A 144,179-nucleotide genomic window follows, 5' to 3' on the forward strand; every position below is an offset into this window, starting at 1 on the left:
AAGAGTAAACAAGAAGGAATAATAACGACTAATAATGGCTACTTTATAACGACACAAAGACAGCTGAAAGCAGCAGAGGTAAAAATGTTGAGCTTCTCTTTGGGAACCACCAGGATGGATCAGGACATCAGAGACATGTTTTGGCCACCTGGACGTGTAGACAGGAGGGAGAATAACATAATAGGAGAGGGGAGATTCCTGGATGTAAAGAAAGAGGAGGAGAAGTTAGCAGATTTGCAGGGTCTGTTGGAGGCAGATGATTGGCTCAAGGGAGCAGAAGAATAAATATCATGTTGACGATAAAAATATAAAGACACACATCCATCTTTCAGGATTCAGACTGGTTGGAAGTCGCCTCTCGGGGCCACGTCTTTAAAAGCTGTCAACCTCGTGCATTATTCAGCCAAATGTGCACGACGGACGACGTCGCATTCGCCCCCGGCGCCGGGAGTTCCCTGCTTGGCCGCCGCCGCCGGCGCACGCAAACGCAAGCCCCTGTGATTTAGGGGATTTGTAATGCGACGTAATTTGGCTGAGCATCAGCCTTAATATTTGACTTGCTTAATCAAACTGCGAGAAGAAGGCTAAATGTGCACCGCTAATTGGATTGTGTCATTTAATTTAATAATGAACACGGGGGAAATAAATAAACAGACGAGCTATCCCAGTCATTGAGGTGATTCATTTCGAATCATATTGCCAGTGTCAGTGCACGGGGTGTTGGCGGCGTTAAAAGCCCTTGGAAAAAAAAAAAAAAAAATCCAAACAATGCAAAACATCTGGAACAGCACAGCGGGAATATTCTCAGCCCCACTTCTTGCCTCGGCAGAGTCAAACTCAGTCGACCAGCAACAGAAAACCAGAGCAAAGGGTCGAGGTTAAGATTAAAGGACAGATCCTGTATTGTTCAACACATCTAAAGCAGTCGACATATTCGACATACAACACACCGATGATATCCACATCACGATATTCACTGAGGAAAATCACAATGAAAATATGTTTTTCCAGTCGGTTGCGTCTTCAGGCGGCCACACCCACAGCCAGGTGCTGTGGTTCCTCAGACCACCTTTTGTTTTTCAGCAGGTGGTTAAAACCCAGCATTTTATTGCGGGGTGGTTGTAAACACAGGGCTAATCAAGCTGTTGGCAATGGACTTTTCTGGATAGCTAATGAAGCAAAGCTACAGCGCTGGAGTCAGACAAAAAACAGAGGTAACAGAAAAAACTGCTTCCCTTCGACAGCTTTCAAAAACCTCAGTTGTCCGTCCGTCTCCAACCACTCCAGCCACGTGAAAACCCCATCAGATTTTCTCTCAGCGTGAAGCCGACAGCGAGGCGGCGACAATCTGGAGATCATCTTCCCTCAGGGGGCGCCCCTCCCTCACCCCTCAACCCCCTTCTCCCCACCCGGGCATATGGCTGTTGTGATGCACGGACTTGTTATTGTGTTCCGAAGTAGTCCCTGCGGACTGTTTGGGAGTTAATGACAACAGTCGGATGGGGGATGGGGGAGGGGCGGGCGACAGTCGTATTCCGCGGTTTTATTTGCGTCCTTTTCGATACGTCAAAGGTCGTCCTTCCCGCCAAAAAAAGGGTGGGTGGCGGGGGTTGAGAGCGAGCGCTTACCTTCCCAAGGCTAATAAGACACTGATCACATTTAGTGCACGGGGATGTGTGGGGCCAACGGGCGTGTAAAAACCAGTGTTCTCATTAGAGCAGGGAACATTGATTAAGATTAAAATTAAAATGCGCGACGGCGCGGCCAAACCCAAGGACCGGGCGCAAGAACATCAGCAATGTTTCATGCGCTGCTGCCTGCGTGCACGCGAGCACCCTCCCCCCCTACCACCACCACCCCGCCATGAAACTTTCAGCTTTGCCTTGCTGAATTCATCATTTTTGACTTGCATTACAGCGCTAAAAATGCCCCCCCAAAAAAAAGAACAGCGTGAAAAACACCAAATTTCCATGTCTGTTCCCCCATCCAAAACAAAGTGCACCAACACGTCGGTGGGGGTTGACGGCTCCCCGACCCTGCTGCAGGGGCTCAGTGAGGACTGTGGGTAGAGAGGTGAGCGGCTTGTCGACAGTCCCCCGGCCGGGCTGATTAGGATCTGCCAGCGTCAAGCAGCTCCCGGCAGATATCAGCACCTAATCTCAGGTTTAGCACAGCCTCTTAATCACAGCCAGCGCAGAAATCCATTAGTCTCTGTCACTTCCTCCCCAACTCAGGAAGCCAGATCCCAATCTGCCATTTGAATGTTATGCCCTCTCTCCCTTTTCATTTTGCCCGCAGACTCTCTCTCTTTTTTTCCCCCTGCTGTTTTGTATGTGGGATCTGACTGCTTGCATCGTCATCGTCATCGTCATCATCGTCGTCGTCGCTGCTCTTCGTGCCCTCTCGTGAACGCATTTCCTCATCGTGCCGTCACTGAGGAGACGCAGCGCGTTCAAGGCAATCTTGCAGCTGCAGGATTGACACGCCCACAGCAAGAAAGAAAAGACGAGGCCCCCGCCCCCCCGCCCCCCCCGATGCAACGACTGCGTATTCATCCCGGAAGTCACGTGGCTTTGCACATTTTCTCCTGTTAAAGGACCATTCCTCATTTTTATGGGCTGACATGATGGCACAGAAAGTTGCTGTTGATTCGCCCAAAAAAATAACATTTAAATATTGATTTTAGCAAAAACATTAAATAAAATAATAAATAAAAACACATGCGGACACAACCAATATTTTTTTGGTTTATGCCTCCGCGCAGGCTATTTTTGATTATAGAAAAATCAATAGAGCTTGAGTTATCAAATCCAACGTGAGGGAGAGAGTGAGAGAGAGAGAGAGAGAGAGAGTGCCAAAGGGGAGAGCGAGTGGCAGCGAAATCGATCCTGAGATATTGCCTTATTTAACAGGTGCCATAAATAGCAGCATTATGATGTTAACTATTGCCCAAGTTACACGGAGGACAAGGAGAGGTCAGGCTGCATGTAGTGGCTCACCGGAGAGGCTTCTCAGTGCGGAGCTCACTGCTAAACTTCACTCAGGGTGAAAGAGAGAGAGAGAGAAGAAAAGTTGTGCTTTCGCAGCTCTGGTCGTCCTAGTCACTCTGCACACAGCTTGTCTTGTCCCATTTTATCAGGAACACTTTGTTTACATTATGATCGGTTCATTTCATAAATTCATATTCACATAAAGTCCACTTCACCAATGTTTTCAATAATAATCTGTCTGCGTCTGGCGTTATCTTGTTTTAGCCGTGCTAATTAAAGTAAAGTCTGGTTCTCGGCGTTTGGCAAGTGAATCCCTACGTGCACAAATTTCAAATATATCTTATATATATCGTCCTGATCCCCTCAGTGACGAGGAACCTCTCCCCCATGACTGTTTTCACTCTCTAGCTGAAAAACACCTAGCGGAAAAACAAGAAGCCCCTTATGATGTCACAAAGGGTACTTCTACCTCTGGCAGGTTGGAGGCCAACACCATGTATTATCACAAAAATGACACCATATAATATCAACTAAACTGTGACTGAAAATGGAATTTTACTATCTATTCTACTATATGCAAAGCTACAATGTTGCAATTAGATTTTATTCGATATTATGTATGCATGTATGTATTATTATGTATCTTTACCCAAATTTGACAATGGAATAATCCTGAAAAATCAACCTGACCACTAATTCTATTTTTGATAATGATAGAATTAGCAGCCAGAGATCATGTGACATAAAATCAGCCAAAGTTTTGCTTGACAGAAGGGCACGCGGCCTTTATTTTAGCACTAGTGATTAATTTGCCGATGCTTTAACTTGGAGATGAGACACTCGTAGCTGCTCCCCTTTTTCCCATAATTAGCTTTCATATCTAATCTTGGACTGCGGGCCGCGCCGCAGCTATGCGGTCCTGAGCCCGAACGGCAAACCCCAGCGTGCTCGGCTGCGAGCGAGCCTCAGATATAACCTCCTCTTAATCTGTCCACCACCTCCCCGTCTCAGCGTGTGAGCCGCCTTGGCAGAACTACAGAGAGAAAAGGGAGGCTTAGCGCAAATGTTATTGATGTTGCCCAATGTCACGGCGAGACCTGTACCCAACGTTCAAGGATAAATCCGAATCCCAGAGTCTGATCTTGAAAGGAGCGGGATTAAAAACGCACACTCGACGCTCGCGTTGCGAAACGTGATACGGAGTGAATTTCTGTGATTTGTGAGCGGCATGCTAATTCGATGTGTGGATTGAACGTTTTTTTTTTTTTTTTTTTTCAGACTGTTGGTGACAATGCAAGGCGTCACAAAGGTGCAAAAACTTCAAAACTTCCCCACAAAAATGCAACTAAGGACGCACGAAAACTTGCCGCCAAAAGGTGCGGAAGCATCATCCACGGTGACTTTGGGTGAGGGGAATGTAGCTGTTGCCAGGCAGACTCACCGGGACACATTGGATTGAGGTCACACAGGCCTCGGCAAACGACACTGACTCATTTGGATTGGTATCATTACCAATTAGGGCTTTTCAGGTTAATGCAAACGTGCAACTCACAGTCACCGGCTTCATTAACCCGACGTGGCTCATCCGCTCGATGACTGTCAGCGGTCGGCGGCCGTGTAATACGAACGTACCGGGGTCCCACCGTGTCCCGCCACTTGCACTGGCAAGTGTGGTTGGTAATCGCATTTGAAGCAAAAAGAAAGTACTACCTGATTGAGCACTGCACACGTGTGGACTGAATGGGAATGAGGAGACGGAGAGTTTTTGCCCAGTCCGTTCAGGCCACGACACCGACAGGAGTCTCCACCAGGTCGCCGGTGTCACGCTGCAAATGTCAGACAAACAGATGAGCTTGTGTTGTCTCCCATTGTGAGATGGAGAAGAGTTCAACCATGCAATGATATGTGAGTGTGTGTGTGAGTGTGTGTGTATATATCCCAGCAGCTTGACTCTTAGCTCAGAGAAGGAAATTAAAGATTTGAAATTTCCCTCCGATATCCAGAGCGCAAGGTCACTTTGTCTCTTTTGTGCAGCTTGTGTCAAGATACGGGAGAACAGACGTCTTTGCAATCATCTTTCCTCTGTCTCTCTGTCTCTCTCTGTCTCTCTGCTGCCTCTTCCCGTCCTTTGCATAATACGTTATCACAAGCGTGAAGTGACCCTTATTTAACCTCATTACGTCTGCCCTCGACCGTAGCTTAATATCGAGAGAAAATGAGTGAAATTGAAAAAAATGAAATGGCTGAATCACTGAACGACGTGCGTCAGGGGGCAGCGCAACCTCCTTTATTTATACAACATGAGGGAAGGTACAGAGCGTCCAGTGACGAGGAGCCCGGAGGACCTTGCCAGTCTACATCTCATGCAATGGGCCTGTTGGTTGGACTTTGATGTGAGAAAGAGCTGAGACATGAATTTGTCCTGGTGTAAAAAAAAAAAAAAAGAAGGTCGAAACGACCTTTAGCTGCCTGAGATGGACCTTATTCTTAATACGGCGCTGATGATTTTTATTTCACTGGCAGAGAGCACTCTGCTATCCATTCAAGTCCGATATTATGTCAAATTTACTTCAATCTTCTGTTCTGTGTTGCTGTGATGTGCTGAAAAATGAGAACGCGTCCACCCTTTGTTTGTTTGTTCGCTCCATATTTGTAAATAAATAAATAAATAAATAAATAAACCATTTGTGATATCACAAAGGGCACAGGCACCTTTTAGTTCCGTGATCTGAGGACACCTTGTTTTACCAGCCTCTAATCACGAGGAAGGTCTGGCAAAGCATCAGGCTGAGCAGGAAACTGAAACCCAGCTTCTTTTTTTTAATAGAAGGTTGCAAACAGAGGGCTAAACTATGCCGTTTTCCCAGAGACCTGCAGAGATTTGTTATGATTTTTTGTCATTGTTAAGACAAGATTGACCTTTATTTGGGTCAATAAACTAAAAAAAAAAAAACAACAACATATAATAACTATTATTATAACGTCCAATGTTGTTAATTGGATTTAGGAGAGTTAAGGGACATTTTCCGTTCAATTCTTTTTTTTTGACACAGTCTTACAAATGGGAGCATTTCCAACCTCTGCCTTTCCAAATGACACACAGCATCTAATAACATCTAATCATACCTGATAATATCTAATATCTGTGACGCTCAATATCTATTTAGATTGCTGTTGGAATTCTCAATTCCAATTTCAGTTCAACGCGTTGAGTAACGGCGTCACTCCAGCTGTTGCCGGGGCCGGCGTGCATGTTAATCAGGCTCGTTGTGCATTAACATACGAATGAGTGATTTGCTCTCAACTTCATATTTACCCCCGATTCTTCCGTCTCTTTAGTAAATCTACAGCGGTTCAACCAGTTAATGCTTCGCAGTCAAGTGACGCCGCCGCGTGCTGCATAGAATTCCTCACATTATTCCGACCGCCGCCGCCGCCGCCGCCACCGCCGCCACGCGCACCGGCTATGGCAGCCACTGGTGGCGAGAGCTTAACAGATGAGGTCTCTTTCTCTGAGCAGCTGTTGCAGGTTATTGATGACCTCATTAGAATGCTGCCTGCAGCACAACGGCTGACATTGAAGGACTTCCCATATGCAGTGGCACAAACTGCCGGCGAAGCACCGCGCCACACTCTTCCGGTGCCAAACAGCATTTCCTAACGGTCTTTTTCGTCTGGGAAGCTGAAAGAAAAAAAAAAAAGAAAAAGATTAAGGCAGGAGATCGTCGCGGGGGTCCAAAGTCTGCTCTCCTTAACTAGAGGCGCTTTTTTTTTAGCGAGTCCGACTGGCGAGCTTGGATGTGTTTCAGGAGGCAGATGTGTGGGTCCCCTTCCAGATGAATCTGGTCCCGTTTCAAAACGAGAAATCGAGGGATGGAAGTCGAGTTTTTTCATCCCCCAGTCAAGCCCCAAGTTTCAACGTTTCAACCGTTCGGTCGCGCATCGTTATTCTGCCACTAGTTGGGGCTGCAGGTGCTGCTGCCCACCGCCCCTTTTAATCCTTTATATTTGAGACGCTTTGTTGCATTAATAAAGGCTCATTGAGCAATAAAAGCTCCGTCATTAAATATGACTTTACGTTGGGGTCCCGCTCGTAAACGCGGGCAAGAGGGAGTCACAAAAATAAAACACAATGGGGCGACATAAATCCTGATTTGCAATGGCTGCGCGTAAACAGCGGCGTGGCTCCATGCTCACGCCTAAAACAAGTAAGGCACATCGGAAGTTGTCCAGCGCACGTTTTAATCACCGTTTTTTTTTTACGCCAGCGGCTGTTAGCTGCTGCCTGTTGAAAGTGTCACGCAGACTTGAATTGACTGTGAGCTCATCAGAAATACCATTCAAATACCACAATGAGGTATGAAAGGAGGCAAAGTTACCATAATTGATCCTAGTTGAAGTCCCGTAAAAAAAATTTAATACGCACTTTGAAGAATATCGCGTTTAAATTTATCCAAGAAAATTGAGAAAAACAGCAGCGACGATGTTGTCGTATACATACGATGCATTCAAACAATTGCAAGTCGGTGGGAACAACAGTTACCACCAGCCGCCAGTGTACCCCTCATGCTTTGCGCGCCGCACAGTGACACACAGACCGGCTCGAAGGGCGGAAGCAAAGGCAGTCGCAGTGTCGTGCTCCGTCAACAACGGACACGATTAAACACCAATCGCACCCAATGCTGAGAAAACCAGCAGCTTTGCAGAGCTTCGTGTTGGCATGACGCCACCTCAAATCTGCTGTTTACATCAGGATGCCACTTTATTTGCCGCGTCACGCAATTCTCTCAAAAGCTTGCAGCTTGTGCCCTGATCCTGTGATCTCCAGCTCCAACTCCCGGGTAAGTGATGAACGCCTACAGCAGTTCCCCACACACACACATACCGCAGCGTTCACCATAGGTCATTTGTTGAGTCTTTATTACCTCATTCAGTGGGTTTGTCCCCGAGGTATCATCGTGCTGCGGGGGTTTTGATATTGTGGAATCGGAATTCTCACCACGGAAATTCTGAATTTCTCCTCTTTAGCTCGCGGCCGCTCATTCAAGCACACAGCAGCAACACAAGCAGCAAAACGCTGGTCCAACCTCGTTGTGCGGTTTTGCATTATGTGTTGGTTTTCGCAGCGTTATCTCGTCGCTGCCGAGCAGCACCTCAGTCCCGAGCAGCTGTTCTTTCACTCAACCACCACATATTGGGTTACACAAAGCGCCCAGCCATCACTCGCAATCCCGCTCGGCGTGCCAGGAGCGCATGCCAAGTCCCTCCAACTGTCACTTCCTTATTTACTATTAATGAGCGCTTTACGCTACACGAATCCCTGCCACTACCAATCCCGGCTCCCGCACACATTCAAGCCAGAGTTGTTTTTTGTCTTCTCTGCGACACCTAGGTTTTTTGTTTTTTTGTTGTTGTTTATTTTGCATCCAATGTTTTATTGGAAGTATGCAGACGGAGGAAGGTGACATGGCAGCTTTTGGATTCTGTCGGGAGGCTGCTCAAATTGGCCTTCACAGTCCATAAACTTTCTCCTCGGCAGCCAGACACCTTCCCCGCAGACGGGCCTTATAATGTCTTTCTGGAGGCGGAGACATGGGAGGGGAAAGGAAGTGAGTGACTCCCATCGCTGCGAATTTTTCATGATCCCACCTTGCAAGGCAGGCTGCAAAATGCATACATTTGCAGTTGCTGGTAAACTGCTAGTTGCTGTTTGCCATGAGCTGCTTTCCATTACATTTTTTTCGCAAAATAAAAGCGATATTTCTCAAATTTCAACAAAGTACAATTGTGATTTGCAGGTGTTTCCATTGAACGGTGTGAAGCACATAAGGCACAATTATTGTAAAATCTCGTCCCGCCAGATTTACGAGAATTACGTTGTAATTACGTTATGATTACTTATATATATAAGTAATAAAATATTCCGTCTCCTTCTCAGTCCAAACAAAACAAACCATTTTCACTTGAAGTGAACTGATCACGTGATCCCCGTCCATCATGTCCGGTGACGCGTAAATACGAATTGCGATATCCCTCTATATCGATAAGTCTGAAAAACCACCTCATGAGAGCAGAAAAACCTTTTAGCGATATTTGAGCGGTTTTACCAGGTTTTTATTGCGATATTTAGGTTTTGTGCAATTCTAGGGGCAAAGGAAACGCAGCTAGAGAGACTTACTGGTGTTGTCTACTGTGCAAAGTACAAACCTGGGTGACTGACTAAAATCAAATGGGTGGTTGCACCGCCATGCTTCAAAAACTAAAACAATCTCACACTTGATCTCCAAACTCAGACCCATCATGCGAATGTTGTTGATTTTCTGGACAAATTGATTTCAAGAATGCTTTCACAGCATCAGGCGGACGATCTGAAACAAGGACGTGTCTTAGGCCTGATCCCATTGGAACCTTGCAGTGGTTCAGCTGCGGTGAGAACACGACTGCAGGAACTGCCAGAAGAATAGGAAGTGGGCTAAACATGGCTGATATGTTCCGCCAGGGAACAAACACCCATAGATTGCTGATCGGTGTGGGCGAGACACTCACCGGCCATTTCATTTGGTAAAATGTTCAATTGCTTAGTGTGATTAAAGCCTTGTGGGGGTGTTTGAACAAGTCATCTGTTTTGGGTTAAAGCAAAATGGATTTCATAGCTAACCTCATGGGCTGGAAAGGCAGCTATTTGTATGATGCACTTTATTTCAGGTTCAAAAGATCTTTAAAAAAAAATATTTTTGAAAATAAAATATTTTGAAATTAAAAGAAAGGTTTGTGAGTGTGTGTGTGTGTGAGTGTTGTTTTTTTTTATTTTTTAGACTTGCCTCCAGAGGTCTTTTGATCATTTTCTGAGCTGATGAAGGCCAACATGAAACAGCCGTGGCTGGAGGAAACTCCATTCCGTATCTCAAGCAGGATGGATTTTTGCTTTTTTCATAAGGAAAAAACAAATGCGTCACGCGGCAAATCTAAATTGTAAGCAACAAAAAAAAAAAAAAAAACACACACACACACAGTGCTTCAAAGTCACCCACAAACACGTTTGGCTGACTGCAGATTTGCAACAAGAGCAAACTGTTTGCCGAACAACAGGAAATTAAAGCAACAGCACACTGAGATTTTTTTTCTTTTTTCTTTTTTAATCCTGCAAATGTAGACGGGATTCCCACAGGGTTAGAAAAGTGGCTGCTGCTGCTGCTGCTGCTGCTGCTGCGGCTGCTGGGACGGGAACTCCGAAGCCCCCTGCAGTCGCCGAGCTGTGGCGCGATGAAATTGGATGAAATTTGTTATTAGGATAAGCCGCGGCCAAATGTAATTTACATTGGCGGCGTTGATGCGACGACATCAGCGACAACAACGGCGAGTCGCCGTCCCCATTTCATCCGAAGCGCAGCCAGCGTGGCTTTAAGAAGAGGCTCGACGCCGTCAAAGGAATCCCAGCCTTTGATGATCGGATAACATCTCACATTTTCTGAAGCAACTTCAATGAAACATTCATGCCGCTAACGTTTTTATCCAGCTCATCTCAAAGGTGCTCGGCTGGTTCTGTGATCCATTGTTTGGACTGAGAAATGGCAGCTTTTGGCAGACGACAGGAGCAAAATAAGTAAAAAGAAAAAAAAAAAAAAAAAACAAAACAAAACAATTTCTGCCTCAATTTGGATGGAAATAAGTTCAAAATGTATGTTTCTTGAGGTAATACAAAGAGAGAGAAGTAGCTTACTGGCACTAAGACACCATAATATGGCCCCTATATAGCAAGATTACATATGAAACAGAATATTGTCCACATAACATGGAAATAAAGTATATCAAATTCATATATGTAATTTAAAAAGGTTCCATACTAATTCATTTTATCCCAGATGCCAACAGAGCAGCTTGACATGAATAGAAAATATAAAGATGGGCATATTTAGCCCACTGTTTTCAGCCTTCTGCAAAGACTGGGCTTTGGGATGTTATGTTGGACAGTCAACACGTTTGGAAGGGGGCAAAGAAGAGGCGCAGGGACGTCATTGAAATATCTCGCCCTTTGTGACATCACAAGAGGCCAGCTTTTCAGAACTGCACATTCTAGAGGAGAGGAGGGCAAACCTTTTGACTGGTGGGCAACGATGGGTTCTGAAATTTGACTGAGGTGCTGGAGCAGGATGAGATAGGTGTGTTTTGGTGACCCACCTCATAGAAATATAAATATATCATGGGATAGGTCGAAAACGTGCTTTAATGTCAATTGAAAATGAACAAAAGGGTTACAACAACAACAACGGTATTTAGCTTTTAATCGAAATGACTCTTAAAACACAGAAAAAATGATGATATTACTATCATTTCATTCAAGTTTAGTGGCCAGGACTAAAAAGCTTAAGGGTCCGCATATGGCCCCCAGGCCGTAGTTTGCCCATGCCGGTTCTAGAGCATACTTCCTGAATGGTGGAGCTTCAAAATAACATAACAGATTATTGACAATTATTAGCTGACTGATAATTATGGCCTTTAATGCAAACACACACTCCGACACATACTCTCAAGGACGGGTTATGTTTTCTTGTTCCTCGTTCTCTTGTGTTGTAAACAGGAATACTGAAAATGAAAACAGCGGACCAAGTTCTCCCTGGAAAGCCGCTGAGTGGAGGTCTGCCCCCGGAGGGCGCCGCATGGAACAGCGGCCTTCAGATTGATGCGGCGGCTGCGGCGCTTTATCTGCCCTGTAAACTCTCGTCATTGTTCAGATTCATCTCCTTGTTTGCTTGTTCATTTAGCCGCAGCTACGCCGTGCATTTATTTATCCGTTCATGTTTTGAAGAATTTTTGGACTCACTGGAGTGCCACCTCCGGGGGGATGAACAACCTCTCACGCAGCTCGAGGACGAAGAGAAAATTAATCAGACGGTTTTGGGGCATTGTTGGAAATACTGCGCCAGTAAGTGGTGCATGCCTGCAGGAGCGGATTGTTAGCAAGGACGCGGGCTCGTTACACAGAGGCTCCTGTTGTTGTTTTCTATTCCATCATTTATCTATTTATTTTTTTTAAATCGCTCAGTAAATGAAGATCATTCAGGATTAAGGAAATCTTTTGCTGATGCACGCAAGATGATTATCAAGCATTAAGCAAAACACAAAAGTGAAAGACGACAGACATAATGACGCTTTCAAATGATTTCAATTTCGTTTTTTTTTTTTTTTTTAACAGAGTAATCCTCCAACTGCACACACAAGACAATTCATCGGAAAAAAAAAAAAAAAACCCAGAACAAAACAAAAAACGAGTAAACAACATTTTTCATGAAAGATGCCAGAGCTGTAGTTTGTGCCAGAAGAAAAAGGACAGATAATGAACTTTTGCCTGAGGAGACGAGAAAGGTGCTGCAGAAAGACTACGTTGTTATTTTTATTTTTTTTGTCATGACGTAAAGACGCTCGAAGGCTCCTTGTCAATAAACCTTCCCAGCTCGACCTCTTAAAGGCTGAGTGAGGGAGCGGAGTGGAAGCGGGGGGAAAAAAAAAAAAACAACCTTTTCTCCTCATTATGTTTTAATACTTTATTGATTTCCGCGCGCAAAACATCTCTGGATGGAGAGAGAAGTCCTTTGCATCATAATTATGAATAAAGAATTTCAATAATCAATCCCCGACCATGACTGCTGTTGAGTTTCTCGCTGCTCACGTCACATTTTCTTCTCTCATCGACGTGTTGTAGGCTACGCACAATTTCTCCGCCCACCCCCAGAGGCGTCTGGGACTCATCGCTCTCATCAACGCAATGCAAAACAGAAACTGTGCGGAGTAAAAACAACCTGAACTTATCAGGTGCATCATGCCAATTTTGAACAGTTGCACACTGCAGTCTCCACAGGCCTTATTGTGTGCTGCACACTGTCTGGAAGGTCAAGTGATTGAAAAAAAAAACGAGCGGGTTGACCGCTGGGGACGCTAACAGTCATATCAGCATCTTAAAAAAGCAACACAATTTCACATTATATGTTGGAGATTGTTATCTCGGGAGACTTTTGTTCAATATTTTAAGACCATTTTGTGGGTCAGAGACAAAGCGGAGGCCGAGCGGGTGCGAGATGACACCGACGTCGTCAGTCGCTTGCCATAACCGATCCGGTGTAGCGGAGTAAACAGCGGCTTTCTCTCATTTTTTCGCCGCTCGCCGCCATATGGCGCCTCTGTGTACGACGGCGCCACACGCGGCGCCCGCCGGCCTCATTAGAGACGGCGGGGCGTGCGCACGCTAGAAGGATTGTCACCGTCGTTATTAGAGGATTGTGTTGCGCTCGTACATTTTCTTTAATTACTGTTCTATAAAAAAAAAAAAAAAAAAGGGCAGTCTTTTCAAACGACTGGTCTAGTTAATGAGCTTCAGCTTTTAATTACGCGACCGATGACCTCACACTAAAGTACGCATAAGCAGCATTAAAAGGTTTTCCTCTCATTTTCACGTCTTCGTATGCCAGCTTGTATTTTCTCCTGACCTTCTGTCATGTCCCCTTCAGGTCAGGCCTAGAAGTGCAACGCGTGTGCATGTTTGTATCTCGCGATCCTGCATATTTACCCGAAATAACAGTACCATTGCCAGTAGTTTTAGCAGTTCCTTGGTGTCGTGCACATGCCACGACAGACGCTGCAGTCACTGCGGCCTAACGCACCTCGGCCACAGCGTTGGAAGAGCAATCAATACGCGGCGTGAATCATATTAGGAAAACAATCATTGAAATGTTGGACGACATGCCGCATCTTTACGTGCTACTCAGTCGTGCATGAAAAAGCAATCTGAACGGAAGCGTTCTGCCTGTAATACTGCAAAAGCCAAGAAGATTATTAAAAAAAAAAAGAAAATGTTATTTCTGAATGCCAACACATGTCAGAGAATGTGCATAATGCATGCGGGAACTATAGTCTGACACTTTCAAATGTTTTCCAATTCAATTCAGTGCAACTTTATTTGTCCTGAAGGAAATTCCGTTGACAGAAAGGAACGGTGCACGTGCCAACAGGAGCCAACACAACACAGACTGTCACTTTTTGAGACTGTCAGAGACAACTCACAGCCGTCCTCCAAAGCCTCCCAAATACAAGTGCTCGGCGCTTAAAAGGAAAGTGAAGAGGAAGGTACCAAATTGTAGATGTCATCTGTAAGAAACCGTGTATGAAGGGTTCACTGCATTGCATCACTGCACGAAAAAGGCAAACATGAACATCAACATGAGCATGTGCCGTCAAATGGAGGATATTCACATTTTTAATAGATGGACAGGTCAGTGGTGAACACAGCACAATAAAGCAAGGTGTGTGTGTGTGTGTGTGTGTGTGTGTGTGTGTGTGTGTGTGTGTGTGTGTGTGTGTGTGTGTGTGTGCGTGCGAACATCCTGGATGTTCCTCTCAATCACAAATTCCCCTGATTGATCGACTCCTCGTTTTATTTGGCCGCATCTCCATGTTTCTCCGCGTTGGGAAAACTCATATTTTTCTGCAACGGTTCCAGAGCCCATAACAAGGTCGGGTGCACATCGGTCCTCCCCATCGCCGCAGCCACGGCTGGGGCCGATCTCTCAGCCAGTGGGGTTCGCTCAGACGAGCACAGCTTGGCTCAGACATTCATTCACACCCAAATGGCTCCATGATATCCAGGCGTCGGAGGATCGGGAGGCTCGATGCCCCGGAGCGCCGACGTGCCAGTCAAGGTCATTAAAGAGCGCAGCGGGTCTGGACGCGAGGCATCAGGGCAGCCCCGAGCAGCGGAGCGAGGCCGGCTCTGTAACGGCAGCGACCCCCCGAGGTCGGCTTTAAGTCGAGCCTTCCTGCGGTACACATGTCAAAGGAGTGCGAGATTTACAAAGCTAGGCTAGTGCTACTAACATTGAGGAAATGCAAAGCGTGCGCCAGCCTATGTTAAACATTGTCTCAGCTAACCGGGCACAGCAACTGGATCGCGCAGAGTTTTTTTTTTTTTCACCGTCTTCCCAAATTCTAATCTCAGGATTTCATGTTCAGTGAGCTTCCTGCGAGTGAAGGCAAAGCTAGCTGGGAAGCTACAGCTACAGGCTGCACAGTACAAAGCAGCAGAAGAAGACGAGGAGTCTAGAGGTGCCAACCGTCCTTTAAATTACAGAACTGTACCGTATTTGACCATGAAACGGTGCGTCCCCTTTAGGATCGATACAGCATGGTGCCTGTCTTGAACGTAAACTTATTTTCAACACATTCGTTCCCATAGAGTTTGCGTTAAAAACCGTAATCTACAGTACGTAGCTGCAGGCAATATCATTGCACAACTCATTCACAACAACTGCGTACTGGCTCCGTAGCTTGCGTAGAGCAGGCTATGAATCAGGATCGCTTGTTCTTTTCAGCTTGACTGTATGTATTTAATTCCTTTGTGAAAGCCATCCATCCTGCACTTTATTCACTGTTGTGCACGTTGGCAAGACCAGCGAAGCCTCTGCTAAAGACGGCAACAGTTGACGATGGTTTTCACACTTTTGTACAATAAAAGGCTCCAATGAGAGCATTTCTTTTTTTAAGCTTCACTTCCGACTCCCTTTGTTAAGAGGTCATCGCTCAGTGCACATGGTTTAATTTTAATACGAAGGTGTCACTTGAACATTTTGCTGTCACTACCTTGAAATGCTTCCGTCTCGCGGCTCCACAGGTGGTTTCCTGTCTCACAATCCTGCCTCCACGTTGTACTTTGCACCAGTCTTCCATCCGAAGGTGCAGCTATCTTAAAAATCAGCAGCACAAAGTGGCCTGCAATGTGATAATTCACTTTTACGTCTCCCTCTGCACCCGTCTCGCCTTTTCCTCTCCCACTATATTCTTCTAAGCCCCCCCACTTTGTTTCTTTTTTTTATTTTTTTACCATCTCCAACTCCTCCCGCCTCACCTTCCCTTTGCTTCTCATTAGCACTTATACCTCATTCTGCACTTTGTCATCCCCTCATTCTTCAGCCCCTCACGCTCCGTATACTGTATCTTTCACATCTTGCTGCTGGATATAAAATCCTTTCCTCTTTCTCCTTGGCTCTTTTTTTCCCCTCCCCATTGTCACCATCTTTTTTTTCTTCCCTCCATTTCACTTCACCACTCCCGCTATCGCTCCCTTCCCGTCACCTCTCTTGTCCTTTCACATCTTTCTCTTCCTCCGCCTGGTTTCCTGCCCCCCACCCCCCAACTCCTCTCTCCCTTCCGCATGACTTCTGATGCACAGCTGCTGGCCGCACTCTGTCCGAAGGGATTAATTGATGCTGAGAGATAATAAATCTTCCCATTAGGCACCAGGCCGCTGCCCACTGCTCGTTACGTGCCTGCTGCTACCTCCACGCTGAGGCCCAGGGTTCCCCCTGCTTTTTTCCCCTTCTCAACACACAGCAAGGTCACACTCTAGGCAGCCCTGGCGTCGCCGCGTGTGTTCCTTCGTGCAGCAACGCCGTTTGAAACGCGTTTTCTTTTTTCCTCCTTTATTTTTTATTTGAAATTTCTCCTGCCGTGGACCTTGCGGCATGCCTGCACAGATTCACCATGCAGCTGGTGGCAAGCAAGGAAATATCACAAAGGTGCACTGAGACGTTTGTGCTGCCTCGGAAAGAAAAAGGATCTGCTGGGACTCTATCACTTGTTAAAGGGGCGCAAGGCCACATTTGTGAGTCGGTTCCCAGAATTACAGCTTGTTAACCAGGCAGCTTAAGGCTTTACTTTAACATAAAAAGATACACCACATTCTAAGAGAAAAAAATATATATATATTTGAAAATAAATGAATCTAAAATGCACACTAACACCGGCCACTTTATTAGGTCCTCCTGGCCATTGTGGGTGTATATATATATATGTACACATACACGTACAACATAAACAACAATTCAGATGCCTGTTTGAGGAGACTGAGTCTGATTGGCCGGTTCCACATGACAGAAAGGCAACGGTAGCTCCAATATTTGCTCATTACAACCGAGGTATGCCGACCATCTGTGAAGGCACACGTGCAACCTCAGAGCAGATGGGCCGCATCGGTGCAAGATCACGCTGGGTGCCACCACTGTTCACTGAGAACAGCAAACTGTGACAATTTTCTAGAATTGGAAGGCAAGAGAAAACCCGTCTGGTCAGACGACGGTGGAGTCGGAGTTTGGTGTGAGCGACAGAATAACGCATCGTCAAGGTGCGAAGAATCCACCGACACATCGTTTCAATAAGCTTGCGATGAGTTTTAATTTGTCATCATTGTTTTGTTTTGTTTTTCCCTCCCTGATACAAGGAGCCGTCTATTTCCTTCGGGCTCGTACCAACGAAGGCATAGACAAAGGCGGTGACAGCCCGAGGCATCAGCAGCATCTGGGAGCTTGTTGGAGCCGACGACTTCAAGTGTTTGGCCAATAATTAATTAGTCTCCCTGCTTAAGGGCGGAGACGGCAACTTTAAATAATGCACTGTATCTGTACTGAATCATTAAGTGATATTCACATTATTAAATTATAGTTATACTTATATATTATAGTTATACTTATAGTTTACTTGTAGTCTTTTTTTCACTCTGATAAATAGAGCATACATAATATATATATATATATATTTTTTATCCGCAACAACATGTGAAAACATACAAAGAGGCTTCAAGGGTCATATGCATACTTTGCATTTTTTTATTTAAAACTTCATGTAACCCATACAGCAAACTGTACAATTGAATTATTCACATTATGTGTCAAAAAGAAAATAATTTGATAGCTTTTTTTTTTTTAATAATAATATTTTGAATGAATTTCCCCCATCTTATTATTCTGATGTCAGTTATTCTAATGTTCTCTTAACACATACAGTTACTAGGAAAACAGAAATCATCTTTTTTTTTTTTTTTAATATATATATAGATTTTATTTTCTTACAAAACCTTACAAAAAACTATATTCATAGAAATCCTGCATGTCCACAAAGTAAAACCCTGGTTGGCACCAACATGTGTCTGTTTGAAAAGGTTCCAAATCAGAAGAAGAAGAAGAAGGAGGAGAAGTAGAAGAAGAAATAGAAGAGGGAGAGGGAGAAGAAGAAGGAGAAGAAGAAGCAGCTGTGCAACTCAGGAGGATGGTACGCACCAAAAGGCGCACCACTGTTACTGCAGTAAAATGAAAGGTCATACCACACGCTGCTAATGGAACACAGGTTATGTAGCTTACACTTTTGAAGTACTTTTCTTTCACATTTCATATAATTTTGTGGAAAAAAATGACATTATTATTCACATTGATCCATATAAAAAAAAAAAAGAAGTATATATTCAGTAACCAAGCTGAATGAATCAGCCCAGTGGCTTTTCCCTGTAGAAATCCCAACTGTTTATTTTACTTATCATTATTATTATCATTATTATTATTATTATTATTTATCATTATTATTTTCTGATTACGACAAACTCCAGTTATTTTCATGTGTCACTGTGGCTGAATTGCTGACTCGCCTGGATGGAAAGCTACAGTACACGTGAGGGTGACAGTCATAAAAGGAAACCACGCATACTTTGAATCAGCTCCTACTCAGGATTTCAACAGAAGAATAGGTCCAGTTACAGTAAAACAAACAAGCAAACAAACAAACAAACAAACAGTGGCCCTCTACTAATTCATTCTCTTCAGTTCTTGGAGGGGCCGTGAACTTTTCCAACTCCTGTTCACCTCTTACAAATATAATGGGCATCATGAATGAGGAATAAGATACGTCGTTTACCATCAGGATGATGGTAATTTAATATAGCATATGCAAAGTTATTTTTTCCATTAGATAAATAAACAATGTTTTGGGAGCTCGGGGTCAAAGGTGGGGAAAAAGGCTTAAAGTGACTCTTCTAATGAAATAAATAGCATCTAACAACTCATTAGACTGAGAACAGAATTCATTTAGAACCATATAAATTTAGCAAAATACACTTTTTTCTCATGTGGATCTTATCTACATACTCTACGTCGCAGAAGGGGGTCAATAAACAGTGATACAGAATCTCTAACAAACCCACGCTAAGATTTTACAGATTGGACTTTTCCTTGGTAGTTTGGATATTTTTTATTATCATCATTATTATTATTATGTATTTTTCCGCCGCTGCGGTAGCGACGGGACAAAACCTCACAGAGGTCTCGCTGCTAGTTCAGCTGGCAGGCGACAACATTGCACGCGTGGCTCCACGAAACTTCCCGTAGCGCGACACTCGCTGGAGACGAACACTTGGGCAACTGGCAACAAAGTCGTTGTAAACACACGAAAATCACCGCCGCTCGATTTGCCCCCACAGACCGTTGGCTTTTCGTGATCAACGGCCACCGGACAAGCAAAGCCTCTTGAAATTCTTTGAGCAAAATGTCGGCGTGGTTTCAATGACACGTAACGATAAGAAAAATCTTGCGGTAAAATATCAACAAAAGGTGTTGGGGCGTTCAGCTCGGGGGTTTAGCCGTACATGGACCAGCACATTGCTGAGAGAATGAAGTCATACACACACGAAATGCACTTTAGTTTGGGGGTCTTGCATCTGTGATTAGCTATGAAAAAATTCAGAGTTGTAGTTTGCAAACCATTTCAATCACATCTGCACAAAGCAGGGATCTTAAAGGCCCAGTGTGTACAAGTCAGTGCCATCTAGTGGTAAGAAAGCACGCTGCAGACACTGTTAATGCTAATCCTGTTTTGTGACTTGCGCTTACATCTTTCTGACACCAGCAGTGAAACTCACAAATCCCCCAGCAGATCTGCCTTCTGGGCTACTGGAGAATCAAGGCAGCAAAATCTAACCTGCTCGTAGTGGGAATTCAAATGCGTTTCCAAAAATGTGTTTCTATTCCATTTCAGATCTCTTTCACATTGATCCTCTTAAAAAAAGAGGTAAAACAATTGTTTAGTAACTGTGTGAGCAGCTTTTAGAATTTAACCTTATATTCAAATACCGTTCTCTTGCAGGAAAGCCAAGACGCACAGTGCCAAGTGATTGTGCCAAGTCCGGTCAACTTTGGATTACACTGCATGGTTGGAGAGACAGTTAACGAGATCTCTTTATGGGCCCATTTAAACCACTCGAATCGACTTTGCATTGACCACAGAGTGAGTGCTTTCTAAAAAAAACAAAAAAAAAAACGCTGAGCGAGGAGGAAGTGGCCCATGCTGTGCACTTCCCACTAAATGGCCGGTTCTTTGGCAATTTATCTGATTAGAATTCAATCATGTACGCAGCGATGTTGACACAGATGTACGCTTGCTCGGGAAATAAAAATTCCATTAGAATTAGATAGGGAAGAAAAAAAAAAAAAAAATAAATCCAAAAAACAGGATTTAAAAGTCCATGTTGGAGTGACAAATATATCTTGACGTTATAGCTTCGCCGTGTGCATCAGCGATGGATGGCCACTGTTGGGAGAGTGTAGTTAACGACACACGACAGGCCCAACAAATGCGGATTGATGGCGGGAGAGCGCGAGGACGCCGCCACCGCCGCCGCCAGCAGCCTCCTCCGCAAAACAACTCCGCAGCCATTTCAAGAACCGCCGCGGGCTTCCGCAGCCGAGGAGTTTGGCGTAAATGAACACGACTAAGAACTTAATACCCTCATCTTTTCTTATTTAGGTGCTGATACGGTGTGAATGTTCGGCAAAAAGAATCTGATCTCCGGTTAAACCCGCTCTCTCGCATTTATTGCCGCTTGGATAAAAACCTTCTTAATTCTCGCCAGCGCCCGCACTTCTCGCACCACGACGTCGGGGGTCTCTCGGTGGGTGGGATTCTTTCTCTTTTTCTTTCCAGCAGCGTCTATTTTGTGCACGTAAACATCAGACTTTGAAGCTGATTAGTCGAGTGTACCGTTTCTCCCAGGAATCTCCCAGAACCAAAAACATTCCCCGCGATTTTTTACTTATTTATCTTTTGGTGGTGGGGGGCGGGGGGGTCGGAGGGTGGGGTGGGTTGGTGGTTGCAAATGCCGTCATACCTGCGTGGCTGACGCTGCCATTTTGAGTTGCCCGTGTTTGGTTAGTGTCCCAATGTCACTGTGGTTGATGGTGAACCGCGGGAGTCCGTCAATGCCGTTGTCCCGCGTCTCCGGCACGGCCCCCGACACGTTGCTCAGGAGGCCCTTGGCCGGCGGCGAGCACATCGTCAGGGGAAGACGGGCGTCATCCCAGTGCTGCAGCTCATGTTGTCCTTTCCCGGGAGTCGTCGGTCGTTGTAGGCGTGCATGTTGATCACCGCATCCGTCTTCACCATGACCGCCGGCTTCGGCTTGTGCTTCACCCGCCTCTCGCAGGTGAACGACAGTCTGATCTCGTCCACCATGGCACTGCACAAAGACCTCTGGGCGAAAAGGGGCGGGCGAGGGGATGGGTGTGGGGGTGGGCGGGGCGGAGGGGTTGGGGAGAGGAGGAGAGGGGGCGGGGGCGGGGAGTAAATGCCTTAGCTTTTAAATGGTTCTGATGGCGAAGAGTGTCGACAGTGTCAAGAGCACATTTTTTTTTTTCCCGACGGCTGTCAGTGAAATTCGAGCCGCCGCCGCCACCGCCGCCGCCGCCGCCGCCGCCGCCGTGGTCAGCAACGCATGGCTGATGAGGGTGCACGAGCGAGCGTGCGCGGACGACGACTTACTTAGCGTGTATTTAAAACAGCCATGCAACTCCAACAACGCCGATGACTAATAACGGATTAATTCCTTCTGCTCCAATTGGCATTCGTGCCGGTTCGAGTAAGAAAGCGCTGCGGCCAAGTCGACCCAGGGATTAGCAAAAGGCATGCAAACCATTTAATAAGATTTTTATTTATTTATTTATTTTTTTAATGATGGAGGCAGGGCTCTGTGCTCCAACAAAATAGCCACAGTTAGTATCTTCTTGACTCGAAGCAGAGGTTGGACAACACTACTTAATATTTAATGCTTCAGCATCGGAAGAAGTTTTTTTTTAATTTTGTTCCCATGAGCCCTGCACTCAACCTCACTGAAGCCATCCAACAAATCAAATCTTGTCGTCTTTTGGTTTATTTTGGTTTTAAGTGTTTCTGGTGCACAGAACAGCCTGAACTTCAGTCTTGTTAGCAATGGCGCTAGCAAACAATCTTTCAGAACAATCCAATCAATTTACCATTTTATTTTTTTCACCCGTGTAATTTGAATACTGTGGCATGGTTATCAAACTCCTGTAAAATTTTTGCTTTTAACCTTTTAAATGTCCGACGGTGGAATGAAAACTGCAAGGTTGACTTGATGTGATTTTGTGTCACCAAGTGGTAAAAATGCAACCGACTTGGTCGCCATTTTATTTATTGTTTTAATTTGTGAAGCACTTTGGGTTGCATTTTCTGTGCAAGAAAAGTGCTACATAAATAAAGTTTGAGGTTTGACTGCACATCTCTCTCTCAGTCTCAGTCTTGACTGACTCTCGGACGAGTAAATATTGCGTGCGGTCTTCACTGAGGGGCCCTCTTTGGAGCTGTCGCACAGACACCCTTCAATCCTGCCCCTTTGAAAATGAAAATATCAAAAGATTCACAGGGACATCTACCTGCTCGCGTTCCGCCGTCTTCCTCAGCTTGTAGATGAATTCAGCAATGGCCACAAAGACAGACAGCACCAGGCCGGATGCCAGCACAATGAATATACCACCCAGCTTCTGGATCCCCATGGGGCCCGTCTCGCGACGCTCCTCATCCAGGCAGCTGCTCCCACTCCACCACTTCTCCTTCAGCATGTGTAGGCGCCCGTCCTCCAAGATGCTGAGGATGGCTATGCTGATTTTGTCCCTGTATGGGGACCCTGGAAGCAACATAAGGCCCCATTTTTACTGTGGCAGAAACGCCAGCTGGATCCAGTGATAATAAGGTTCATAAACGCGTTGCGGCATACTGTCTGGCTGGAAGCAATAAGAAAAAAAAAAAAAATATATATATATATCACATAAAATGTGTCTCATTCTGCAGCTTTCGCTGAAAAGCCACATCCGTTAAGAGGATAGCCGGGGTATTTTTAACAACAGCTTGTGCTTTTTAACTTTTAATTTCTCTGCAGTTCTTGGAGAGGGGTCTTACCGAGGGGGGTCCCGATGCCGTAGCCTTTGCTGTCGATGAGGCCCCCCACCTGCGTCAGGTTGCAGTTCCTCCTGGTGATGTAGTCGATGGTGGTGGACTCGGTGATGAGGGCGTAGTCGGACTTCATCACCCGCTGGATGCCGTCGTCGATGGACTTGACCAGGGACGAGCTGGGCTTGCTGCTCATGAAAGCCCACATCTTCTCAAAAGTGGACACCTTGGATCTCTGCGGGAGGAGCCGGCGGCATTGGTTAAAAGAATAAAAAAATAATAAATAAACCAACGGTGGCTTGAAGGGTTTATTCAAAGACGTCGCTGTGTTCAGAAGCGACAGGGGGGGAAAAAAAAAATACCCAACAGTTTCAATGTGCCGGCGGTTGAAGAGTCACTTTCAGACACTGGGTGCGAGCGAGAGCCGGGAAAAGCAGCGGCTTTGTCCCTCTGTGGCTCTTTTGTGATAAATAAAAGAGTGAATCCGATGTACAATAGGAGGAGAAACAGCAGCCCGGCAGGTTTTACACAAATTATCCCGGCCGTCGCAATTATCGTGTGATAAAAGAACACTAAATTGGAGCTTAGTGCGCGTTCATTCCTCACAAGTGCTACCGAGGCGGCAATAACGGAAACACCTCTCCATTAATCTTGCATCAGGCCGTGTGATATTTCACGCAGTGTTTTATGAGGTCACGTTTGGTGCCGTGCCTAATCCCGGGTAATTACTGTCTGGCGACTGTAAGCCGTTTCAAATTGCCAAAGATGCTGTTATGAGGCAGCCCGCCATTACAGTAGACGCCCGGGATTGGACTCTGGAAGTCTGATATTAAGGCGTTGGAACCATCAATTAGGTCGCGTGGATGCGCGGCGTGAAGGTGACCTCGCCGGTCCTGTGTGTGTTCGCTGGTGGTGAAGCCGAGGTCGCCCAGCAAAAAAACACCCACTTAGGCAGTTCGGCTACTTATCTCAGACAAAGTGTGCTCGCCTATAGATTCTATGTCTCTCTCTCTCTCTCTCTCTCTCTGCTCTGAATGCATAATGGCTTTTAATCACATCCAGCAATGATCCTTCACCCCTGAGCAGCAGCCTGAGCAGCAGCTAACTGTGTGACTATGGGCGCCGAAAAAAAGAAAGGAAAAAAAAAAAAAGAAGCTCATGTTGAGGCCTTTCAGAGGACTTATCAATCTATCTATCTATCTATCTGTCTAACTAGCTAGCTAGCTAGTTAACTCTCTAGTTAGCCTTCTAGCTATCCCACAACAAGCTTTCACCACCTTCCAAACACATGGAAGTTCCAGCAAAGCGGCAGACTGAAAACACAGGGCTAAATACACTGTTTTTGGGGGTGTACAGAGGTAACAGGGGGCATCTGAGTGTCACAAGTTTTCTCGCGATCAGGACATTCAATTTAGGAGATGCTGCTTCACATTTTCGGCTGTAGCTTCAGCCTTGAGGTTTCCTGAACTTACAGCTGAAATCTTCAGCAGGTATTACACCATCTTCTGAGTTGATGGACTGATCGCAAGACACTTTGACTATAATTTCAAAAAAGAAGACATAATGAACATGACTGATCTACTCTGCGGTCACAAATCCGGTTCATGACGCGATAATAAGAACTTGGAAAAGAACAGAGAAAAGTGAGGGCCAAGCGGCATTCTAAGACACTGAAACTCACCTGGCGGATCAATAAAAACCTGCTCAATAAAAAAAATGAAAAAAACACTTCTGAAGGCAGATACTGTGGAGGGAAAGCGTTCCGACTCACACGTCGAGCAACATGTACAAGAACGCATCCATCCGAGTCACGGACACCTGCGAAGCCTTTATCCCCGCGCCAGACTATTCAAAACATCCATTTTGCCGCTCTGCCTCACTAAGTCGGCATCATTAGGGCCTTTTCTGCTGGAGGGAGCAGAGGCCACTTGAACCACGCAACTCCGATGGGGTAATTAAACACCTGTGTGTGTGTGTGTGTGCGCACACGTGCATGCATGCGTGCCGCCATTACCGGCGCCACAATCGCATCCGTCATCGCGGGTGGCGCGCAGCCATGATCTAAAATAACTCTCATTTTCTAACAGGGCTCTTCAGACGAACTGGGGGGCGGGGCTCTGATGAAAAGGAGTTAATGCCTCAAGTCACATCCAAACTCATTACAAGACGTATATAACCCGACTCTGCAGCGATTGAGATTTTTTTTTTTTTTTCACGCACCGGAGCAGGGGAGGATGGCATAAAGCGTCAATATTTCTTTTGTGCGTAAACCCCGAGCCTTACAGCACAATTAATACTGGCAGATTTAATATGCTCTCTGCAGCACGTCGGCAATAAGATACAGCATTTATGAGCGCGACTACAAAAAGACGCGGGGAATATAACAACTAGGACAGAGACTCACTCTGGAGGATTTTTTTTTTTTTATGCTCTGTGTTTTATGCGTTTCTGTGTGTTTTCTTGCTGCTCAATGCCATAAACTTGTGGGTGACGCCGAGTTAGAAATGTCCAGTGTTTCCATTTCCCGACTCTGCAAAAAAAAGTGTGTTACGTTATGTGTTATTCAGCACCGCAGCAGCAGCGGCGGCATCTAAAGAGAATACCTCCAACCCAATAAAAAAATAAAAAAATAATAAAATAATAAAATAAAGTTGGAAGGCCCTGCAGGCAAAAGGCTGAAACTTTGGAATAAAAAATTATTATGGGAGAACACATCAAACAGCGTCGAGAAGTGGAGAAGCTGAAGAATTTGCTTTTGCTGTGGGAGTAAAGATCTGACAGTAAAACACACGCACACGCACGCACACGCACGCACACGCACGCACACACACACTACAACATGCTTGGTATATGTTTTAAAACTTAAATTTCAACATCTTGCCTCATGTCTGAATACATCAATTTTGCATGACAGCTGCTGCAGCGATGCTATAGAATGTTCAAAACGACCTGTTTCCATGGCAGCGTCTTACACACAGTATGTTTTTTTGGCCAAAGACCATCGCGGCACAATCTTTGGCCGTTGCTCAAAAACGGTATGCTGTCACAGTCTGGTGACCAAAGACGATGACCAAGATTCTGAAATTCTGCGATAGCTCGGTCAACCTTCTCACAATGTAACAGCTTTGCATTGTGACCAACCGATAGAAATACAGCAGGTGACGCAAGTGATGCAATAATCGCTACAACAGTTGCTTATTGCAATAGTCATCTCAAGCACGCATTTTTATTTACAAGTAGTGACTGTTCGTGTCATAAATATCACTAACAGTCACACCGTCATTCAACGCTAGTCGTGCGATTGCTAATTGCGAGAGGAAGCTAAAAAAAAAATCTGTACTTCCAACTCTGCAAAATACGGCATGCCAAGTTAGTCCCTTTTGCTACGACTTAGTCCAAATTTTCCTCCCCTTCTTTTTTTTTTTCAGCACACATGAATGCAACTATGAAAATGTTGCGTATGTCATAGCTATCGATTAAGGAAAACGGTCATCGTGCTCTGCCGGAGCCTTTGTGGCCAATCGCAGCTGGAGAATGCGTGTCAGCCGTTTGTTGGCAGTACCTTGAAAAAGGTCATGGTGGCGCCGTCTTTGACCACGCCGTAGTCGATCTTGGTCTGCTTCGCAATGTCATCGGCCGAGTCGACGGGCGAGTCCATCCTCTCCACGATGAGGAAGGCGGCGAGGTTGGCCGTGTAGGACGAGATGATGATGAGCGTGAAGAACCACCAGATGCCGCCGATGATCCTGGTCGACAGGGCCTTGGGCATCAGCTCCGAGCCTGCGCGTGAGTGAAAGTCACCCGGTGAGATTCAAACTTTCAGATGCGTTTCGAAATATTCCACCCGTGCACCCGTCTCAATATCCGCTCAGTGTAGATATTCTTTTCTTTTTCTCCTCGGCAGAACTTGCAAAGCAGTCGCGCTGGTCCCATTGCGGTCTCTTGCTGAAAGACTTTTACAACTTTTGCATGAAAATGTTCTCCAAGCCGTTCAAGCCGACTGACGGGTGGGAGAATGTAGTCCTGAAAGAGCTCAGCGATGAATATTGGATTAAGGAAACCCCAAAAAACGTTGTACTTTGCTTGAGGACACAATTTAATCTTTTTTCCCCCCATTTTTTTTCTGTACCACAAGGCATAGCTGAGCCAATTTGGAAGTATGATATGCTGCATCAACTTAGAAATACTCCCCTGTCCAGACAAATACTTTGATGTTAGCGCGCATGTAAATGCACTGTGCGATAGCTCTCAAGCGATACATTGGACAAAGTGTCTCCCAACACTGTGGCTGAGTCATTTCCATTTCTCCTTTTTTCCCCAATTAATTAATCTGCAGGTGCTTTGGGCAGCGCCACAGGTGTTGGCCAAGGCAAGACAAGCGAGGAAACAAATTTGGCCATTTTAGGCCAAATTATTGCCACTGGCAGTTTAGCACTGAGCTAGGAGTGCAGAACGGCATCCAGCAAATGGTTTAAACTGCAAGTTTCTTTAAGCCTTTTAGTCGTGCGTCGGGTGTGTGAGGCTGTTTTCACACCATGTCATTTTAATATGTCTCCTTGTTTAAGCAACTCTTTTGAAAACAACACGTACATATCAGCAAAATTAGAATTGTTTCTGCATTTACTGCAACGTATGGCACTAATAGGATGTGAGTCCGTTGCTGGTTTACACAACCGCCCAAAGAAAAAAGATAGAATTACACCTTATCAGTGAATATATGAACACAAATCTATTTACTTTGAAAATTATTGACTGTACCCTTAAAGCAACACCCACGGCTGTAAAAATAAACTAATAAGTAAAAAATCTCAAAAGCAGGTAGACTGTGAGCGATCTCGCCAAGGACACAGCTTGTTCTCCACTTCTACACTATCGCTCAAACAGCCCACGCCGAGGAGTCCGACTCAAACCCCACAATTAGGCGGCGGCTGCACTGTAATCACGTTCAGTGCCTCTCCAGCTCTCAGCAAACGGCAGGCGTTAAGTTAACAATTTACATTCACGGAGAGAGAATTAAAAGTCTTTGCAAGCGACTTTAGTCGATTACTGACACTTTTACCCGATTGGCCCGATGGCGACACAACCACCGCCGCCACGCCCCCCTCCCCACCCCACCACCCGACTGAGAAGCCAGCGGTGGCTCGACTGCCAGAGTCAAACTGCAGTGTCGCCGACTCAAAATGACAAACCTCGTTTACACAGAATGTATAAGAAGTTACGCCCCAGTAGTGGAGTTCATCACGACAGCCAATGACTGCCCCCCCCTCCTCAATTACGTCTGGTTGGGTATAAAAGGGTTTGGCATGCAGCTCCAACAGAGGAGAGAGTTGTGGGTATGAAACTTTGTTTTGGGTGAGAATGGCTTGAAAACGGTCAGAATGTGTGCTAGTGGATCCTAAAGCAGGTTCCATACCGATGTTACTTTGTTGGACACAAAAGGGTAAGTGCTGGCAGTGCTTGTATTTTCATCTGTGACATAAGAGCAGTGCAGCCGGGCTTTTTGTCATCGTTCAGAGTTGCTTTCAAATCATATTTTCGTTTTTGGCGGCAATATTTTTGCTTTGCTTTTTTCTTTGGGTCGACGGCACTCCTTTGGCCCTTTCTGTCCTGTTCACCTCACCTCACCTTTTTTTTTTTTTTTAAACCACAAGCTTCATTTGGGGTCATAACAAAAGCAAAAGTTGCAAATAACCCTGAGGAGACATCGGTCCGTGACTTCCTTCCCGGGCTTCCTCCTCCGCCGCCGCTGAGTCCCACCGTGTTCTCGGCGGCTCGCTGACTGGCGTTTAACTTACTTTATATCTCATCCCTGACAACCTCTAAAACACCCTTGTGCTTTGTGCGTGCAGCCCCTCTTGCTCTACCGGGAAGATTTATGGGGGCAATTGTGAGGAGTAACAAGCCCGCGGAGGGGTGGCAGCGCCGTCCGCTCTTTAACCTCTCGCCGCCAAATTTGATTGGATTCGTCCTTTGTGGTTTTGAGGAGCAGCGCTCGGGCCACGGACCCGGGCGAGACAGTGGCGGTGGCAGCGGCGGTGGCGGTGGCGACTTGAGAGGGGGAGGACTCCAGACGGGGCTCCCCGCCTGCGCTAAAGATGAAGCCGAGCGGCGGGTAACTCAATTGAACGGCACACTATAAAGTGCTGCTGTCAGCAGGGGGGCGCAACACTAATAAATACAAAGAGCGGATCAGTCATGTGGCGCGAGGAAAACAAAATGGTGTCAACGTGCCATACATTCTCTGGCGGAAGGACTCGCGGCTGGCAAACCAGGGGGTTATAAATTGTGCTTCCCAGGGAGGATGATGCTGATACTGTTTCCGCGAACAAACGTCCCATCCATCTCACTGACTGCCGCCACCGCGTTGCTTTACGTCTGGACCGGCGAGACGATCACTAAAAACAGGGATGACTTCTCTTAAAGGATTTACCTTTTTTTTTTTCTTCAAACAAACACAGAACTAATTTCACTTCTGGTTTACGTTACTTGTTATTTGAGGCAATGCGGCGGCCATATTTACACAATCATGGAACACCAAACTGGTCCTTTAACATCGTTTCATTGCATTTTCAATGAATTGATGATGACTTAAAATACAATTTACCGTCTCCTCGCTGGCATTATAGCTGATTTATCAACGTCTCATATTTCTCAGTGTCGCTTGGTGCGTTGTGCTACTAAATAATCCCCATTCTTTTGTCCACTTTTTTTCTTCCCTCCCCACTTGTAGCACCCTGTTCCAACATCTCATGGGAATGTAACGGCTGCATTTAGGATTCACTGTGGCGTCATTACGCTCAAAGTGCCTTTTTCAGCCCGATGCCTCCGTGACAGGTAATTATCCCTTAAAGAAAAAAAAAAAAAAAAAAAAAGACGTCGGTGAGTTAAAGCGACAGCGCCACCGCCTGTAAATCTTTGCCCTTTAAATCTTAAAATGTTGCGAACGGAATCACCTCAAATTTTTTTTTCAGCGAGCGCCAGAGTGACACTGGCGACCATTATTTATCGCCTGTAGAAGCGAATTAGCGAGAATTAACAGGGCGAAGGCGACGACTTTAAACAATTCATCTCACGCTCAGAACGGATTTTTCCTTTTTTTGTCGTTCAAAAAATTGTCGTTAAAAAATTGAGAGTGCCATTAATTCGCAGCTCAAGCGTAGCCATCAAAGACTTTTGCCTGTACGGAGGAAGCAATTTATGGGATGTGATCAGACATATGCTTGTTGTGAGAGAGTCGAGCGAGACCCGCAGGAACGCTTTTGAAGTGTACAAAGTGTTTGCTTTTGCATCTCCACACATTTGTGTTCTTTGTGTTGTTGGTGACACGTCCCTCCCACAGACAAGCTGCTCGGGTTGTGTTGTGTGTTTGTGTGTGTGAGCGTTTGCGTCTGCTTGTGTGTGTGTGCGCGCGCGCCTCTCCTCCAACACACACATTTGCATTTTATACATGTCGGAAAGATTTTCTTCCTTCCATCCGAGCTGCTGTCACCGTGTTTTGCAGACAAGCAAAAACAAGGAGGTGCTGTGTTGTGGGGGTTGGTGCAGGGGTTGGGGGGGAGGGGTGGGGGCTGTGTTGTCGGTTTGACACAGACAAAATATAACTCGCTGCAGATGCAACCACGCAGTCTGTTTCGCACTGAGGTACTGTAGCAACAAAGGGTGTGACGGAAAAGCCAGGAAATGTCTGTCTCCATCGCCCCTGAAATTCTCTTTATCGACGTTTTCTAGCAATAATCCGTCGCTCCAGCCTGTCAGTGAACCCTCAGAAAGCAAGACAGTGCACACTCAAAACCACAGCTCTAGAACACGTGCATGTGAAGAGAGATCAACAAATAATCGGCATGAAGCTAAAAAAACAAAAAAAAAACAAGCAAGGATTTTTAATTGGGTACGTCTCTCGATGATGATGTCACAGAGGGCACCGAGACCTCATTGACACCCCTTTCAGGTCAGTGACGACACCCCAGGTGTTGGACACCAACAACCCCGGGTTCAAGAGACTTTGTTTCCAGCAGGAAGCTGAAACCCAGCTGTTGTTTTTGTGCAGCAGGTTGTAAACAGAGGGTGAAATATGCTGCTTCCTGGATATCTATGGCACTTATTAACCAACTGAATGAGCAGGCTGCGCCAGCAGATGCCAGGCTACGAAATAAAGATCTGTGAATAGGCTTGGACCATTGAAACTTGGACAAATTGCCTGTAGAGGACCACCGGGAATGTCACCGGTTGTCCAAATTCAGAATTATGAAGAGAGCAACACAGGTGATCAGGACTCTTGCATCACTAGCGCAGGAGGCCCAGCTTGATAGGGCACAGTCATCTGGGTTGCAGCGTCTTCCAGGAAAAAATAAAAAATAAAAAATAAAATAAGTGAAGCCGTGCATCCAGTGATCTATGAATAAAACCTAATTAGCAGCAGCCGCTTCAGTCGCTACTGTGGATTTTGAGAAATGGCGGCGACATCGGCAGACACAGCAGCACGAGAGACGCATGCGGAATTTTAATGGGGGCGCAAAGCGGTTGGACGGTGGGGGAGGGAGGGAGATTCTTCCCTGTTTAGCTTAATAATACACGGAGCTAACCGGCTCATTTTGGTTTCTGATTCTCTCTCCTTCCACGCACCCGGCACCGCACCCGTAACCCTCGGCGCCGCGCCCGGCAAATTGGCAGAGTGCTGCGAAGCGTCGGCGCTTAATGAATTGCTGAATGTGTTTGCCGTCCTCACGGGCTGAAAAGATCCACCGCCGAGTCTCCCTGAGCCACCCTGATTTGTCTTGTTACACGGAGGTTAGGGCGTTTTATTAGCTGGGGTCTCTCACCGGCCTTTTTTTATTTCTTACCTGCCCCTTCTGGAAAAGACACCTGCAGAATGCGCATGCCTTCTACAGCGGGATGTTAAATAAGAGACTGGAAGATTTATTTTGTATTGTTTTTGCACCTGCAGAGAGAAATTGTCCTTTTTTATTTTCTGCTCCCAGACCTGGAAGGATTTTCTTGCAATCCAAAAGCTGGACAGTGAGGCAGTGAGACAGTGAGACAGTGGGGCAGTGGGGCAATGAGGCAGTGAGACAGTGGGGCAGTGGGGCAATGAGGCAGTGAGACAGTGGGGCAGTGGGGCAGTGAGACAGTGGGGCAGTGAGACAGTGAGACAGTGAGACAATGAGACAGTGGGGCATTGGGGCAATGAGGCAGTGGGGCAGTGAGACAGTGAGACAGTGGGGCAGTGAGGCAGTGGGGCAGTGAGGCAGTGAGACAGTGGGGCAGTGGGGCAGTGAGGCACTTAGACAGTGAGACAGGTATGGATTGTGGACGAGCCATCACCAGTCAGTCACTTCACTGACAGCTGGTATTTGTCAGACTTTTGTTCCTCGCCGCCTGCCGCCCCTTCTGTCCCGACGGCTCGGGGAGACTCTTGAGCGGGACCAGGTGCCGCCGTGTTACAAGTCGGGGAAGTGAAGGTGTCGATGTTTTCCATCCTGAGACGACAGCCACTGACAAGCCGGCCTGGCACGCAGCCCTCTGTCTTTAAACAGCGGGTGGGTGGAGACAGACAGTGCCGTCGGTGACAGGTGAGCGTCTGGCATGGGAGTTGCAGGGCGGAGACGGCGGAGCTCGTCAGGGACAAGAGACGTGGCGGCAGCATCGGGTCGGCGAGGAGAGAAATGGGTGGTGGTGGTGGGGGGCGGGGGGGGTATGTCTGTCGGAGCCTTCAGTCAGGTGACATACCTTGTTGCATCAGGGAGCCGACACCAAACCAGAAGCTGTTGAGGAGGGTGAAGTTGTTCTCCACCACGTCCGAGCCGGGGTTGCAGGGGTGGGCGTCGTACCACTCGTAGGGGCTGAACCTTGGAGGACAGAGAGTCATCCAGGATTAGCGGAGAGAAGAGAAGAAGAAGAGAAGCTCTGGGCTCTGTTTCTATAATAACGCAGAGGAATCGGTTTCCGGGATGTTGTTGTTACTTTTGTATCTTTCCCCCAGTTGTTGCTGCTGTGCAGAGACAGTAGAGACAACAAATCATTCTCATTTTTCACTCCAAGTAACAACTTATGTTTTATATTTTTAATTTATTCAATACATATAGTACTCAATCATAACAATCATTGGTAAACAGTAGTAATAGCATGAAAAAACAATGGGCAAATTGAGCATATGATATATATATTTTTTTTTTGTAGGCAATTTATTTATTCAGTGCTGCAGAAGTTTCTCCCTCTATCATCCCCCCCCCCCCATTTATTCAGCACAACATCGATGGAAACATGAAAACATGGGACCCAGATCTAAAATAACTGGACTTCTGCGTCATCACGTTTTCACGAGGCAGCAGCTGTTGGGAGCCACCGCCATCGACGGCCGTTTGTCTCTGTGAATAAACAAGCAGACCGGAGTAGATTTGCACAAGTTCATGGCAAAGCCGGTGCACAACGAGTCATGTCACATGACCTGGTTTTCCACCACCGTCTTCCAATTTATCAGCTCAGTAAAGCGTCTTGTGCTCTCTAGTGCGCCGCTGTTAAAACAGAATGGAGGAGGCATCAAACACCTCCCTCTCTCCCCTCCACACTGTCGGTTTTCATAAAAACTAGCAAAGACCTTTTTCTCAAAGGCACGTGAAACAAATAGAAGCATGCGATTTCTTTCTTTCTTCTTTCTTTCTTTTTTTTTTTTAGAGCACGTCTCTTGCCTTTTGGACCCTGAAAAGTGCTGAGTCTTCACTGCAGCAGTCGTCTTTAACTGCCGATTCAGAGATAAGACCTGCGAAATGTCACGACTCCTCTTTTAAAAAGGCTCTCATCCAGAAGAACGTCTCCTTTCTTTTTGGCCTTGCCACTGAGTAGACTGAGATCCTTATGTTCTGAGGAGACAGAACCTTGAATGGTGGCACATCTGTTACCCTGATGAAATGCACTATCGAGTGGCGCTGAAAGGGGGGGCGAAAAAAAAAAGCCTCTTTCTTTAAAAAAGCAGATCGGCAGGAGTGCGAGCTTAAATGGTGGCTCCTTCATATCGTATACCGAGTTCTGAAGGACGGCGGTCAAAATGTCTCTGTAAAAGACTTAATTGAGTGAAACAGATATTCTCTGTGAGATAGACGCGCTTCCATCTAATTACACGCCGCAGGAATATTTTTGATGTCAGCAAGTCTTTTTTAATCAGACGCTGCACACGAGCGGCCGAAGCTGTGCGAGCCACCGCTTCTCCTGCAGGCATGTGGGAGCAGGCGGGGGGGCGACATGCACTCGGAGCGCCTGCACCTTTTCTTTGAGATAAAGAGGCAAGAATAACAAAAGTGAAGATTTTATGTGGTTTTGCATGCATGTATTGTTTCTCAATTGAAATAAAAAAAAAATGATATAAAACTGCAAAAATGGTCGGACAATGCAAAGACATTTTCCAGTTTGGTTGGTTGGAATACAGTCACTCGATCCAATTTACTCTTTTCCCAAATAAACCTATTTTTTGTAATAATCCACAAAAGGTAAATTAAATCCTCCTTAGTTAGAGAGAAAAAGGGGGAACCTGCTTCTCCTCACTGACTCATGGTCCTTCTATTTTTGGTCCAAATTCCAAAGCGGCACTGCAGAAGAGCCTGATTCAATATGGCCTCTCCTCCACATTAATCATTGATCATCGCTCTAATGTTTAATAATGATGCTTGAGATATAACTCAGATGATGGTTTATTGATTTAGCGGCGCTGGCGAGTGCGTGCGTCGCCGCAGCTGTGAGCTGCGAAACACCGACAGCTGCTCCGACGGGGTTGGGGGAACTTCGAGACAATCCGTATGCAAATGGCTCTTTTTTTTATTTATGGATAATTGTGGGCGTGTAAATGAGGCCTGTGCGTGTGCGTCTGTTGAAGCAATGGCAGGGATCCATAAAGACGAGTTGAAAACACTTTCACTTTTTTCACTTTGCCTTTTGTTTGTTACGTCCCAAGAAATGTTTGATTTTTAATATCATTTTACAATGGCTTTATTTTTTACACTGTCGTCTTATTGCACATCTGTTCCGCTTTTTGTCACAATAACGTAAATGCATCTGCTCCTTTGTGATTACGCTCACATTTTGATGCAGCATCAACGCTTTGTGTTCAGCTTGCACTGATTCCAAAGAGAACGTTAACCGATGACACTCTTCCCTGCTATAAATACACCAAATTCAAGCCACATTATGTGTTCTCGCATGTTTTAAAACGCACTTCAGTGGGCCTACACATGCACGCACGTGATATATTTAGATCCAAACGGCGATTTCACGCAAAGGAACCATTTGAAGAGAGAACCGTGGTGGTTTTTTGAAGCTCTATTTGATTTGTGCATGGAAACACTACTGACCTAAATTCTTCCTTCTTGTATTTAGTATTGGCTGAGACTCAAATTAGTGACAAATTGTGAACTTTATGGATGTATAATACACCACAGTCAATGGCAGAACGACCCCATGTTACATTATTTCTTATAAATTTAAGTAATCTTCATACAATATGTTTACCTTGTATGTTCCCATTACTCTGGGAATGACAGGAAGTGATTTTGCTGCTTTTCGCGGACATCCTGCCTGATTCTGTTTGAAGGTACAGACAGCAGTGCTCATGTATAGGTACTAGCAAGGTTCTGCCTGATAATATAGCCGCTAGGTTTAGGAACTAATAATATGCATGTACGGTTCGTCTGCAAACCGACTCTGTGAAGTGTTTATTCCTCCAAAATGTTGCTGTTAACAACTTCACGCCGCCTCGGCCTTTGACTTGGCCTCCTTGTGCTGAAGTGGCCGGCGTCTGCTCGGAGTTTGCGCGAGGCCCTTCGGGGCACGGCACTTTCACGGCTATTTCAGGTCGACCTCCTCTAAAGCGTCGCGGCAATGCAAGGTGATTTTTACACTTTATGCAGAACCACTCCAGAGGCTGGTTAAGTCTCATCGCCGCCGCTGCCGACAGTGATGATGATGATGATGATGATGATGATGGAGGAGGTGCAGCTGTTTGCTCTCCAGCTCCAGAACTCTTCTCCAAGCTCGCTTCTCTCCCCGACTTCCTCAAGCACCAATTTGCATGAGAAGCCACAGGAAACGCCGACAATGGAGCGGGCGGGGCATTCATCACATTCACGACCCCCCGAGAAAGCGATATTTTTCAGGCAATCAAACAGATAATCTCCATCCATTAATACAGTTTTTTATGACTTCTAACCGCCTGCTATTTAATTTTCTCTGCAAATTCTGATGATCAACTATAAATAGAAACACATCAGGTGTATTTTTTTTTCCTGCCAGCTTCGGGCTGTCTGCACCACTAAATACGATAATTAGAAAAGTTATCTCTTATTATGCCTCAGCAGGTACTTTGTTCTTTTTGTTGCAAACCTGTGTTCTTTGTGGCACGCTGGCAAACAAAAAAAACAACAAAAAAAACAACAACACAAAGGAAAGGAGAAATTACATGCTGAATGGAGGCTCAGCAGTGGAACTGAAGGCTTTAATTTTTCTGCCCCGAACCCCCACTGCTGGGTTGTAAAGAGCCCATGCAAACCTAACTCGCCTGATCACTACCCAGCGACACGCGCAGCCGGGAAATCCCATTGGTTCAAACGTGGAGAAAATGGTTTAATCAGCGCGAGGAAGAAAATGTAAAGGAAAGAAAATGAATGGAACAGATGGCGTGAAACGTACCTGGCAATGACAAACAGGACGCAGCTCACGCCCAAGTAGGCCAAGAGGATGTAGACCCAGATGTCGGGAGTCATGGGATTGAGGAAGGAGAAGAAGCCGTTCTTGGTTGCGTTGGGTTTGCGGTACAGGATGCTGATGCCCATGCTCATGAAGGGCTTGGAGAAGTCGATCACCTTCTCGCGCATGTAGGTGATGGTGAGGGGAGCCACGGCCATGTCTGCTTTCTGCAATGGGGGGAAAAAATAAAAATCATAAAAAAAAAACATGACTAGGATTTTTTTTGTTTTGTTTTGTACAGCTGTTTTGCTACCAACGAAAAAAAAAAAAATAGTAAATGATTCACGTTCGTTTTCCAGGTGATTCTGACTGTTCAGCAAGTGAAACGTGAAGGTTTTTCAGAGGTAAAAGGTCTCACCTTCTGTTAACTAAATGACAAAGAATAGTAAATTAACATTAGCATCAGTCATAATTAAAGTGTAAGATGATTGACGGTGTGACTGATGGATTTTTTATTCCATCGGAAACAGTTTGTGTTTTCTGTTTGTGTTTTGAGGTATCTACAAGTCTTGCTCCACCCAAATGTGTTTGGCATTATAAAAGCATATCAACATCTGAACTAATCAATAACCTAGCCAAGTTCAGTCAACAATCAGCAACAGTTGGAAGGATAGTGTGGCTAGCGTTCCATTGGAACTCGAAAGTCACGATTTCCAAATTTACATACCGACAGCCAAATTTACAAATCCTCAACAAAAACACCCAAATGAAGTTTGAATTTAAAGTTGGAAGGTTGGCCTAACTTCCACAATTCAATATAGCCGCTCGGCTAACAAACAACCAATCATGCATCCATTTGACATTTGTTAAAACTTTGACTTAAAATTACAAAGACATCATCAGCCCGAGCGGCAAACTCCAACCGGACACATTTACAAAGTTTGTCCGCGAAGTTCAAATGCACCATCTGTGAAACTCGATGTGTCAGCGAACCCCGATAATGAGAACGTGATATTTCTCTTTTGCCGATGCCTTTTGGGCGTCGCTCACATAAATCACACGCAGCTCCATCTCAATCTCACGGGTCCATTTCCCAGTGTCACCAGAGTGACTTATGGCACCGTATTGCTCCTCGCAACCACTGCTGAGCATGACAAATAAGTGGCCGTCGCCCATTATGTCTGTTTGACTGCGTGTTCGGAAGGTTACTGTTCATACCGGCAGCCCCTCACTCCCTCCCCACACAACCGGAGGTTAATGGAAGCAGCTGCTTGGATCATCTTTTTCTCACAGAAGGTAACTTTCTTCTCTAGTTGTATACAGGCAGCAGCGGTGATTTTGACCAGGTTAAAAGAAAACCAATGTTTGTTTTAGAATGAGCCCTTCTAGAAGATTTAAGAGTTGGTTCAAGTCTAAAACAATAAAAAGAACTTGTCAATGTGCCAAATTCAAGGCTTGCAGGCCTGCGTGGTCATGTTCAAAAATATAATTCTATGCTGCATTGGAGATGCACACCTTGACCAAAACACTAACTAAATCTCCCACAATGCAAGTCCATTTTGTGCCCGGCGAGGCGGCCGATAGAAGATTTTCCCAACAAGTGGAGTTTGGTAAACAATGATCCCAAAAGGAAGAGAAAGGCTCATCTAGATGAAGATAAATTTGATAAAGGACTGGAATAAAAGTGATGCAAATGTTTGTCTTTGTTTTAACTTGAAAAAGGACATTTCATCAAGCACTAATGTGGCTTTCTTAACCTGATAAATGAAAAGGATTTATGTCACAATTATAACAGAACTATGTGCCTCCACATATTTTCTACATCGACGCAAATGCATATACATTATTCCTAAGTTGACTAAACAGCATTAAACACAGCTACTGCGCAGAGGCGTGACTGCATTAATTCAGCCGCACAACCTCGAGGGCAACTATAATGCTGATGTGGCCCTCAGTCAAAATGAGTTTGACACGCCCGCCGTTAACCGTCCTCACTGTAAATGCTACATTTTTTTACGCCCCTCGGAAAACCCGTCCCCACAAAGACGCCGAGAAAATAGTCGGCAAAGGTCAGAGAGGAAAACCCCAGTGCGGCTGTGCGCCCGTGTCCTCCTGCAGGTCGACACCGCGGAGGCTGAATACCCAGCAGCGTCCTGCCACCAGATGAAAGGATTGGATCCCGCTGAGCGTCCGCCAGGCCCGCTGCTTAAATTTGTGCGTCGCAGGCCGCCGTCCTCGGCTTTGAACCGGCCTGCCACTCAGCCACGAGATCAGCCGGCGGCTGCGGACGGCCAGACGTCCTCGCGGCGCTCTACTGTACACGCCTCCGTGTCCTTGTTCAGCTCGCCTGCTCGGCCACGACAAAGCGAGCCGGGGCAAGATAACCCGATAGCGCCCCGCGCTTCTTGCCACATGGCTCGGTGTTATCTGGGTTTGCAGATGGCGAGCTTAGCGGTGTTCTCCACCGCCGACGCCGCCGCCCGCTCACCTGACCGTGGCCTGCGGGGCTCGTAAAAGTTGCAAACTGACGTGAGCCAAGCGTGAAAAATTGACCGGGTGTAAACGTGCTTCCCGAGCGGCGTCCGACCTTACGAGGCACGAGCGCGCACGCGGCCGCCTGTGTGTTTCCTCAACGCACATCGAGACAGCGCAACGGAAACCTTACGCAGCTTTTAATAATTTAAAACGAGGAGGAAGAAAAATAAATAAATTACAACATTTTTCCCGTTGTAATATCGTGCCACTTCCTTCCTCCTTTTTATGAACATTTAGCGCAAACACAAAAGTGAAATTGTCCTCGGCGGAATATGTCGAAATTGCAAAAACGCACTCTGCTGAAGCATGCAATGGTAACGGCAGATAACACCAAGCAATTTATCCTGGAGGGATGCAGCGGGAATATTAAAAGGGGGCAAGGCCTGATTGGCCAATTCCCGTGCACAATGGGAAGCGCTCGCCTGTACAACTGCCAACATACGTGCACGTTCCTTGTTGCACGCTCGCCTGTACAACTGGCAACATACGTGCACGTTCCTTGTTGCGCGCTCCCCTAATACGGAGATGTGCGCGAGGCAGGGGGCGTGGCGCCGCAGCCAGAGCTGGGATTGACTCCGGAGGGGCCTTGGCAAGACAAGACAGGCATGTTTGCTGTTGAGGCACTTGAACTTTTTGCCCCTCGCAGCTATGGGTCAGTCCCGCCCACCTCTGGCTCATCCTGCCGACTCAGATATACATCAAAATCTCGCTTCCCACTTGCAGACCTGCGCTTCTCTAAATTCAGCAGGCAAGAGGGGGTGAAAGCCCCCAAAATATGGCTGAAACACAACATTTGGACCCAGCATTCATCTAAATGGAGCGGCAGCGACTCAACTCTTTATAGGCAGGAATAATGAGCGCCAGCTACAAACCTTCCAGGGCGTCTGCGCGCGGAAGGCAAACGATAATTGCCGTGACAGAAACAAATGATGTGCTAAGCACGCTATTAAGATTTCCATCACGCCGCGATTCAAGCGATAATTTATTGTGACTAAATCAAGTTTAACAAGGCCCGAGGCGTTGCTTAGCACCTTCCCCGGCAACGCGCTCTGGCGCGCCGGTGAGCCTCGGCCCGCAGTGTCAACTCGCATTGCGGCTTTCTGAAATTGGGCGATTCGCGTAAATAGGGGGGTAAATAGGAAGTGCAAAAGACTAAAAATGATGAAACAATGTTTACAATATTTCAAGGTTTTTGTCGACTTGGCAAGATCATGAATAAATGAACACATTCAAAATTGTTGACTTTATTTTTGTTGTTCGTTAAACTAGCCCATATTTTATTTTGTTGATTCTATTTTCAGTGCCTTTCTGTGCTGTTTATCGGCTAGAACCATATGATATATATATGTATATATATATATATATATATATATATACATATATATATTATATATATATTTTTTATTTATTTATTTATTTTTATTCATTGTTTATTTTTCACCAGTATTTGTCAGATTGCAGTGATTCTGAATGAGTTTGCGTTAAACTGGGAAGCTGTAGGATCTGGATCTGGACCTTTCACCTCAGAAAAAAGAAAAAAAAAAAGAAAAGATGAGACACTGCGAAATTCCCCCACACTGGCCTCATATCACTCCAGGGTCAAACATCGTCAGCTGCTCATCTTAACGTTTTACGTCTCAGCGCCGCGCGAGAAAATCAAGATGGGCTTATCTTTACCGGCCAGATCAGGCGCCGGGCCGAAAAATGGAGGCGACTTTAAAGTCAACAAAGAATCCGTCACGCGTCCTCGATGGAGCAGCGGCCGCCGCAGTGATGGGCGCAGATTCCAAGCTTCCTTCTGGAGGAATCACAGGATTTCAACAGGCTTGCTTAAACTATTGTCAACATGATTGAGTCAAGTCACAGTTTATTTTCGCGCCACTCATCAGATATAAACAGCCATGTCCCATTACACAGTCTCATTTTTTTGTGCCACCAAATCAATTCAAAGAGACACGGCACATGTTGCTTGTTGAGTCGTCCTGGTGGAATCCCGGGTCGATTTGTGACTGTGAAATTTATATTTATTCATTGTAAATTAGCTCAGTAGTTTGGCCAGGATACACTTGCAAAAGACTTAATGAATTGGTTTTGAATTTTATTCATCTTGATCTTAATTATTCCTAATGTGGCTTTACTGCTTGACTAAAGGTTTAAAGTAAGAGTTGCAGCCCTAATCAGATATGTGTATGCATAGTAGGTGGCTACAGAAGAAAAAAGAAGATGAAAACTCCTGATGTTGTTCAATTATACAACAAACCAAAGAAGCAAACAGACTTAAAGTAAGAGCATATCTGTTATTTTACATTATTTTTATTTTTGTTCAGTCATTTATTTAATATTAATAACTTGATTCCAAAAGTTACAAACCAATGTCAGATAAGACCAGTTTGACAAAGTTTCTGACAAACCGAGCCGAGTCATTATCTGACTCCCCGCAAATGAAGGATGCAGATCTATTGGTTTCCAGCGTTTTTCCTTCAGCTTCTCACATCTATTTTTCTTTTCTTTCTTTCTGTCCTCACTCTTTGTGAAGAACAATCACTCGATAAAAACTCTTGGCGGTTTTCCCGCTCGGATCGATTCCAAACAACACAACACTTTGCCATAAGTGGAGCCTGTAAGGCTGGTACTTTAGTGAAAAATCATTTCCGGCCCTTCAGACTTGGGATGAAGTGAAGTCGAGGATAAATGACGCACATCCCATTGTACCTACATTGAGATTCAGCGTCGTCACTGTACGTCAAATTCATCGCCACCAGTACAATTCTGTTTATTGCTCTTGCTGTTTGGCGGCGTACAAAGAGGATTTACGGTGTTTGACGGCGTTCTAAGAGTCGGTGCATCTCCGCCTGTTCCTGCCGTTCACCGCCTTTCCCGTAATCCATTTGTCCCCCCCATCAAGGTTACCGCTATTAACATGGATCCAGCAAAAAGCCTGGATGGAGAATAAAGTGCTGCGGTGGGAGCCCAACCTTTCTTCACCCAGCACCGAGCCACTGACTCCTGCCACGCCGCTCTCGGCACAAAATGCCACTTAAGCTATTACAAGTTTTCAGCTGAGTACAGCGCCGACCCGACTGGGGCTGAGGACAAAGCCTGAGCACTGACAGGGGGACACTTAGAAAATGCCAGGAGATAATTGCCACAATCACTTGGATGCGAGGCCGTTTCACGGCCGCCAGAGGCTTCCAGGCTGACATAGACGGCCGCAATTGGCCAGCAAGCCTCAGGGAGACGGTCAGGCGTTCCCCCTCCCACGTCCGTCCGCCTGTCCGTCTGCCATGTTTAATGCTAATCTACGGCTTTTCCAGAGAAAAATTAAAGGGTGTCATCGGCGCACCTAGCAACTTTCAAACTAACTTCGCAAAATTGTGTCATAAATGTGACTGACTGAAAACCTTTTCCTGACTTGTGCTCAATCATTACCGTGTCATGCCAAGTTTAATGTGGTGTTTTGTTATTATGGTGATGATAAAGATGTACGCAAGGAAAACAATCTTAAACTTCTAAAAGTTGCGGGTGGGTGTATCATTCACCGTCACAGATAATCCTGAGACGTTACGACTTGGGTTCAATCGAGTTTCATCTGATTTTATTTGACTGCTGCAACGCTAAAAAAACATGCAGAAAACAAAGTGATGGCAACCAAACCACCACTGATTTCATCAACAAACACAGCTATTGAAGGTCTTATTCATTACCCAAACAGTCAAACTTAAAGGTCATGGAAAGAAAAAAATAACCTTGAATAAATAACTTAACTCAAATAACTTGAAATAGATGACGCTCAACTCACGTGCTCGATGAGCTCCTTGATCATGCCGTTCCACTGGCCCTTCTCGTCCTGTGAGCCGTACTTGCTGTCGGGCACCAGCCGGATCTCGTAGGTGAAGCCCAGGACATTGGCCAGCTCCTTCAGCAGGTCGATGCAGAACCCTTCAAAGCGGTCGTTGCCAACGAGCGCCTTGTCAGACTTCTTAAGCATGACGTATGGCTCCTCCTGCGCACCAAACACCAAAAAGATCAAATGAGACGCAAGTGGTGAGGTCAGCGCCTTCCGCGGCTTTCAGCGCCCGCGTCTAATTGGAGCAAAGTGATCCGGACTGATGAGTCGCTGTTGCGTTTAAGTGGCATTGACAGCACGATGGAGCTAAGAGCGCAGAGGGCGGATACCAGGGGAAGGGAGGGAGGGAGGGAAAGTGCTGCTGTGTGAGTAAATGTCTTTAAACTTGAGGAAAACATTTAATTTTTTTTATATACTTTCAATCCATCCCAAAATGGAGTGTCTCCACCTGACGGTAGGTAGCAGCTTCTGAGGTGCACAGCCGGTGCTCCGCTCGCTCCTCTTCACGGTCATGAGGCCGACGTTCTTTATTGGCTCATAATACCCTGCCTGGCTGCTCGTAATCACGGCCGTGTAAAAAGCTTGATTAGGAACAGAATGCCGCAGTGAAATGGAACATGGCCCGTGACGGCGATGCCATCACCCAACCTCATGGAGACGGCGGCGGTGGCGGTGGCGGCGGCGACGACAGCCCCCCCCACACCCCCCCACTAGCCTCCAACCACCCAGCCTGACGCCTGCCTTGACAATGACGAACGTCGCGCCGCTCATAAATGTTGCTTCCCCTTTTTATTTAGTGGCCATTGCCATTTGCCTGCCGGATGGGCTTTCACATCCCACTGTGCATTGCAAAACATGTCGGTCCCTTTTTATGCACGGGGGCTGTAATGCAATTTATTGCCGACGATAGCCAGATGTATAATTTACAAACTCAGCTCAGAAGCACAGTAATTGATTCTTGGATGAAGGTGACCCTGTGTTTTTGTGCATGTGTGCCTGTATGTGTGTGTGTTATTCTTTTCCCGTGCCATCACCAAGAATACACAAAGAGTCAAAGCAAATTTAGACTTCTATAGTGACGCCTATTTCCCTGTGGACGTGGCAACAACAACAAAAGTGGTACGAGCAGCGGTAATATAATGTCGATAGTACAACAGACAGTACAATTATCTTCAAGTTCTGACAAATTTCCGTGGCACCTTTGACGCAGCAGCAGCCAATTGTGTCTTGGCCATCCAACCACCAAGCAACAAGCCAACCAATCGACAGAAACTGCGCAGCCCCGCCTACTTTCCCCTCAACGTCAAATCTGGTGTGAACGTCGAGTAAAACACCGTCGGCCTTCTAAATTATTCATAAGTGCTTAATGGAACAGAAGCTGTCGTGTGTGTGTGTGTGTATATATAGCAGCAAACTTTGCTCAACTCGTCCAATTAATGTGATCAGAAAGTTTGCCATTTGTAAGGAGAAAAGGAGTCATTACCATCTGTTTTGAGCCCGCTTCTCACAAATCCCCCAAGGTCTGCGCTCAAATCACAGCGTTAATACCGATTCTACCCTTGGAGTCGCAGCGTGGGCATGCAGAACGGTGGGGAGAAAAAAAAAGGAAGAGGGAGGCGGGCATCGGCGTTGCAGGCATCATGGGCAATGGAGTGCAAACAATTAATGTAAGTGGGAAAGCGCATTAAGTGTCTTAATCTCTTCGGCAAAGTTTATCGCCATAAAGCTGTCAGACGTCTCGTTGGCGTGTCGCTGGGATCGGGTCTGATGCAGCGTCATTAGTCAGGGAGGCGGGCGATGGATGGCAGAGTCGGAGCAGTTTGAGGAGAGGGCGAAAACTTCTCCATCTACGGATGGAGAAGTTTTCTGAGCACGTCGCACAAATATTTGAATGTGCTTGAAGGCAATATGACTCGTTAAGGAAAAAGTGAAACACCAGCTCAGTCCATCAGGTCAGAGCAAAACATGAACATCTGTTCTTTACAATGAAAATGTACCACAGCATTCTCACCAGTGTCGGCACCTCCCCCCACAAGTGATGTGCGATACTGCAAAACTTGGTAGCGATCCAATACCAAATAAATGCAAGGCCTGTTTCGTCACTACCAATACGATTCCAATACCTTTGAATTAAAATCAATGTATAATGAAATTGCTGTATCTAAATGAATTGTCACCAGCTGTATGGGTTTTTGTGTCCCCCCCCCCCCCTTGTGGATTATTAATGAGATCAATACCTTTCACATCTTTGAAGCAGAAGTCCTCATAAAGGGCTGGTTAATTGCCCTCCATTCTAGGGGTGGGTTAAAAATATTGATATTTGCGATATTTATCGATACACATGTTTAAAAACGATAATCGATACATAAATCCCAGTATTGATATTTTAAAATGCAATAGATTTTACCATCCGCTTCAGAGAGAACAAATATGGTGGAGAAGGATGTACGACTCTTTTCATGGCTTCAAGGAGATAGACAATTGCGAGGAACTGGATAAAAACAATGCTTTGTGTTAAATATATAAACTTCTACATTTGAAATTTAAAGCATTAGTTCTTTGAGAATCTTTCCATTACCGAAGCAAAATTGGTGTTAGAGCTAAAATATCAACATTGAATCGTAATGGAAGTATCGCGACCGAATCGACTTGGGACCTGCTGTATCGGAATCATATTGTACCGGGAGGTCAGTGGCGATACCCAGCTCTACTCCATTCAATTTTTATCTGCTTGGAGTTATCATTTTAAGAGATGTAAGAGATAAAACAAGAACAGCTATTTATTTCAATTAAATGGGCAACTCTGTACTAGTTATACAAACATAACATCCAGATACAACATCTAAAGTATTAATCTTATTCCACTAGTATTGATCAATACCAATACCAACACTTGCACTGATATTATCGATATTTGGATCAACACTCATCACTCCTCCCCCACATCTTATTACGACGAAACCCTGCCTACCTGCCTATGTTCTGTCAGAGCACGCTGGTTGGTTGTATCGTGATGCATTGTAATGTATTTGAAGATGGCTCTCAAAGTTTTCACACAAAAAAAATCTTGAGCTGCGCGCTAGACGCCCTGTCAGCTCGGCCAATAGTGAGGAGCCTCGCCGCAGTTGCTCACTGCTACACTGTTGCTCTGTTTCCGTGATCTACAACAGTGCTTTGCGCACACACGGTCACACACGGACCCACACAATCAACAGGCATTAATTATGTCCTTCCTTGACCTTGCTTGTCATAATTACACATTTGCCGGCTGATCAAAGTGTGATGATAGTGTTTATCTGTCCGGGGAGCACGTGCTGGCGGACAGCTACGCCGGCGCCACCCCGGTGACAGTGTTAAATACACAGCTATCGAAATGACTGCGTGCAGAAGCTGGTGGGGGGTTTCGCCAGGGGGAGGGTCACGCTCACTGCGCACTCATGCACTTCTGAGAATTTACAGATCCGCAGCGAGTTCCTTCCTGATTTTCAGTGTGTTGCTTTCTTTCACAATTTGCTAATCAGTGCAAATATGCATGGGAATGGCGGTTTTAAACACAGTTAGTGGCAACAATTTTCTCAACATCCCAAATTCATCAATCTCACCTCAATCGTCCATTCCAAGCCCTCAGCCTCATGGTTGACTCATATTTCCCTCCTGCTAAACAACAGGTTTTTTTTTGGATACTTTTTGTGCCAGATTGTTTCTTTACCATGTTTTATGAATGAATTTTAAGCAATAAATGTTCTTTAAAAAAAAGTGGAAAAACCCATCTAGACAGTGCAAACTGTAAAAACACCGTTTTTCCTTTGTGTTTTCCGTTGGTGAACATGTATAATTTAGAATTATAGAATTTTAGAATCTCAACTTCCTTCCTAAGGCAAAAATCCCACATGCCAAACAAGGTAAACTATCTGCACTTTATAAATATACCGCAAAAAAGCAAATCCAAACGCTTCCCTGCACGGATGTAAGAAGGCTGTTTTTGTAACGCTTGACTCAAGGAAACCTGAAAAGCGGAACAACCCCCCCCCCACCCCTTCTTGGCTGGGCTGCGTGGGAGACTTACCAGGATGGTGGAGATGACGAGGGAGCGGTTGGCCAGGGAGTCGGTGATGTTCATCCCCTTCCGCTTCGGCACTTCCGTGATGTTGAGCCCTCCTGACGCACTCCACTTCCCCACCTGCAGCGGGAAATGAAAAGTGCTGTAGCTCCGAGTGCTCGCGGGTCTGTGACCCCACGGCGAACAACCGAGCAGCCGTCTCCTGCGCGAGCGCTTCCCCCCCCCGGCCAGCATTAGCTGATTGGCTGAGTCACCGGTAACGCAGGAGGGTGGTTTGGGAAGGCGGAGGGGGCCGTGAGAGGAGCAACGCTTATATACATTTTGATGGAAGATTTCCATATTTTGCACGTCAACGTAATTGCTGTGAACACAGGAATCAACAAAGGGTTGATGTCTTGATCTTTAACTACGTGCTAAAATGTCAAAACAAAGGTTCTCCTGTGCTGGGCTTGAATTATTCATTTCTTTCACCTTTCGGCAAAAATAAATGAATTAACGACATGCGGAGCATCAAAACATGATGAGTTTGGAAAAGGTTGCGTCTTTCTTTATTATAAATGTATTATTACGCGGGTTCTTGGAGACACTTTTCGTTTGTTTAACATGTTTGGAGGACAACAAGGCGTCTGACTCTGGTTCTGTGGTGAGCAGCGGAGTGGTGGGGGCGCCGCGAGGGCCACGCGGGGCTGCGTGCGGCGGCGGCGGCATCGGCAGAGCGATTCCTGCTGCACAGTCTCACTGCGATAAGCCCAGAGATTTGAACAAATGAAGGCAGTTATACATGCGAGCGGGCCTCGGGGCGGAGAGCACTGAATATTGCAGGGACGCACTGTGGAACATATCATTAGCACAAATCGTCCTGTGGCTGTCGGTAACCATCTCTGTTTGCGAGTCGAGCCCTCCTGCCCGACACGGCTTTTAATATTCAGTTCGCCGCTCGCAGTGGATGCATTTAACCGCCGCTACCATCCTGGAAAAAAATAAATAAAAATAACGAATTTTGCTAATGTCCTCCCTGCATAAACGCCCCTCCCAGCCCCCCCCAAACCCCCCTGGAAAAAAAAAGCAGCATATGCTCTCATTTCAAAAGCACATTAGTCAGGCTTGTCGCACAGGCAAAGACGACTCCAGGAGAGAGCAGAGGTTTTAAAAAAAAAAAAGGGGAAGAAAATCTGCGGATGCTTCCGCTCTTTGTAGAAGTTCTGTTTAATTGTAGCCAATTACAATTAAACTCAATTCATTAAACGTGATTAGAGGGGGGGGGGGCAGCTTCTTAAAGTTATTTACCCGTGCAAACACACGTGGAGCACGACATGCATCCTCCTCTTCCCCGCCGCTACAGTCGGGATTGGAGAGGGAGACGGGGGGGAAGGGAGGGAGACGGGGGGGAAGGGAGGGAGAGCGAGAGAACGGCTCTCCGAGAACCTGCTCGTAATTGCGGTGCGAGCTCAAACTTGGGCTAATATTCAATTACAATGGATTAGTTGAGGGAAAAGTCCACATCTTAACCGGCTAAAGCCGATTCCACGGATATACACACAAGAGGCGAGAGGCGGTGGGAAGGGGGAAGTGGGGGGATCCAGCAATCCGGATCAGCGTTAACATGGCGGAGCGTCGGATTTGTCAAACACAATGAGGAGACACTAATATGGCATCAAATACTTTTCCCTTTTTTTTTTTTTCCATTTTACGCGAAGACTACTAGCGTTTGGGCTTAATTGATCGAGGGGAGGAGGGAGGGAAGAAGAAAAGAAAAAAGAAATTCGGTAAAAGGACGAGGACGAGCGGTTTGAACGCCGGAGTCGCGCGACGCTCGATTGTGGAACAGAAGGGTTACAAGCCGAAGAGCCGCCGCTATTATACAGTGCAGCACCGAGCCTTCAGGGAGTACTTGAGAAGTCATAATGGGACTTATCCATATTTGATGTGTTCATAATGTATGAAAGCCCTCTAGTAGAGAACCGCTTTAATAGTCCACAGGGTGCTTTACCTCCGGTGGCATAAAACAACTTCTGCATTACCAACCTTTGAGTTTGACAGCATTTTATTTTTGTTTGTTTTGTTGTTTTATTTCTTTAACTCTTTTTCTTTGGGCGAAACATGTTTATACAGCTCATTAGCGCCAAATAGCATTTTGGGCATCACCTCGAATTATCATTACGCCAGGCTGCAATTAACACTCTAATGTGTACAGACCTAATCCAATTTGCTTTATGATCCACTAACTTATGCTTACGTTGAAACAGCCAATTTGCTCTCCTTGTTAGGAGGTAAATGAGACTGTCAGATCCGCATCATCTACTAGCTTAAAAAAAAACAAAAAAAACTTAAACCTTGAACTTGTGTCGCAGATCAATATGCCGTCAAAATGCTTTTTTTGTTCTACTGCCGCGACTTCAGAAGCACAGATGTCTGTTTTACCTTGTCCAGCCCAAACTCCTTCAGGCTGACGATGTCCAGGTCAAAGTCTGTCCGCAGGCCCGTCGTCTTGTTGAACGACAGTCTCCCTGTCAGCCCGTCCCAGTGGGCCTGAAACACAGAGAGCGGCCAGGTAATGACTCTCCTCCGCCTGCTGCAGGATCAAATGCAATACAGACAATGATGCTTGACCTTCGACGCGGTTGTCTTGACATGACATCATATTGCACGCCTTGTAATATCAGGCCGTGCTACTGAAAAATGTTCTAATGTGAAATGAAATTTAAAAAAACAGAGAAAAAAGAACAACCAGAGCAGTGAAACCTCTGTTAAAAAAAAAAAAAAAAAAAGCTAGGAAAGGAAAGGAAACTATTTTGGTAGCAGCGCTAGTGTGGAGGAAAACACATCTGCTCTGTTCAGACTGCAGGCGAATCTGATTCAAAACAGATTCCTTCTCAAATCCAATCTTTAGGGCTGACTGTCCACACAGTGTTCAAATGGGATCTGGCTCTGTTCAGACTGGGCCACATTATTGACCCATCTGACAGGTTGCTGTCAACCCCCCCCCCCCCCGACGGTGGTTTCAATCCGTCTTGCAACAATCGTATTTCATGTGGTTTGTGACTGTTCAGACTACAAAAGAGCCATGCGGTTTCAATCTGGATGGGCTAAAAATCGGACTTTGGCTGGCAGTCTGAACAAGGCCCTTGTTGATGTCAGGGCTCAGAGGTCAGATTGGTTGGAAACTATAGGATGGCACATGGAACTCCAGTCAGCAATGAACAGCATCAGTGCAGTCAGAATTATTGTTTTTTTTTTTTGCTACATTTTATGAAAATGTCATGCCATTATACCATAAGGAATAGATTATGTATTTTAGTGAAGTTCTAATTTGTTTAGCATGACAGTTTAATGGACAATTCCATCGTCTTGCTGACGTGTGAGAACACAAACGAAAGGAAAGGAAGCCGCGTTTTGCGTACGACGACAATAGCTCCATCGACACACACGTCGAAATCCTGGTGGATAATCTGGGCACGCACACAAAACGCAACGCCTTTTCATTTATTTAACTCGTTATTGTTTCATTTTTGGACCAGTTTAGATGTTTTTTCTCTTTATACTTTTTTTTTTTCCTGCCCTGCCAAAACGGATCCGACTGTTCACCGGCGCCACCTCGCAGTCGGTCACGGCGCGCTGCCGCTTTAATAAATTTGCTGCGAGGGAGTGATCAGTCACCGTGCGTCGCTCTTTGAGGCCCTGACAGCCCCACAGGCTGCGGCTCTCCGCCGGCGCTCCCGCCGCTTGCCAGAACTCGTCGTGAGAAAGATCAAAGCTTCAAGGAGAAATTTGTGGCACTCTCTTCTTCCAAACCTCCCCCACCACCGCTGCCACCAGCTCAATCCATCTGGCCCGTCGCCGCCAAGGTGGGTGGCATGTTGGAGCGCCTCTAATTCAGAGAGTGACATAAATGCCTGAGCCGCGTCACAACCAAAGGGCCAATTTGACCTTCAAGAACACGGAAGACGCCCATCTTGACGAGAGTATATATCATGCCTGAGTGCTTTTACAGCGGACACACACACACACACACACACACACACACACACACACACACACACACACACACACACACACACACGCACGCACGCACGCACACGCATGCACGCGCACACACACGCCACAGAATGTTTTCGTAAGGGCGGTGCAATAATTTTTCGCGGGCTTTTACATAGTCCCGATCATGTCAGGCGGCTAACACACGAGCTAGCGGCTCGCCAGCCGTGCACACGACACTGTTGAAACTTACGGGTACCATTATTTGCAACCATACCATGACGTAAAACTGAATGATACATCTCCAGTCTTTTTGTTAGCTGAATGTTACAGAATTTACATTTCTTTGTATTTTTTATAATATTGCAGGATTATGCAAAAACCATGCCTGAGAACTAAAAGGTCCACTGTGTAAAATCTGACTTGATTTATGTTTTTTTTTTTATTGGTAAAATCTTAACATACTGCCCATAAATACATAAATAAAAGTGTATACTCGAAGTACAATAAAAGTAATTTGGTTTCCCTTAGAACGGTTCTCATATGTAAAACAATATACATACAGCAGGGGTCTTGGTTCTAGTCTGCGGCCATCTTGCACCGCACTTTCTTTTGAGGAAGCTTAGTGTTTAAAAAAAGCCAGTCTGACGGTGCCCTTAATACAAAACACGCAGTCAGGTACAGCCTCTACCTTAAATACCGGCTTCCATAAAATGTTTTACACACTGGACCTTTAACAAAAACATTGACATGGCAGAGGAGAATGTTTTTCTGATTTTAAAAATGTCCAAAAGGATTCTTGAATGCAGCTGCAAAACAGCAAGCAGTGCAAGTCCTCAATGAACCGTTTGAACAGCTGAGTCATGATTCCTCGTCTCTATGAACTTGTCCGCTGACTCATTCCAACTACCGCTAGCCAGCTAAGCGCAGCAAAGAGGTCGCACATGTCACATGTTGTGCGACTGCTGTTGCAGCTGCATGCGTATAAACATGACTAGTTGCTCCCTGCATAAGCAGCAACTGCAAGAGCTCTGGTTTCCTGTTTCAGCTCCACTTTCTGCTTCCCTGCTCGGCAGGTGCAGCACCAACATTGTCGTTGGTCAAGCGTGGAAAAAACAAACAAACAAAAAAAACCTAGAAAGAGCAAAAAAAGTGTGCAGGAGAAAGAAAATGTCTGGCTGGAGTCGGGCGGGCAGTGAACCCAAGTAATCGGTCTATTCTGCTGATGAGAAGTGAAGGTGGAAATTGGTTCGGCTCTGCCCTCTTTATATGGGCAGCTTCCCCTCCAGCAGCAGCAGCAGCAGCAGCGACTATCACCATGGACCTCTGAGGGACCATGCAAATTCACTGGCCAGTTCTAATGGAGGTGACATCCTGGTTACATGGCAAAGCCTGAGCGACGGTCCTGCACATGCCCGGGGTCATAACACCTCCATTAGACAGCAATACGAATGGAAATGGAAGCCACACAAAAAAAAAAAAAAAAAAAAGTTAAAAAAAAGAAGAAAGAAAGAAATGTTGTTGTCGATTTTGTCGAACAAATCCAGACACAAAACGGCGTCGGCGTCCACGCTCGCTAATCTGCTGCGCGCTGGCCGTTACTACACGCGTCATTCTTCCTCGCCGAGCTTGATTGTGCGCTGCCGAGTCGCTTGTCAGCCGCCTCATGTTAGATTAAACGAGAGCCGGTCGCGCTGCTAGTCGTGCCTTCAAAAAGGTTACAGTCGACTCTTTCCGTGAAAATAGGTTATGAATACGGGGGAATTTACACAGGTGACAGCGGCGGCGCTTTGATGTGTCTATCAGCGCCCGCTTTGCTGAGCGTGCGGCGCCGCGATCCATCTGATGGGTAAATATCCAGCTCCCAGCTGACGCTGCCGCCGCTAGATGCTCTGCTTGTGTCGACACGGTGACCGCTTGATCAACACGCGCCCTCCTGCCAGTGGTGATCCAATCAGAGGGCGAAAAAAAAAAAAACAAAACAAAAGCAAAGTTTCCCCCCGTCGCCGCCCCTCTCCTCACCTCCTTGATGAAGCCCATGAAGCGGCCGCCGAACCTCCAGGGCTTGTGGCGGTGGCACTGCAGCGAGTTGACCGTCATCTGCGGGGCGTGCTGGTAGGACACGGACACGATGTGGACGGCGTCGTACGTCAGAGCTGCATCTGTCTGGAATAAGGGGTGAACGTTACTTCAGCTGGTGTCAGTCCGTCCATCCGTCCAGAGGAAGTCCCATGAACACCAAGTGGCACAGACACGTTGAGTCCTTGTTCGAGGCTCGAGAGTCATGTTATTGAATCACAGTCTCTATTGAACCAGTGACTGCCATTAACTGCTAAAAATGTTCTGCCTTTTGCAACCAATTTTGGTGGCCCCTAGTGGCAAAAAGATAGCAGTTCTTGGCTCTTCCGCATTGTATGTTTTTTTGTTTTTTTAAAACTTCCGTTTTTACAGACAGTCAAAAGGCAGTAACTAGAATGTGACTTGCCCCCGGTACCGCTAACTAGGTTGCTAAGAGACGATGTGTCACTGTGGTGCGAGCGCTATTCTAACTGCATTTGAACCAACCTGTCCAGTAAATGGAAGTATCAGCCCTGTGGGAACAGGAACAGCTCCGGTAACCTGCTACGAGGCTGAGCTGTGAACGAAGAAATCGTTCATTTCCTCACGGTGGCCCGGTCCTGCTGACAAATTTAATGAACCAATCAGTTCCCCTGAAAGTGGGTGGAGCTTGTAGATTTCCTCGTGCTCTGACTGATTCCATCTTACTAACATTATCAAATAATTTCCATCACTGAGGGTGGCGTGCAGCGCCAGGTGGCCACGTTGCCAGGTCAGCATCACCCCCCCCCCCCCCCCCCCTCCTTGTCTTTAAACTTTCCCAGGTATTTCTGGCTTGCCGGGTCAAATTCGTGTCTGTTCGCAGCCTCCCCCATCTCCCTGAATCTAATCCTCAAACAGGCACATTGGCTGGGGTTTTACTTATTTTCTTGGCGGTTCCACTGGAGCGAGCCAAAGTCTGTCCCATTCTCCGCAAGTCACACTGAGACAATGGCACATTGTGGATTATAAACTGACCATTTTGTGAAAGCTTGGCCGTAAAGGCTGGCTGGCTGGCTGGCTGCTTGACTGGCTGGCTGCCCCTTTTCTTCGTCTGCAACTGGTGCGAATGGCCTTAAAGGTTCTGCGGGCCATTACATCACCGCCACTGTTATTAGTGCGAGAATAAAAGAGACTCCTGCGGATATGTGCTCCTCTAACAATATTTGACCCTTCCATCAACATGCCAAAACATGGGCCGAGGTTGTATTTTATGAGAGGTGATTTCATGCACCTTTAACGCTTGGGTGATATTGAAAAAGGAGCGCATTTAAGGTGCCAAAAGTTGAACTGGGTTGTCTTTTTGGATGCATTTTTTTTTCTTTCAAAGCATTATTCTTACACACTATGACAGTGTTGCTTATGCAGCACATATTACAGTGTTTAACACAATTATAGTACATTTTTGCATGGAGAAAAGAAATAGATATTTGCACAATTGCTTTGTATGTGTGTAAAGCCACAACAAGCACCATTTATGTGTACAAATTTGAAACTTTGGATGATTATATCGAACATATCTAATATGAGCATTTTTGGTAATGTTATATAAATTACTATGTATATGTATATATGCTTTTTAGCACATGCACTGTATACTGCTTATGCTAAAAAAAAATGGTAATGAAGTTGGTAAAAAAATTTTATGATTGATTAGTTGTATCAGTTTGTGGATATTTTTTTCCCATTAAACATCTTTTAAATTGGACAAAGGCAGACGAGACGAGACGAGACGAGACGAGACGAGACATACGTGGATGAACCAAAAGTCTTGCAAACACTTCTTCAACCTACCGTCATGATGCCCTCCAGCAGGCCAGAGTCCGGTTTGGGCGGAAGCTGCCGCTCCATCGACCACTTCTCCACGATGGAGGCCACCTGGGGATTGTCCACGTTGAGGATGCGGAAGCCGGTCATGTTGACGCCGCAGAAGCGGTACGGCTCCAGGTCGATGGCCATCATGTCCTTTATTTTATTTTATTTTTTTTTAAGGGACGAGACAAGAACAGCAGAGAAGGACGGGACTCTGGTTTAGTCTGCCATCGCTGCTTTTCACGCGGCTGATTTAACAGGCGCTATATTAAGACCAGGGAGGGCGGCAGCGGTTTTCAATGTCAAATCAGGAGTTTTAAGTGCAGCCTTTTAAACATGCGTCTTTGTGGGTGAATTGAATATAAAACGGCACCATCGGCAGCGGCGGAGGCGACGACACTGTTATTGTCCCCGCACCTCTTTCGCAATCAGTTACACTGTGCAACTGATAAGCAGCTCTGATTTATTTTGTTTTTCATTTTGCTTTTTGCTTTTTTAAAGAAAAGTGGGGAACTCGGAGTTACACATCATTGCCACTGTGACGATTTGGTGTTTTGAAGAAGATGAGATCAGTGGGAATCTTTAAGTTTCAATAATTTAGAGCCTCGGCCTTCCCGCCGCTGTGTCTCGGCAAAAAATAAATAAATAAAAGGGGGAAGGAATTTAATTTTGAGCCGCTGTGATTTCTGGGGCAGCCGCCGCAGCTGAAGTGTGAAGTCACATGTTGACAACGTGTCGTGTCGGGAGTGCGCCGGGGGAGGGGAGGGTTTGGAAAATACATTTGGATGAACATAGATATTTCATTAGCACCCTGTGGGGGTTAGTTCTGTGGGAGCGCGAGCGTGTGAGACACTTGCTAAAGAACGTTCGCCGCAAGTCACTTCATTTTTTTCCCTTCCCCCTCCTCCTCCTCCTCCTCCTCCTCCGCAACCCCCTCCTCCTCCTCCCTCTTCTTCCCTTTTTTTTAATCTCTCCCAGCTGAATGCGCCACATTCCCCCTTTTATGGACGCAGATCAAAGCAAATCGCTGTTTGTTCTATATGACATCTTAAAATGGCGTGAAAAAAAACTAGATCAGGTTACAAGTTGTGCTTTGTTTATAGCTTCAGAAGCTGCGAAAAATTGGGACAGAAAAATCAGAAGAAATAATAATAAAATAAACAGACTTAATCGTTTGTGACATGCTAATTTCCATGAGGGCGTTTTTTTTTTTTTTTTTACCGAAAATGTCTGAGACTTGTTCTTGTTTCCAGTTAGCTTCTTTTTTTTTTTTTTTTTTGCTGCAGTGACTTCACGCCGCCGGGGCGTCGCACTGACAACAGCCACCTGGAGAAGCTGCTGCTCGTGTCTCGAGTGCTGAAGACACGTTAAGTTCTCCGACTCTTTCCGGACGATAGCGGCGCTACGCCACTCCAGGCGAGGCCAGGCGAGGCGAGGCCGATGACAGACTCATTTCAAAGGACAAGGAAGTTATTACCCCCGCGCCACACCACGCCGCGTTGCTGTTTCACGCTCTAATAAGTCGACCGTCTCCCCACCGCGGAAGATAAACACGCAGACATCAGCCCATTCCATCGAGGGGCGACACGCACGCACGCACGTGACGCCAGGTTTCCATCATTTCGGATCAAATCAAGCCACTCGCTGTAATCTCCTTAATGGCGTGTCTGTCAGTGTGACAGCGGAGCGCGGCTTTCGGACGGACGCCGCGCCGTGATTGGATGAAGGTGGCTCACCTTCCCCACGAGAGATAGATTACAGCGGATCCTTTTGACTTTTTCAGCCTTGTCCTCCTGCGCCGCTGAGAGGAAGCTGCGTTTTTACTCATTCACTCTTAACCTGAGAAAAGTAGTGGGAGTTTCCCTTTAAGGGCAACGGCACTCGTAGGGACGCAGGAGAACGCCAGACCGACGACGCTGAGTGTGAAATATGACACACATCATGCCCGGACCTCAGTGTCGCGTCGCATTATCATGACACATCGGTCAGCCCGCGGAGACTGTGAGTGTGTGATGTGTCTGTGCGTGCGTGTGCGTGAGCCTGTATGTATGCGTCATTCACTCTCTCTCTCTCTCTCTCACACACACACACACACACACACACACACACACACACACACACACACACACACACAGCAGCTATATTTGTTCCCTTTTCATCAGCAGACAACCCGTGTCGGGGTAAAGGGACGGCCGCGGAAAACAACAAAATGTAAGAGTTTGATCCTCCTCGAAGTTTATAGGGTGAGGCTGGTAACAAATATTGAGGTGAAAAACAGAAATGTCTTTTAGGCTCTTGTTAATTCATGAAAAAAACTTAAAAAGATTTTATAGACAGGGTCGGCACGGTGCTGGGCAGGCGACCGCAGCTACACAACATCTCAGACCCACATGGCACATTTGCAGTTTTTCATTCCCCACCGCCCCAAAAACTGGAGTAGTTTCAGCTAATCTGAGGCAGTTGGTTTTCATGCCGCCACCTCGCGGGCTCCTGTTGACTTGAGAGTTTACTACAGCGACGCTGAAGACTCCATTATGCCTCCAGCTTGTCAAACAAAATTGATATTATGGCCCGGATCCAAAGCCCCGCTGGCAATTAGCTGCTATTCATCAAAAGGCTCCGGCTCGGTGGCGAGATGAGAACCAACGGGACTCTGTTTTGCATTAACAAGCAAGGTACATTACCAGAGTGGTGAAGATATAATGGTAATACTCTGTCATCATCCCCATGGTCTGGGCCTGGTGGGAGACAAGAGAGAGAAAAGGTATGAATGGGGAGGAGTCGCTGGTCATCTGAGTCGAGGCGGAGCTGCACACAAAGACGTTGATGAGACGAGACAAAAAAAATGAATGAGGCAGTGTTTGCTTGTTGCTGAAAAAGAGGGGGGTGGGGTGTTTGTCAATGCATTTAAATGCTCTGCAACGGCTGAGGCCGTTTGATGGGATCTCAGCTGAGAGCGGCGGCGTCAATCAAAAAGAACTTTGCTAATCTTCTCCTCTCGCATCCCGCCGCTCCATCATCCACCGCTTCTTTTTTCGCTCAGGCTACATTAAAAGGCAGCGTATTCTCATGGCGCTGCTGCGCTTCCTGTTTAATTGTGCCATCTGTCGCGAGGAAGAAAAACAAAAAACAAAAACACAGCCAAGGTTATCCGAGTAGGATTCTTGCTCTTACGCGGAGACGGATTCGCTCTTAGACATGGAGTCAAACCGCCGACGTTTGAAACTTAGTGTTAAAACCTTTAGCAGGATCTTACTCATTTATTTTTAAGGACAGGATGTTGCTGTCCTTTTGCTTGAGGGTAGATTTTTAGAAAGACAAGCCACCCAATTCCTGCTCACTTTGTTACGTTCCTTCTGTTGGAAGGAACATTGTTATGTTCCTTTAAAATGTCACCAGCCCTCTATAACAAATACATTTCAATACAATTTAATGCTAATTTGAGTTTACACTAGTCACTCACCAAAGAGAATCACCTTTTTTTTTTCTTTTTCTTTTTCTTTTTTCCATTTGAGGCACAATTTGTTCAGGACTTTCGCATCTCTGTTGCAGTTCAACTGGTCTTAAAACACAGAGACAGAAGCACTGCACTTTATCAGTGCTACAGTTCGGAGGCTACACAACGTAGCCTCCAAACTGTAACCTGCTGACACGAATGCCGCTGCTGGCAGGGAGGCTACAGTGACGCGCGGTTCGTGCTGGACCGCTGGCCCTCCTTGTAGGTTTTCGACATACATACACACATACATTTTAATAATGTTATACTTTCCTGTTGTAAAACTCCACCAGTGCCTTGACGGCGGCAAGAGCAAAGTGAGTGAATATCCCACTCTGTCTGAGCTGCCCCTTGAACAGGGCACCTGCGACGGTCCCTCTGCGTTCCTGTTCTCCACATGTCAAATCTGCTTGTGCTGTCGGACCGTACGGACAGCCGCTGCGGCCACAGTGGGAAGGTTTTTGAGCGAGGCCAGCTGAGTGCAGCAGAGCCTGTCGGAGCCGAGACGCTGCTGTAGATAATCAGCAGCTGACAAATGAAATACTCCGAGGGTTAAAAGCGTTTAAAAGGAAAAAAAAGAAAAGAAAGAAAAGCCAGATTGCCGCTGGATGCTCCTCCACACTCCGCAGTCAGGTGCACGAGTTCTTTTTTCGCTTTCACCTGTCTCTCGTCTCGGTGAGGACTATTATTGAGAGCAGCCATCAGTTGGCAGCCTGCAGCGTTTAAACGTCGTCAGGGTTTTTCTGCAAACCTGCAGCTTGAGTGGAGGAAGTCGCTCCTCTTTTTTCTCCCCTTCCCTCCTTGAAAAGCTCTTAATTTGCGTCGCTGCCATATCTGTTTGGAATCACAATTTGTCTCCTGTCAATTTCACTTCACTCGTGATTTAAAGGTTTTCCTAAAGCGCAGCGGAGGCAGCATGACAAGTTTTGAGTGTGCGTAGGAAAATGTCTGCGGCGCTGTTTTTTTTTTTCTTTTCTTTTTTTCTTTTTGCCTCCAAACTGTCTTCCACTTGTTTTTCTTCGGCAACAACATGTGGCGAGTGTCCAGGAGCGGTGAGATGTCACCTCGCATCGCAGCGAAACCCTCTCGCCATGACTTATTTAAACAACATGTTGGGTACGCCCGCACTGGGTAAACACGCTAACCGGGAAGGGGGGGAGTTGGGAGGCTGGGTGTGATGGCTCGCTGACAACTGTTTCTGACAACCTCAGCAACAGACCGCCCACACAGAGCACCGCAGCGGTCTGCCACGCCGAGGGCTCTGAGCCGACTGGCACTCATTGATATCAGAACACAGGTGCGTCAGTCGATGATCGTGAAACATCTGGGATCTCGTTTGGGAGACTTTTTAAAAAAACAAAACAAAAAAAAGAAAAAAACTTTTACAAGGTTACAAAGGTTGCAAGGATTTCCTGCCTTATTTGAACTGCTTGTCTTTATTTGTGCGCAATAAGGCCTGAGGTTTGATTGGAAAGGATGAGGAGAAACGGCAGAAAAATCAAACAGTGAACTCGTCATCCACACTGTGTCATCTTTGTTACACATGTTTTTCAAATTTCTCCTTCAAAAAGCTTAATATAATATAATATAATATAATATAATATAATATAATGTAATGTAATGTAATATATGCAAAGCTGCTCAACAAGAATCCAGGATGAGAAATAATGATCTGAACATGGTTGGGAAATGAGTCTGTTCTTGTAAATGGAGCAGCTGGCTTAAAAAGGTTTGACACAAAATGTCCAGTTCAGTTTGTTTTTGTTTTTTTTGTGGTGGTAATTTAGTGATTATTCCCGAATGGCTCAGGCCTTTATTGTAAATAAGAATTTGTTCTTAATAACCTGCCTGATTAAATAAAGGTTGAAAATAAAATAATGGAATGGCTCGACATGTTGGAAAATTTGCATTTTGCCATAATCGCTACGGCCCTACGAGTGGAAACATTGTCCTTAACATTCAGGACCTTTTGGTTTTGAGATCTGGCAACCGTTCTGCTCCAGCAGCAGTCCAGCAGACACCTGACATTACGTCGCGCCGAGCTCCGACGTCACTCGCCTGTTTGAGGATCTGCGCGGCCATCTGGTGGCTGCAGTCAAAGATGATGCGGAACTCGCGGCTCCTTTTCATTTCTTTGAGCAGCGGCCTCATGTCCTGCGTGTCAAGAGGGAGCTGGCGGATCTTCAGCCTGATGTTGTACCTGGACGGAGCCATGATCAGCTCCTGTAGCCTTATAAGACCTGAGAAGGAGGAGGAATGAAAACAGCTGTGAGCATCAAAGTGAACGATGAACCACATCTCTGAAATAAATGAGCGCGCGCGCACACACACACACACACACACACACACACACACACACACACACACACACACACACACACACACACACACACACACACACACACACACACCTGTGCTGTCGTCGTAAACCACCGTGGCCGTTTTCCATTTCAGAAACTGCACCAGGTCCAGGATGGCGTAGCTGAGTGACGAGTAATCTGGGTACAAGTTGGCGTAGAAGGTGTCCCTGTTGTCCATGGGGTGGTGCTTCCATCGCACCTGGACGTGCGGCACCTCCAGCGCGTTGCAGATGGACTGCACGGCGTTGGACGAGGAGCTGTGCGACGGGCCGAAGATCGCGACCACGCCCAGCGACAGCTGGTCACAGGCTGCCGGTGGGGAGAGAGGAGGCAAAACAAGGAGATGAGCGGGAGAAGAGTTCAGCGCCACGACTCCCGCCACCCAGGCGAACAGCCCGCCCACCTTTCCTCGACGCCTCGAAGCTGTCGTAGATGTTGATCCGCTGGATGTCATACGTGAGCGTCGTGTTGGGCAGCAACGTCCTGTTTCTGTTGATGTTGTTGACGGCGAACTTGAAGGCGAGCTCCTCGGCGCTGACCAGCGAAACCGGCCCGTCTGTTTGCTCAAAGATCCCACCTGACGAGAAGGAGAGGGCCCGGTTAATAAAAAAAAAAAAAAAACGCTTGGAGAAGATTAGAGATAGAATTGCAACAAGGTACAACTGGGGGGAATGGAGGGAGTTCAGAAAATGAAACGACAGAAACAGTCGGGTTTTTTCCCTCACTCCTGGGGAGAGGTGAAGGGGGGCAGTCGGTGGTGGTACACAAGGTATTAAATTTGCTCAGCAAACATAAAGCAGCCCTCCTCAGTTTCAGGGAATGCAGGAAAAACCCAATATTAGCTTTGAAGTCTGAGGCCATAATGGATTTATAGAGAGCGTCCGTCTGGTTGCGAACCCGTCTGTCTGTCCGGTCCATCATGGTGGCAGAACAAAATATAGATAAATAAATAAATGTTGAGCCCTCGTCACCCTCTTAAAAGTGTCCTTTTATTTCAGCGGAGTGCAGCGACGGCGAGGCAGATAGCGAGACGACATTGGCGCTCCTCTTTCACATCCAAATTCAAATAAGTTTTTTTTTTTGCAGGAGGGGAGGGGGGGTCGAATCTCTGTTGAAAGACTTACAAAAAACATGTTTATGGCCACATCAAAGTACAACATTGCTTGAAATGGTGAAAGAGAACGTAAGTGGCACACAGAGGGGGTTAGGAGGTGGTGGTGGTGGTGGGGGGTGTTCTACTCTTTGTCGTCATAATGGGTTTCGTTTCACAGCAGACCGCAGCATGCACAACAGACAGACACACACCACCATTAGGTTTTTACCGTTGATGCACAGCGGCTACGTGTCCCGTGATATTCAATAAATTAATCTCATATAGGTGCACACTTCTGCTTCAGCTGCTAATATTGCACTAATACTCTGTATGTGGTGTGAATTAAGATCCATTTTCACAGGCAAGTGGTCAAATACGCAGTGTTGGTCCTTAAAATGCTGAAAATGATGGAAAGCATGACAACTCCTAGCCTGCTAGCCAACGTAAGCTGTTGCCCACTGGCTAGCTAGCTTCGTACACGGGCCGAGGTTTGTGCTGTATTTCTGAGTTGTCCATAGAGTTTGCATTCAAAACTGTAATAGCTACAGGCAATACCATTGCGCAACCCATTCACAACAACTACATACTGGCTGCGTAGCTTGCGTAGCGTAGGATATGAATCAGTATCACTTGTTCCTTCAGCTTTATTTATTTAAGTCCTTTGTAAAAGCCATCCATCCTGCACTTTAGTGATTGTTGTGTAAAAAATATGTTTCAATCCATTTTAAACATTCAGCTTATTTCTAATGTGTATTGGTAACAATGTAGTTCAAATGTGTAAGTTATGATTTACCACTACAGGCGAGGCACTGGCCTGTGATGGCCATGGCCCCAACCACTGCGGGTTGGCAACACTAATTGTACAGGTACAGGTTCATTTAGAAAAAGAAGCAGCAAGTCAATAAAAGGCAGGTGTAAAAAAAAAAAAAATGTCAACATTAACTACCACAGACGGCTAAATATGCTGTTCAGTGAAGATATAAAAGAAACAAAAATGTGGTCCAAGAAAGTTCTTCAAAGAGGGGGTGGAGCTCCGGCAACGTGACGGTGGCGGTGTCACAGCGCAGCTTGGCGTCTTTCATTCCGTTTCTCAACGCAGAGAAAGCCAACACGCCTCCGTCGTCGACACCTCCTCGGATTCTGACAGTCTACCGTCGTCTGTGGCGCCGCTGTTTTCGCGAGTAATTGGCGACGCTGCGGGCTGCTCGTGTCGCTGTCGAGCAGCGTGTCGACGCCGACGCCGGGGTGTCCGCGTTGCTCAGCCGCAGCCTTTAAAAACGACAAGTGAGACAAGCCGCGCCTGTAGGAACATCAGCTTCTGAGAGCCGGCGTGCTCCTCCACCCTCACACCCGTCACACTCAGCCATTTCAATAACAAAGAATTGGGTGTCGGTGCCAATGGTTAAAAAAAAAAAAAATCCTGCCATGGAAAATGACTGCAGGTAAATGATAATTTATGGCCGCCGTTTGAGCTGCGGCGACAACTTTTTGAAGGCTTCTGAGATCACAGCGGCTCTGAGCGCCACATTTCCATTTTAGATATATTTATATGCTTTTGTTTCTGATCAACACCCCCAGCGTTTAAATCCCCTTCTCAAGTCTGACTGTCTGAGACATGCACGCAGGCAGAAACACACGCAGGTTGACATGCCGTGCTCGTTGTCGCTGTCTCTCAACTAAATGCGAAAAAAAAAAAAAAAAAAAAGTTGAAAGCTATCCCTTTTTTTTAAATAAGGGAAGTTTAATAAATGCTGTTGCTTGAACACACCCCACTGATTCAGATATTTTAATAATTTCATCGAATTATGCCTCCTTTGTTCATCAGTTCCACTTTCAGCCATTGCACATCGGAGTTGAGAGGGCGTCATGAATTGAAACCGCCTCGACGATGCTGCCTTTTGCCTAATTATCCATTTCTTTGAGATTTTAGCGACTTCCTGTTTCATTAAAACACCTAAAATCTTTGAAACTCAGCTTTAGCAGCAAAAAAAGAGCGGGAACAAAGAGGGCAGACGCTAACGAGCCCCTCTTAGGGAGCCGAAACCTTGACTGTGTTTTGACATCCAGCTCGTTATGAGCCACCGGGTTTGTTGCTGCGGCCTGATCAAATGATTTTACGTGATTTTTTTTGTTAGGGGAAGTGAGTCAGAGGAAGAACACTGCAGTGCGTAAGCGTTACACCTCAAATTGCACTTGAACAGAAATAAATAGGAAGCCACAGTTCCAGTAGCTTCCATTCCAATCTGACATCGAGAAAAATAACGGCAGCACTGCCACGGACCTTTAAAAGTATTAAAACCTGCATTTTTCAAACTGTAAATACACAACGACACAGCGTCATAGGTTATATTCCTTTTTCTAGCAACTTGCTAGAAAGAAACATTTACATTTACAAGCAACAGAGGCCTTTCGTGGAAGCAGTTTGCATTTGTGCCTTTGACAACTGATACTTTTACGACCAATCTTGCGACTTCCACCATGAGCGTCAACGTGATACTGGACACGTCTGGTATTGCAAGTATCGCACACATTCTGCGCACCGCTAGCTGACAGCTCCCTCCGAACAGACCCCCGGCGCTGGGATCAAAGCCTCACCTCACGTCGTCCTCTGCCGCGTGCGGCTGCATGACGGCAGCACTGTGACGCGAGGCCCGAGATCTCGTCGCCGCTCACGACTTCAAGACTCGGCGGACTGTGGAGGGGGGCGGACGCGGTGCGTGAGCGGCGCACGGTGGAACGTCCATTTGGCGGGCGAAATCTCATTAGAGAGCATTTAGTAATTGCTGGGGTATATAGTAATTTGACTGTTAAGAGGATAAAATGCGCATTGTTCGGAGGCACTTTAACAAATTTAATTAACAGAGGGGAGGGGTCGGAGTGGGTGGAGGGAAGCTACGGCATGGGGGGAAAAAAACGCTAATTCGTTTTTCAGCATTCCACCTTCAGTGCGGCTTCGAGGTTTAAAGTACAATAGCTCCTGCGATGGATAAGCAACTGTTTTTCAAAGTCGTGCATTCTCGCTCTCACACACGCATAGAGGAAAGAAAAAAAAACCTAATGATGCAGGGCAAGTTGAGACGGGTGCATCTTGCTCCTTTTCTTCCCCTCTCATGAGGTCTGTCGTGAAAAGGGCTTTTAAATCGGCGCGTCTGCACGAGACAGCAACACAAATGGCTTTAATTAATCTGAGAGGAGAGGAGCCACCGCCACCGCCACCGCCACGTATGAATCAGCTGCTAGTTGCAGCTGCTCCCTTAATGTGTCCCGTTGAGGACTTTGGTGGATTGACGCCGTTGAAAAGCCACAAAAGCTGAAGACGCTGCAGATTTATTTTCTCTCTGAGACGGTTAAATCAGTCCGTAAACTGGTGTGTAAACTAGTGTCGGTAGGTGAGTTATATACATTCAAAACCCCCTATGATGTGTTTTCGCCCCCACCATGTTATCTATGATTTGGCTCCAATGTCGGGGAAAAGGAAAAGTTGAGGTTTTCACAGGAATGGGGCAGTGAGCTAAGACAACAATCATAAATTGGTCGCTACCTGGTGGATGCAGGTCAGTGGCACACATACCAACATGGTGCTAGTCCCTCACTATGAGACCAACTTAAACTGCCCTGTTTTTGGCCCTTTCAGTTCTGGTAATCATCCATTTTTGACATCAGAAAGGACACGATACCTTGGAGACTCCACAGGTTGGTGCTCTGCCGTCTGACTCCACCTTGTTTTTATTCCCTTCCAAACGTGGAATTCAAACAATAGCATCAGGTTCTACAGAGATCCTGAGTTCAGCGTTGAGAGTTTTTTTTTTTTTTTTTCTTTTCCATTGCATAATAAATCACGCAAGGAAAGAGCTGAAAATGGGCCCGATGCAGGATCTTCCAACACACACAAGTGGCAGTTAACCCGGCAACCGCAAGGCCACACAGCGCCGCGTACATCCAGATGGTTAATGTTAAATATTAACAGTGGGACAAAAAAAGAGGCACTCAGAGTGCCTTTGAAATTGTTAAATCAATCAGTGTGAACTTAATGTAGAGGCGCAGTTCTTTAGGATGGGGAAGGCAGACGAGGCATGCAGATGAAGTTCTCGTCGATCCGTAACGTGAATATAAATCAGGCTGATTTTTTTGCCCTGAAACAGATGCAGCCAGTGCCGAGCAGCCTTGAGGAGGCAGCCCAGACAAGCCACCCTGCGTCAAATTTCACATTTTTTGGCATTATGTGCCCTTTGCAAAAAGAAAAAAAACCAAACAGATAAAATCCTGCAGCTGCACCGTGAAGGTCCCAAAAAGTTCTGTGCCTGTAAGCACGAGCCCCGCCGAGAGCCTGCGAGCCAGCTTCAGTTTAGCATTTGGAATCGTGGGTGAAAATGTTTATTTTTAAACATCTTGCCGCAGTGTTTTTTTTTTCTCTCTCTCTCTCTTTCCCAGACGTCAGACTTCAGAGGGTTTGATCTGAGTGACAGGATGACAGTTTGTCAAAACAGGCTTCGGAGCTCGGCTTGTTTTTGTTTTTTTTGCGCTGATTTTAAAGGCCGTATTTATGACTCGTACATTATCCTGAATTCAAAAAGATGTTTCCTCCTCCGAGCTCGGCCATGTTCCGCCTTTGACTGCGTGACAGAGTCAGAAGCTACTGTCGCGATCAGACGACTGACTTTTCTGTTTCCACGTCATCAAAGTCTGATTCTGGTTCTCATTGAAACCGAGGCTCGCCACTCGGCGGGATCTGCTCTGGTAGCACAACGATCTGCTCTGTTGCTCGCTGAAATAGCGATTGTGATGCGATTTCCTGGGCTCACATCCACATTTAAAAAAAAACCCAAAACAAATTAGCTTGTAGTGCAACGGAAACAAAGAGGCGTTTACGGGGGCAAATCTGTCCGTTTCACAACAAACACAAAGCCACAAACCAGCGATGACTGTTTGACGACATCTGAGGAGTTTGGGTCCTGGTCATTTCGTCCATCGCAGAATTGTGGAACCGGGAGAAAGAACTGCTGCTTCTCAAACAAAGCAAAAGACCACAATGCATCAGGTGACGTGGTGTACTGCAAATTCTGTCAACATGCAAAGACGATCTGCAACATTGCAAAGGAAGAAAAACACTGTGTCACAAACTGCCTTGTAGTAAAATCTGAAAAAAAAAAAAAGTAACTCCAATAAGCTTAAAATTGAAATGAATTTAAATGCAGGGGCATTGTTTTCACAGGGCTCCAAACACCCAGTGGTTTAAAAACAAGTGATATGGTTCCACCAATTCCAAATAACAACCAGCACTCACAATGTTTTCAGAGAGGCAAGTGAACTCGTGCTATTTAATGTATTTCTGGGGGGCAAAAACCTTTGTTGTTCCGTTACACAACAATTGTGCGGGAGACCAGCCTGAGCGATGACCTTGCTTCTGGTTACAATATTTATTTATTTATTTTTGGCTACCTCTCCTGCTCTCCTGCACACTCACTTAGCCATCATACGCGGCCCGGCGCTCAAACGAATTCTGGCTCCGTAGCGTCGTCACAATGAACGGCTAATTAGTCGGTTCAGCCACGTGTTCCGCTCGCCTGCCCTGCGTCGCGCGATGCGCTGCGCTTGTTAAGGAAAAACCTCCCCGCTGCCAGCAGAGAGGGAAGGAAAACAAGAAAATAAGAGGTAGCAGGAGCCCAAACAATGACGCCGGCTCATTATGGCGCTGGAAAACATGCGCTTCACCCGCCGCATTTTGAGTGTCGGCCTTTTTGTGTTTCTCCGCTTTTCACTGGTGGGATTCCCAATCTCGCTGTGAATTGCCTCCCATCTCCCTGGATGTGCAACAGCACGCTCACAATTTCACAATGATGGCGCCAGACAATGACCAGCAGTGAGCACGCACACACACACACACACACACAAAGACCACCATGAACATTCAGCACTGAAGCCAATTTCTGCAAGAATAAATTCCACCGCAATTACGGGTATAACAACACAATACTTGGGACCAACCGTCACACAACTCTTTACGGTGAACCGCATTTTTAAACCAGAAGAAATGGTGTGCGTGTGTGTGTGTGTTTGGGTGAGTATACTTGCCTGATACTTATCATTAATCAATAATAAATATGATGCAAGGAACAAACTGCTTCATCAGGGGCAAGGCGCCCGCTCATTAGACACACACACCACAGAAGTTGCCTCGGATCAATGAATTAATATTTGAACATCTCACAAACAACACTTTTTTTTTTTTTTTTACGGTGCAACCGCAAATCTTGACCCCAGGGTTGAATCTTAGGTGTAATTTGCCACGCGACTGGCATTATATTACAGCGGCAGACAACAGACGTTTTTTATCGTCTTTATCGATGTGTTAATTGTTGGACGGCTACCGGCCGTCGATATGAGTTGGCAGGTAGTGGCGGCTCTACTTCTGCTGCCAAATGCTGCGAGTCAGTTTTCATTATGCAGACGAGCTCATAAATAAATGATTTGGTGTTAATTGTAGAGATAATGTTGTTAAAGACTCTGATTTATTTTTTTTTTTAAATATAAAAGTTAAAATTTCAATTTTTGATGATGATGATTTGATGGTGATGTCATAAAGGGAAGTAATTATTATTATTTATTTTTTTTATCTCCCCCAGTCAGGTGTGGCCACTTACTCCTTATATCTCCTTGCAAACACAAGGTGGGTCAACAGACAAAGCATCAGTCTTGGCAGGAAGCTGCATCGTTTTTAACAGGAGGCTGTAAACAGACTAAATGCATTTCTTGCAAATATGTGGAGATGCTGTGGTTTATTAATCGTGCTAGCAAGTGCAAAAGTTCTTGGCTGTTATGACCTCTCAGTGGAGAACCTCTGTCGGAGGAAGGCCTCTCATTGGGTAGGCCAGAGTTTGTGGGCGGGCTATGCGGGGCCATGCGATGATGTACGTTCTCTATTCCGAGAATCAATCTGCACTACACTAATGTTCAGTCAAGGTTAAAATGACAAAGTCTAATGTCTCTGAATTAAAAAAAAAAAAAAAAGAAGAAGAACAAAGCACTTCTGATTAAAATCTACAGTGCTGAAGAAGTGAAGGTGCGTTCCAACGGATTATGGACGATATACGGTGAAGATAGCAGCGTAGAGAACACATATAACCATCATAATCTATTTTAAAATGTCAGGCTTTAACACAGGTAAAAAAAAAAAAAAAAAAAAAAATCCCTTCAGATTTATCACCTCGGGGAATCAAACCTTCTGCATATTTTTTTCACAGATTGTAGAGTTTAATGTAGATAACGCTGCTATAGTATTTTCTGTCTCAGACACACACACACACACACACACACACACACACACACACACACACACACACTGTGTCTCCGCTGTGCGAATTGGATTTAGAGCTTCAATTCATCATTCCGACTGATTTATTGTCGCCTTAATGATGTATTTAAATTACTATTTGTGCCGCCAATAACAGCGCACAGAATTGTTTCCCTCTGAAGCAGCTCGACCCACTGTGCTGCACGTCGGTCTGTTATTATTATTTTCTTCCACCTCTTTCAATTTAGACGTCGTCCGCAGAGCCAAACCTTTTCCATTTGAAGGCAGACAGGTGCTCAGACAGGAAGCCTTTATTTATAGCGGCCGGCCGATGTCAAGGCTGAGATCGTGCGGGTTCCTGCCCGCCCCTCGTCTATCGCGTATCTGTCTTGTAAAGCTGTCTGTGAGTGGCTGAACTCCTAATCAGCTGCAGTGTAAAAGGAGGCAACACAGACGCACGTTGCGAATGTTTACCAAAATCCAAAAGTGTTGCCATGAAAACGGTGGAATCAAGCGCCGCTGATCTGCCTCCACCATCCCAGTATTTAGGCAAATATCATAATGTGTTTTCTTTTTTTTTTTTGCGCAGCTTAACATATTACCATATAAATTGAATTTTTTTTGTGGGGGGGGGGTAATGTTTGAGTCGGTAATGAGAATGGCCCGTTTTAATTGTATTATTTCCTCCCCGCAACTCGGCCCGTCCACGTCCGGGTCCATCGCAGCTGCGCAGCGCACTTCCTATTTATTTGATATGATTAGTAGCACTCATGCAGCCCTGTAATGTTGTGATATCTCCTCTGTCGGAGGACTGTCAGGTAACAACACATTTGTAAAATCTAATTTTATGCTCAAGTAGTTCTGCTTCTGCAATTTATCGCAGCTATCGCTCACCCCCCCCACCCCCCCTCTCCCAAACCCCCCCGTCGCCCCGCCCCCACACCGCCTCGCCACTCGCTCGCCGCCAACACCCCCCCCAAAGAACCCCCCCCCCCCCCCCCCCCCCCGCCCGCTCTCTCCCGTCTCCGCCCTCTCTTTCCAGCTTAGTGAGGTGTTTTGATCTCATTATCATTCCCAAACATTCACACCGGATAATCTGTCGGGGCGGGAGCCCGCGCTCTGCACCGTACAGGGCGCCCCGGTCATGATTAGGGGTGTCGAGGCGTGCTCGCAATGAAAATGCCCCCCATTTTTCACCCCTCAAAACGCAGCAAAACGAAAAGGGTCTATTTTTTTTTTTTTCCTTCTGCCCGCTGCGTCAATTAGATAGTTTCATAATGAGAACCTGCCTCGCACCTTGCGAGGACAATTGCAGGCCAACCCCGGCCAGGCCGGCCTGTGAATTGATTAGCCGTGCATTGCAAGAGCGCCGGGGGCTCGGATGCCCTTTAACAAACCGCAAAATCCCTCTCCAGACACGTCGCACAATGCACAAAGAACCTCCATTAGACAATCCCGCTCCACAATGCGTGGCACAAAAAGCCGCCCCCCCCCCCCCCCAGTTGCGTACGCTTTTGTTTCCGGGGAGGTTGGAAGAAAAAAAACGGACAAAAAAACAAAAAAAGAACAGCCTCCCCGCCGCCAAATCCTCACCTCAGCGCCAGTTCAATCAGAGGCTGTGCCAGGAAAACAGGCCGCAAGACAATAGAGGCTAATGTCGAGGAGGGCGGGGGGTGGTGGCCAGGCTACCTGTGTGCGTCGACCCAACCGTGCCATCCATCGTCTTCAGGACCGATGTCACCTTTCTTTTGTCCTCCTATGGCTGCTGAGGATATGCAGACACGCGGCCTTGGCACTTTGTCACAGCGGCGGGGCGGAGCTCCACGCCCTGCATGAGCAAACAGCGGCGGAGTCCAGGCGCTCGCTCTCACCTTGTGCGTGGCGTGAGAGATAAACACTGCCAAGGGGTACATCACGATACGATATGATACGGTGCGATGTGGTACGATACGATACAATACGATACAATACGATACGATTCAAAGCAATAATATATTGCGTTACGCTACGATTCTATGTAAGACACTGACACGATACCATAGGGTAAGATACAGTTCAATATGATGCAACACAACATGATGCAAGACACTGCGATATGATACAATACGATACGATCGAACGCGACATGATGCGATACAGCAAGATACACTGTTGTCTTGGACTGCCGGCGATGCACGTTTTCACAGAAGAATCAACCACAGTAGCAGCACAAACACAATCCTAAAAACAAACAAACCAACTGAGAATAGCTTTCAGAATGCACATTGCACGTGGAAACACTTGGCAGACATTCTCATGAGAACTGATACGTTGCAACATGAGCTGCGCCCTGCAGGAGGAACCTTTCCTTCAGGAACGTTGAATGCTTATTTTTCATTCCAGTCCTTTTCCCTGACAGTGGATCCCCGCAAAAAAGACACATTGGGCTGTTAATGTATTGCTTTATATTTAGCTGCTGGCTAAGAAGCCTTTAACCTCTCCTATTAATAATCACTCTGTTTAATTTAAAACATAATTTGAAGCATGACGTGCCTCATTTTTCATTCTGTGCCCACCAAGTCCACGACTCCATTTCTACTCTTTACCTGCTTGCGCTGAAACAGAATCATTTTTACAATAACTTTTATCATTATATCATCTATTTGCGGAGCACAGCAATACATTTTCAACACTTTGCAGCATCTGATAAGCCCCTGGAAGAACACTTTTTCAATTGTTTTTTTGTTTTGTTTTGTTTTTTCAGTTGGCTCCAATCGCCTCTTGATGATCCTAAACCAACAACACATCTGCTTGTGTTCCTATTTTTACAGACATAAGCCACAAATGTTGGCGACCCGCTGTTCTCAAAGTATGAACTCGCACAGCGACTCATGCTTTTATTTCCGCACCCTACATTTTACGCTTCAATCGAAGTACCATGATGAGAGCCAGTAAAAACTAAGGTGTTGAATGTCGAGTGCAATTCCGTCCTGCCCCCCGCCGGGGGCGTCACCTAGGAATTTTATGTCCGCACACTTTCTGATGGGTCACTTGAGGGCTTTGGAGGCTTCGTTTTTTGATGAGTGCCACTTTCCGAGGGACCTTTTTCATTTTACTGCTGCGAACCAATTGACTTGATCCCGAGGGCTTACAGCAGTTTGGATGCATTGTCTCTCTCCCTCTCTCTCTCTTTCTCTCCTCTCTCTCTCTCCCTCCATTAGCGCTCTTCTTCACATTAAAAGAAAACAGCTTTTGGTCCAGATGCGACTGACGTCGCAGCGAAAGGCTGCTGCCCGTGTCAAGGTTGGCATTTATCTCAGAGCGCTTAAAATGAAAAGACGGTTTATTTTAGGCTAAAGCGTTAGCGGCAAATCTTGACAAGCTCTTTGTTGCTTTAGTGCTCAACATAATTAGAACAAGAGATCAAGTTCAGCCACATATAAAAAGCCTTTGACGGCGCTATAATTGTCCTCTGCCACACCCCGAGAAATTACGGTGAAAGCTTGGGGGGACAACAAAAACAGAGCGTTAAAATAAGTATCTTTTTTTATGATCCCCCTGTGTTACTTTGGAAAGGGCGATAAATAAGGCATGGGGGCCCCTTAATGAGTTTTCAACAGCTTTTTAAAGAGCTGCATGCTATCCAAGCAGAACTTCCAACTTTTTTGGCAAATCAAAATCAAAAACGAGGCCTAAAAAAAAGAAAAAAAAAGTGCAAATCATCTGAAAAGGGTCTGTGGGCAGGCGACAATGCTGGGTCCTCCACCCGGATCTTTCAAAGTCACCGTCGGCCAAGCTAAATATACACCTGCCCCATTTTCATTGTGGACGGATCACACATGCAATGCTAATGTAGACAAATTATAGGGAGTTGCGGGTCGCACCATTTGGGACGTCTCTGGCTAGTTTTCTGGGACGGGAGGAGGCGCTCAGCCGGAACCTGCCGGTGTGTCTGGCAGAGTGGTCACATCCTCTGCAGCAGAACCAATCTCAACACATCTGAATTGCAGCCCCCGGGCTCTTGCTTTTTTTTTTTTTTTTTTTTTTTTATCCATTGCTTCTTCCAACTTTTTCCGCCGGTATAAGGAGGGAGATTACTCCCCTCGGGGCGAGCAGGAGAGCTGTGTACTCAAGAGGATTATCGCAGAGCACGGAGCAATGAATGTGGTGACCAGTCAAGCGTGGGACATTACCTGATACCTTCGGAAGGAAATTTGACTTTCATAGAATCTAAATTTAGTCATTATTCTTCAAGTTACCGCAGCAGGGATTTACTTATTTATTTATTTATTTATTTATTCCCAAATACCAAAAGGCTGCTGTTTGGAGATGTCATATTAAAAGTGTTGGACCACATCCAAACAGCCCTGCTAGTCATTGCAAAGCACATTTCGTTATTGCTGTGGGTAAATTAGCGGTCGAGCAGCATGGGTTCAAAGACCAGTGCTAGTGGCCACGTGCCAATGTCAAGATGTTTTTGACTTTGATAAAATAAACAAAACAAACGCATTGAACATTTATCAATAAACAAACAGAAAAAAATGTGACCATTTATAAAGTGTCCTGTTTTCCTAAGTGGAGGCACACGTCACTCTAATTTGGCTGCGTGTGATATCGATTCACTGTTGGACATCCTGATTTTGCTCCCTGAATGTCTTCAGCAGCCTCAGCAAACAAGAACCTAACATATAATGTGGATGTCGCTGTAATATTTAGCTTTTTACTGTAAATTACAGTTTCATTACATTTCAGTTGGCTATGCTGTTGTTAGCGGCTACTGCTACTGATTTATAGTCATATTTCCTAAAAAAAAAAAAAAAAAAGAAAGCTGCCAAGACGCTGCTACATGTCACAGAAAATCCCTATTTGACAAAAAAAAATACATGAAGGTTTTTTGTGAAGTCTCGATCAATTTAACCAACTTGTTAAATTAAATAAACATCAATCTGCAGCCGTCAGTCACGTCAGAGCGGCGGTGGCGGCGGCGGCGATGACAGCTCTGATGATGAGACAAGCAGGCATTTGAAAAAAAGAGAAAAACTGTTGCGGACGAGGAGGAGAAAACGTCTGCTCTCGGCGAGGGGGAACAAAAACGGACACGGCTTATGTTCGAGCTCCTTTTCAAACACGGGCTCGACCATTGTAGGTTTATAATAAAAGCGCCCTGTTTTATCACAGAGCTCGGGCATTATTCCCGAGCACTTTGCACCATCTTTTCAAAGCCGATTAGAGCGCGGTGAAGGGCCTCGGCTCATCCCCGCAAAGACGGGATATTTACATTTCAGTGCCGCGCGCGCTGAATTTTAATTTGGCTCCTGCGATTCAACGCGGCTGCCTCGCGATCGGTTTCAGTCGAGTTTGCCTAATGGCTTCGTTAACGTCCTGAGGGACTTTTGTCGTTACCCCTGGCCTGGTCAGCTCTGGCCTGGCAGGTGCGGGCGAGTCTCGTCACCGATCTTTGTTCTCCGTTGCCGAGCCCCTCCCCCGCCCCCTACCCCCACCATCGATCAGGGACGAGACAAAATCAAAGAAACACGTGTGAGTTTAAAAAAAGCCAAAAAAGGGCCAGCGTCAGTCAGAGGCATTACGGGAACCATCCTAATGAGATCCCTGCCCTTGACTGAAGTATTCAGACCAAAGTTAAATGTCTAAATTATTCTCGCATTGCCTTTGCTAAGAATCTTTGGACCTCCATCAAGAACGCCATTAGAACTTTTAAACAAACTAATCAAATGTTTCCTTGCTAAGCCAGAGAGAGTACGGTGTAAGAGTCGGTATATAAACAGTATTGCACATTTGAGCTTTTTTATTATTGTCATCATGTGATAATAATTGATCAGTGAGTCATTGCCAAGTCATACAACAAAATTGAAATAATAATAATCAAGCTCCTCCCTTGAAAACAGCCCACTGCTGTCCAATAGGGTTTAGGCGGTTAGCTTAGATAGTGAAAGTAGCATTGGCATTGCTTAAACAATAAACAGAGCTTCTTAATGTTTTATTTCCAAAGATTGGAACAACAAGGAAGTCCAGCCAGCCCAGTTCTACAAGGACTCACCAGTTTCCCTTTGTAATGTTCCTAATAAGAGTGCCACTTCCCTCAGTGTGTCTGTGTTTGTCTCTCAACACAAATTCAAGGCGGACATGAAAGATTCTATCTGACCAAATCATTTTTTGGGGAATTTTTAACTCAAACACAAACAAAGCAGTGAGAATCTTCCTTTGAATTGTGTTGTTGAAAATCCCAAAGGCTGTGCTGCTCAGCTTAATGGTGTAATAAAAAGAAAAAGTTATGCTTATGTCTCTTTGATGTGAAATAGCATAATGCCGTCATTTTCATCCATCCATGAGACTTATTTTTTGTATAAAGCCTTTTTTTTTGCATGCATTTACTTTTGGACAGGCGGACAGTCTAAAAAAAACTTCCACTAAGGCCAAATAAGCATGGAGAGCAAACAATCATTAAAAATAAACAATAAACAAACAATGCATGTTCGGCATAAGTGGTTAACAGACACTGATGGAAAAATGGCTGTGCGAGACATCTCGACTTGAATCAGCTGCATATGATACAGAGCAGAGACAATAAAGTGGATTTACCATAAGCCGAGGACAATAACCAGAAGGTCAATGACCTCTTGCACCCTCACATGGGCTCAGCCAATGGTTACACAGTGTGTTGTAGCACGGCTCACGATCAGTCTCCATAACAATGTCAGGACATGAGCGACAACGCTGATGTTTCTCCATCCAGTCCGTCCTGGACTTATCTCTTTTCTCTGTTTTATAGAAAATTAAAAAAAAAAAAACAAAGAAAAAGAGAAAACTTGTGATGTCATAAAGGGCGCCGATCTGTTCTACCAAGTTAGTGGCAACACCCCTGATCCAGGGCCCTTTCGAGATCGCCTTATTTTTTGTCTAATTCCAAGTTTGTATAAAGTCCAACAAAGGCTCAATTTCTGCAGCTAATAGGAGGCCCTGCACTTCTGCAGGAGGCTGTAAACAGAAGGCTATTTTGTTTTTTCTTCCCCCCTTTGTTTTGGACAAGCAAACGTGAGGCTTCTCCCCTACCATCAAGGATGGAAATGGGTACGTATTCCGAGTGGAATCCAACTCGAGACAACTCAGGTTGGAGAAGTTTTAATTAATTCCGCCTCAACTTCGTCAAACTAATGGAACCAAACAACAACCCCCTGAAGCCATTAAGGCACAACGTATATTAAAGGATTTTTTCTTTTTTTCCAATTGAATTATCAGTCACTAATTAAAGTGATGCCCCATGTCCGTCAGTCCCACGTGTCTAGCTCCAAATCATCTCCTGACCGCCACGGCCATGCCCCCCCCCCACCACTTCCTTGCCCTTCCCCGGTGATCGTCACACTTGCTGCACAGCGTAAATTGTCTGCAGTGTTTGCTTTCACGGCCGACACGGACGCGTGGTCCCGCTGAAACGGCGCCAACAATCAGGCGCCGCTTCGCCGTCAAGGGCCGACGACACCACGCGTGCGTGTGGTGGAACCGCCCTACGTGCGCGAGGAGGCTTGGCGCGTCGCGAGCAGCCGCACCACCTCCAGCGCTTGTTTGGCGGCGGAGCGATGATTCACGCACCGGGGCTGCAGACTTTATGGGTTATAGGGGTAATTGTTTACTTTGAACGTTCCGTCCTTGTACGTCTCGCCGTGTTTCCCGGCAGTATAATAATGTGTCACATTAGCCTCGCAACCTTCCCCGTCCTGAACCGGACTGGGTTTGATTTGTGTTTGTTTGTTGTTGTTTGGTTTGTCTTCTGGTAATTGCATTGAGCCTGTAAACGTCTAGAATATGGTCCTTAAAATGTTATGTAGTCATTGGCAGATTCCTGGAGCAGCCCGACACAAGCCTTGCCACATAAATCTCTGCATAGTTCGACAAAGTTAGCCCTCTGTTTGCCGCCTCCTGCAGCTTCAATCCAATGCTTTCCTTGGAACTACTGTGTTTCTTTTTCCAAAGGCCATAAAAAACAAGACGGTGCAGTCGATAACCAACACCTGGTGTTGTTGCTAACAAGGGAAGAGACCATGCTGTCCTCTCTGACATCACAAAGGGCCGTTTTAGCACACGCCTACCAAGAAGTGATGCAAAGAAATGCGAAGACTTTACCTCAGACCTTTATTTGAGTAGCCTCTGGATGTGAATGGAGAGAGCTGAAAATATTATGCCATTATTATCTTCCTGACCTTGTTTAAAACGTTGTCCATCAATTCTAATGGAAAAAAAAAAAAAAAAAGACCTCCGTGATTCAAATGAGCTAAAGTGCAGCCTTTTTGCGCCACCTTCGCATCATCCATAATATTTTTTGTAGTGTTTTGGAATGCTAAGCAGGCACGGGGGCCATTTGAATAACAATAAGAGCTGTTACATTATTTATTTTCCTTAATTTTGCCGCTGATTATTTTTGAAAGGATTGGTTCTGTGTTTGAGCTACAATGGAGCAAAAAAAAGATAATCACGTTGTGTCCCACCGAGGCTGAAAAAGCGTGAATAAGAAAATGACCAAAAAAAAAGGTCATTGCAATGGTTCATTAAAAACATCAGATGTTATCAGGATATTGGCTGCTCAATAAATCAGTCATTTATAATTCTATGTGTAAAGGAAAAAGAAAGAAAAATAAATATTTAAAGCACATATTAAATAAAAGTACGTTTACCTCCCAAGAGCACTGCTCATCGTCTTATTATGAGCTGGCTGGGGATGTTTATTCAAGGTCCTATTGTATAAATTAAAGGTCCCACATCATACTCGCTTTGAAAGGTTCATTTTTCATCAGCCACTGGAGGGCGGAGCCACCACCTGGCCAGGGGTACAGACACTGACCCGGATGAGACAGCAGTGCCCCTTTGTGACATCACAAATGAAACAAGGTGGAGCAGAGTTTATACAGACATTATAATAACGTTGAGAAAAGTGAATTTTTAGACAATATGGGACCTTGAAGTTTTTTTTTTTTTTACCTGCACATACTGCAATTTCCAATTACATCCGGATTGAAAATCTGCAGCCACCTCAATAACTCTGAACTCCTCTGTGGTCTAACAAGGACTTCATGAAAACCTCCCTCCACCTGCTGCGCCGTATTGTTTGCTAACTAAGCCGACGGCCTCTGTGCACTTCATTTGAGATTTTCTCAAATGAAGTGGAGGACCGAAGCAAATCCATACCTCACAGCGGCATCACCTCCTTGTGCAGTCAAGTCTTGGTGCAGTTTTTTTTTTTTTTTTTTTCCTTTTCCTGGCAGGGTTAATTCTACTGACGGGCTGCTGAGAAAGAATGGAAAATCCCCCAGCTACAATGGCATTTTGGCTGCTTAGCATTTGCGAGAATACACAGTAGGAGCATTATGGGAGCGGATTATTTATTTTGAATGAGAGGCAATTCGATAGCTCGGCTCCGATGGGAGAAGCTAAAATGCGTTCCCGCTGCAAAACAAGCGGCCAAGCAGAGACTCGAGAAATCATTTGGGGCGGGAGACGGGAGACCGAGGTGCCCAATTGAATAGCGCGAGGGCACACACACACACACACACAACACACACACACACACACACACACACACACACACACACAACACACAACACACAACACACACACACACACACACACACAAAAACCAACAAAGTCTAAAGCCTCTGAGCTGACAAGTTCATTACCTGCTGAAACCACCTGGGCAGCAGCTTTTCTTACTAGGCTTTTACTAATAATACAGAAAAAATAGAAGGTTTGGAAAATACTTGCACACGCTGCGGTTTCTGTCCTGCCCACACAAACCTGCCGGCTCCGAGTCAAATCAAGGTCATGTTTTCAATCCCCTCCGACTTCCCCCTTCTCGCATTTAATTTTCTCTCCAGCTAGTGCTGCTAACAAACCTGTCTTCCAACGCCAGTGTTGAAGCGCCGCTTCTCCACTTTGTATGAAATCGTGTTGAGACAAATGCTAATACGACAGAAGAAAGAAAAGCAATATTGCTCCAGGACTGTAAATGTGAGTGAACCCGAGTGGTGGGGTGGTTGCGAGTTCCGCATGTGTAATAAGCTGTAATAAGCAAGCAGTTTGCTAAAATGTAAATATTCGTGTGTGCATGGCGGACGCAGGGAGGAGTGACTCGCAAGCAACAGCTGCGTATCCTCCAGCCGTGGCTGCGTTTGGGCAGATACATAAATCACAACACCTGCATGTCTGCACTCATCTTCTTACCATTATACAAAAATGCAACATGCAAAACAAAAAAGGAAAGCGATGTAGCCTTGACTGCTTTTTTTAAAAACATTTTTTAGCTCAATTTGCCCACTTCCTGTGCAGACAAATAAACCTCTCCTCCTATTTTTTTTTATTTTTTTTTTAAGAAATGAGGTTGGTGAAATCAGGCCCGTAGCCTGCAATGCAGACATGCAATTGTTTTGTTTTGGCTTCTTTCTTTTTTTTTCCCTCCTCCCCTCTGCCAATCTAACACGCACTCACAGTATGATAAAGGCCACGCGCCAAAAGGCAGCCGCTAAATCAGCACAGCAAATCTCAAGGGTGCTCCTGGGATCAAGAGACCCGAGCAAGCTGAACGCCTGGCACACTGAGAGAGGCCGAGAGAGCGGCGAGAGCGGGAGGCTAGCGTGGCGCGGAACAGGCGTGAGACTCTCGCTTCCTCGAGGACTTTAGCACAACGACGGCGGTTTAGTAACAGTCAATCCAAGCAGGCGGCGGCGGCGGTGGCACTCGAAAATGTGAAAGCAGTGATACGCCGGAGTCGGCGCGAGCGCGTGTGTGTGCGTGGTTGGGCAGTCAAGGACCCAGTTTTGCCTTTCAAAGCGGCGACAGCCTGAGGCTAAGCTAAGACGCTGTTTAAAAAAAAATTGAATATGAAGCTCTCCACCTTCGCCGCGATGCCATGTGACATTTCTGAGCGTGTGCGGAGAGGAGGGAACGCGAAGGGGTCCCGGCTGGGGCACATCAGGAGGAGGGGGTGGGAGGGGCGTCAATGGGTTTCCTGCCGGAATGTTTGTAATGATGGTTCACTCTTATAACTCCGTTCAGTTTAAACTGAGTCGCTGCGTCCTTCGGAAGTTCTCCAGAAGTCACGCAGAGTTGTTTCCTGAGTCTCTTAATCCACACACACACACACACACACACACACACACACACACACACACACACACACACACACACACACACACACACACACACACACACACAAGAATAATTCCACCCAGTCCCAAACCGCCTCCCGTCTCCTCCGCTTGGTTACTTAACCCGCTTGCTGCATCCACGGAGACAGTCAGGTGAAATCAAGTTATCAACACCCCCACCCCACCCAACCCACCCCCACCCAATGTACAGCGCGCCACCACCGACTCATGAAGTACGTCGCACGCGATCACAGGTTACAATCGCGCCATCAATCCTCAAGATTAATTTGGCCAGGGAGATGAGTTATTCAATAATTCATTGTGTAATATTTGCCCGCAAATTAATCCTTATTCAATGTGACAAGGAGAATTAAATGATTGCTCACCAGGTAATTTGGACGTAATTATTCAAGCTACGGTCGGCTGTGCGAAAAAAAAAAATAGAAAAAAAAATGAATTAAATAAAAAAAAAAAATCCCCGGGTTTATTTTCTCTCCGCCAGGTGCTGCTGCCGAGGACAGACAGGCGCACAGACAGACAGACAGACAGGCAGACTCTGCATGCTAAGTTTAGCCTCGGATGTACAGAGACGGCACAGGTGGCCTCCATGATGTGTTTTCATCTACAGGAAGGAGATTAATGAAGGCACGAATAACCGGATACCTCGAGTTCTTCTCATGCATTCTGACCGCATGGAATGTCGCTATACTCTCCCACAGTTTTTAATTCATTTTTTTTTTAAAGTTTCAAAGCGCGATGTGTAACATGTAGAATAATCTAAAAGTGTGAAATGCAAATGTGTATTTTTTTTTTTTTTTCCTTTGCTGTAAAAGTGTACACTGCAGCCCAGAATAAGCCAGTGAAACTGGCTGTGGGTACAGTAACATGACTGTAGGAGGGGTTTGATGAAAATTAAAGGGGTTAAAAAAGGAGATTTCTTGGGTTTATCATTCCTATTTTTTGGTTTTCATTGGTGGGAAAACGCAAAGAAATCTCAGCAAACCTTTTGTAGACAGAGCCTGCAGCAACATTTCAAAGTCTGTTTTTGTTTTTGTGTTTTTATTCAATTCTTATCTGCACTCGGACAGAAATCACAGAGGGACACATGAAGTAAATTAATTGTTTTTTCTTGCCATGCACTCAAGAGTTTCTTCCCCTGTTAAATTAAGTTTTAAATATACTTGCTGGTACGTTTCCAAATTGAGAAAAGAAAAAAAAAAAAAACATGTTGACTGGAAGTGAAAACGCTTGTGTACATTTCTGCTCGGAGAACCACAAGTCTACAGCGAAATCCCAGCTAAAAACAAACAGATTGGGTAAGATCAAGAGGGACGTAAGTAAATGATGTTTACGACCAGGTTTCCTCCCATTAGCTGCTAAACTGCCGGGCCTTCGAGGAGGTTCCACCAGTGGCACAATTAAGCTTTCTCAGCACCAACCTTCCCAACCTTCTGGAGACACACATTCAGCCCTAATGTCTGTTATGGACTTTGGTGGACTTAAAAAAAAAAAAAAATACAATAACAGCACATTTTATTTGCCTTTGAGGGCGTCCAGAGGGCGGAGGTGGGACAGGAAACTGCCTGGCTCAGCCGCTTTCAGGCTTAAAGCCGGTGGAGATTCGCCGAGAGCAAAACATTGCGTTGTGCAAATCAAAAGAGCAATATTCTTACTGCAGGAGTAGAACTCGTAGAGCTTTGTTAAACTGTTTTTTTTATTTCTTTCTATTTTTTTTTTCACCTTTTACATTGGAGCAGCTGTTCTGCTGGTAAATTAAATCAGAGCGGAGGTCGTGTTGATTACGAGTAAAGTCGCGCGGGAATTAATTTGCGCGCCGTTGTTAACTGTGAACCGCCACACTTCACTTAAGTGACCCCTGATGCTTTTTTTTTTTTTTGTTTTGTTAATGATTTGCCGCTTTTCCTGAAACAGCTGAAAGTGTGTTGTTGAGAGTGCCGCCACAATTCCTGTTGAGCATTTTTTTTTCCTGAGTGCAGCTTGAAGAGCGCAAAGCGGAACAAGACAGCAGCTCCATTTAAAACCTTGAATCAAACATAACCGATCTAAAAGTCTGACAAAAACACGCACACGCAAACGCTTCTGTTTGTCTGACAGAAAAGGAACAAAATTAGAAACATTTGTCGCCCAAAACTTTCAAATTTGTGTAAAAAAATAAATAAAAAAATAAAGTGGAGTCTCAACTCTGGCCTCTCTCTCTCTCTCTCTCTCTCTCTCTCTCTCTCTCTCTCTCTCTCTCTCTCTCTCTCTCTCTCTCTCTCTCTCTCTCTCTCTCTCTCTCTCTCTCTCTCTCTCTCTCTGAGCGAGCGAGATGGAAGTGATAACCTGGTTGCGGTGCGGGTGCAGGATCTCGGCGTGTAAGCAGCTGGAAACACTTTGACTGACGCGGCAGCTGCCTCCGAGACGCTGCATCCTCCCCTGCAACTCACACCTGCTGGCCGCCTGTCAAGAGCTCTGGCTGCCCGCCGGCTCCTCCCCCCCCCCAACCAGCCCCGTCGCTTCACTCTCGCGCCCCGCCCACAAGCCCGTGTTGCCGTCTGTCAGATGCCAGAATCGGGCGTCGAGCGCGGCAGCGACGGAGTCTCGGGAGCGTTTTTTTTTTTTTTTTTTTTTTTTTCTCGCGAGGAGAGAAAAAAAAACGGGAGGGGAGAAAAAAACCCCGAAACAAGCAAAACACCAAAACACATCCAGGAGGAGCGAGACAGAGTTGTCAGTCAGAGCTAATCGCTACACGACGGGAGGCGTCGTTATCGCAGCTGCTGTCACTGCACCTGATGGCGAGTTTGAAGGCAAATGCACTGGCTGTGCAGTCATATGGGGAATATGACAGAAGGGCGCCCTAACCCTTTGGTCACGTGATTTAATTGGCTAATATTCTCGTGGCGCTAATCAGAGCTTATGCATCGCAAATGACTTTACGTTAAATATTGCTCTTAAATTTTACTTCATTTCATTTTCTCGTATTTTAAATCATGTACGCACGGCATTGTACTCCGTCGCTCCTTACAAGGACACAGGCCAAAGGGTATGACAGCGCCCCCTGTGCGTAGTTCCCCTTTACGTTGGACATTGTTATTACTGTGTCCATTGTCACGTGATTCTCTTCTTCCAAAGCTGTGATGTGCCAGGAAACAACAACAGACTCCTCTTGATGCTAACAACAACCAGGTGCCGGTTTGTTTTGGTTTTATTTGCATTGCAAAAGTACGCCTGGTAGTGGACGAGCACTTTGATACGGCCTAAATCCATCGGCTACCCACATGGCTTCTGTTTCACAAACGTTATAGCTTTGTTGCGTGGCACCGCATAACAAAAGAAGAAAAAGAAAAAAGAAAAAAAAAACAATCAGGCCAGCTCACGCAACCCCCTGTGACACGGCCAGAACCGCTGAAACTTTTCTCTCGGTTTCCACCCCCCCGTCCCCCCGCCCCCGCCCTCTACCACCCTCCTGCGCTTTGCTCCCTGGCGCCCATCACTGAACTTGATGCCCGTGTTGTACACGATATTGGGAAAGTACAGGCCGGCTGAGTTAATCTGTTTTCCGCATCAGTGATTTGCAACAAGTCCACTCTCTTTTTCATTAAGTGACTGAGGGAGCCCTGAAGCCGAGCGGAGAGGAGAGCCGAGCCGCTGTCAAGCAGGGCCGGCCGGCCCCCCGAGCCGTCACTCGTATTAGCAGGCGCCCATTTTGACAAATAGCGGGGCGTACTCGCATTTCTGCACGGACAGATGAACAGCGGACAAAATGGCTAGCACACAAACACACACACAAACACAACACACACACAAGCACGTTTTGTGTATGTTTGCGGCAAGTTAACGTGTTTATGCGGTTGTCGTTTCCTTGCATCCTCATCCAATCAGAGATGCATCCAAAATTTTGAATTTTGGGGGAGGAAAAAAAACATTTAGAATTTACATTTTTCTTGATTTAATTCTGCGTAATACAAAACTTTGTTGCTTATTAAACTATTGTTTACGGCTCCTTAACGAGAGGGGAGAAGTGGGGTGAGGTGCCACCGTCTCCTCTCTCCATCTGTCTGCCCACTCTTCCGGGGGCTAATTATCCTAATCCCCTGAATCCAGCACGCCGGCCGGTGGCACGTGCCTCGGGTCCCAGGATGCTAGTGTTTTGCCTCCCGTTAAAATGAGGAAATTAATTACCGCTCGCCCCGCTGCCGGTGGGAGGAAGGCAGGAGGTGGGGGGAAGGTGTGTGTGTGTGGTGGGGGGAGGTAAGGGAACCGCAGGAAGGTCCTGTGGCTGGCAGGTGTGAGCTGGGAGGGTGTCGGAGATTCCTGCTGGGGAATCAGTTCAACTCTGCTCAGCTTGTAGGTCGGCTGTAGGGGGCGCTTCCGGCATTTCACCCATTTTGCTCGGGTCCCAATCAGCTTGATGTGTTGGCGACTTGGATAATAGCATAGTCTTGGCCATGGTGGAGTCCTTTATCATGGTACGCAGTTGTAATGAGCCTAAACAGTGACTTAGCTGATATGGGTGTTACACAACAAAGTTGATGCAAATGTTTAAATAAATAAGGACAAAAAACAAATAAAAATGTGCACAACTGTGAGCTTTACGCTCCTTTTAGCAGTTAAACTGGTGTCCCAGTGTCTCATGAGATCAAACACCAGCATCACATAAAGTATCTCTGATACTCTGAAGAATGATGGGTAGTTTGGAGCAGAGATACAGAGCAGACTGTGCGATCTGGTCATGGTCACATTTCCTGTAACTTTATTTTACACTGCAGCAGAAACGTCGGCCACTGGGAACGGCGGATGCCCATTTTCACATTAGCGTCACTGTCGGCCCGGCGAGAGAGTTGATGTACAGCATGTGTTCTGGCCATTTTCTTAACATAGCTGAGTGGATTCATATATATATATATATGTACATATATATATAAATAAAGTAAAATCCCCCTGCGAGATATGCGAAAGCGTTGCACTCCATTCCAAAAAACACCCACACAGTCAAACGGCACAGACGCACTCAGTCATGCTTCGACTTTGCCGAGGGAAACGGGGGTGAAAAATACCACAATTAAAATCAGATTCATGGCTGAGAAATTACATCTTTTGGCATTGCAAAAGAATAAAAAAAATCTAAAAATTCCACATTTTTATCAGGGTGTGGGGAAGGTGCTGCCTGTCATTAACACAAGTACTGGTCTTGAAAATGAATTGCCTGCTATGACGCTGGTGTGAGCTGCTTATACATTTACAATCTTTACCTCCGGGGCCGTTGGCGTTGGCAGGCTGGCGGAGGCCCTGCTGTGCCCTCGTTGCAAAACGCCACCCTGGTACCGCGTGATGGATCAAAGACACACACACACACACGCACACGCACACACACACACACACACACACACACACACACACACACACACACACACACACACACACGCAGCAACTCCTTACGTGATCAGCCAAAAACCTCACAACTGCGGCCAAACACACTCCGGCGCAATGTTGCTACACGTTCGTACAAATGAGCTGTCATATGGCTAATCAAAGGAAAGTGCTTGGACTGCATCTAGACTGACTATGTTAGCTTCAACACATGCCAGCTGACAAACGAGATCAACTCCAAACCACTGGGCCTGTCCTTAATCACGGGGACCTGTTCTAAAGTCTGTCCTGAAGGCACAAACATCTGGAATTAACAAAATGCTGTCGCACCAAGATGTACAATGGACTTTTCGCCCGCAACCAACGTCGCCGGAGTGGTGAAATAGCATGCTAGCCAGCTGGTGCTATATCCAAGTTTCCTCAAAAATGTTAAGCAAATTTATTTAGCGAACATTTGAAAGTTTGCTTTCAAAAAAAATGAATGAATCAATAGAATTATGTTTACACTAATTTGTTGAGGATAAATGAGGCTACATAAACCGTAGTTATGTCACAAGAAGGAGCTACATTGCTAGCGGAAGAAGTAGAGGTAAACAAATCCAGTGGTATTTTAGGAATTCCTGTCAATTGGCCAAATTTGAATTGCTTTTGTGGCTCAGCCAGCACAATAATCTAATGCAGGTCATCGCTCACTTCTCAAAAAAAAAATAAATAAAAAAAATAACAAAAAAGCCTCAGACGTACTGCTTGAATTTTAATGTTTCCACAAATTTCCCAATGCGAATGCAATCCTTCTAAAGATACATTAAAGTGCTTTGTAGAAATTCACTGTGTGGCAGCACATTTTAATCATGCCTTAATGTTGCGCCGCCCGCGATAAAACGTTGTCTTTACCATCTGCTTGCAATTTGCAAATTCAATTTGAGACGCGACGACAGTGAGTCACCCGATAAACAAACTCCTAAAAGCCTTTTTTGAGGGTTTTACTCAACGTTTGATTCACTATACCAGAGGTAATGCAAGTAAATGCAGCTCGAAAGGGAAGAAAATTGTCTGAAAAAGTCTGAAAAGTCCAAAGCCCAGTTTTGTTGTGAAAAACAATGAGAAAACCAAATTAAATAAGGAAGTAGATTTATTGGAAACAACACCAGTAAATCAGCTACTGCAGACGTGACAGAAACGTGTGTGTGTGTGTGTGTGTGTGTGTGTGTGTGTGTGTTAGTGTGTATATACATATCTATTTTCCCCCCAATAAAACCATCATTTCCAGGATCTGGCAGCACAGCAGCCATCACAGATGTTTCCCCTGCTTGTTGTCACGGTTATTCTCTCTCTCTCTCTCCCTCCCCGCATCCATCCATCCATCCATCCATCCATCTCTCTCATCCGGCCGCCATTGTCAAGAAGTGCATTTCATTTGGCGCAATATGTGCCTGACCCGCATGCCATGCAGGTAATGGGGGTCATCAGCGAGCAGCTCCACTACGGAGATAATCAAATACCCGCGTGTGCTGAGAGCGTTTGCCATGTCAGAGGCATCGTGCTCTTTCCTGCCCAGGAAATGATCTTTTCCTAGAGAAAGAGAGAGAGAGTGAGAGAGTGAGAGAGGAAGAAGAAGAAGAAGAAGAAGAAGAAGAAGAAGAAGAAGAACCAGGATCAGTTGCCGCTGTGTCAACTTGGCTCATTTACTAATTTCTTTATTTTTTTCATTTTTTTCTCTTTACTTCCTACCCCGAGGAAACGTCTTTCATTTCAATTATGCTCCATCATAATTAACAAAAGAAGGGCATGAAAAGGCAGAAAAATTAAGCCGGGATGGAAATAGCCTAATAGGAAAAAGCGGCTTTTTTTAATTTTTTTCCCCCCCACAAGTCACTGCTCGAGCCCTCAGCCAGGAGTTTCCGAGGAAGAACTGGAATTGTTTGGCCCGTGTTTAACTCATTTATATTCTTTCAAGGCCTTTTCAGGCAGTGATGCAAAGAATTAGAGAATGGCATGATTTATTTTTAAACTTCCAGGCAGCCAGGGACCACTTTTCATAGAAAAGCTGGTTATTTGCCTTTAGCATAAACTTTACAGTAAAGAGCTCTTAAAATTATATATATATATACACAGTATATATGTGTATATTACTTTCATCAGTGAAGCTGCCAGTGGGAAACAGGGGAAGCAACCCTACACTACTTCGGAACAGGAAGTGACCGAGCGCGTTCCGGCCAAGCTAGCCGGAAGGTTTGTCTGCTGGCGCTAATTAGCGCCATCGCCCTGCTGTACAGAAGCCACTTTGTTCCCGGCCAGAAGAACAGCTAGCCGGCTTGATTACAGGGCCTGACGACCTTGATCGAGGTGCAGACAGCTAAGATTCCGCGTGTGTGTGTGTGTGTGTGTGTGTGTGTGTGTGTGCGTTGGCTGCTCCTTTTTATTTTTTCTTTGTGCACTCAGCTCGGAGACGATGTGATCCCACCTTCACACATCCTCATTAGGAACTCTTTGCCGATCATTATCGCCTTAAGTGCCGTTAATTGATAGTCATCTCTCACAGATGACTTTTCCCACTTTTTGCTGACTAGCTTCTGTTCTTGTTAACCTCACCATCACCCCCCTCGCCTACCGCCCATCCTGCCCCCTCCGCCCTCCTCCTCCCCACCACCACCACCTTCTCCTCCTCTCACCCCTGACCAGATTGCACTGTTTGGAGTTGAGGCCCTGCTCACCCTCACGCTGGAAATCGAAGCGCCGGCCGCTGAGCTCTGCACCGCAGCTGTTTAACGGCCCATCAGCTAATTTGTTGTGTTATTAAAATCCATTTTTGGCTGGAGGACAGTTTTGGGTTTCTCATTGTTTTTTTTGAAAGCGAGTTGAGCTGAAGGACAAACTGCTGCTTCAGGGGGAGAAAAAAAAGGAGTTTCTTTCTTTTGCTGCTTCTTTACTTTATCTCAACCAACATCACCTGCCTTCATCCGAGTCCTCTGTGACACTCACCAGCCACGTTGTTGGGCACACCTTGATCGTACAGGGGACCATTGAGTGTACGTACACTGAGCCAAGGATGGAGGTGTCATGCATTGCTACTCTGCAAACCTCAGGTCACTGTTGCCATCCTGTGGTCTCCACCCAGTCAGCCCATTCTTGACCTCTGAACCCTGACATCTAAGGTCCCACAAACCCTCTTGTAAAGCCGCTCTCTTCCCTCCTGTGATGCTCGATATGAACTCCAGCCAGTCGCCTTTGCCACATCAAGGTGCCTGGATGCACTGAGCTGCTGCAACGTGTGTGTCAACAAGCCCCCTGTTCTCCATTTGAACTCCTCAGTGTTTTCAATCAATGGACCAATCTGATTTATCTATAGTCATGTTTCCCTCAGTGAGTTCCAGTAAATGAACCCATATATAAAGATCCAGCTCGCCTTCTTTTATTTTTCCCGTTTCCCCCTCCAGAGCCGCCAGAATTTGCCAGCTGGGATCCGACCTGCAGCCACGCTAAGAGGCTAACGATACGCTAATGTGTCCCATTTGCCAGGAGGGGATTCATCTCCTTCTTCTTTTCCCCCTTCTTCTTCTTCCTCTGCTTTTCGCAGAGCATCGCGCCGCTGGTGGATTTCAGATGGGCGCCGTATAATGATGCGCGCCTTTCTTCTTGGCTCATAAAAGACAGAAGAAGTCGTCATGCTGAGAGTCATTAGGAGGGCCATTTACACCCAGCTTTGCTTATTCACACTTCTATTTTTTGGAAGGGTGGGGTGGGACGGCTGCGGGAAGAGGCTGGGAAACATGGGCAACCATGTGGGCTGAAGCTGCTTTTTTTGGTATAAAAAGAAAGAAAGGACAAAAAAAAAAAAAAAAACACACACAAAAAAAACCCCTGCTGTTCAGCTTTTAACAGCCACTAACGAAAAACAAAATAAAAGTACTTCAGAATAATGACTTTAAATTGACATTTTCCAAGCACGTGCAAGGCCCCTCTCTACAGAAAAAAAACAAAAAAAAAAACAAGGCTGTGCACCAGAATTGTGCTCTTGAAAAAATACAACTTTGGCTTCCATTTACCGAGCGTGAAACAAAAATTAACACGGTGTGAAGCGAGCGTGTGCGAGGGGGAAACCTCACACCATTTTCTGCCTCCTCTCTGTGCCCTCACCATTACCATTTGGTTGACAAATTGAATTCAAGGCTAATATAAATTGCGCCGCCGCATGACCTCTCGCTCCCCTTTTTTTTTTTCGTTCATTGATTTTTCCCCTCCCTGCATGCCACTAAATCTAATCATTCTTTTGTCGTCGTGGTTGTTGCTGCCATTGCTGTAGGGAGCAGCAGCAGCGGCAGCAGCAGATGCCACAAGCTGCGAACACTGAAACGATTGTGTGTCATCAAATGCAGGATTCCAGATGAAACAAACCAACAACAAAAAAAAAAGAGCTGTTCCACTCGGTCTGTTTGTTTGTTTTCTATTATTATGGAAATTACCTCAGGTTAAGAACCAGCCGTGCAGTCCATTAGCATGTGTTGATCATAAAAAAGGGACCATTTTTGTTGAAAAAAAAAATGAATATCAGTGTAAACTGTGTTGAAGGAGGAGAATCAGACGGTTTCAGGTTTATTATCCGTTATCGTGTCCTGAGCACGACTTGCCTGGAGACACGTCTGATTGAAAAACATAGTGAGGGAAAAAAATGGCAAATATGCTTCATCTTTCCTAATATTTTTTGGTAAAATAGTCTTTCAAAAAATATAGACACTTAAATTTGGATGAAATCATTTTTTGCTGCACCAGCCCCAGTCATCTCACCTCACCTCAGTCTGTCCCATTCGACTGGGCCGCCGCTAATTAACTCGAGTGTCGTAAATCATCCGAGCGACACAACCCAAAGTCGGTTTCTGTTGACTTTTGTTGAGACTTGTGCAGCAGCAACAGTGTTGTGTTGCGATATGCAGAACCAATCAAGTCATGACAATGGACGACTTGTCTCACACGTGGCCTTTTATCAGAGAAAGGGCTGGAAAACATCAGGCCAAAAGAAATAGTCATCCCAGGCGGGTTTGTGTTGAAAATTACTACCAGGAAGAAAAATGAATGGAGCAGAGACTCTGGAATTTGCGTAAAACGTTTGCGATTCACTTCGCATCAACACACCCTGTAATCGGCAGGCGATCGTGGACTTGATAAGAACTTTGCCGGCACTCTTTTTAAATTAAACCCCATCAGCGAGCATGACAAGCGTGAGGTGATATGAGAGGAAATGTCACCCTCTCCCACCCCCTGCTTTGATAATTCAGGAGGAGCCGGAGCTTCGCTTCTTAACTCGTGTTGGAGCGAGGCTCTGCCCTGATTACACTCAGATACGTCGGCAGTGCCGCGGCAGAATTTTAATTGCACGTCGTTCCTCTAAATAGACGGCGTGAAGGCTGAGACAGTCGGTGCATCCGAGGCAAGGCAAAGATCGGATCGACAAAGCTGGCGAGATGCCCCAAGTGGATGTCTGAGGGGTAAAAAGTTCTCTTGCCTCTGACGTCACATGACGCGATTTTCCTTTTTTAATCTCACTCCAGGTTAAAGTTGGCTTAGCTAAATTGTCCAAAACTTCTAAACTTTTTTCACCCTAAACGCAGCAACGCTGCAGCAGGATTTGGTTGTTGGACTTGTGAACGTCAACCGTGTGGATTTGGGAGAAGCAGCGAGCTTGCAGGCAGTAAGAGGCTGGTCATGGTGCTCACATGAAACAAATAGCAAAATTATTGAACTGCAGCTTTATTTCCTTTAGGCACTAAACAAACATCATGCGGCAGACTCTAAAAAGTAATTCATCATCCAATTAGCCAGTTTGTCCCATCAATCTTCGATAGATAAAGTGAGTGCAAGCAGCAGCTTCAGTCTCGTTTTGGCGTCAGATGACTCAAATGTTATCGACCCAACGTGAAATCCAGAGTAAGGCAGTGATTCTCCTCTCTGGCTGAACAATGTCTGGGTCAAGCACTTCTTTTCCTCCTTCAACAAGTTCATCGGTGAGTCATAGAACATCTGCCAACATTCTGATTGAACTCACCATCATCAGTTGACTCATTTACTACAAAGTGTCCGGAATTAGAATGACCCCATTCGATGTCATGATCAGCCCATGGCTTCATCAGAGGCTGAGCATTAAAGTCACCCAGAAAAATGGCTTTAATTTCCCCATAATGGACTTGTTCACATATGTATAGCCCATATATAACAAAAGAAAGAGGAAATCCAGTGATGGAGAGCAAGGACGTGCACCAAGTGACAACCAAATAGCCACAGTGACAAACTCCCTGCTGTGGGAGCAAAATATTTGCCGACGTCCAAATGAAAGAAACACATCTGAAAATTAATATGCATAAGCAAGGAGGTCTCTGTCATATCTGGAATGAATGGTTGAAATATTTGACTCATAAACAAGACTAATAATAAATCACCTCATTTGAATTTTCTATTTCTGAAAAATAAAATGAGCAGACTCAATCTCAGATCTACTTTTAATGATTTAATTGAAAAACAAAATTTAAAGTGTAAAATACAATTACAAAAATTGCATTGTTATTATTACAGATTGGTTGGCTCTAAAGCATTATGAAATGGCAATCCTGCCAATTTGAGTTTAATATTGTTGTTTGGGTCTCAGATTTTAGGAAAACATTTAATAATAAAACCAAGAGGAGTAGTCCTCAGAATTCAAAGCAAGCAAGCATAAAAACACAAAGTGAACAACTATCTACTTCCATAAAAAAAAAACAAAAAAAAAACACCTCTGGCCTGAAGGGGAAATACATGCACAACATGTGATAGAGAAATTGAATCCTGACGCACTTGTGCCAAAAACTCTATTGATTTTCACATTTCTTGCAGCTCCCTGGAGTTTTGCAAAAATATTAAAGAGGTTGTGTAGAATAACAGAATAGGGCATTCGAGTTTGTGTGCCAACGCTGACCTTTTGCTTGGGAAATAGCATGGTTGCACCACCACAACAACCACCGCCGCCACCATTAGGCACCGCACTGCTGCTGAACATTTGTGCAGTGCAGTGTTCAGGGCCGAGGTCAGCCGGGTGGGTTAGCCTGCCAGACGTAGCCGGAGGAGTTTCTATCTCCCTTGCAACATTAATGTAGTTTTTTCTTCCACACCAGAGGCACTAAAGGGCAGGTTTTCATTTTTAAGGAATCTAGCAATGACACCAGGCAGTAACAAGACAGCATTGGGTTACAATAAGATTTAAAAAAAAAAAAGAATGTGGAAGATTTCCAGCAATCAGCTAAATGAGCTGTTTGGCATTACACACAGCAAGGATGATTTCGGAGAGGCTTCTTTGGCGTTTCCTCCATCAGCTACTTAGTCAAGCAACTGTTTACATCTTAAAAGTGCATCAGCTGCGTCGTTATTTGGTCTTTGATCCTCCGCCGCGTCTCCCAGCTCCTGTTCACTGATCTGAGCACGCCGCACTGACAGCCACTCTCGCTAGTCCATTTTTTAATCCCCCCCCCTCCCTTTTCTCACAGAGGAATCGAAACGTGTTCCCAGGCGCAAGCGCGGTCGCGGGCAGACCCGGCTACAGCTTGTCAACAAAATGACACACCTTACACGGAACTCAGGGCCGAGTGCATCTGTCTCCAGCGGAGACACATTACCGGGAAGCTCGAGCCGCTACAAATCTATTCAGCACCACACAAGGAATGAGAGATTCAGTCCAAGGTGGACATTCCGTGTTATCAAAGGGTGAGAAATGCCAAGCAAAAAAAAATACGGATGATTCAAATTTTGAATCACCATCAAAATGTCACAGTTTTCTTTTTTTTTTTTGTCAACCGGATGTCTTTGAGCAAATAGAAATAACAAAAGTGAGGAACAGGGTCCTTTAAGGTCCCTTCAAGTTCACACTGGATCTTGATTCCTTGAGGTACACCTTTTGAGCAGAACAAAATAATATATACATATATACATACATATATATTCATGCTTACATATACATATATATATATATATATATAAGATAGGAGGCTATTTTAATTTGATCCCCACTCCAAATCCCAATTAAACTGCTTGGCAATATCCATTAGGCGAGCAGCACCGTCGGAGGATGCAGCTTTAATGTCGCTGCATCTGCTCTGCTCAGAGCTGTAATGAGGTCTGGTGCAGTTGAGCATATGTTAACACAACACAATGCTTCCCTCCCACAGCTGGTTGCAGCCTTAGTCATTGATGTTTTCTTGTTGTTGTGTTTTTGCTTTTGTTTTGTTTTTTTTTTGCAACGTGCACGCCGGGAGAACGACGCCGCAGTCACGTTGAGTTTCGAGCCGTCTGGGTAAAAGTTTGCTGACGGAGGTTATGTACATTTCATGTATCACTTCATTTAATAACATAGTTGTGTTTTTATCTGGATCTGTTCGACTGAGAGAGAAGGTCCACGAGGGCCAAAATGGAGCAAACAGCCGTCCAAAATTTAATGACAGGTTGGTCGCTTACTGTTGCTTTAATCAGTGGGAAAAAGGATCACGGAACATTAATGTGAATGATGACCGGCGCGGCGCTATAACCTCCCTGGCACGTCTTTACTAAACAGTAGTTCTGAAAATGCAACAGGACAACAGGAAGTAGCAGTCGCCACCTTCTGTAACATAAAAGCCGCGTTCAGACTGCCAGCCCAAATCCGAGTTTTAGCCCACCCAGATTGAAACCGGATGGCTCTTTTGTAGTCTGAACGGTTAAAAAAAAATGTTTTTTTTGCCAAATGGATTGAAACCACCGTCGGGAGGTAGTTTCAAATGGCATTTGGACAGATGCGTCTCAGTGTGAACAGCTCCAAACACACCGATTAGTTTTGACTGTCCGTGACGTCACTCTATGTGATGCCAGACCCAATGTGCCAGACCAGAGGGCGCCATTCTAGGTGCGGAGATGTAACGTAATGGAGCAGACAGAAGAAGTTGCCTTATTACCGATGCCAAAAAGGTGCGCAACGGTGTGGTACCCTGACCCTGTGGCTACCACCACAAGGCAACTACGAACACGTTTATCCACAGCCTGGTGCGCATGTCCAAACGTTGTAGCCTTGGCTGTAGGCGATTAGTCAGCATATCAAACATTGCTCGGCACATTCGGAAATTAGCAAGCCACTGGCCATTGTCAAAAGTGGCGAGGACCACATTTTCCCACCAGTCACAGCTCTTTGGGTGGCACCACACTTGCTGCACAGAAACGCCTGCAGTGAGTGCAGCACAAAGCGTCGCTGTATACAGTATGACCTTACTAGCCTCCTGCGTTGAAAATGTCTGGTGCGTCTGAGGTATTCTGCACCTCGACTGGATGGTGATATGGCCAATGCACTGAGGTGACCAACAATGATATGACATCACAAACTACATGCTATGATGGACGACGCCTCCGTTCCAACGTGGTTGCTACAGCAACCTGTCAGATGGGTCAATAATGTAGCCCAGTCTGAACAGAGCCACATCCCGTTTGGACACTTGCTAAAAACAGTGTGGACAGTCAGACCAAAAAAATCAGATTTGAGAAGGATTCTGATTGGAATCAGATTTGCCTGCAGTCTGAACGCAGCCTACAGGTTACTGAACAGCAGTGTGAAGGACAAACTTTACTCGCTGTAAAACACGGTTTGAGAAATTGTCCGTGGAAGCTTTTGTCTTCTTGCAAACATGCAGGAGGGGCACTGAAGCTTCAAAGTTTGCAGGAAACTACGATAGAATGTATCTGTTGGAGGCAGTAAACAGAGTGCTAAACATAAAGGTTTTTTTTTTCGGTTTTAAAAAAGTGTGTTTCTTTGTTTCTGCTGCTACTTCATTCATCAGGTATGACTTCCGAGCACTTACTGCATTACCATTTATTCATCTGCCGGACACCCATCGTGAAACACAGACGCGGGCGGCGCTGGAGAACTTGGCAAATAGGCTTTTTTTAAAAAAAAAAAAAAAGAAAAGAAAAAAGAAAAAGTATTTATTTTAACCTCGACTGCGGCTCTCCGCTCGCTACCTTGACAAAGCTAATATTTTCCCGGGGCTTTCCCTCCCGTCTGACGCTTTGCAAACACTTTGACTCATTTCCTGACTGAACAAATGTGTGTAATGTTACTACAAGCCACTCATCCGCTGCAGCAGCACAGCCCCCCTCCACTTCTTATGCAAATGCCGGAGCCGAACGACATGATGGATTCAGTTTTCAAAACAAGTCTCCTACCACTCGGTAAAGTCTGTCACCCGGCACAGGGCTGACACGAGTCCCATTTTCATTGCAGAGTTCTGTCATTGTATTATACATGGTGGTGGCGGGGGGGAACCCAAAGGAGAGAAAGTCTTGTTTGCTGCTTCCTGAGTAAACAAGGGAAGCCGCCACAGCTGAGGGCAACCCAGGCTCGTGTTGTACAAACTCGCTTAGGCCAAAACACTAGCGCTTGATTTTATCCCGAGTTTTACTTCAGGAATAATAACAACAAAAAAGGAAATCTCAAAAGTCCATTCAATGAGTTGACAAGATTGAGCCCGCAGCAGCTGTAGTCACCACTTCTCCGGCTGGAGACAAGATAAAAGCTGGCACGTGGTTAAATGCAATTGCACACAGCCAAAGCAGCGGTGGAGCTGTTGTATTAAACATGAAGCTTGTATTCTTGTTTTTTTCATTTTTGTTACTACACACTATCAGTGTGATTGTGTAGGTGCGGCGCGTGGCTTGTTGGGGCATCGGGTGTCGTTTCTCATGTTCTGATGGAGTGAAAAGCAGCCACCGAGCTGAGGGACGGGAGGTTGTCGCAGATTTTTACTGAGTGGGGACGACAAGGCAGGCAGTGAGGCCCTGCATCAAAGACAGAGGTAATAATGTTAAATAGGTATCCCTCATGGCTGTGTACACCCACCTATTGTGTTGTGTGGGTGTCTGAAGGGCAAATGTTCCAAACATGAAATTACATTGATCACATATATTCAGGTAAACTCTTCAATTAGGACTCCCACTGAAACTAGTACTCCCAGAAAATCCTATTTTTGTCATACGTTTAATACTGTTTAAAAACAAGTAAACAACCAGTTCTGACAAAACTGCCTCTGTTGTTGTATCTGAGTAATCTGTGTAGCAGTAGCTGGACCTGCCTTTACTTCCTGTCTTATCTCCTTCTGGGCCTTTCACGTTTTTGTTGCAGCTAAAAAAAAAAAAGAAAAAAAGAAAATGCAGGCTCACTGCACGAAATTGAAGCATTTTTAAGACTAGAAATTCTTTTCCACTTCTGATCAATCTGAAGCTATAGTCGCACCCATGCCAATCTCTTAGCTTCTTCTTCTCCTTTATCTTGGGCTTTACCTGAGGCTTATCAGGGGCAGGAAGTTGATCTGTTTCTGAATTCATGTAATATTAATGCACGGCTCAGTTTTGACAAGTTGAAAATTTGTCAAAAATGTGAGCAATCCGACTGAGGTGTAAGGTCAACTGGTTTGCGGATCTGAGACCAACCCAGGTCCGGAGCCTTGGATGATGTTGGGCTCGGGGGAGTCGGACAAACCTAGTCTGAACCGCGGAGTCGGCTTTATTAAGAATCTGACACAGTTCAAGCGTATCGTCTCCCGTGACATCTGGGAGAGAAGTAAAATCACCACCACCTTGGCCGACAAAATAGTTCTGGAGACCTTTTGGCTCAGGCACCGTGAAAGGCAGTCTGACCTTCCCCAGTGAGGGAATCGTTCTGCCAGGGAGCCCTACAGAGACTGGTCAGCTCAGCCAAACATGCCGCTCCGTCTCCACGACTCACTCTGCAGGACGTGCGCACACGAGCTGGAAAACACACAATTGCACCTTCTACCCTCAGGAAAACACTTCCCAGAGACACTCTTTGTCTTTTTCTCTCCTCGGTTCCTCCCAAGATGCCGCGTTGCACCGCTAACCCTGCGCGGCAGCTTTGGATTTAAACTCTGGAGTCTGATACATCTTGCCGGCATCCAATAAAAACTAATTTGTATTGAATTTACTTGGATTACATAACCAGTCAGCCTCGGTGGTTTGAATATGCTGCTCTGGCAATGCAATGCCAGGGTGAGCTGCAGCCAAAGGGATTAGCATGGATGCTACTGTAATAGCAGGTTTATTCAACCTTGGTGGTGTTTCTACATTCAAAGTGTTATATTTAGAAATATATATTAAATACTAACGGCTCAAGCTACACAGAAACAATGTGTCAAAAACATACTAGTCTGGCCTCTGAAAGCTTTCTGAAGCCTTTTTTTTTTTTAGCCAGATGGATACGTGAGATAAATTCAAAAGGTTCAGGAAATTTTCCATCTGTTGCGGCAAGTTTCCTCCCTGTAAGTTCGCCTGCATGCGGCTGTTCTTGTTTCGGTGACACATGGCCACACTGAGTTTTATGGACTTGCCAGCTTGAACATCTTCCCACTTTCCTTCCTTGAATTTGCAAAGTGAACTGCGCAGGGCTTTTTGTTTATTTATTTATTTTAATTGTGAGCCCATTCTGTGTACTCTCTCCGTCTTTAGCTTCCCATTTGACTCAAAACCGCCCTCTGTGGCTTCATGCACTTTGGTCAAAAATAGATTTTGGCTATTTTCCTTGCAGAGGAGGGGAGCAGCGCTGAGAAGCTCTGCTTGGACTGTTCGGAAATGGTGCTGCGGTGCACTTGGTGAAATTAGCATTAATGCCTGGCATGGCGAACAAATCTCCCCTCAAAGAAAATCTTCAGAGAGTGGCGAGTGGTTTGCACCAAACTTCCTTGGACGCAAATGTGCTCGAATATCAACCGCAATTTATTACCGGACTCGTCAATGATGCTGCGTGGGCAGAAATAACATGACATAAAAATAAAGTATCATAAGAAAAGAAGGTGGTAGAATTTTGGGAGTTTCACACATCGTTGTGTGTTAGCAGTACAAATCAATAACCCTGACGAGAACATGCAGCCTGCTCCTGCTTGTCAATTGCTTATGTGATCATAAAAATAAAACGACGGCTATTTGTTTGTTGTTTCCCAGCAGCATCATAAAAACCGACTCGTCGCTGCTGATCGTCAAACGAGAAAACAGAAAGCAGGAGTTTTCAAAAATAAACCTTGTTGCCGAAATCCATATGCAGCACTACAGTTCAACCTTGCATACGCACAATGCAGCCACCATTAGCCCGGCACGGTCCTTGGCTTTTATGCACATCAATAATGGCCTTCTTTAATATTCCATTCATTCTGCAGAACACTGCTACCGCCGCATGTTGCAGCCATTTCTTCCAACGCCTTGGAAATCTTTCAACCGTCTTGCTGCTCGGGAGTCATTTGAATCTCGATGCACCTTGTAAACGTAAAGAAAAAAAAAAGTGGTGCTGACCCTAAGCAGTGCATTTCCCCCCCGCAGCAGGACCTTCCTGCCACCGCCGGACGCTGGAACTTAGCGTGCGACAGATTATGAAGCCCGGTGCAATCAAGGGGGTCCCTGACAGGCTGAGCCGGGGTCTGATGAGCCAGCGTGTCACCGCAGAGCTCCGGGGCTCCGCAAGCTAATCAACCACCAAGGAGGGGCTCGAGGAGTGCATTCACTCCAGCCCTCCATCAGCACGCCGGGAGGGGAGGCAATCACCAGCCCATTTCCATGTGCTGCTATTTCACACCCCCAGCCCTCCGCCCTCCACCTCCGCCGCCGTCTTTGACTCTCAAATCAGCCGCTCGCGCTACTGACTAGCAAGGCACTCGATGGTGTGAAAGGTGGCTGGTGGGTGCAATCAAATAAAGTGTGACAAAAGAGATAAAGGCGCATTCAGGCCTTGTATTCGTCTATTTTTTTTCCCAAAGAAAGACAGACAAAGAAAGAAAGAAAATTGTGAAATAGATTGGGAACACGAGGGGCAAAGATGGAAATGAGGCTCGATTGCTTTTCAAAGCGGCACCTCGTAACATCCCCGTGATTGGCTTCGCAAATTGAAATGTAATTGTTGCAGTACGCCGTGTTGCAGCGGTGGAGGGCCTGGATGGGTGGTGGGTGCGGTGGGCAGGTCAACGCAGGTGCAAGAAAATATATAGTTTTGCGGCTCTGTGGGATCAACACAAAGAACATCAGTATTAACTTTACTACTACTAGTTCATGGTCCCTCAAAGCGGCAGAGGCACTGCCTGTTTCAAGGTTGCAGGTGCGGTAACCAGGTTGACTTACTGTGATCTCCAACCAGTCTACCACTCTGACCCCTGACCCCTAACATGAACAAGGCTTTTTCTCACAATGGATATTTTCTTCTTCTCTGCAGGCCCTGGAGACGGTGGTGCGTGAACATCCCAGTAGCTCAGCAGTCTGTTGTTGCTTGCACCATGTTCACCGCCTCCAAAGTCACTTCTGTTTCCTTCCCCACTCTGATGCTCGCTTTGAACTTCTCCAAGCTGTCTTCACCGCGTCTACATGCCCGAATGTACCGATTCGCTGCCGTGTGTGGCTGGTAAGCTTTTTGGTCGTTAAGCAATAGAACAACGTATCTAATAAAGTGGCCAGAGAGTGTCAGCACAGTTGCACTTTCCGTCTGGTAGGAAAAGTGAATAGCCAGAGCTCCTCTTACCCAACACACTTCAAATACAGCAACAAAACAATAAAAAGGGGAAACATGAGGGGGGTCAGACTTCCTTCTTCTTTATCTGCGATATCGTACCATGGTGTTATGTGGCAGTTAAGTGAGACGATAAACCTGTGGACGTCCCTGAACCTTCTCCTGGTCTCCGTCAGTGAAGCTCGAAAGGCCTGTGACGTTACCTGCGCTGACTGTTTCCACTTGGAGTGAAACGCCACCAACCTCCCCTCAATACATATCCAGAATATTGACAGAGAGTCTCTGTTGTGTCTGAGCTCAAACTAGCCGTCGCCATCTCCGCAGAGTGGCTATCGATTTTCAGGACCCTGCAGGTTCCCTTTTTGGATGCACGACAAAATGTGGGGAAAAGATAACGTCCTTGTTACTTACTTCTTTTCTTTTTCTTCTTTTTTGCCTACATCAAGGGCAGAAGCACGTTTGTTCACTTGAGACAGGAAGTGTGTCGACCGCTTTGTACAAAATCGCTGACGTGGCTGGTGATCATTTGCACGAGCAGTTGATCAGTCAATAATAACAAAAGCTCATAAATTATAACATCTCTCACCATTAACAGGATTTCCTGGGTCACCTGGAGTATTGATTTATTTGTTACATATCACTGCGTTGAAGAACAAAAAAGCTTTGTGGGCCTCGACTTGGGGCAGGTCTAAGGTAGGTTTAGCGCACAAGCAAAACAAAATGGAATGAGACCCGGTGGTAATGAGTGGCCATGGTGTTGGGGACGTACGTGGACTTGCTTCAAGGCGCTTCACCGGTGAAAAAAAAAAAGTATCCAACTAAGTCTCATTAAATTTGCATATAAATTTTGCATGGGTGCCTGAAGGTAACCCCCTCCCTCACTCACTCACTTCCTCTCCCTCGGTTTTTTTTTTTTTTTAATCAAAGCAGATAATAGGTGCTGATTGCAGATCAATTTAGTGCAGGCAATTTCAAGGTGTTATTTCCACTCCTGGTCAAATGTAATTAGAAGCAGCACAGCGTGTTTCTCTGATGTTATTTTTGATATTAGGCTGATTTAAATTCAAGCTGCTGCTGCTGCTGCTGCTGCTCAGGGGATTCTGAGACAAATGCAACATATAACAGCGCTATGGTCGACTGTATGATGCCACAGTTAGATGCGATTTAGCAACCTCGTTGTCCAGCCTTCCAGTTTTAGACTTTTTCTCGAGGACAAATAGGGCAGTGATAAATAGTGAAATGCAATAATTCTAGAAAATGAACTGCAGCAGGATTCCTCTGCTAGCTCCACGAGTACGATGGCTGCTGGTGAAACTCCGCCCCCTGATTTCCTGTACGGATTCTGAATTTGGATTACATGCATCATGTGAAACACTGCAAGCCGAAAATGCAACGGCAGTCACCCGATACTCACAATACCCTCCTCCACACCCCGAACCCCTCCTCAGATCCGGCTCGGCCTGAACAGATTCGTCTGAACCTGGTTCACCTCCGACAGGAAGTCAGCAGAGGGTCATTGGCTGAGAACTTCAACGGCAAAAATCTGTCTGTGTGTACATATGCGAGTGGGCAAATAAATGGCTAGTGCGCGAAATAAAAGGGTATTTGGTCTATCAAGCATGGCGGGAAAACACCTCTGTCTCACACCGAACCAATGCTGATATTTAAATATATATATATATATAGATACATATTTCTTTTCTTTTTTTAAAGCGATCATTTGTAGCACCTCTGGCCTAAAGAGGTTTGTCTTATCTGCTCCTTTCCTGTCTCTCCGGAGGGGCGTGTGTGTGTGTGTGTGTGTGTGGGGGAGGGAGTGTGAGACTTCCCCTCGCCTGCTCTCTCACAGTTGATTAGTAACTCCTGCTCTCGCCCGACGCTCCAGGGATTCTATGCCAGCTTCCCTTATGCATCCCGTTGTCGGGCACGCACACGCACACACACGCACACACTCATTCGCTTCCCTCCACACACACACACACACACACACACACACACACACACACATCCGCTTCCCTCCACACACACACACACACACACACACACACACACACACACACACACACACACACACACACACACTTGCGTTCACATCTCCCTACAGTCATGCTACAGCAATTTGAGGGAATCGCACAAGCAGGACCTGACATTTCTAACAATGAGGGCCTGATTAAAGGGGCAGAATGAAAGCGTGTCGCCCTCCATTCTTTGTCCGCCGCCCGTGTTAAATAGGTTTTAAACCTGAACATCGTGGCTCATACCTCCGCCGCCTCTGCCGCCGTTTGATTGCTCGGGAGCGGCGACAAGGAGAAAAAGGTCTCTCCAGGAGCGCCCGCATGTGTGGTGCGTGCACGCGTGTGAGGGGGAGACAATATGTTAGCGGTGCAGTGTTAGGGGTGACCAGGTTTACACGTAGTGTCTGGAGAGCGATAAGGCTAACGGCGACTGCCGCGCAGTCGAAGGCCGGCGGGTTTTTATTTTTAAAAAAGGGGAAGAAACAGACTGAAAAGAAAGAGGGAGGAAATAAATAAATTAAAAAAAAATAAAGCTTTTGTTTTATCTGACTCGGGGAGTGGGAGGGGAGACGCACAAAGGCTGGCAGCGCCGCGACGTAGCAGGTTTTTAAAATTGGGATCAAAAGGTTGGAGCTAATTAACGAGCTAAATAGAAAGTCCCCCAGCTTTGTCTGTGTAACCAGCCTCGCTGCTTCCCCACCGCCAACGCTGCCACGTCTCTGTTGCTGCGTGTGTGCGAGTGTGTGTGTTGCTCTGCCGGGTTCACCCAACGTATGCTTCGGCAGGGAAGCGATGACAAATGACGCTCGCTGCTGAAATGTAAAAGAAAAAAAAAGAAAAAGAAAGAAAAGTAATCACCAAATTACCTTCGACTAGATGATTCTAATTAACGGCGTTTTATCGCTGGCACGACCTCCCTCCGTGACCGGCCCCCCTACCCCTCCCCCTACCCCTCTCCCTCCCGGCTAGAGAAACGCCCCGTGATCAACCTTTTCTTCTCAAACTGTTTTGATGCCATTCGACTCGCCGAGTGCAGCCCCAGTGGGGGGAGTGGTCGGGGTGCTGTTGGGGGGTGGTGTGTGGGGGGGGGGGGGAGCGACGACGGATTCAAACGGAAAAGGACAAGGGCACGTAATAAAGACAAATGGCTACGGCGCGGAATTTTGATTGGCCAGCCTGCTACAGGAGCGTTAGCGGTGGAAAACGGCCGACATTGGCATGCGGTGAATTTCAAAACACTGTCAAATGCTCAAAAAAAAAAGGAGAAAAAAAAGTGCACGTCCCGCTGTAATGACATTGAGTCCCTCAGGAGGGGGCCGCAAGGAGAAGCGGGCAGATTGTAGGTCAAATCAATCAGTTTGTGATGGATGATGGCGGATATTTAAAAGGTTGCTTCATCCCTATTAAAGATTTTTTTTTTTGTTTTTTTTTTAATTTCCCTCTAATGGTATTGGGCTGATCTTGATTTTTTTTCCTCTTTTCAAGGAGGAAAAGCCATTTCCCCTGATTCCAATTATGTTTTCCTTTTAGAGAAGGACCCACAGTTTGTTACTTACATCTTGTCTTCAGAGTGACTTTTTACACTTCCCATTCTTTCCCTTTTGCGGGTTTCTGTCCATTTTTGCCTCGATATTGTTAATTCAATGTTTTTTTGAGATCCCAGCCCTTTTAAATTGCAAAGAGGCTTTACGTAACTCCCTATATTATCGAGGTCACTAGCAGAACTGTTTTAAAAAAAAAAAAGATAACAAAAATAAATTTGACAAATATCAGGTTGTTCCTGGACAAAAACATGCAGGGTAAAACATTTTTGACTTCGTACAGTTTCATCCTTGGGCAAATTACCGAGCTCCAGATAAGATAACCAAGGTTCACGTGCAACAGCCGCAGTGTATGTTGGATTTTAGAGGAGTTTTTTCAGTTTTGCTTTACTTTCATTGCTAAATGTTTTTCAAAAACCCTGAACAAGGAGGCACTTTTCTGCACTGAAGATAAACCACAATGTTCCATTCCATGGTTTAACCTCTCCAACCATCATTTTGTATTATTCCATGTTATTAAAGTAAAAAAACAAACTTTTGTGCTTGAGATAGAAAAGCGTTGGAGCGCTGAAGGCCTGTTTTCATTATCATCATCACTTTTTATTATTCATATTCTGCCCCCTATTACCACTATTAAACGGGGGAGATGAACCTTTACGCCATTGTTCAGCTTCCAAACGGCGGCAGTAAAACCCGATGACATCCCGCCGTCTAAATGACAACAGGTAATTTCCTCATTTTGTCGAATGGCGGCGGCGACATTTAAGGCCATATGGAACCCAGCGCCTTATTTATTCCGATCGGCTTTCGGCGGCATATGCCTGCGTCAGACCTTTCACTGCCGAGCGCCCGCCTCGCACGATATGAAAACACCATCTGGCGAGTTAGCGCGCGGGGCTAGGCTAAGCTAGCCGGGCGGCCCGGGGGTCCCGCTGTGCCACAGGATTATCTTACCGGTCGGCCCGCCTGGTAGAGCCGGGCCATTAGCCCCGAGTGCCTCAGATTAGCGGATGATCATTACGAGGTGTGACGGAACGACGGGGCTAAGTAGCCGCTGCCGCCGCTAGAGCACTAGCGTCTTTCCTATCTCAATGTTTATTGCACCTTGCTCCCCCGCAACATAAACATACTTTATTGAATGCACCTCAACTTGCACATTGCGATAAACTTTCTTCTTCTTCATCTTCTTCTTGCTCAGACTGCATCAGGCCTGCAGCATACATTTATTTTTTTCGGTTTGTTTGTTTCCTCTTGCAAACAGTGCCTCAACGACGGGATCACAGGCGACTGCAGAAGACGGCGCGCTCAGAGGAGGGGAGGGTGGCGGGGGGGCCGCGCAACAACAAAACGAACATCTGCCGTTGCTCATCAGCAGGATTGAAGCTAATGACGAGCCGCGAGTGCGCTGACAGAGAGAATGGAATTGGATTGCCTACAAGGGGCCCCCAGTGAGACCAGACATATGTTTTGGAAAATGTTTTGGATGGGGGAGGCTATTACTTATATATATATATATATATATATATATATATATATATAAATAAAGATATATACATGTAATGAGTGATTGTGTGTGTCCTTGTGTATCTTCTCCTGCTAGGACAAGGAACAAGGAGATTTTAGCAAGGAGAGCCAAACACAAAATCTAATTCCTGGGGTTTTTTTTGCAGTACTTTTATCAGTATATGTTTATAGTGCAGACAGCCACAGAGGGGAAGTGTGTCAGCGCAGGTAAGTGCAACGGATGTTCATGTTCGCTCCACCCTTCGATCCTGGCCTTTTGCAAATAGATAATGGAATTACACGCGGAAGACGCTCTGCCTGCCTCCCCTGTTTCCGTGACCTCTAGCGGCTTCCGTTCACATTCGCCACCACGACTGAAGACGAACCGAACCTCCGGCACTCGCGCCGGGCTTCTCCCCGCTTCCCCTCCAAGTCTGGAGAGAGAGATTAAATTTAGATGAAAAAAAAATTAAAAATTCATTTGCGCTGGGCAACTGACTGCCGTTTTAATTTCAAACAAGCGGGGCCCAACACTTACCCTCCTCCCCCTCCTCTTATTTCCTCCCCGCCTCCCTTTTCCATCGCCAAACTCTTCCTTAAAGACCCTCTTCATCCGTCTCCCTGCCAGCCGCGCCGGGGCCTCCAGTGGGTAATTCTCAATCCAAGTGATCCTCTGGGTTTTGACTTTGTTCAAAGCAGAATTGCAAAGTACCATAACAGCTTTTGCGCGCTCTCTTGAAATATGTCTGAGTCATTTCAGATGAGACATTTGCACAAGGAGGATCTCGGCGGAGAGAGTGCACTTTCTGTCGCCCGCCGGAGGAGTTAATCACATGAAAACTCCTCGGCGTGTCTCCGCTGCTGGTGTGGGAATAAAGAGAAAGAAATTAAATAAATAAACATAATAAAGAAAGAAAAAAAAAAAGCCTCCGGAGTGGCTCTGTGTATCGCAGGCTTGAAGCCGAACCGGGGTGACCGCGAACCGCAGTTTGTCTGGCTGAAGCGGAGTCGGCGGTCCGAGTCTCCGGACTGTCCTCAAACACAATAATTAAGTCGGCATCCACGGCCCTGAGGCGGGTGGGGGTGGGGGTGGGGGAGGAGGGGGCGTCGGGGGTTGGGGGGGGTGGGGAGGATGGGTGCTGAGCGCAAGCCGGGGGGGAAATGAAATCAACACGAAATCATGAGGCGAGATTGATTAACTGGCGCTGATTAAGTGTTTTAAGTATTAGGCAGATAAAGCAATTGATTACTCAATAAATCCCCGTCAGGCAGTGAATAACCTCGCCCAGAGAGGGGGGGGGGGGGGGGGGCAGCATCGATGTGTGGCTTTCATCAATAGACAAGCGAACGCCAACGATGCATAATTGTCCGTGTCTTCTATGGAGAGAAACAAAAAGATATTTATGTACATGAGAAAAAACTTGTGTTCTCTTGAGTGAAAGAGTCCAGAGTGACAGAGAGCAGCAGGAGCAGCTGCACCGACACGGCCGACAGGGCGCTGCTTTGACTGGTTTCCAGGGCTATACAACGTCCCGCCTTTTTTTTTGAAATTGTATTTCATTTTGCAGCTCTCGCGCGCGCACGCGATTTTCATGTTGGCGAGCAAACACATTACGAAAACGGCACACGTCATTGCCGTCTTGGAGAGAAGAGGCCACATCCTCTCCGCACTCCTGTTGCTATTTCAGCAGCAGCAGCAGCGGCGGCGGCGGCGGCAACGGTATCCAGCGAAAAGGCTCTCCGACGAGACGAGGGATCGTTTCATTTGTTTGTTTATTTATTTATTTTGCGAGAAATTTACACAAAAAACACGTCAGGAAGGAAACAGAATTAGACGAGAGGAAATAAAAGCAGGAAGCGCGGAGGGTTTATAAAGAGGACGGGAGCAGGAGGCTTTCATTCCCTCCAACGGCAACAGCAACAACAACTAAACAGAAGCTGCAGAAATGAGACGGAGGGACCATCTGGCCTCAACTTAGAGCACTGCTGAAACAGGAAAGAGAGGGGTGGAGAAGAAAAAAAAAAAAATCAATGACAACAACTCTACCTTGGATGCCCACCATTACCCAGATGGTGTACTTGGAGAACTACACGCGCCACCTGACCGAGATCAGACACCAGGCGCCTCAAACGCCGCCGCCGCCGCCCACCTCCGCCGATCTGTGTGCGCCTTTCCACGCTGACCGCCGCCGCGACAAGGGAGCCCTCTGTTGTTGTTCTCAGCAGAGGGGGGGGGGGGGGTCCACACAGAGCAGCACGCAAAGGAGTGAGTGTGTGTGTGTGTGTGTGTGTGTGTGCTCGGTGGTGTTCCACCAGTCATCCCTAAACAAATGGACAGACTATGAATACTAAGGCAGCCCTCTCGCAGGGAGTGTGTGGGATAAATACCAGACCAACACAATGAATCCCGATGCGCAGACAACCTCATGTGACGCCGGCCGAGCGAGAAGAAATAATCAGAGTAATGGAAAAAGTGTTTATTTTCTCTGCTGCTGTTCTATTGAATATTATTTGGAATTTCTCATTGAAGGCGTGCGCATAAAGTGCAGCAAAACACTCAGTCTTGAAGAGATCGCATGAGGACGATGGCCTTTTCCATTTTTGCTTCCTTTTTATTCTCTTTTGGCATTGAAGCAATCTCTCTCTCTCTCTCTCTCTCTCTCTCTCTCTCTCTCTCTCTCTCTCTCTCTCTCTCTCTCTCTCTCTCTCTCTCTCTCTCTCTCTCTCTCTCTCTCTCTCTCTCTCTGTGTGCACGCGCACTCGGAGCAAGTCCCTCACCTCCCCTCACCCCCCCGAAGACGACGCAAAAAAAAAAAAAAAGAAGGCAAAAAAAGAAAAATACGAAAGAAAAGAAAAAAAAAATGGAGCCTGATAAGGTTTTCTATAAAAAGCAGCCGCAGCGGTGGTGGTGGTGGTTGCAAGTGGAGCACGTTTCAAGGTAAATTTGTCTCAGCGAACAAAACAAAACAGCCGCAAAACAGAAGCTGTCGAGTCTGTTTCGGGGATCTTGGTTTGAGCTGCTTTGGAAAAGGAGAAAATTTAACCTATAGATATGTGTGTGTGTGTGTGTGTGTGTGTGTGTGTGTGTGTGTGTGTGTCCTTATGACCGAATGATTTCAGTTCACGTGAGTCGTGGGGGAGGTCGGGGGCAGGGAGGGAGCGCTGGGTGAGGAGGGCGGTCGGGTCGGGTGATTTATGCTGCTTCTCTCAGACGTCTCTGGGATCCGTGCACGACAATGTCACACAAGTCATGGCTGCGCCGTCAATCACGGCCCGCCGGACGCTCGGCCGGGTGCGGGAACTTCACGTCTTGCTGGAGGTTTTTTTTTTTTTACCGTGACTCCCATCAGCAGCTTTTTTTTTTTTTTCGACGTCTGAAATTTAAATGTGAGCCTCCGTGGCTGCCGCTGCGCTGCGACCACCCACCAGGCTTGACAGAAATGACGAAGGGCCCATTTTTTTTCTGAGTTTTTTTTTTTTTCACAAAAATCAGAGCCGTAGCGACACACAAGTGGCCACTCTGCAGCTGTTGGCATCGTGATAGAGTGGCAGGAAATTATCTAAAAGGATTAGGAAAAAAAATATCTCCCATCTTTCCTGTATACCTCCAAGACTGGCTGTAAAACAAATAAATAAATATACATATTTTTTATATATATATATATATATATATATATATAAATATATATATATATATACATATATGGAGAGAGAGAGAGAGAAGGGCTCCATTAAGATGCTCTCACTCCTCGCCTGCTCTATGTTAATGCAGGAGGCCAATGCCATTTTGAGTAATTGTCCTGCATGGCAGCCCGCCAAAATGTCAGAAGCGATTTGCCTGCTGACAAAAAGCGTATTGATCTTCATTCTGTTCCCGTCGCTCGGCGGCAAATGTTTCATCGCGTCTGGGGAATGACATTTCTCACATTGCGGCTCGACGCAGGGAGGGAGATTGGAGAAGTGACAACGCCAGGACAATGCCCACTCTTCCCCACGAGTGCGTGTGTGCGCGTCTGTGTGTGAGTGTGTGTGTGTGTGTGTGTGTCAATACGCATGGGTTTGTTTGGTGGGTGTGCATTTGTACGTGTATGTGTGTAGTGGCAATTTCAAACAATAGAAAATTTGCTGCTTTTGTCCTTGGTTTCACCTCTTTTTTTTCTTTTTTTTTTTAAATCAAGCAGATTCTGTCAAACTTATTCAAGGCTGCCAACAGTTGGAAACTTTTTTTTTTTTCCTTATTGCAATGCTGCAGGCTTGATTTTAGCTGCACCCTACAAAACATTTTATACATGTGTATATATATATATATATATATATATATATATATATATATATATATATATATATATAAAAACTTTCTTCCAGAAGCTATTGCCAATAAGCCTGAATTTAGAGTTTCAACACAGCCGTCTGCAGAACCAGGAAACAGATTATGCAGAGTGCACAGAGGTCACAGTGAAGTGCAATACTTCACTTCACGGCCCCAGAATGGAGGAAAAACATCAACTACAGGCTCTCTTGTTGCTTGCTGTGCTTTTAGAAGACCGGGTGAAGCTGGTTGATGAGGTGAAAATGAGCACATGAGCTCCTGAAATGACTAAATCAATTAGGTAAGCAAGTAAAAAAAAATAAATAATAATAATAATAACATAACAAGTCTGTGGTGCCGGAAGCGCGCGCACCGGGCTGCCACGAGCAGAATAAGGTGGCAACTTTCAAGGTTAGAGACCCAGACAGGGGGGGTGTGCGTGTGTATACGTGCGCGCGTGTGTGATGTGTTCAACCCCCGTCAAAAGACAATTAAAACAAACAAAAAAAAAACTTACCTATTCTAATGACGTGAGGCATCCCGCAAGAGTACTGAATCCACATGAGACACGCGACCAGCGGCGTCCAGTATTCCCAAAGCACACTCCGCGGACACAGCCAAGTGTTTCGCATGGTCGTAAAGTAGCGGGATCCACTTTTTTCCTTTTCCACCCGTTGTTTTCCTCAAAATCCCAGCGTCAAGCGGCGCCGCTGCTGCTCATCAACGACGAATTGAACACGGCTGCGTGCGCATTTGGGGTTCCGCGTCGAAATTTGCGCTCATTGTACTTGGTGCAACATCTTTTTGTTGTTGTTGTTGTTGTTGTTGTTGTTGTTTTTGCTGCTGCTTCTCCCCCTTCTTCTTCTCGTCGGTTTATACGCGATAGGGGGAAGAAAAAAAAAAAGCAGGAAAGGAAGGAAAAGCGGCTCGGTGTTGGATGAGGCGGCTCCCAGTCCCGCGCGGGCGGATCGGTGACACACCTGCGAACCGAGGCTGCTACAATTAGCCTGCAGGAGTGTCTCTGGACCCCCTCCTACTACTACTACTACTCCTCCTCCTCCCTCTCCTCTTCCGCCCCCTCCTCCTCCTCTGCCTCTTCTTCTCCCTCCTGCCGCCGATGCTATCTGTCCGCTGACAAGTGCCGCCGCGACGGCGCAAGCGAAACCCACAACTGCGCCTGCGGAACTTTGGCTTCGCCTCGAACGGTCCTTGTTGCGCCCAGAGGAGAAGAGCGAAGGAAGCCAGAGAGGAGAGGAGTGGAGAGGATAGGAGAGGATAGGTGGTCTGCGCAGGAATGTGATCGGGATCCAAACGGACAGGGCACGCGGCTCGTCCGGATTCCTGGGTCCGCTCTGGGTTGAAGGAGGGAGGAAAGGAGACAGGGAGAGAGAGAGAGAGAGAGAGAGAGAGAGAGAGAGAGAAGGGGGGGGGTGATGTGGTGGGGAGGTGGGATTCAAATCACAGGCAGCTACTTTGTGAAGCCGCTTCTCGTCGCTCCTTCCTGCAGTCGCGCGCGCAGCGATGACACGGACTCAGTGTTTTACCGGTTGTTGTTTTTTTTTTCCCTCTGGTGTAAAAGGGGGGTGGGGGGGGACGAAAAGAGGAAAAGACCGAACCGACGGTTCGTTTCTAGCACCGCCTGCCAGCAGCGCGAGACCACGCAGACCGGCTCCTCGCTCGCTCCGCACGCACCGGGAGTTCATCCACACTACCGTCCTCGCGGCGCAGAGTGGACACGCAGCGCGTGGGGGGGCACATCTGCGTGCGCCTGACGAGGCTCGGTGCCACTAGAGGCGCGCGCCGTTACGCATGCCTCTCAACTCAACCAACGCGCCTAAGAAAGTGTGTGTGTGTGTGTGTGTGTGTGTGTGTGTGTGTGTGTGTGTGTGTGTGTGTGTGTGTGTGTGTTGCGGACCACATTCTGGACTTTCCAGCAGCCGTCCACTCATGTCACCCACCAACCTGCTCACAGTCCCACTTTGCATCAGCACCGAGGTGTTGAAATGCCCATCACTGCCCCGTGGTTTCTATTTATTTATGATATTTTGAATAAAATGCCATTTGGGTTGAGCTTTGAACAAAAAAAAAAGGGGTGTGGGGGGTAGAAATTCCAACAGATGACGAGCAGATGAGTGATTGCATTGCGCTGGGAGGGAGAGAGGTGTCAGCCGCGGGGCCGGGCTATTGACAAATCAGCCTTCTTATCACTGCAGCACGAATCGTTCTGTCTACAGCAATGAGTATATTAATACACACCCCCATCCCATAACTGCCTGGTGCCCGTGCCGTCCCACCCATTTCTCATTTCTCGCCAAAAAGCCGTCAAATGCAAAGCTGCAGGTTACGTATGCAATCACAGAGAAATTGCCACCCGTGGCGTCTCTTTCTCTCTCTCTCTCTATGTCTCTCCCTCTCTCTTTCTCTCTGGAAGACGCAGGCTGAAAGTGGCAGCGAAAGATGTGATCTCGATAAAAGTCGATATATATGGGACTGGGGGGTTCACACGAAAGGAGGCTGACATTTACTTTGAGAGCTCCTGTACTGTATGTATAGATAGATAGATAGATAGATAGATATAAACCCATTTCATTCAAAAAATAGCATTCACAATAGTATTTTTTTTTTTTTAAGACTATTCTTAATAATCCCAGGACGCATTTATCCACTATATGTTTTCCCGTCTCATCTTGCTTTAGAAAGATGCAACACTTCATGTCTTTGTGCTTAATAGAAGGAGCCGCTGATGATGACATGGTGCTGCTGCGGCTCATTGGCTTTATTTTTCTGTTTGGAGCGGGGCATTGGTGGGTGGACTGGAAGGGGTTGGGTGAGGTGGGGGGTGGTGGAAGGGCGGGGGGCACGCAAAGCAAAGAACAAGGCAGACCCACTGCCGCTGCATATTCATGTCTCCCGCCGCAGATTTATGGCTTCTTGGCACAATGTAAGGACTATCAACGTGAGTTATACGGCCGCGCTCTGGCGTTACGGAGATTCATTGACTTGCAGCGCTCGCCCAGGCACAGAATGTGCACGGCTCTTGCAAACAAGTGCATTCTGGGTCTGTGGGTGCCCTCTATGGAGAGTCAGGAGTCTGTGCTGCGAGCATCCTGAGCCCAAAAATGAAAGAGGAACCCTGTTCTGGGACCACACAGTCAAACAGTACATAAAAAAAATAAGTGTTTGGAAACTAACTGGGTAAAGGTCCAGTCAATAACGTTAAAAGGACTTTAAAGATGTGGGCATGAAATGCAGTAACAACACCAGCACATATTTTATAACTTTGCTTAAAAAAAATAAAATGTATTAAAATGTTTAGATTATTTACCAATGAGCATTTTTTAATTCACTTTAAATAAAGGGTTCATTTGTACAGAGGCTTCCATATTGCACCACAATATATCTCCAGTTAGTGGCACTGCTGAGGGTCGTTGGTGAGCTTACCCAGAAATCACAGCAGGTATCAGTGAAAAGTGAGATCAAGAAACAGGGATTGACATCAACCTTGTTTTGCAGTTTTTCACTTTTTCACCATCACACGCTGCAAAATCCTCCACACTGGGAGTCCATGAAGTAATCGCCGTCAAACCACTTCCACATCTCTGACATGCTTCCGATCCATGTTTAAATTCACCGGACATTCATCAGACGTGTTCAAAGAGAGCTCTGTTATGTCCAAGCATCAAACCACAAAAAGAAGAAGGACTTGTCCACTTTCTCACTGGAGAATTAAAGAGTCACTTGAACTCACCTTTTTTTTTTAACGCCTTAAGCGCCATCATTTTTTTCAAGAAAATATTCAATTTTGATATCAAGATTTCAAATGGCTGTGACTTGAAACTGGTTAGAGATAAAGCCATACTGTACTTGAGAAAAATCTTCAGTAAACCCAAACTTTCGGCTTGTTTGTTTTTGTATTATGTCAGATGTCAGATCCCTGTCTCCACAATACCCCACAGGCTCATCAAAATGTTTTATACACTTTTGATGATTTTCCACATATCTCAAACAGACTCAGCCATCATCACTGTAATTTACAGGGTGACCACGAACATCCCTGTTGCCTCCACTGGCACCGGCTGGGCGTTTCCTCCCACAGCTTTTACCACGTTGATCACTAACTCACTGCGCCCTCCGTCACCATCAGCGGTGTTTTGAGCACTCCTGCTTCCCCCAACACGTCCCCTCATCCTCATTCGCTGATTACTCCCACTACACGAAGCATGTGCTGCTTGGTGACTTGTAACTAAAGACGCACCGGCAGACTCGCTCTCACGGGATGACTGAACATCATCGTCAGAGTGCGAATATTCCTCTTCGTTATCTGAGTCAGACATTACTTATAGAAGTACTTCGTCAACGCACAAACCTCTCGGCAATGTATTCTCGGCAAAATTCGCTGCCTTTCTCTCTGCTCCCACTACAACCACTTCCTCGTCTCCTCGACTGAGGCGGGCTTTCTCTGTCTTTATACTCATAAATCTCAATATAACCCCCCCCTCCAAATGCTGCTCAGATTGAAACCACAGGTGTCTGCCATCTCCTGGTGTAAAGTGGAAACTACTTTTAGCCCCATATTTGCCGCTATGGCCTGTTTAATTCAGCAATGACGCTTGTCGCAATTTTGCGACCATGGCGCCTAAAGGGTTAAGATGGTTACACATTCAAACACAACGACGCGCTCGGCTCCATTCCCCCCCCCCCCCCCCCCGTCAAATGATTGCTGTTGCGTTTACAGCCAGGAGGCGATCGATGCCTCTGCCGGCCGGCCGACTGGTCACAACTGATAGCTCACCCCCCCCCCAAAAATGAGCGAGTCTCTATTGTGAAGCCGGGAGGCATCGACTGGATGTGCACTTACTTGACGGGACTGAACGCCGCAATTTTCGCCCGTTTATTTATTTAACTCGTGGTTTTTGGCTTGCAGATCGTGCGGCACAAAGAAAAGAGGACGATCAATTTCCAGCGCACCGCCTTTTCATACGGCGCAAGTACATTCGCCTGTGACTGGCTGCAGGAGAGGCGCAATTCAAGATGTTCTCACTGCTCATAATTATTTCTGGGGATAGCGGGGGAAAGAAAAAAAAGAAATAAAAAAAAGAAATTGCCACTCTTCGATTGGGCCTTAAAAATGAATCTTGAGAAACATTTTCGCCATTGATTTTGATTTTCTCTCCGCGCAGGAACAGGATTCAGCCACCAGACTTAATGTGGAGATCGAACGTCTCCCTCAACAATGGGTCAATATTAGAAACTCATCCACAAGTCGGAGTCTGCGCTTCACACGCTGGACTCCTTTATTTGCTTACACTTTTTTTTTTACTTTTTTTTTTGGGGGGGGGGGGTGGAGGGTGGAGGGCAGATTGGAGGGTGGAGGGGTGCTGCTGCTGTAGTTTTGTTAAGAAAAAAAAAATTGATTGTTTCAGCACGAGGCCTCCGAGTCAACTTCTCAAACTGCGATGTAGTCGTATTGATCTCTGGGAAGAAACAGACAAGTCGCAAAATGGAGAATTCACTTTGAAAGTGTGGAAGCTCAGCGTTTGGGGTATTTAAGGACGTAAAAAGAACGATGCTACACTTGGCTTCTCAAAGTGGAAAGCACACATGAGAATTCTCTATAATGTACTTTTTTTTATTATGACTCTACGTCCTTATAAAATAAATTTGTATTTTTCAAAAACCTCCTTAAAACCATCAGTTCAACATCAGTCATGAATAGCGCTTCGCTCTTGGCCACACAACCGCACGTTGCCTTATTAGTTTCAATATGTAACACTCAAGGCTAACAGACACAATTAAACGTCGATTCAGCACCGCCACCTTGTGCTGAACCTCGTCTCACAGACTTGAAGTGGTGGCTGTGACCGAGCGTTCAGCTTCTTGTGATTCATGAAGTGGCGCCACCTGCAGACAAGGTTGTGAGGAATCGGTCCATTGCTAACGCTGACTGCCACGTTAACCACGCCGCGCCACACCACTAGGGCCAGGAGTCCGGGGCTGCTCCAGACGTATGTGGGGCCGCCGCCGCCGCTGTTGTCTGCGGCAGCGGCGCAATGTTGGGAAGAGGCTCGACAACCACAAGCCTGATCAGTCATCCAGACAGTCGGCGAGATGGGAAAAGACTGCTGGCGGGGTTTAGCCACTGGTAATAGATGACGACGGCACAGAGTAATAATGGATTCCTGACCTACCTGATTTATCAGTTGAATTATTGCTGTTATCGTCCACTACTGTCTCCAATGTCAGTCATAAATATTAAAAAGCACACAGATGGGGTGAAGGAAAAGAAATGTTTGTGTCTTTCTTTTTTCTGTCCTACCTCGGCATGTTTCGGCGGCGCTTCTGCCTCCCTCAGAAGTGTCTTGGTGGCGTGTGTGACTCGTCTTTATCAGCTGATATTATGGAGGTGTAACCGACCTGTCACACCTCCCTCTGTCTCCGGGATGCTGCTCCAGGTGTGAGTGAGCATGTAGGCTCCCTTCTCCCGGTCCATCGTCCCTGGGCCCCGTCTCCTAATTTCAGTCGCCTCCCTGATCCAACGCTGGTCTTTTATCCATGATTCCAGTGAAGGAGCCTTGCAATACACCTAACCAAAAAGGCTCTCCAGAATCACCAGAAAGAATATTTATATTTAGCCCTGTGTTTACAGCTTCCTACAAATGTTCAGTTTTAGCTTCCTGCTAAACTGGACCGTTTTACGTGTTTTGGGGAAAGGACAAAAACAAGGTGGTCTAGGATGAAGGAACCAATTACTTGGCTGGTTGTGGGTGTTGTCACAAACCTGGGAGACATGTCAGTGAGGTACTGTTTCCCTCTGTGACGTCACAAAGGGCTGACTTCTAAAAGTGAGTGGTTGCAATGCGTAGATTCCAAAACGCAAAAAGAACAGGAAGTCAAGGATTGGTCAAGTGGATTGTTACATAATGTGACGTCGAAAAACAAAACCGAAAGACCAGAATTGTCACACAACAATCGACAATCCAAATGCTTTGTTAGCTGCCATTACTGCTAGCGAGTCGGCTTACAACACTGAGAGGCCACATTAAAATGGTGAGGCAACACAGACTTTCGCAGTGATTGTTGTATCGTTGTCAAGGGGAAGACACAATTTTTGCTGACCCTCTGAAGATTGTCCCTGGGTGGGGTTAACAGGTGGATACGACTTGGTGATTGAACATTGGTCTGTCTGCCAAGCACGTAACCGTTCTGACCACAAAAGCTTTGAAAACTCGGTCGAACAACAGGCAGTGGCCGTCAGGCAGGATTTAAGGTCTCCTGATGGGATGTAATAGTTCGGTGAAAGAAATTCCAATGAAAGACATGCTGCCTTCACGCAAAGAGTTTTTTTTTTTTTTTCCTTTTACAAAAAATCTTGAGAAGGACGACCGATGGAGAACTTGGTCACATGGTGTGATGACAAGTATCTGAAGCTCAGTATCAAAGAAAAAGCAAAAAGAGCCGGTGGGGGACTACAGAGCCACGTGCACTGAAGCTGCTGGTTTGAAAAAAACACAGTGTGCACGTGTCAACACGGAAAGACAACTGTGCTACGCAGAAGTGTCAGAAGGCGATTTATAGTCACATGCTCCCTTCCTGAAACAGCAGGGAGCCAAGATAAAGATGACCTCTGATGTTTGGGAGGTATAAAATGTCACTACAGTGTTGTTTTATCACGCTGGTGTGGTGGATTCTGTCAAATCACTGGTGTGCATTTAAGTTAGTTTTTTTGTATTATTGTGGTATTGACAGTTTAGTCATCCTCAATTTGGGACCAAGTTCAAGAAACACGAAAAAACAATAAAATCCAAAACATTTCCTTCTCATTGATGGACAAGAAAAATGCTCTCTCCAGAAATATCCAAGTTTGACCTTTAAATCAGGTAGTGTCGTACAACCAGTGGAACATAACACTCCATAATCAACACTTGGAAGCTTCTGTGCAATATTACCAATGAGATGGTTACAGCACATCAGACGCCCGTCATGTGAAGAATGACTGTGGCGCAACAATACAAGCGTGCTGCACCAGCCCTTTAAGGTCAACAAGGTAAAAATCACAATTGCTGGAGAACCGGTGGAGGGCAGTCCGGAAGTGGTCTGTGTCAACTCACAATGCAACCAGGAGAAAAAAGGCACGCCTAAGCTGCCTTCAGACTGCAGGCAAATCTGATTCAAATCAGATTCCTTCTCAAATCCGATTTTTAGGGCTGACTGTCCACACAGTTTTTTAGTGTTCAAATGGGATGTGGCTCTGTTCAGACTGGGCCACATTATTGACCCATCTGACAGGTTGCTGTAGCAACCACGTCGGAGCGGAGGCGTCGTCCAGCGTAGCGTGTAGTGTGTGACGTCATATAATTGCGGCAGCGGCACTTGTTGCGATACACGGCCTGGAGCTTGGCTTGAATGGAGCTACAGTATCTCCCCACACACTGATGAGCCAATGAGTTTCCTCCTCTGTCCAGGGACTGCTGCTGTTTTCTACTGCTTCTGTCTGCTCCACTACCTTACAGATCCGCGCCTGGAGCGGCGTAGAGTGACGTCACGGACAGTCAAAACCCATCGGTGTGTTTGGAGCTGTTCACACTGAGACGCATCTGTCCAAATGCCATTTGAAAGTACCTCCCGAAGGTGGTTTCAATCCATTTTTGCAAAAATCTGATTTCATGTGACTTGTGACTGTTCAGACTACAAAAGAGCCATCCGGTTTCAATCTGGATCGGCTAAAAATGGGATTTTGGCTGACAGTCTGAATGCGGCTTTAGCCCTCTGTCTACAAAAAACAGAACAAAACTCGGAGATTTATCTTGCTGCTACAGAATAAGGTGTTCTTAGGCAGACCCAAACACTGGCTGGGGGTGTGGTCACTTCCATGAGAAGGGATATCCGAGCCGTTTGTGACGTCCCAACATTCATTGATGTTGTACAATATGGGATCTTTAAATCTGTTGAACATTCAGCCACTTCGGCTAATCCTTTTGTTTCATCACCAGCTTGTCTTGTTTACGACATTTCTTCCATTCAAACACACTGTGAAAGGTGACTGAAGCCGTCCCGCCACACTGGTATGTATTTCTGTTTCATAATTATCGGCAAACAGATGGAGTTTACTCGAGAGAGGGAATTATTGCCGCTTAGCCTGATGCAAAACATCAGTTTTTAAAAGTTTGCATAATGTGTATCCGGGTAAATAAAACATAATTAAGGGGTTTTAGTCCATAATTGAGGACAGGCCATTAGCGAAGCCTCCTGTGTTTACTGTTGGAGCGCCGCTTCAAAAGCCGCGGCGGAGCGAGACGGGAGCGCCCCGCAAACGCCCTGTCCTTTACCCACAAGCCCTTGCTTCGGGGGTTATCTCCGCTCGGCTCGGCCCAGCTCAGCGCAGGGGCCCATCTATCAGCGGCGAGGAAGGAGGGGCCGTCGACGCCGTGTCAGCTAAAAGCGCACAGGAAGTTGAGCGGGGCCAGCCTTTGTTGTTGTTTACACAGCATTTGCCCGTCATTAGGCTCGGCGAGGCTGCCTGCCCGCTCCGTTTATATTAATTAAAACGAATGTATGGTAAGGAGCGCACGTGAGACTCCGGGCCAGAATTTTTTTTTTTGAAGTAAGACTCAATTAACCCCGGCGACCCCATTGAACACAAACAATGAGGAATTAATTATGAACCGCATCCAAGCCAGACGAGCTTAGTTGCTTCAAAAGTGTGCTATAAATACTTTGGGAAACATTTCCACCTTGTTTTCGCACGCGTCTGCCAAATCAGCGGCCCGCTGGAAAATCTACAGCGACATAAAACGGATATCGGGAAGCGCAGGTGTTTACAGGACGCCGAAGGCTTTTTTTAGGGGGTCCAATTATTTTCTCGTCAAAGACTTTTTAATGGCTTTATCTGGTGGCTTCCTCAAGTTCACCTTGCTCACACCAGGTACCTAATAAAGTGGCCGGTGATAGTTGTTAATGAACGAGTCATCGTTGCGTCTTTGCACCCAAGCGCACTGACTGCAGCCGGGCGATTAGCATAGCGCGTGCGTCAACAAGCAGTTGAACATTGCGCCTAATAAACTGGCCGGTGTGGGCATATTTCCACCTTTCAGCTTTTGCTTTTCAGGCAGGTCAACCGCAACCTTCAAGATTGTGCGTCGGTCTTGTGTGTTTTGGCGTGCATGCGTAAAAACTGTCGGCGCAAACCTGCGGAAAGCGTTTGGGAGCGGCTCGCTGATCTGAAACGTGTTTGCATTAGCAGGCAATAATGTGATCCGCAGACTTTCATGTTATCACATTGGCAGTTATGAGTAATTGCGCCCCGCAGCCGTCCCGTCCCTTCCCCCGGACAACTTTTAATTATGTTACAAAGTGCACGCGCTCCCCTGAATTAATGTCTCCACTGGAGTCTTGAGCGATTACATCCTCGCCGCTGTTCTACAAGGGCCAGCATCTTTAAATCTCGGAAGGGGAAAACAAAGACGAAAAAGAAATGTGTTTATTAATCTTTTAGGAGGGGTGTGGGAGAGGGGGGAGGGGGGGGGGGGCTCACACCGCAGCATTTGTTGACGCGACTTTGGGATTATCCTTTAGTGTTATGCATGATAAGAAACAGAAAAAAAAATATAAAGGAAATGTGCCGCAAAGCCGTGGAATGCTTACAGCAGCTTAAAGGCAGATGGGGAGGGGTGTGTGTGTGTGTGTGTGTGTGTGTGTGTGTGTGGTGAGAGGGGGGGGGGGGGGGGGGGGTTTCTTGTTTTAACTCCGAGGGAGAGAGAGGCAGAGATGGAGAGACATGCGAACGAGTGAACCCGGTGTAACGTTTCCCTCAGGGCGGCGGCCGATCGTCTCTGCCTCCGTACGACGCCCGGAACACGTCTCCCCGCGAAGATCAATGTGTGCGTCGCTGTCCGTCATCCCGGAGAAGATGAGTGTGAAGAAGAGCGAGCGGCGCCGAGGCTTTTCTCACAGACTCACGCCTGCCCGGGCAGGTCGCGTCTCGGGAACCAGGATGAGCGGTTGAACCCTGGTTCAGACGTTTGGACTTGTTGACACCAAAAATCAGCATCTCGTCTGTTGGTGTTTGTGTGTGTGTGTGTGTGTGTGTGTGTGTGTGTGTGCGTGTGCGTGTGCGTGTGTGTGAATTCGGGAAATAATCAGGTGATTTCAATCAGTCACATTGAAGCTGTATGTGTGGACGACATGCAGGAAGTTTGGAGACAGCAAAAAGGGACTCGTTCAGGTTACTTCCGCTGATCGCTTTGGTTCGATTTGGTCCCCACAGAATTCCATTCGCTTGCTACTGTATTTCTTGTCTTTTACAGTTGTACACCCCGGCTGCAATATAGACGATGTGAAATGTCCGGAGGCCAAACAACTAAAATGTAAGTAATCCAGAGTCTTCACACTGCACAGGAATTTGTGACAGAAAAACAAGTTTTGAGATGAAAACAAGAAAGTTTTGTTTCCATCAATTTTCTTAGAAGATATTCTTAAAAATGCCAAGAAAAAGACACTTCTGAAAGACTTCTGATAACAACGGAAACACACAACATGACCGCAACACCTAACAGATGTAATCACTGATTGGTTTCAACAAAAAAAAGAAAGTCTATGAGACACGGGCCATTGAAAAAAGTGCACCTCCAATCAATGCTCGCCACACGCTGCCGCCTTAATCAAAGATCTTGTACGTGGATAATCGCTACAAGTGAACCTGTGCCTGTCTCACATTTGCATATATTGAGTTACAGGAGTCAGTCTCAGTCAGACGCTATCCAGCAGATCGCCGTGTGTGATGTTATCAGCCGCCGAGCTGGAAACATCAAAAACGCTTCTCCTCAAATCATCTTTCCGCGCTGCATGGCGCTTTGCGGTTTGATGTTGATTCTGTCTAATGGGGACCGGAGTGAAATTCCATATTACACAGCTGCAGCGGCGGCGCCCGCGTTTGAAGCAGGTGTGCAAAATTGAAGTGCTTTGTATTTTCATTTCAAAGTGGGATAAATGCGGGACGACGGCAGGATGGAGGATGGGCGACGGCTCGAATAACTGCTAATAAGTGATCCCGTTTGGCTTTAAAATTATTATTTGGTGTCCTGAAGGTCTGATTGTCTCCGGTGAAGATTGTTTCTATTTAAAGACTCAGCGTGTAGCATTTTAAAAGGATCAACGGCATCAAATGAAATTTATCTTGATGAAGTCTCTACAATATTTATTATTCAGACTGGCTCTGGCACATAGTGCCACCACATGTCTTACATTAGCATACTAATATATTGCCTTAGTTTTTACCTTAATTTACCACACTTTTATTTTATTTATTTCTTTTCAATTATTATTGCAATCTGGCCCTTAAAATCTCACCTTCAAGCACCAAATCGACCACAGCATGACTGGCACTTACAGGCACAATACAAAAGCAAAACTGGAAGAAACTGGGATTTAATTGATTTATTATTCCCAATCTAGTACTTTCACTGGTGAGAAAACATAAATAAATAAAAGGACTAAATGCCCTATAAAGCATGGAATTATATATGAATACCAACCCAAAACCACATTTAAATTGTTTGATTTTGCTTATTTATTTATTTATTTATTCCAATTGACTTGTTATCAGCACTTGGACAGAAATCACAGCGGGACCCATGAAGTAAATGGATAGCTTTGGGTTGTTGTTTTTTTGTTTGTTTATTTCACTAGTGAATAGTGAAATGAAGTTTTCAATACATTTGTTGCAACGTCTCCAACAGTGTGGTGAACATATCAATGAGAATAGCGCTTTGAGACGTCTTTGGATGTGATTTAGCGCTGTACAAATAAAAGTTGATTGAAGTTGATTGAATAGGACTCACAGGCCGAAGTTATTATGCTTAATGGAATATATGAGCAGAGGAATGTGTGCGAGGGTGTTTTTAGTTAAATAATGTCTCTCATGTGTGGATAAATAGATAGATATATTTAACTTTTGATATATAGGTCAGGAAACATGGGTCTGAATGTCTCGGAGCCATGAAATATTCATTGAAATGCAGAACAGACAGAATGACTAAGAGAGTTTCCGTTGCATCTTTTAAGGAGATGATTGTCCCTGTGTAGTGAACTAATTCTCATCACAGAGACTGGTCCGAGTCTCCAGAGGAATAATTAACCTGTGTTGTCCATGCTGACATCTCTCCAAGGCCCCGTGGGAAATCGCCCGGCAGAGTTCCGGAGGTGCCTCTCCTCAGCACGCTTGGTCAATAAGAGGGGGACGACCTGACGTGAATGCGAATTAGCGAAGGCATTAGCTAAACCAAGCGTGGCCGCAGATCATTTCGTGTATTTGTCTAATCTGATTGGCTGAGCTCTGGAATCTAGGCCGTGGACACCTGTGGAAGAAGACCTGGACGAAGCTAGAGAACCTTGTAAACGAAGGCTGCAGCTAAAGCAATTAGCAGTGTGTTTTCAGTAATCCAGAACATTTTATTAGAAGTGGAGGCTCTTCAACATTAAGAGGAAGAACAATAAAAAATGTCCATGACCCCTTTTCTTAGTGTAGTAGATGGTTCCATGTTACTCTGGGCTTTGACTACTTAGCTAATTAAACACAGCAAAGCATAGCGGCTAGCCACTCTGCAAGGAAACACAGCTAATTGGGTAGTTGAGTAAAGTCACATTCACACCAAACATTTGTACACAAAGTCAATGTAAATACGCAATTAAATCTGTCTGTCGCATCTGCTACTGCTGTTGTTTCATTGCAATATGGCTTGAAGTTTGCGCGGCACCGAAAGTATGATCCAGTTCCAACCGAGGGACTTAATACTTGAAACATACCTGATATATGAGACTTACCCAAAGAACCTAGAGACGTCTCTAATGATCAGGGAGCATATGCACACAGTATTTCTGTGTTTTCTGTGAGGCTACAGCAACACGGCCATTTTCATTAAAAAAATAAGTCTGTTTGTTTTTCCCCCTCTCGATCCCTATTAGTGCTCCTCCCAACCCGTGCACTTTCTATGAATAAAAAAACATTTTCCTGGAGGCTGTCGGAGTTAAAAGCGAACAAACATGCCCCGTTTCGCTCAGCAAACCTCCAAACGCCAGTCAGCCTCCCACCCCGCCGCACATCTGCCAGCCTAAAGTTAGACGCTTGGAGCCTGAAGACGAGACGCTCGAGTGTTTTATCGCTCGGAGGTTGCAGAGGTCTAATTAGCCGGCGTGTCTGCCATGTCGGTGACGGCGCGGCACGCTCGCAGAAGGACCCTCCTCGTGCGCTGCCACTGTAGCTACATATTAAGGTGCCAAGAGCGGCGGCGCCTGCCCCCCCCCCCACACACACACACACACACACACACCCCGGGGAACACTTCTCAGGAAAGGATACAGCAATTATTCTCTGGACAGCAAAGTGAAAGGTGGAAGGATTTGTATTTACACGGCTGCGAGTGGTTAATGACAATACGATACGCCGGAATTATGGGGATTAGAGGCCAGGAATTTGTGTACTGTACAGTCAATAGGATTTCTATCAACTCCTCAGTGCTGCCTCGGTTAATTGAGAGTGAAGGAGCACGGGCTGCATGTTGTGGGAAAGGTCAAGTGAGATACTCCAGCGAGTGAGTCTGCAGCGTCCAGACACAGTCCAGTGTGCGGAGGCACATATAGGAAGCACAGCAGCTCTTTCTGTTTCACTGGCAAGTTCGAGACTCATCCCAGATTGTCACACGGACAAGTGCAAAGTACAAACCTCAAGAAATACCTCAATTTGTTTCCCAGATGTAAAGTTTGCATTCTGTCTGGATTTCGGTTTCGAGCTCGAGTACGTGCCATTCGAAAACCCCTTTTGTGTTTGGTTTTTTTTTTTTGGAGGGAGTGAACACACCTGCGCCTTCCTGTGCCGAGTTCGTCTTTTATACGGGTCAGCCACAAGAGTCTGCTGCTTTTCAGCCGCGTCTCATTTAATTAATTGTGCTTAATTATGGGCACGTTCTCAAAGGTCTCTCTATCTGCTCTATAACGATAAAAGCAGTCACCTTGAGGAAGAAAACAACCCAGGTTTGACCTGAAAAGGGAAAAAAATATATATCAGAAAATGAATTTTAAAAAAATACTTTAAAGGCATTAAAGGGAATGCTCGATGAAGGTCCATGTCTGGCATGAGGAATTCACCAAACTCTAAAGTGCCTTAGCTGACATGCAGATGAGGTCTTCATGTGTATCGTCACACATATGCTCTGTGTTCTAACAGAGCTTTTTTTTTTAAATAAATATATAAATAAACAAGAAATAACTAAACAGCAACAACAACAGTGGGAGAAGGAGACTGGAGGCTCGGGTTGTGTGGGTTGGTGGTAGCGAGAAGTTCTACACTTCTTCAAGCCAACCGTTTCTTTTTAGGTTTCTGCATTAAAAGCAACAGAAAACCTCTGAGACAATGTGTCCCTGTTAAAATGCAATCAGTCTTATTCCTTAACGCTTGCAGGAAAATCCTCCATGACACACAGACTCTCGGTTAAAGCCGTTCTGAGTTCGGGGGGTGACATTTTCCCTTGAGCCACGATGCAACCACTGTGTCCAACTAGGACCACAGCAGTAAGTTGGTGGACGCAAGTCTTCAGTGTCATGCTGTGCACTGAGATAATGTCGCACACAGAGTGCACCACTCACACTGCTGCATCCAAGACGCAGGTCTTCTCCAGCCTCTTTCTCCTCAAAAGACACCCATTAGTTTTCCCTGCATGCCACAAACGACTCATTGCGAGATTAGTCCGCGGGAATTTGTACTTGGATTCTGAGTGACCCAGCTTCCACGGCCTGTCAAATCACAGAATGATTCCTCTATCACGGGAGGGGGGGGGGGGGGGTGAAACCGAGGCCATCACAGCGGAACCTGCTTTGAGATGTTTCTTCTATCAACGATCCCCTCCTTGAGGTCAGAGCTTGTATCCATACGTCTGTCAGCGGAGTGGAGACGAAAGGCTCTGTAGTGTGTTGTCTTTTTGTTTTTACTGTCGGGGTGTGATGAAGAGGCTGCGTTACTGAAGTGTTTCAGACAGCGTTGAGATGAAAAAAAACGAGGAAAAAAATTGTCTAAAAAATAAGTTTTTACACCGCTTACAACTCAAATGATATTTCTTTTTTTTTTTTCCAAAGGTTGACTGCGGGTGGCGCATCAGTCGTGACAACGCCACGGTCTAACAGCGCATGTAATTGAAACAATCGATTGCAATTTCATAAACACAAATGTGCATAAAGCAGGGAGCCGGTAAAGTGAGCTTCTTTTGCTTGAGCGATCAGCACCGCGTGTCTATCAATCTCTCTGTCGCCTCCTCAGGCTTGTTTATTGTTTTCCCCATTGAATGCTGGATAGCGAGGCATTGTGCAGGTCTTCTATCATCTCAAGGAGAGACGGTTTCTGGGCTCCACCTAAGGATCACTTATCTCTCTTCAGCAGAACAAAAGGTCTTGTCATTCAGACTCGACAACAACAACAACAAAATAATTGTCCTCGGTCATGAAAATTGAACCATTTATACTGTATGTATATGTGTGGAAGGGAAAAAAATGGTTGATGATTTCTCTGAGAGATGCACTGTTCAGGGTAAGCTAAAGCCAGTCTTGGCCAACGACCTCAAGCAGTGCTACCTGAAAGCTCTTGGCGACAGTGTTTGTGAACACTTCTTATGAGTGTTTCTAGTCTGTATTTTTAACGAGAAAAGAACTTGAGGTAAAAATGATTCTATCTATCTACCTATCTACCTACCTAGCTAGCTAGCTATGCCTTACCTCTGGTTTGCTGATGTTTAATTAGACCAGAATAGGCAAAGAACACTTCATGCTGGAAGCCATAGCAGCAACGATAATTAATGTCCACCGTCCTTGGAATCAGCCAAGTATTAGCACTAGGGCAGAATTACATCCCAGTATTAACTCCCAACCATCAACATCCACGTGAGTCACCTGCTAATCACACTAGTGTGCTCCCTGTCCTGAAAATCAGGAAGCGGGGGCGGAATGAACACAGAAGAAATGCTTGAAATCAAACACAATGGGAAGAGCTCAGATTCGACGAGTGTGGGTGCTTGAGGAATTAAAGGGACCTGTGCAAAATCAGGGAGTCGAGGTATTGACTGGATTTACGTGCATTTGTAAGACAATCAATTTTACATGTTCACTAATGAGCAGCTCAGGTGTGGATGTGGATAATTGGTGGACGTGTTATAAATGTAGAAGCCAGAGGGTTTTGCAGAAAAAGCTCCAGATTTTCTACAACAGAAAAGAAAAGCCTGGGCGTCTTTACAATTTGCCATTCTCGGGGCAGTGGCCCCTTTAATAGATGCACCTTGTTGCCACTGTGTTTAGCAATCCTTCAGGAAGAAATCCATTACACATAAAGTGCAGTGTTTTTTGAGTAATGGGTGCCTCTAACCTTTCTGTGACCTCCTCCTTGTTATTATTTTTCTACTACTTTGCACACACCCTTTTAAACTACACAGACGGATTATTAGTAAAGATGTCATCGCTGTGTCTGTGCAAAGTTCACACCGGGATATATTAGGAATACTGGAAAAAAGCAGGTTGGAAGAAATGAGGTGCAGGAAAAGAGTAACAAGATAAAGAAACCACTAAGAATGAGAGAGGATTGGCAGAGCTCTCACTCTAGGCTAGCCAGCCATGTGGTTAAAAGAGGTTGTGGACTTTGGTACTGTGGACAAATCAGGTTTAAAATTCAAAATGTCAAAAAATAAAGTGAAATGTGTTGGAAAACAAGGAAGAATTTCACGTCGGAGGCACACAAAGAGACACGTAAAGCAACTGACAATTCAAAGGAGAAGATTAGAACTGAGTGACAGGCAGGTTGCGACTGTGGAGGTACATGAACGAAGACAGGAGGCAGGAGGCAACAAGACTAGAAAAGCACAGAACCACCAAGAAACAGGACACTGAAAAGACTGAAATTGTGGGACTTTGGCAGAAACTTGAAAAAACAAAAAACAAACTTCAGACCACGTTTGCCTTTGCTGCCTCCTGACGCCGTTTTGTTGCCAGTCTGATTTACATATCATGTAAATTGTACCAGATGTCATCTAGTTGAGACTCTGATAAGCGTAAAAACTGCATGATTGTGTCAAACCTCGGGCTTTCTGTGGTAAGCTCTGCTTGGATCGCTGCACAGACTCAGGGATGCATTTCATCCGGTGCCCACTCACAAGTCCTTGATGCTCTTTGTTCTTCTCAAGTCTGGAGGAAATGAGGCAAACAGTAACCCTGCACCTTAAACATGCAAAATACTTTCCTGTTCTATCTTGTTTACTTCTACGACGCACATGAGAACTGGCAACCCAGGGGATGTTCCCGTCAAAATTATTTCTTTAGTAACGCACTATGCCCGTGACCTGCGATTTCTTATGTCCAAAAATTTCTAGCAATGAATGGAAAGAGCAATCATCTCTTTTGCTGGACATGCACGCAGCTTCTAAAAGTGCACCAGTCAGGCAAAAGGCCCACGAGCCCACGGCAGATAGAATTTGAGCAAAGCGTAGATTCAATCTCACGGAGCTGGCCAGCGCGGCGGCACCACCCCTGTGATGGCAGAGTGGTTCAGTTGGACCTTGCTTTACTGGTTCTGGCTAAAGTGTCTCCACAGTAATTGGATGGATTCAAATGTATATTTATATATTTCTTTTTTTGATGAATTCATGGTCCCTTGGGGTTGCCATGTCCATGAAATGGAAATGAGGGACAGGGAGTGCAGAGATATGCACATAGCACACATATGCCTCACACCTGCACGACAGCATTATTACTACTGCACTTGCTGCATCTAAATATACATACATAGTAGTCTACAGAAAACTAACTTGTCTTAGACAGCGCACGTAAATAAATGCTGAATGTGTGTCACATAAGCAATATGTTATCCTTATTTGTTATTTGTAAAAGTTCAACATAAAATAAATCCTTTTTTTTTTTTTGTAAGAAGCTAATCTCATGTTGGCCTTTCCTGCACCATCCAAACAGGTCTGATGTTCCCTCTGATTATCCTCATCTGTAACCATGAGGCTGACATTCTGTTTACGGAGTCAGAAGCCAAAGATGGATTTAGAATAAAAAGTTTAAAAAAGGGATTTCAAGCACATATTTATTCTCTCCAGGAGAATGTCAGGATAGCACCGAAGTCACCCCAAAATATTCATGCTGCTATTTGTAATTATTTAATTCATTGAAAATGCAACAAGAACTCCTTTTTTTATGTGTCCGTGATCCGCCTTCAATGAGACCCAACAGCCAGACGAGCTGCACATTTCTTGGCAGATTGCAGCCACTGTAGTCAGCTGTGAGATTACGGTGGTAAACAAAAACAGCAGTTTGTCTGTCAGTTGTTGTTTGTTTGGTTTCAGGATTTCGGTTAGACATTTCTGGGGAGTAAATTCTGGCCAGTCAAGTAAACACAGAACGCATCAGCCCAATGGGGGATGGTAATATCCTCCTGTGACTTGTGTTTCTCTACTTTGGTTCCATTCACAAACATTTGGAATTTGGAAAATAAACTGAAATAGTGACAAAAAGCATGGAGAAAAAAAGCATCTCTTCTTCCGCTCCAAAAAGAGATGTGAAACAAATCCATTATTCCTGACGACTATCAGACCCCAGCGTATAATTATAACTGGGTGAACTTCCAATCAAGGCTGTGTTTCCCGTGCACCAAGAAGAATTAACAGTGATAGTAAGCATGACTTCATTAATTAATCCACTTGACGTTGACAGCAACGACTAAAGGAAAGAAAACTGCATGGTGACAGCACTTCAGCGTACGTTAAATTCAATGTACTCCCTTCCATGGTGAACACGGTCAGCAGATTTGTCTGTCCTCCACTGTTTCACTCGGCAGCGGGGCTTCTGTCGAGGTCGGCGACCGCCGAGCGACAATCGCTTCCACATCGGGACTCATCTTGTGATTACCGCGCGAGCTAATCAGCGAGTAATCACCTTAAGTGGCTGTCAGGAACCCCTTGACGGAACATTGTGTGGGCCTCTATTCTCATCAATGTGACCACACCGCTGACAGGAGTCTCATCTCGTTACAGCGGCCTCGACCCAACCGTCTCCGGCAGGAATGTGCTGACTGAGATAGCCGTTCTTTCTCTATTGTCCCCCTTCGCCCGTCTAATCTCCTCAGGCAGAGCATTTTCAATTTAGGGCTTCGCTCGGACAGAGGCCTCTAGGTTTGATCGCAGAAGGTTTGCAGGAGAGCCACTAAATGAAGTAAAATCAGGGCTGCCGAACCTGTGTGTGACTGACCTCACAAGACGGCTGCTTTTTTTGTACATTCGTGAGATACATTTCGCAAGTGCGGCTGGAATACGGTCAATAGAAGGTGCCTGGAGGAGGGAAGGCTCTTGCGAAAACTGAATAGGACAGTCCAGTCAGAGTTCTCAAGTAAATCAGCTGGTGTCAGTGCACCCACACCTGGCGAGACTTGACACAAGTCAATGCCCAGAAAACCTTGCCATCATTCTGTATTTCCCTTTAAGCGACGATATGCCCTTCGACTTGATAAAACTTCCCAAATCGCAATGTCCACAATGAGGCCGCCAAACAATTCAGGGTTAAGGGTAGGGTTTAAAAATGGATGTGCCAGGTTGTCTTGAGATCTTTGCAATCCAGCTGCCTCTCACACAATGTTATAACATGATGACTTTGGGTGTGCTTTATTTTTTATTGCCAACTACTTTCCTTGAAACAACAATTCATCACATCTGTCCGGCTAATCCCGGAAAAAAGCTCCTTCTTTTTACTCTGCAAAGTGCTCTGACGCAGGCCTGGGTTTTTTTCTTTCTTTCTTTTTTTTGCTCTGCTAATCAGCTGTTTTATTGATCCCGTAATCATTTACCTTGCACTCAAATTTAACCCGACGACAATCTCGGCGGTCCCTCCTCGGACATTGCCGCCCACCCCTTTCTAAAATTAGATGTTTTCAAAGTTTCAGCGGCCAAATGGACGGAGGTACAATGAGGCGATCTGATGAACAGACTCGATACGTCAAGCACGAGTGACTCATTTGTCCCAGAAGATGGAACAGCATCTTCTCGCTGCTCATTTGGCGCCGTCAGCTCAATTGTCCTGCTACACATCGCATCGTTCTGTCGCAAACCTGTTATCTCTTTATTCCAGGGCTTCCGTAGTGTTTCAGAGGTAGTGGCGTCTCATTAGGAGGTTCACGGGGAAAACGCACCAGCCATTGTCAACGTGTATTTTGTTGTTCATTTGCTGAAGTAACAGCTAAAGTTTTCGCCGCTTTGACTAAGACGGGGAAGGATTTCCTCGAATATTAAACTTGGTAATGAGGGGAAAGAGAGAGGATAAAGAAAAAGAAAGAAGAAGATACCTCGTGTCAGTGATTTCACAGCGCACGCTGCCCCCACAGAATCATCTTTGGCATTGTTCACTCAAATCCCCAGAGAAACAATTAGGTTTTTTTGTTGTTGGTGGTGTTTTTTTGTTGTTGTTTTTTTTAATAAACCATGGACTCCGCTTAATGGATTCGGTTTTGGTTCCCGTCTCACATTAAGACACATTTTGCAACCGCAGAGATGCACCGAGTGGCCAATCCCAGCTCCAGTTAATTAGCAGCTTTATAGGCAGTATTTTTCACAGCTGTTCTGGGAGGTGTGTGTGTGTGTGTGTGTGTGTGTGTGTGTGTGTGTGTGTGTGTGGGGAGGGGGGGGGGGGGGGTAGACGGGACACACGCAAGCACTTCTAAGTTGAACAGCACAAAATATGGCACATACATGGTGCAACTTACCCGGGATTTGTATTCTCGAACGCAGCCTGCGGAGGCTCCCGTCGCTCCTCTCTCTCTGGCTCTTTTTAAAATTACTCCCGCTAGCCTCCTTCCAAGGCCCCGTCCCCTCCGCCGTTAATGAGAAAGATTTACTCCGGCGATTTAATTTGATCAATTGGTGGGGGCCAATGAGATATATACCAGCCCTGGGACAAAGGTCCGCATCATTCGTCTGCACTCGCTTCCACCGAAACAATTATACAAATGACCTTTGAACACATTACCTTATTTACCTCATTAGGTTAAGTGGTTGCTTTGAGCTACACGGCCTGATGATCCTCACATTCCCCTCACCCCACCCCACCCCACCCCACACTCCCATCCAACCCCATCACCTCACGCTGCCTCTGACTTGGCTACTTTTTGCAATGAGCTTTGTGCACGGCAGGGGGGGGGGGGATAATGCGGGGAATAAAAAAAGGGGTCAAAAGTCGTCTGACATCACAGAAGTAGCGGTCTCCATTCCGCCGCCTTTTTTTTCCTCCTCCTTCTTCTTTTAGCCTTGCACAGATGGAAGAAAGGAGCGCAGCATTTTAGCGGGGAAAGTGGTTAGCGGCGAAATATAGACTGTCACTGCCCGGAGGAGCCAGGGGTGGCGGGCGGGGGTGGCGGAATGAGAGAAAACAGGTACATCTCCCCAAGGTCTATAATCCTGAGATTACTGTTTGCTCTGGGGCCTGTCTGACTACACTGCGGGCCGCCTGCGCTTCACTTCTAATCTCCTTGGCCCCAGCTGTCCATGAATTGATTTGAAGATTCTCTGAATCAATTACTCCTCTGTCCAAGGTCCCATCGCCCGAGAGGTGGGCACGCATGCGCGCGCACGTGCACGCGTTAAGACATAAACGTTGCGCGGAAATTTAATAAATAAATAAATAAATAAATAAAGCGGCACCTTTTCACAAAGCCACGCGTGCAAGCCATTCATCCCTCAGTGGTAAACACTCATTCTCGCAGGTTAATTGCACAACCTTTGACCCACCAGGGAGAACCTGAACAGGACCTCGTATCTCTTGTGCTGCATTGGACAGTTGGCCATTAATAGGCCTCTCCACACACAGTGGCCCGTCTCACAGGGGCGACGCTTTCAGACGGCCAGCGTGTAAGATTCAGCCGCGTCTGATGATCAGAAACCATCTTGCGGCAACCTTAGTTTCCCGATGTCCGGTGTTGTTCGGGTCGATACTTTGGATACCAGTCGTGTCTGCCTCAGAATCCATTCTGATAATAATGTATTGACAATGTTGTTAATGTTAATTCCCTTTTAATTTGAATACGCACTTAATCTATGCCGAGAGATTTTTCTTGTCTTTGTTCAACTGGAACACACTGAAAACTGACAAACAGTAAACATGCTGTTCTTCCCCCGACAAAAGTTTTCCAAGTCCTTTGTCAAGAGGCTGATGCAGGATTCTCTCAAACCAAAGATAATCTGGTTTCGAGTCATTACAGTCTCTGAGTCAGTCACCCAGATAAGATAGATGGATGGATGGATTAGCAGCAAAACAGCAGCTACATCCTCTACAACGAAGATAGAACTCCCTACAGCAAAACTGAGTCTCCGGATCAGTCGTTTTTGAAACACAAAGGATGTAAAACATCATCCGGACGCCATCGAACTGCCAAGTGTTAGAAGTCTTCAGGAAACAGCTGAAAACCTGTGTTGCACGTCCAGGTTCTGGCTCCATATCAGATCAATGTGTGCGCCGAACAGCGTGTAACATCCAAGACCTCTGACGGCAGCGAGCTGATTGAATGGGTCCATTCCAACCACAATAACCCCCAAAAAAAGACAAAGATTTCCCATTGTGATTCACTCGTGTGCACGACTTCCCATCATCGCTGCGCGTTGCCAACCCGCACGTGCATTCCAATAATGCATGAATTATGCATCTGGCCAAGGGAGCTTTTCTGTGTAAGGGAGAAGAAGCCGAGCCATGTAAGGCTACCGACCACCTTCCATTGGTCTCATTATTTATTCATCTGTTTTTTATTGAGTCATGGGAAGTCACACATAAGCCCACAAATGTGTTATTGTTGGAGCTGCGGAGAAGAAATTGACTCCACTGGTGCAGGGGTGGTGGAATTCAAAAAGGTGAGTTTTTTTCTTCCCCCGACTACCGCCTAAGCAGTAATTGTTCTCTCTCTATACAGTCGAGCAGCATGGAGAGAAGAAAATAAATAAATAAATAAAATAAAAAGAATTCCTGGAAGCTGGTGCTGGCATTCTTTTCATTTGCTGGTCCAACATTCTTCTCAATACGCTGTTTTGTAGCGGCTTGGAAAGTGCAAGCGTGTGGCTGCGAAAGAAGGAAGAAAAAAAAAACTCGCTGTTTATTGGCAATTAAACTAATGAGTTCTAAAACAGCCTCCAGTGTGTTGTCTGACAAAGCGGCATAGAGCCGCACGATGAGCTAATGTAACAGGATGAGGCAGGAGCAGCGGAGTTAGCAGGAGTGATTAATAAAGGTTGTGAGGGGGACGGAAACCGAAGGTTGTTTTTATTTATTCCTTTATCTCTTAGTTATTTTCTTTAGGAACATTTTTTTTTTTTAACTCACACAAACACTGACGCAGTCCAGCCTGCCTGGGGACAGATGTGGCGCTCACTGACAGACGCCATCCCCGCACCGGGCCCTCGGATCCACCCCTCCCGACCCTATCCCCCGCCGGCGATACGCCATTAATAATGCAGGACGCCGTTGATCCAACCTGCCCGGGGGTTTCCCTGCCCGGCTTGTCCACCTCCTCCTGTTGTGCTGAGCGCCCTGTGTACTACACCTCTGTCTTGTGCTTATAGATCGAGGTGATTCGGTCAAAGGCAGCAGAAAGGCGGCAAAACATTAACCGCATTCTCCATGCGCCGCGGCTGAGGTTCGGACAGGAAGCGTGAAATAAACCTCAACAGGACACGGTAGGATTGAAAAGAGCTACGATGACAAATGACAGAAGAAGTGACATAAGGAAAGAACAATGTAAAAGGGCAGACTGTCCACACTGGTTTTAACAGGTGTCCAAATGGGATGTGGCTCTGTTCGGACTGGGCCACATTATTGACCCATCTGACAGGTTGCTGTAGCAACAACGTCAGAGCGGAGGCGTCGTCCAGCGTAGCGTGTAGTGTGTGACGTCATATAACTGCGACAGCAGCACTTGTTGTGATTCATGGCCTGGAGCTTGGCTTGAATGGAGCTGCAGTATCTCCCCACACACTGATGAGCCAATGAGTTTCCTCCTCTGTCCAGGGACTGCTGCCGTTTTCTACTGCTTCTGTCTGCTTCATGACGTTACAGCTCCGCACCTGGAATGGTGCCCCCTGGTGGCGCATTGGGTCTTGCATTGCGTAGAGTGACATCACGGACAGTCAAAACCCATCGGTGTGTTTGGAGCTGATCACACTGAGGCGCATCTGTCCAAATGTGTGAAACTACCACCTCCCAAAGGTGGTTTTAATCCGTTTTGCAAAAATCGGATTTCGTGTGATTTGTGACTGTTCAGACTACAAAAGAGCCATCCGGTTTCAGTCTGGATTGGCTGAAAATCAGATCTTGGTTGGCAGTCTGAACGCGGCCTTTGTCACTCACCAGGTAGAGATTTCAGTTCCCTTTGTGAAATCACCAGGGACTGACTTCCAGAACTGTGTTTTAGCGCCAACCGTCAGACCAGGCGAAAGAACTGGGTCATTATCTCGCGGTGTCACTGACAGGCGGGAGACACAGACGATTGTTACGAGACCCTGCAAAGGGAAATCTGCATCATATGGAATCTTTCACCTTTGTACTGCAGGTTCTTGCAGCCGCCCAAGTTTCACTTCTCCGACAGCACATCGTCTGTGGGATTGATTTGTTTCATGCAGCTTGGCTGCTGAAAAACAGAAATATGTCTTAAATTGGCAACAGCGCAGTGCAGAAGAAACAGCGTACTGACAGTATATGAACCTGTCATTTATACCTGAAGCTGGCTCAAACACAACACAACGTGTGCTTTTACTTTTGTGCTTTTGTTTATCTGTCTCGTTACAGCACAGAGTGGCAGAAAATAATTAGCACCGTCTCCTTCATCGGGATTCTTTATTCCATCAGCACTGCCGTGAAACATGAAGAGGAACCCTCACAGCAGCCGCTCTGCAGTCTAGTCGAGCTGCACCGGAGAACACTAATTTATTCATCAGTGATTCATCACTTGTTTGAACTTTTATCTTTAGCACACTTGGTTCGACTTTTTCATTGACCACGAACGCGATGGAAGGCATGATTCAAACATTCAAACCGATCTTGTATAATTTTAGGGTTGAGGATTTGATACCAAAGAAAAAGGTTTGATTTTTTTTTTTCCCCCCCCGCGTAGGTAATATTCATGCAAACCTACACGCCAGCGAGCCGTTAGCAGCGTCGGCGTGATGAAGCGCGGCAGCCATTCATCACGCTAATAAAAGTGAGCATGACCGTTGCCATTAAAATTCGGCGCGCTGTCAAGAGATAAGCCATCAGTTCACATTAGCGGGCCGCGGTCAGCGCTGGCTCCGCCCACCCCCGCTCTCCCTATCCCTATCCCGGAGCTGTCACGGGGGAGACGGTCAAAGCGGCTTTTGCTGAAGCGTGCGAGCTGTCAAGTCGAGCCACGGGAGGCATGCCGCGGATTGTCTCGTGCCTCTTAACATAAACGCCATCGACCTGTGGTGCGCGTGTGTGCGCTTGCGTCGGAGCTAACATTAAATAAGACCAACGGCCCGGCTTATGAGCATCACAGTGGGCTCTTTGAGGAGCGACGTACGACCAAACGTGCGAGACATTAATACTTAAAAGCAAACAAAAAGAGCAGAAACCACAACTCGACGTGGCCGCTGCGTCCACGCTGCCATATTTGGAATGCCAGAAAAGACGTTATCACCCCCCTGCCCCCTGCGCGGTACAGATGTGAGAGCCAAGAAGGCACAACGACGCGGCGTTGACACCCCCGTGTCTGGCATCATCGCCAAGGCCATCGTGGCGCCGAGGTTATTAAAAACACAGCCTCTCCATCTGTCGGCGCGCCGCGTGTCTCAGCCCCTTTGTCGCGCCGAGAAAAATGCAGGCTGTCAGGCTTCTTCTCCACCCTGTGAAGTGACTGGAGATAAAAACCAAAATCCGATATCAGCTTGTCTGTCAAATATCAACAATCCCATCTGTCCTCGCCGATAAGGCTCGCCGCGCATCAGGCGCCTCAGAGTTTTTTGTGCGCGAGGCGTGAACAACGGCGACTGATGCTTCAGAAAAGGCAAAATGCGATAAAAAAATGGGAAGCTGCCCCTATTAAAGATTAAATGCGGTAAATGTTGAGCCCTAATAGAATTTCCACCCGTCTGGCATTTTGAGGGCAGGAAGAAACACGAGCAGCCGCGCCTGCATCTGTGATTTCTGAGACCGTTAAAAAGTCCAGATGTTGGGCGGGGGTGAGTGGGGGCGGGGCTGTTTTTTTGCGGTCAATAAATCAGGGTGAGGTAGTAATGCTGAGTTTGCTTTGGTTCTCTCATGACTCTCAAACTATCTTCCAAGGTTCAACGAATTTTAAAATGAACATAGACCGATGGATTGATTGACTGATAGATGTATGACAGAGAGTTGATAAATGGACCTATGTGTAATAGAAAGATGGACTTTACTAATTACAAATTGGGGGATTTTACTGTTGCAGCACTCAACGTAAAAAGTAGCTGTGCACTTATACTTACCGGAATACACTGGCGGTGCTTGTGGCTGCATAACGACCCGCATCCCCAACAAAAACCACCACCTCATCCACCCACTGATGAACAATCATCAAGAGCAATGTGGGTCAAGTTGCCCAAGGATAACAACCCGCTCCAGCACCTGAGCCTCTTTTACCAAATGACGCCTCGAAGTGCTCGCAGGGTTGATTATGTGTCAATCATTAAAACAACTGTTGCTTTAGTGAGGGGATTTGTCAGAATTGTGATGGTAAGAAAGTGCTCAACCAGGACAACAACAATAATAATGCAGGGATTTAGAGCGTTCATGAACTCACGATGCGGCAGGTGTAAAGTAGCTGTTCACTCAGATGAATCTTGAGTTTCTAACGTGTCAAAGACCAACGATCTGCACAACCCTGCGATAGAATGAGAAAATGTGAACATGACAGCCGGACTAATACGTTTGCAGCCCTGTCTATACTTTGCATTTCACCATCCCTTGTTTGACAAATTCAAATTGTGCATTCTACCCTCAGCTGCGGGTGTTGTTTCTGAATCTATCGCTCTGGGGCCAACAGCGACGGATACTGAAGCCGGACTAAATCACTGCAGCCTTACAGAGCAAACCGTATATTCTGCCGAGGGAGGTCTTGGTTGTTGATGACACATGGATAAATATTATGTCCGAGCGCCGCTCCGAGTCCTTGGGGAGCGGGCGGGCCGGTAAATAAAACTACGGGGAAGGATTCCCAGTGACTCAGCTTCTCTTCGACCTCACCTTCACGACTCCACATTAACCCACAGACTTTTGTGGTGGAACGTGGCTCCAAAACGTGTCAAAGTCAAAATTTGCGTTCACGCCAATCATGGCAGCTTTATTTGCTCATAAATCACACAATTAGCCGCGCTGCCCGGATTCTAAGTGCTTCAGAGGGGGACATAAACTTAATTAAGGAGAACATATTAAAAGCGTCAATTGTTAACATAAAATGGCAGTCAAACTGCCAATTGGAGACAATGAAAGTGCACTGACGAGAGGATGAATGGAGGCTTTAATGAGAAAGAAGAGAGTAAATAACGGCAGTTAAAAAGACGGTTGAAAAATTTGGATGCGCTTAGCGGCAACGTTTTAAGACCTGATTTCAACAACTGTGTGTTCAGAGGTCTTCATTTACATTTTTTTTTTTTAATATCACCGACCCCATATCCCAATTCTTAGTCATTAAAGTTCAGGGTCAAGTCACCGAGATATCTGTTCACCATGTGTCCATGCAGATTCTCTCGGGTTTCTCCAACTTCCTTTCATCCAACTACAAGGACTGTGTTCAAAATAAGCGACACGCATCATCACATAAATAGATTAAAACTTTGGCCCTACATTGCAATAGCGTAGTGCACTCACAAAATATTTTTTTTCCACCACATTATATCTCTCAGATTTGCTGCTAACTTTGAAAATAAATAAATAAATCTAAAAAAAAAAAAATGTTGCAGTGCGCATTATGCAGAGTTTAGCGCTTACAATAATTGGAGTTCGACTTCCTCAATTTACTCATTCATATCCCGTAAGGCAGAGGAGCGCTGTCAGTCACAGTGCATCCGCTCTTCCTCCGACCTCCAGCGCCGCTCAGAAAGCGACGCAGTAATGGCCCATTATTTAGATGCGCCGCGGCGAGACCAATGCCAAGAGCAGGTGAAAGGACGGCTCCCGGCTGTCGCCAGGGATCCAATGTCAAGGCAACAAACTGACCGCCGCTGCCGCCGCGGCTCAAAGAGGAAATTGTCATTTTTCCTGTTTCGCCTCGCAGCCCCGCAGCCCCGCAGATAAACGCGGTTAAACGCCGGCGGGGCCGATTTCAGCACGTGGCTAAATTAGCCATTTAACATGAGCATTATGCAAAAGCAGCAGCTTCACAGCAGGGGGTTGGCATAGAGGGGGGGCGCTGGAGTTGGGAGGTTGAGGGGCACACGCGCAGCAGAGAGAATGTCACTAAACGACAGGGGCTGAGGGGGAAGAGGAGGGGGGTGTAAAAATAATAATAAAAAAAAAAAAAACGGGGAGCTTAGCGAAGGGAAAACACTCAGCCGCCGACAAAAGTGGCCTTTTATCATTTATTCATTTGAAATGCGAAAGCAAGGAGGGAGATACAGCGAACACAGCCAACCGAGTCCTCCTCCCTCCGTCTCATTTGCATGGAAAGGACTGCAGGGTCCCAGTGAAGGTTGAGGCTCCACGGAGCCGCATGGGGCCCCAACAGCCAGTTCATTCTGCCACATGTTGGTGAACATGTCAGAGCTCCCACAACACGGATGCCCACAACTTCAATTAATTTTGTACCAGACCTTAATATTTTGATAATTAATAATAATGGCTTAGTTGTGCATACACATCAGACGTTCACAGCCTCACTGTGAATGTCTGATCACGACATGTTAGTGAGCAGAAGTCAATAGCTGCATTTCCATTTCAGTTTTTCGCAAAATAAAAGCGACATTTCAAAAATTTCGACAAAGTACAATTGCGATCTGCAGGTGTTTCCATTGAATGGTGTGAAGCGCATAAGCCGTAATTCTCGTAAAAGGTCATCTGGCGGGACGCAATTTTCCTCAAATCTTGTCCCACGAGATTTACGAAAATTACGTTTGCGTTTTCTTTACCTTTGTTTGCAGTTTTTTCTCTTTGATTACTTTGTAAAAACAATCCAGTCCTCTTCCATCTTAACATAACGCACCATTCTTACTTGAAGCGAACTGTAGTCACGTCCGATGATGCGTAAATGCGAAAAAAAAAAAAAAGTGTTTCCATGACACTTTTGCAATATACCTCTAAATCGATACGTCTGGAAAACCACCTCACAATTCTAGGGGTAATGGAACCACAGCTAATTTGAAGCTCAAACCCAGCACATATTTACTTTAGCCAGATGACCGTCATCAGTATAAGCTTGGTCTCAGAAGGTGAGTGTATGGAAATAGGTGATTGGGAAAAGACCATCAAGACACCCACGTCAACTTACACCTTCAACGGCGCCACTTCTAGCGTCAATCTTTTAAAATTGTGTCGCGGCAAAAGGTAAATACTGCAACTGAAATCAAAACAAAGTCTCAACGCCTACATTCCAAAGTAAATCAGCGACTAACCGAGCTGACCGTGTCCCGCTTCCTCTTCCATTAAATAAGATTAACCCGCCGAGCTTGTTAAGCGGACCTCACGAGTGCCATAAACACGGCAATCAACTCGCGGCACATTAACTCAAATACGCTGATAAATTAGAGCCCTGCTAAGAGGTTGCCGAGCCTCCTTCCACTGCCCGAGGACTGACAATAATTCCAGATAGAGAATAATAGATTAATTTTTTTTTTTTTTTTGCATTTGATTAGTATTTAGGATTAAATGCCAATGGTTTAGCGCCAAAAACTAATTCAAAAGGACATTTTATGGCAAAGAAATTGATTCAAACGGTGGTGAAATAAGGGGCGAGACGAGGCTGACCGGGCTGGAAACGCTCAGACGCTGCCGAAAAACGCAATTGAGCAGAACTGCAGCCACGGCGCCGCTATCACCTGCTCCAGCCAGACTTTCATTTGGCCTCGGCCAAATACAAAGAACTTTGTGTCTCCCAGAGAGGTGAGTGCGTGTGTGTGTGTGTGTGTGTGTGTGTGTGTGTGTGTGTGTGTGTGTGTGTGTGCGTGCACTACAGGCTGTACAGGAGGGGAGGGGACAACATGCTGACCGTCACTTTCCCTTGCTGTCAGGACCAATCAGTGTCTGGCGAGTTAATGGAGAACACAAAACCTATTTAAAAGCTACATTTACCACTTGGCTGATTCCATTACATTGTGTAATTTCCAGGTGTCACATTTCCCCTCCACACGTCTGTCTTAATGCTCTCCCAAGCACCCGCTGATTAGTCAGCCTCGGCTGGCTCCCCCCAGAAACCCACTCTCGCAGAGCGCCCTATCCCTTCACATCCTCCTTGAGGAGGTGTGGGGGGGGAGAAACTCTTTACCGCACATTTTCCTTCAGTTGTTGGGCGAGATACCAAATAATTCCAGACACCGGCCCTAAATGGCGCAGGCCTCCCCTTGTTCTGGCTCCGACTCGTCTGTTCCCGTTTCCTCCCTGAACACAGGGCACGGCCGCACAGCCACTGAGCTTTTAGAAAAGGATGCATATTTATCTATATCATCCATCTTTATTTATCATTCCAGACTCATTAAAGAATCCTCCAAAAGACAAACAAACAAATATTTAACCCGCTGTTTACAGCCTTCTGCAAAAACACAAACCGAGGCTTTGTTGGACCATCCACACGTTTGGAAAAACACGTCACTTAATCAATGCCCTGTGTGACATCATCAAAGGCTGTTTTCATTTAAACAATATGGGTCCTCTGTGATGAAGTGGCGACTTGTCCAGGGTGTAACCCTGCCTACATCCAATGATAGCTGGATAGCAGGAGTAAGCAGGTAAAGAAGATGGATGGATGGAATACGGGCCCTTCCTATTCGCATCCAAACATAAATTTACCTGCTGGTGGTTTTACAAAGAGGGAAAAAAAATGTCCTGCCAACAAAAGGAAAATGTGTAAAATCAGTCTAATAGATATTCTGAAATGATCTCGGCAGCTGTTTAATTTTGATTTCAAATTAAAGGACAGAATAAGCCCACAGGTGACCCGCTGTTTCGGCTTTACTAATCAATTACAAAGCTATTGACATAGCTGTGTCTATGGTGTTGGGCTGACAAAAACCATTTGATCTGGAGAAAAAAAACAAAAAACATTGTGGCCAAATTAATTTTGTTTCCATTCTGCAAAAGTTTTTTTTCCTAAATGCCACTGACAAATTTTGGGGGTGAAATTTGTAGATGCAAGATTGGTTGTGACTTCAGCTTTGAAAAACGGAGGGTGGACTCACTGGTGTCGAATGCAGTGTGCACGTGTAGGTGAGGAAGCGGAGGAGAGAAACGTCCCTGCATCAGTTGGATCCAAACTGGAGCTCAAAGTCATTCTCGAGAGTGGCCGTGAGAAGCAATGCTGTACATAAAGGTAAGCAACATGACGACCAGACTTTAAACACTGCGGAGGTTGATGATCAGATGGAAGGCAGGTGTGCTGACCTGCGGGAAAATGGAAACAGGTGTGCCTGAGCTGGATGCCGGAGCTAACCCGCTGCCCACTTCCAAACAACAACACACCAACACACAGAGTGTTGGTGTGTTGTTGTTTGGAAGTGGGCAGAGGCCATGCCGCTCTTTTAACTTCCTCCTTTGGAATAAAATGCGCTAGTCTATCAAGCAGCAACTCCCAGTGGTACCAGTGGCAATCAGGAGATAACCTCCGCCGGCGCTGATATTTAATCAGGGGACCGGACATTGAATTGTGGTCATGCGCACACCCAGGAAATCAATGTTGGCTGAAGATGCAATCGAGACTTTCGTTTAATTTGAGAGGCTGGCCGACGCCTGTGGTTGTTCATTTGGCTCGGGGGGGGGGGCTGCCACGAGGGAGGCGGAGCCAGCGGGTGGTTTGGCGGATACAGTGCTTTCAGAATAAACCGTCTATTAACACGTTGCATGCTCATTTCTCCTTTTTCCCCCTTCATCGTCGCCGTGCGACTTCCAAAGATAACCTTTCCACGCTGCACCGGGTTATTTTCTCCACAGGAGTTCAAAGTCAACGGGCCGTGATGCTCTCGTGAAACGCCGGCGCTTCATAGTTTGTAATGTGCAGCAACGTGAACCTCACCCTGCCGCCCACGGCTTTTATTAGCTCACTTGTGGTGAGGACAAATAAATAAATATAAATAAATCAATAAATCAAACCCAACACACGTATATATATTTTCATTTAATTGTTTTCCTTTTGTTGAAGCCAGTGGTCACGGAATGTGTCCACTGAGAGCATCGACACAGCAAACGTTCCCAAAGTGGCGAGTTCCAAATAGGCAAATGATCAGCTTTGAGTGAACTTTCCCTTTAGTGTATGTTAAATTTATTACTTTATCAATTTCACCAATCTGCTGCATCTCTCCCTCCTTTGACTCTGGAAAGAACTCTGGAGAACGAGGACGTCCTTAAAACTGCCGTTAACTAATTTTCTCCCACTTTAACTGTAAACCGCACGGCGGTGGGCCGAGATCAATCAAAATGTCAATATTTACGGGTGAGAAATAAGGACGCAATTGATTACAGAAGCGACGATCATTGCTATTGACCCGGCGGTGGCCTCCGACATGATTTATATGCCTGAGCTGATCAGCGTAACAAGGAACCCCGGGGAGTGAGACAAAGGCTAAACAAACAATGCTAAAGGATAAGCATTAATTGCAAATAAATAAACCTTTGAATTAACATTTAGCGGCGCAGCCTGTATTATGTAACATCAGGTCCAGTCCCCACCTAAATAATGTGTCTGCCAGGAAAATATAAAAGCTGTTAAGCGGGAAACGTCAGCGGCCCACCGTGACGTTCCGGGCTGCGGATTTCCAGCCCACATGAAATTACAGGTCAGCGAGGTTGATTTGCAGAGTCAGTCCTCCTACTGGAGTCACTGCTGAGCTGCCCAGTGTCGGAAGAGTATATTAAAAGCACCCACAGGGCCGCTAATGATCTGCACTTTATCAGCGTGCAGCTTGCCAGGAAAAATCTCCTTCTTTAATGAATGATTTGGTGGCCAACAATCAGCACGGCACACGTGTCGAAGGAATGAAACGGGGCCCATTTGGTGGGCGGACGTGGTAATTGTTAGCATTACTGACAGCGAGCGTGTTGTGTTTGAGAAAAAAAAAAAAGATAGCGTAAAAATAACAAGGCAGGCTTTCCATCTTCCCCTCGGTCAAATAAAGCGTGTGGGAAGGGCAGCATTTGTCATGTGCGCTAGCAGCTATTTTCTGTCCGCTGAATGACTGCAGGCCATCCTTCAGGAATTCATCATTTATCAAGCCGGGTGATATCCCTCGCGGCAGGACGGCAGCGGATTAAGTCTGACACCTCCGG

General features: G+C 46.0%; 1 protein-coding gene across 1 annotated transcript; it reads right to left on the reverse strand.

Moving 5' to 3' along the window:
- Window positions 1-20,906: 20,906 nt before the first annotated feature.
- On the reverse strand, window positions 20,907-111,045 carry grik3 (glutamate ionotropic receptor kainate type subunit 3). The gene is made up of 16 exons (XM_076050895.1): window positions 110,194-111,045; window positions 61,290-61,463; window positions 60,938-61,195; window positions 60,585-60,766; window positions 57,715-57,768; window positions 55,013-55,183; window positions 53,144-53,287; window positions 49,568-49,675; window positions 47,153-47,266; window positions 43,039-43,242; window positions 36,708-36,931; window positions 32,763-32,881; window positions 26,599-26,816; window positions 23,046-23,271; window positions 22,523-22,773; window positions 20,907-21,323 (listed from the first exon to the last, which is right to left on the reverse strand). The coding sequence occupies exons 1-16, from the start codon at window positions 110,306-110,308 to the stop codon at window positions 21,129-21,131; spliced, it is 2,757 nt and encodes a 918-aa protein (XP_075907010.1). The 5' UTR covers window positions 110,309-111,045; the 3' UTR covers window positions 20,907-21,128.
- Window positions 111,046-144,179: the final 33,134 nt, after the last annotated feature.

The sequence above is a fragment of the Nelusetta ayraudi genome, unplaced genomic scaffold (genome assembly GCF_046127955.1).
Source record: "Nelusetta ayraudi isolate G7.1 ecotype Tasmania unplaced genomic scaffold, CSIRO-AGI_Nayr_v1 ptg000131l, whole genome shotgun sequence".
Lineage (NCBI taxonomy): Eukaryota > Metazoa > Chordata > Actinopteri > Tetraodontiformes > Monacanthidae > Nelusetta > Nelusetta ayraudi.

Excerpts from the sequence above, each read along its gene's own strand:
- grik3 (XM_076050895.1), bottom strand. The coding sequence starts at position 110,308 with ATGCGAAACACTTGGCTGTGTCCGCGGAGTGTGCTTTGGGAATACTGG. Across the intron at positions 49,676-53,143 it reads TCATGGGCTTCATCAAGGAG|GCCCACTGGGACGGGCTGAC; the intron begins GTGAGGAGAGGG and ends TCTGTGTTTCAG. Across the intron at positions 47,267-49,567 it reads AGGAGTTTGGGCTGGACAAG|GTGGGGAAGTGGAGTGCGTC; the intron begins GTAAAACAGACA and ends TTCCCGCTGCAG.